Source organism: Hoplias malabaricus, chromosome 8, assembly GCF_029633855.1.
Source record: "Hoplias malabaricus isolate fHopMal1 chromosome 8, fHopMal1.hap1, whole genome shotgun sequence".
NCBI classification, from domain to species: domain Eukaryota; kingdom Metazoa; phylum Chordata; class Actinopteri; order Characiformes; family Erythrinidae; genus Hoplias; species Hoplias malabaricus.
Window position 1 is genome coordinate 15,815,634 of NC_089807.1, and position 144,179 is coordinate 15,959,812.

A 144,179-nucleotide genomic window follows, 5' to 3' on the forward strand; every position below is an offset into this window, starting at 1 on the left:
TAAGCACAGCGGACACTAGTGATGGGAATTTCGGCTCTTTTTGGGGAGCCGGCTCTTTTGGCTCGGCTCGGCTCCTAAATGGCTCTTTGTTTTACCACTTATTTCCACTGGTATAGAACAATATTACCTACATTTTACATGACTATATGGACAAAATATTATTGTTCAATATTAAAAATAATAAATAGTGTTGAAATGGCCAATTGTTTTTATGTCTGTCTTGTAATAACTCACTGATTGCACTCACACATTCAATTGTATAAATAACTGGATTTTTATTTAAACACCTTAATAAAAAATCGCTTGTAAACTCTGAATATAGCCAATGGAACCCAAAAGGTAGGTATTACAAAATAGCTTATTAAATTAAATAATCATACATTTCTAGGTAATAAAATAAACAAATACTCTGCAAAGTGCAAAACAGCAGCATTCAACAGTAGTGATTAAAACAACTACAACTGTCAACAAACATTTAACTGATTTAACATTTTCTTCAACTATTTTTTGGAAGGCAGATTGGCATTCAGGAAAACCAAGTGTCTCAGCTCGGAGGGTTGGAGGGTTGAAGCTTGCTTGTTCTCTGATTGGTTGAATGACAAGCCTTAGAAAAACAATGGCTCGGTCTTAGACGGGAACCGGCTCTCATAGTTCACTTACAAGAGCCGGCTCTTTGAGCCGGTTCGTTCGCGACCGACACATCACTACGGCACACTGCTGTCAGTCAGTCAGTCAGTCTGTAGACAGACCCAATGGCTATTTCAGCTCCACAAACAGCCAGTACGTGGTTTGTGATGTTTGTGGAGAAACGGTAAGGAGTTGTGGCAACACAACAAACCTTGTGAAACACCTCAGGTTAAACCACAACAGAGAATATGAGGCGGACAGAAGAGGAGAGCACAGTGTCAGGTACAGCAGCTAGGGCAAGACAGACGTCTCTGGCGGAGTCCTCCGGTGCTGCAGGCAGACACTGTCCAGGTACAGAGGGAGAGAAAATGTGGAGCTTTAAGCGGCGCTAAACATGGCTGCTGTTGGAGTTGTTCAAATTAATTAGGGTGACCAGACGTCCTCTTTTACCCAGACATATCCTCTTTTTTAGACTTAAAAAATGTCCGGCCGGAATTTCACAAACGTCCGGGATTTTGTTTTTCTGCAGCTTACTTAGAATTTCGAGAAGCGTTTCGTTCACAAACTAGTCCCGCCCTCCCCTACTCCGTTTGGTTCGCTTGAGTGAGAAGGGGGCGTGGTGAAGTAGCCTAAAGTCTTCTGATTGGACGGTCTGACTGTAGAGCTACCGTTATTGGTCGATAACCTCTGTAAACATTTAATTGGTCAGTATGCACGTCAGTAGTCCTAGTTTATATCTGGCAAAGCTCATGCCGAAACGTAAGCGAGGGGCGAGCAGTTTGTTAAAGTCTATAAGCACTCCCGTTTAAATGCAGACTAATAGGCATTTTCAAACTTGTGTCTTAATTTATTTTTTAGATTTAATTTTCCATCAAAATTAAGTGGTTTCATATTGTTTATCTGGGGAAAAAATAATTAATTTAATAATTTGTATGGGCGCAGCAGGTAGTGTCGCAGTCACACAGCTCCAGGGACCTGGGGGTTGAGGGTTCGATTCCCGCTCCGGGTGACTGTCTGGGAGAAGTTGGTGTGTTCTCCCTGTGTCCGCGTGGGTTTCCCCCCACAGTCCAAAAACACACGTTGGTAGGTGGATTGGTGACTCCAAAGTGTCCGTAGGTGTGAGTGAATGTGTCTGTGTTGCCCTGTGAAGGACTGGCGCCCCCTCCAGGGTGTATTCCCCGCCTTGCGCTCAATGATTCCAGGTAGGCTCTGGACCCACCGCGACCCTGAATTGGATAAGCAGTTACAGATAATGAATGAATGAATAATTTGTATGTGGTAGGGTCCACAGAGCCATTTGTTTATTTGCAACAAAGTATAAAGCTGTGTGAACTTCCTCATAGAGTGGTGATTCCATCAGCAGGGGTAGTAAGCATTGATTTATGTAATATTACACTTAAACACAAGAGGGCAGCAGATTGTGTACTACTATCTGACTAAACTTTGTGGTGCTACCATGTCTGTTGTTTTTTATGCCTTCGTTCTATAACTTGCAGCTTGCTTTAACACTTTGACAGACATGGAAGTTTACCATAGATATTTCTTTTATTATTTCTATTTCTATAAAGGTTTCTATTAGAATTTCCTCTTGCATTTTGAGGTATGTGCTTTGTGAAAAGTTTGAGACTACCACAGGGCTTTAAACACAGAATTCTGCCATTTTTTGGCATTTAGTTTGATGTGTCTACAGTACTGGCATAGTGCACTCGACTAGAAGCCAAAAGTAGTGAAACAAAGGTGCCTCTGAAATTCTTCACGCTTGATAAGACAGATCAATTTACAAAACAGCTTTTTGTGAAGGTAAAGGACTCCCTCTTGCTCACTGCCTGGAGCAGTCTTATCTACCACCTGGGAGAGTGTGTGAGGTGCGTCACGTTTTCTTTTCAGAAAGTCCACAATCTTTCTCTCAGCATAATGATGGGGTTTCTGCAGTTTCTTAGCTCAAGGCATTAACTGAAAAGAAGAAAGATAGTAACAAATTACGAATTAGACACTTAATTATGGACTGCCGGTAAGCTGGAGCTTATGTGAACGCAAGCTTATGCTGCTTTTCTGTTTATTTTTTAAATTTTTGTTTTAGACAATTACACTTACACTACGTCTGATAAAGAGCAGATTTTAATATTAATTTCAGTGTCTTGTCTTGAGTTTTGTATTCCCTACACTTCAAAAAGTGCAAATAGAAAGTGAATGTAAAGATTTAACAGATTGTCCATCTTTTGATTAAAACTTGATTAAATGTGTGTTGAAGAAGATGAAAATGAGACAGGAGATCAAGGCGTTTTCTTGATTTAGTGTCACATTGCATGTGCAACAGTAATAGCATCATCCTCTTGTTCTTGAGTTTGTGTGCCTGTTTATATAGGTTATCTTGGAGGTTATCAAGAAAAGCTGTCTGGCTGTAAACATTTGGAAACGACCCATTAACCCATTTCCTGTAAATTGTTGAATCTGTGTTTTTGGATCAAGTTACTTGCGTGTTTTTCGTGACGTGTATTTGTTCATTTCATTACATTGCAGCTGGAAGGCCATACTTCTTGTCTGGATCATACCAAATCTGGCACACACTATTTTATGGACTCATTGTAATAAAGGGATAAACAAAACACAAAGAACCTTCGAGTGGATTTTAAGAACACGTTGAAGCAATAAGGAATCATGAATAAATTTTCTTAACAAACTAAAACTTAATTAAATCACACATGCAAGCTATGAAATATTGGGAAAAATATTATGGTGTATTTGAGGGATACCTTTCAATTTGTGAATATTTTTTCTGAGGTCATTCACCCAGATGTGTTCATTTTTTTCTCTATAACATGTTCTAGAGCATAAATAAATAAGGATGAAATAAGTCAAATAAGAAATGCCATTGATTCACAGCCTTGAATTGTGCTCATTGTGTAGCATTATTTTAAATTTGTGGTTAAAATCTAGTTCTGTGAGGTGTTTCTCATATTAAAGCCTGTAGGATCACCATGTTCTTTGTTCCACTTTTGTTGCAATAAAATCCATTGTGCTTTGTCCGCATTGATATTTATGCAGTGACCACATTCTAGGAGCAACATGAAGGGTCTTGCCTGAGTCTTTGTTGCAAATGCGTCAAGGTCTTAGAATCCATGTTAAGTCTAAAGGCCATTTTTGCAGTCCTCGCAAGATAAATATAGCTTTACCCATGTCAGGGCTCATGTTACAAGCTCACGTTACTAAGCAGGGATTTGATTAGAGGCATAGAACAAAAGAGGGTTTATATATACAGCTGATGTAAACTAAATCTCTTATACTACTTTGAGGTTTTATATTAAATATTATTTTTGGATTAAGTACTAATTTAGCATTTTGTACAAATTACAGAGGTAGTGTGTATGTCAGTGTGTCACCCTGCGAAGGACAGACACTCACTCCAGGGTGTTTTCCTGCCATGCGCCCAGTGATTCTGGGTAGGCTCCGGACTCACCGTGACACTGAACTGGATAAGTGGTTACAGACAATGAATGAATGAATGCATATATCTAATGGCAACTGAAAACATGAAAAACTTTAGCAGTAATGGGCTTTTATGTAATAATATTTGATGTGTTTTTATTGATCCATTAGTCATTAAATCCGCACATGCAAATTCACTTGTCACTACATGTGGATTAACAGACATTACATTGTGAAATTCATGAATACCCTTTGTGTGTTAAGAGGGATTGTGTAAGTGAATATGGTGTCAGTTGAATATTTTAATTTGCTGGGGTTTTTGATGCTTTTTTTTAAGCCTTACGGATTCAAGGTTGCATAAACAGTCAAAGATCAGAAGCACCCAAGGTATATCTAAGTCTAACAGAGTCAGAAATGCATGCTGTCAAGTGTATTAAACCAGCTAGACAAATGTTGTGATAACACAAGGCAAAATCTAATAACTGAGGTCATGTATTATCAACACTGTGCATGATATGGAGTTCAAACCCTCCCACCCCATCAGCGTTTGACCCAGTTCCTGTAAAATTCATGCAAACAGGCCCAGAGAAAGTCAACACCTCTGAAAGCCAGCTGCAATCAAGTGAGATTTGGAAAGAGATACCAATAGCTCACATTTTCTTGCGGGCAGGAACATCAAAACAGGCACCACTCTGATCACCCACAGTGGAAGCACTCTGGAAGTAAATTATCCTTAATTTAGCAAGTCCTAATTTAGTCACCATTCTCTTCCCTTTAATGTCTTCTCAGAATTTGAGTGGAACGGTCTCAAAGGAAATTAGGCTAATTTTATCACTAGATACACACTGGTTTGTGGTCATGCAAACACATAAACAAAAAAAATTGTCCTTCCCATTTATACCTTCTAAACACAGAGAAAAACCCAAGAGCTGGTGTAAACAAAACTCCCAAAGTAAAACACTAGTAGCATGTGCCGAGGAACATATCATTGCTATGAGTCAAGTCTCATCTGATGCTGTTCTATTTGATCTCTTTGTTACATTTTCCTCTGCATGAGGAAATGAGATTTGGATGAGGTTTTTATGGGAATAGCTTTTGGAGTATGGCAGGAAGTCCAGGCCTCTCTGCAGCTGGGATAGCTGCAAACATGTGGTCTAACATATGCTTCCGTGATCGTTAGGCCTCTGAGCTCATCATGAAAATAAGCTTTAGTAGTACATGGGAAGAGTCTAAGTGACACACTGAGAATAAAATGCCTGTGTTAGCTTTGTTTGATCAGTATCTGTTTTTGTCAGCTGTTAATCTGAGATGGATATTTACATTTAATTAACCTTCCTCTTGTGTTAAGGTCTTGACCGGCCCGTTTTTAAATGCATACAAGTACTCCATAACTTTGTTTATTGCATCAAGATTTTTTGAATTTGTCAGGAATATCAACAAAATAATAACTTTTTTTTACTAAATGATAAAATGCTGTTGTTAAAAGGATGGCTTTTCTGTTTGTTAGGGTCAGTTTTGACCCAAGTATAATTTTAAATCAGAAAACAATAAGTGCCAAATCTGGAACTGTAAACACACTATACACCAACAGCTAGCTCTTCCTACAACCACTTGAGCTTCGGTTAGGAGCTTCTATTTTTGTCTGTTTCACAAAACAAGGAAAGACAGTCATGTCCAGACATGTAAGGCCCAGTCAGTTTAGAGTTTGTGTTTTGTAGAGTGTACATCTCCAGTTTACAGTATGCAACAGTGAAAAATTAAAACCAATCCTTTCATGGATAAGGAAGAATAACAATATAAACAAGACGTAAGAAACAAATTAGTAGATAATTATTTGTTTTTAGGGGGTCTTATGGCTGATTTAAGACACGGGTCAAAACCGACCCATTAACAAAAGAGATGGTAAAAGAAAGCTAACACAGGAGGAAGGTTAAGAGCTGGCCAGCAGAAGATATAAGAACTGGATTGGATTATTGGTTATATTTGAATCATCATGCCCCAGTAAATGATACACAACTTGGCCATATGGCCTTCAACCTAGTTCATTCATGCTTCTTCACTTGTGTGTTCCATTTACTGCGTTCCCGTTGATACATGCATCCTTTTTAAAACACTCACGCTCGCTTATAAAGCCCATCCTAAATGGACCAGCCCCATGCTAATGGTCATAACTTTCAAGCTTCAATTATGGTTTGGCTTGAATCACCATTCTTCAATTTGCATGCACGAGAAGCATCAAAATACTCTTCTGTCCTGGCTTCCAGATGGAGAATACTCCCACTTTCTGTCCTAACAGCACGTCCTTCGTTGTTTTCAAGCAGTGATTGAATAATCACCTTTTTGAAGTTTATATTTTCACTAATCCTGCATTTATTGAATTGCAATGCTGTTTCTCGTAGATTATAGGCAATTATTGTTGTTTGTCATTGCACTTATGATATGTTGATTTGTTTTTCTCTATTTTTAGGTATCTGCAATATGGGAACACCTACAGTTGTGGACAAACACAGTTCTATGCTCTGCATTTTTTTAAGGTTGAACGATGTGTTTGAGGGGAAGAAAAAGAGCTGTTTGTACGTGGAATAAGTTTAACATAAGTTTTTATGGGGGTGGCATGGTGGAGCAGCAGATAATGTCACAGCCACATTGGAGATTGTGCGTTCGAGTCCTGTTTTGGGTGACTGTCTGTGAAGAGGTGTGTTCTCCCTGTGTCCGCGTGGGTTTCCTCAGCGTGCTTTTGTTTCTTCCCACGGCCCAAAAACACACGTAGATAGGAGGATTGGCGATTCACAAGTGTCCATAGGTGTGAGTGAATGTGTGTGTCGATCTGTGAAGGGCTGGCGCCCCTTGCATGGTGTGTTCCTTCCTTGTGCCCAGAAGTTACAGACAATAAATAAATGAATAAATGATGGAATGAAAGTTTTATTCAGTGTTAGGGATAGACTTATTTATTACAACAAATACAAATGTGAAACATTTAATATTTGTTCAAATTAAACTAAAACTTGTGGTTAAGGTAAAGTAAAGGGGGATATTCAACTTTTATCTCTAAAAGGTCTTCTCTTTAATCTTTTATGTTTTGCTAGAAAACGTGCCAACTTGCATTTTTTCGCTTTAACAACATGTAATCACAGACTACTCACTTGTACGTGTTGAAGCAGGTTTAATTGGTGGCACAGCATCCTCCTCTGTAATCAGGCTCACCCCCCGCCCCCCCACCCCTTCCAGTTCGCTGACCTGTTTTCACTGTTTCAAATAAACAGTGGATGTGTCCCAGATTTTGATTTCTGATATGCAGCTTTGTATGTCTGCCATATATGAGTCTTGATTGTAAGGTTAATTCAGCTGATGTAATGCAGGGTTATTTTATTCTTTGGGGGTATGTTTTTGGACAAAGTATTCTGTCTGTTACTGGTTGGAGTTTTTCTTTGAATCGTTACACCACTGTACAAGATACTACTACAAACCTTGCTTTTCCACATATTTTCCACCTTGCTTTACAGTACTGCGAGTGTAGTTTGTTGAGGAAAAATGATATTCTCTCTTTCTGTCCATATATATATATATATATATGAAACTTTTAAGATATGATATATAATATTCATTCATTATTTGTAAGCGCTTATCCAGTTCAGGGTCATTGGGCGCAAGGCGGGAATACACCCTGGAGGGTGTCACAGGGCAACACACTCACACATTCAGACAATTTTGAGTCGCCAATCCACCTACCAATGTGTATTTTTGGACTGTGGGAGGAAATTGGAGCACCAGGAGGAATCCCACGCGGACACAGGGAGAACACACCAAACTCCTCACAGACAGTCACCCGGAGTGGGAATTGAACCCACAACCTCTAGGTCCTTGGATCTGTGTGACTGCGACACCACCGTGCCACCCTGATCTATGATATGATATTATATAAATGGTCCAAAATAATTAGGATACTGTAATTGATGAATGAGCTAGAATTAAAATGTCAGCTTTTGCCATCTGACAATCATTTTTCTAATGATTGATTTCTGTATAAAAACTATTGCTTTTTCAGCCTTAATCTGACACACTAGTGAGACGACTTATTAATGAATCAGCCATCTCATGAACAACACTTAATATGTAACAAACCATGCTCTATGAGAGACATATTTTTGTAGGATACTATTAGCCAACGTGAACAGGAAGGCTGCTATGAATCATAACTGAAAGGAAAATGGTTTCATCACTAGTGAATCTGAAAGTGATTGAGCCTCTGAAAAATCTACTTTTACTTTTCTCTCTAATGCGTATTACAAATTCACTTCTCTTTGAAAAAAATACTTTTCTCTCTAATGCTTATTTAAGTTTGTCCCTCTACTTCTGGGAAAGCTGGAGTTTCATTTTTACAGTAAGAACAAAAATGTGTTTGTGAAAATATTTCAGACGAAACTGTTAAAAATACAATAGATGTTTATGGACACCTGCTAATGAAAACGGCTTCAGAACGGTAGAGGATTAGAAGCTAATGATAACTAAATAATAACTAAATTACTGGGAAGTCTTTGCTCTATTTTTTAGCTTTGTCAGATTTGAAGTCATTCTGCCACATATACATTAATGATGTCAGATACTGATGTTGGATGATTAGTTATGGTTCATAAAAGACACACAGACTCATCATAGCAGTATAGAAAGTATCTTTACCACCCTTGAAAATGCACTGCACCAAGCCCAAAGCAGGTGGGTTTTATAAACATCTATCCCAGTGGTTGTCAAACTGTGGTATGTGTACCACAAGTGGTACGTGAAGCAGTAAGAAGTGGTACACCAAATAACCTAAAAAAATATACTACTTATTTAAGTAATTTATCCGTAACTGAAAATCTAAAGTTTTAATGTGTAAATTACATAATGTTTCACAGTTCTCATAATTATGCCGCAATGAAATTAATTTGTTGTAGAAAAATACAACATGCTATGCCTACATCATAGTTGATTACGTCTATAAGGCAATGGGGGATGGTGTTTCCTCTCTTTTTTCCAGGGAGGGAACAAAATCCCCCAGTTTTTTGACAAATCTGTGTAAAGAAAGCCCAGTTTCAGTTGCTTACTGGACATAAGGAAAGGCTAGAGCAATTTGGATTTTATTCTAAAATAGGCAGAGCAAAAGTGAGAAAAACAGACCGAGACCAAGCCCGAAAATTACTCCTAAGCCCAGAAGGACTAAATCCAGAGGCAAAAATAGAGAAAACCTAAGTAAGAATTCTGTGCACGTGAAGACAAAATAGAAGAAAACACTTGGATTAACACAGTGCCGCCCCTCCTTCACCTTCTGCTACAAGCTTCTGAGCACCTGCCCCAAGCCTCCGCTGCACTGTTTTCACCTGTAGCCTATTAAAGCTCATAACTGATATTAAATGTAATTTAAAAATTCTCATTTTTAATTTCTTTCAAAAAATTTTATTGCCCATTTTATATATTCTCATAAATGTATAATTGTGTTGAAAACATTCAGTTTAGGCCTAATTATTTGTATATTGTCTATAATTGTTGGTAATTATTTTAGATAATTTTGTGTTAAGCATGCAGATTTCAACTAAATAAATAGCAAAAAAAAAATCATGCAACAATACAAGCAAGATTTTGCCTTACCACATGTTTCTGTGGTGAAAATCATAGGTGGTACTTGGAGGTTTTGGCTTGAAAATGGGTGATACTTGGTCTAAAAAGTTTGAGAACCACTGCTCTAGTTCGAATGTGTCCTTGGGCATGGTAAACTATATATGGTAAACTATATATGGTAAACTATATATTCAAGATTTTCATGTGTGCACAATTGTGCAGCTGATTTCACTGAATATAAGTTATGTCTACAGACATTTGTGCATATAGTTTATGTCATTATAGCATACTAATCTGTTTCAGATCTGTTTCCAGAGGGGCAATTCACATATTTGACCTGGAAGGAAAAACATAAAGTCATTGAACCCCAAAGAGAGATTCTCTTGAATTTCAAATTTTGCTTGTTATTAAACTTGTGCAGACTCTTCTGCCTTTGTTATCTTAGTCGTGGTGTTCTTGTGCAATTTTTTTGTTGAGCAAAAGAAAGACCCCCTCCTCACACCCCTTACAATGATTTAAACACTGACTCACACAAGATGGTCCAAAGCAGCAGGGACGGTCCCTCTGCATGCTCTTCAAAGTCGGAGTTACATAACTGGCTCAAATATTCAGTGTCAGACCTGGGGAGAATGGGCCAATTTTAGTCCAAGAACAACAAGACCCTTTTGCAAAAACAATTCTGGACATTTCCAAGTAAGCACAGATCTGGCCAACATTTCCTCATTGTGCACACAGTGCATCTCAATGGAATCCAAAATACAAGCAGGCCGATTTGAGACCAATCTGCAGGTGACTGATCTTGCCAAGTTTGCAAAAATATTTTTTCCTCATGCGTCTGTACCTGGATGTATACGCCCTCTAGTTCCCTACTTCAGGATCAATAAGAAAATGAAAATCAGAACACATTAATGTGAAAGCCATGTGTCTCTGGTAAAGTACCTTTAAATGAGAAATAAAGCATTAGATTTTATTCAGCATAATTCTGAATAGTTCTGTTAATCCATTCATCAGATTTTGACATAGAATAAACAGCAAATTTTCTAAATGTAGATACATTCTTGTTTTATTTAATAAAAAGTGATCACAGATTTTGGTGCACAACAGTTAGTGTTGCTGTCACACAGATCCAGGGTCCTAGGGTTGTGGGTTTGAGCCCATTTCCAGGTGACTGAGTTTGGTGTTTTCCCTGTGTCTGCACGGTTTTCTTCCAGGTGCTCGCGTGTCCTCCCACAATCCAAAAACGCGTTGATAGGTGGATTGGCTACTCCAAATTGTCCATAGCTGTGAGTGTGTGAGTGAACGTGTGAGTATGTCTGGACTGGCGCCCCCTCCAGGGTGTGTTCCCATGTTTCTCCCAGTGATTCTAGGTAGGCTCTGGCCCCACCGTGACCCTAAACATGATAAGCGGTTGCACACAATGAATGAATGAATGAATGAATTATGGTGTGGGTTTTAAAAGTAGTAGGAGCTGCAATACTAGATTATTATTATAATATTTAAGATCAGTCATATGGTGGCCTAGGTCACCAAGAGTGTTATGAATTCAAAATGAGAGAGTTTCCATAAACAGGCTTTGTTTGTGTATTAAATCTCTTTCATCTGGTTTTAAAAATGTAGGGTTGTAGACCTCAGCTTTGTTGAGACCTGTTAACGATAAGCAGTGCCTTCCCATTCACAGTCTAACTTTTTGAGCCTGAGGCTATTCCTGAGACGCTCCTTTGTGACTGTCTGTCGCCCCCACTAATATCCTCACCTGTTACTTACCCAAACAACAGTGTGACTCAACAAGGCATCAGGTGTCCAAAACAATGTAAAAAAACCTACAGAGGAGTCATCTGTTATTGGAGAAATTGGATATATATAGTTTGTCCCTTTATACTTGGACAGTATTATCATCAGGACAAGTATATTCAAGCTCGTTTTGTATAACACATTAACATGTGTTTTGTTTTCTATAGAACAAGGAGTTTCTTCATTGCTAATTTCCCAACAGATAACATGCTATTCCTCCCACTTCAGTGAGGGTGGGATTCAGAATGTTCACTGTAGCTCAGCTGACACTGAGTAGGTGTGGTTGAATCCTGTTTCTTTATTTTGGCTTTCTAACAAGGAAAGTATTTGCAGAGTTTAAATCATGACCAGAGTGTTAAATTAGTTGATAATCATCAAGGGATTTTTCAGCATTTCAGGATTCCATCAATGATCTAGTTTGGGTGAGTCTAGCATTTGACAGACATGAGCAAATTCCATTTCGCTTGATCCAGTCTTCATCAAGATCTGAAATGTTGTGATGGACAGGTGGTGTTTACAAACACTAACACAATATAAACAAATAAAGTAAAACATAGATACAGGTACAAGATTTGTTCCAACAAAAACTCTGTAAAATATTGTATATTTAATGTAGAACATTATGTATATTATTAGCTCTTACTGAGCTAGGATTTATGATAAACATATTATAGTTCTACAGTTTCAGGAAAATGTAAAATTTAATGTAATATATGACACTATAACATGATTAAACACAAGTCATTTTATGCCATTTTTCTTGGACCACTGATAGCGAAATGGGAATGTGCAAGTGTTTCATGTGGAATCTGCCATTTATACAGGATATGGAGGAATAGAAATAAGTTTTTAAAAGTTTGAGTTTGTCTTTATTTTTAAAAATGAATATAACTCCCTTAAGAGTTTCAGGTTATGAAAATAGCAGGATTCAGGTCACATGGGAAGACTGACAATTATAAATTGGTGCTGCTTTCTACTTCTAAGGGATTGAGCATGTAACTGATTAAATTGAAAAAAAAAGAGCATAAAGGAAAAAACATTTCAGGCTGGACTTCCAGATGAAGTGTGTAGAGTGGGATTTGTTGTTTTGTTGTGTTTTGTTTTCCACACAAAGTTAGACCCATTATTTGTAACTCAAAACATGATGGTTTGGTTCCACTATTGATGCTGATTATTTTTGTAGCTAATCTACAACATGAGGTCTTCAGCTCCTAAAGTCCTAGAAGATGGAAGAGTTTGCCTAGCTCTTTAAATCTGTTTTCATTTGTGTTCCACGAATTGAAACAGTTGTTTGCAAACAAAACTTCATGAAGCAACTGCATTACTATCTATCTATCTATCTATCTATCTATCTATCTATCTATCTATCTATCTGTCTATCCATCTATCCGTCTGTCTGTCTATCTTGAACCTCCATAGTGATAACATAATAATGCTCACTCCTAGTACTCTGTTCTTCATTTTTTGCATTGCGGTTTCTTTCTTTGTGTAATAGAATCCTGTGTATTATGGTCTGAGCACGTGTGTATCCTGCCTGACAAGCTGATGGCAAACACCTTCTTCTTCAAGTTTTCACTGAAAAGAAACTGGAGAAATAGTTCAAAACACCCCCTCCCTTGTCTTTTCTCCCTTCTCCTGGCACATTTCTCCTCCCTCATTTCGTGTTCAGTCACCCCTCCTCCCTGCTGCAGAGTGCTGGTGCTGGAGGCTGGCTGTTTCATTCTCCTCACTGAGCGCACCAGAGACAAACACAGTCGCACACTGGCAGGGACTTAGAGGCTTGCTCACACACACACACCAACATGTCCCAATGGAGAAGTGGATCTTTTTGGGTCCTTGGCAATTTAAGACACTGAGCTCATACATCAAGAAAAAGAACATCAGCTTTGGCATTAGACAAGACATGAGGGGCATCTAAACCTTTTAGAAAGGAGTTTTCCTTCTTTCCATCAGTAAAACCTGTTGGTGCACCTGGACATCCAAAATGAGCCTAAAAAGACGGAAACCGACAGTGACCTTCAGCTGGCATAAGTCATTTGCCATCCTCGCCCCATGGAGGAAAGGTAAGCCTCTTAATATATGCTTTTCCATGCTGTTTACATGGGTTCATATTACCTCTCACTGTGAGCTGTGTGCAACACCTGGGTTTGTGGTGTAGGTGGTAATTTTTCTGGGTGAGGTATTTTGAGTGTTGTTTAGAAACAAACAGTACTTGCACCTAATTATGACTTTGTGTGGATCCATGAATTTGTAGCACTTAACACCCGAGGACCACGTCCAGAATTGTACAGTTAATGTCATCATCAGACTATTTGAGTATTTTCAATAAACTGCATGCACTTACTTCTGACAGATGGTTTGTATATTTCACATTGTGGGCTTGTCACCAAAATTATATGCTAGACTTCATAGAATGCAGTGCTGTTTTTCTGTCACTTTAAAATATACTTTAATATATTGCTTTACTTAGATACTACAGACAAAGCAAGTGCTTTGCTTTTTAATTACTGAGAAATCTCATTTTCTTGGCTGACTCTTTCATTTGCCATCTGCTAATAACGTGAACCCAGAGAGCATGTTTAGACTTTGTGGTAAATCAGCATCCATTTATTACTCTGCTAAAGAGTAATAAATTAAGAAGACATGGTGTATACAACTTTTAATTGGAATTCATGTAATTCATGTCGTGTCTACCATTTAATTGGTCTTAAACTTTATTTGGTTATTTTTAGTATTCAGTACAAACAAGACATTTTGAAATTTGAACATTCATGTTGTTATTATTGTTGTTGTTTTTTACCATTTAACAGCATCCCTTTTTAAAAATGACAAATCTCTGTCCATGAAGAAAATTTGGAATACTTTCTTGTAGTCACATTGAAGACAAGACCAGTTATTAAATCTCATTAGTTCATACGAAATTTCTGCTGAGCTACTTTTTGTTATTAGAGAATATTTGTATATTTTTCTCCATCTGGAGACTTCTTGCAAGACAAGTGTCAAGTCTTACAAGCTGTTGAACTTAAACCTCCCTAAAGTCTTGAGTTTGTCTACTTTTGTTAAAAGATGCCATTCATTGTTTGAGTTGTGAAAGGACATAATTCCATGTTGGCAAAGGAATGGAATTGTTGGTCATGACTCCTTGGGTGAGGCCAGGATTGTGAAAGACAGGCAATAAGCAAACTGTTGCATGGAGAGTGAACATTGTGCTGTGTGATACCTTCACTGCAAAAACTCGGATCAATTGGAAACCCCATTTTGTATTCCTTATTATGTAAAAAAAAAACCTGTAAGATTATTCAACCAATTTCAAGATATATATACAATGGTAAGTTATAAGATCCAGTGAAAGCTTTTTATTTAATTGGCAGATTTATATTTTCATAAACAGTGCCAATTGTACTTTATTTGAAAATATATAATAATAATGCTGGACGAAAGCAAAGAGATCTGCCGGTTAAATTCCTTTAAACAAATAAAATCATTTAGAAATGAGCTGAATTAATATAAATGTATTTTAATCTCATCAGGAGACATTAGATATATCGAATAGACTTAATATGTTCTTTGTAAATTAATACTTTTTGCATTGATTTTACTAGATGGATTTACTATGAGTAAGTGATTGAATACATAATGCTATCTCTGTTACTGATGTAATTATGGATTTTGGAGCAGATCATTGCTGTGGTTGCTCCAGGGTAAAAATGCATTAGAAAAGTAAGTGACATCAGATGTGGATGTTTGTGAGATGACAGCTCCAGCACTGTGACCTCTTTTCTGTTCCAGTAAATATCTGACTCATAACTAGAACCAGGCTCAGCATAACAGAGGAATTCTTCTTAATGTGAGGGTGTGGATTGTGCATACTTGGTTCAGGTGTTCTGGAATTTCAGCAAATCCCACTCCCTGAGGGTCTGGGACAGTGCCCTTAATTTCTGTGGTGAAATCAGCACTCCATTCATTATTTTCACTGGATTATTGGAAGTTTTATAGTGTTCTCTAATGTCTTTTGATCAGTCGTTGCAATTGGGAAATCCTGTCAAGGTTCACTGCTGAAATATATTCAAACTCAGTTTTAACTTCACTGCACTTCAATTCCTTACTCTATTAACTACATGACCTGAATGTTAGCTTTATAGTAATTACCTATATATGGTTCGCACTTCAGTTCCTTACTCAAGTAAAAACATAACCTACATATTATTTTCATTGAAATTACAGAATAATGTAATTACTGAACAGTAAGATTTAAATGGCAAAGGTAGTCTATTTTTATTGTACTGTAGACAGCGTTTCTCAAAGTAGGTATTGCAGGTGGAGTGCAAGGAATCTAAAGAAATTAGCATTTCTTTATTAATGAGCCTGTCTTTATTAATTCTTTTCTGTTTTCCCTATAAAGCTTATTCAATAAAGAGCACTCATTCACAATGGATTCCTTACTAGACCTTAAACATAAGGTCCTTAAACAGCATTAGATATGACCCCAGAAAAACATAGCTTGGGACACAGCTTCACTCTAATGTTAATGTTATTCAAATGCTGTTCCACATCATTATAAATGCAGTATTTTACTGCATTATCTACGTAGGAATCATCTTATAGCTATCTCATATTTTGGGTATGGGGTGGGCTTTCACTTAGGAAATACATTCCCCACCAATATTACACTCACTCCTATGCCCTTGCACCTGCATTTGCTCATTTTTGCACAGATTGAAAAGTGAGAAACGGAAGCACAGTTTAATAAGGCCAATTTTCTGTATTTTTGAACATTGATGTTAATGTATATGGTGTTATGGTAAGCTATTGATTTAGAGATAGAAGATGATGTTACTTAAATAAATTAGAAAATAAACTTGCATGTATATTTTATTACCATTTTTTGGGGTCGATATGGGATTTTGTCTGAGGTGGGGAATGATAGAAAAAGTTTGAGGACCACTGACCTATGGTCAACTTGACAGTGATATAGCACAAACAGACACCATTCATTTGTACATGAACATTTTCCAACCTCTCTTCATTCATTCATTCATCTCCTGAATTTGAGAATCTGTTTTGGTTTCTGTACATCGTTGAGTATATGTGCAAGTGATCTCTGTATTATTTGCTTGTTCTGTATTAGGTCACATTTAAAAACATCTGAAACATGCCTTATAACTAAAGGAAAAATTAGCTCAATATGTCAATGATGGCTGTAATGGCATTACAAAAAAGGTCCACATATGGATTGTATTGACAGAACAGTTTTTTATTCAACAATGATTTCATGCTGCATCAAACTTTCAAAGAATAAAGCCAATTCAGCTTTGGATTATTTGAGTTCTTTAAAGTTGATAGATGAATAATAGGCCTGAGGATTTTATGGCTTTACTTGTGAGCAACGGGAGTGGGTAGTGCTAATCAAGACAGAGCTCTCTGAAGAAATCTGAAGAAATCTTACTGCTCCTGCACATTCTTCTCTTATCATAATGGTGTCAGATAATAAAAGTCCAGGCCATTCCACCTCACAGTGATAATGTGTCTCTGGAAAGACTCCTTAGGATTCCCATCTGAGCCTCAGAGGAGGCAGTGAGAGTGAGAGAGAGGAGGGGAAATGCTCCATTATCGTGCTGATAGACAGACAGGCGAGACAGCAGAGTTTGGAAGAGTGTATGTGTGTTTGGGGGGGTAGGAAGGTGTGCAGCTGCATTTCACACCTCATCACATGTGACATCTGCTCTTTGTCACTTCAGCTGAGGAGCTACAGGGCCACGGAATCTCTGCCTTTCTGTCAAACTGTTTATCAGCCACCAACATAGTCAAAGCTGAGGCTGGATTTCCCTCTGATGTGATAACTTCCATTGCCATTTTTAATTCAGAGAAATCTATGCAGAGTTTTGGGATTTAGTGTTGATGTCTTAAGTAGCATTGTGGGAAACACCTTTGCTTTCTACACAGAAAACTAGAGTTAGATTCACAGCACAATATATCAGTAAGAGTTCTTGGGCTACAATCCTTTTCCTGAAATGTGATTAGAACTCGGCAAAAGTCACGAATGTACAGTTTTAAGAACAAAAACATTTAATTTGAATCATTATATGATTCAAATTTTGAATCATATCTCTTTACAATTTAAAAATGTTCTTTAAAAAAGCTCTTTACAATTTAAAAATGTTCTTAAAATATTGTTTTATGGAACCAAACTTGTTCTTTCTGTGGCATCTCGCTAAATAAACTTTTTTTGGTTGTTGTTACAATAGATTTTTAATGAATGGGCCTTCAGGAAACAGTATACGTATTTAAAACACACCAACTATATGCCTCAACAATCAGTGCTAGACACCATGCAGTTCCATGTTTTAAAGACGTATTCAAAAATAACTGAAAGCAGCCCTAAACAAACAAGTGGTATACAAGCTAGGACCTGTTGGTAATAGTGATTGTACATGTGGTCATTCAGTCTGACCACCCATAGTGCCAGCAGACTTCTGTCTTTCTTTTTCTTTGACCACATAAATAGCAGACTTGTCCCAGCCTGCTCCTGACCCCTCTTCACTCAGGATCTCAGTGGGACAGGCCTTGAAATGCACAAATGTCTTCTCTTATGTGAAAATCTGATCCCTGCTCAATAAAGTAATTAAAACATACAGTAGCTTAATCATGTAATTGTTTTATTTGTGAAGATATTCCCAAAAATAGGCGCAGGACTAAGAGGTTGTTTAAAAAAGAGTTTTTTGTGCTTTAATTAACTGAATCTGACAGTTTTGTAGATTATTAATAACACTGCTGTCCTTCGCATATTAAACTAGCTCATGGTGCAGGCAGTAATTTACTGGTCAGCTTGCAAGACCTTTTTTTAGACTGAGACAGTGTCAGCAGTTTAAAAATGGTATAGTGTATTTCTGACACTGGGAAAAAATATATAAGGGGTACTAAAAATAATTTTCCAGACATTTACTAAAACTTCATACTTTCATATTTGGTCACTGTCTAAAGAAGAAGATTTTTCTCAAAAATAGTCATTTCATTGAAGTATAAAAAAGCTTCTTATCTTTCAGTGGAAGTCTATGTAAAAATATTTAATTCCAAGTTATTTTGGAGTGCTTCTATTTCTCCATTCATCATTAAATTTCCAGATATTGTGAAGAAGATCTTCTGCGTTCAATTGATGCAGTAACCAAATAGCAACAAAAATTGAAATGTATGTTTTTTTTTGGACAGCAACAATTTTCTTCATTATGTAGTGTCAAGGTTTTGGGGTCTTAATTACCCCCTCCACCCACCAAAGCTCTGCTGTAACACCCTTCCTGCCTTTAGGCAAGCTATCCATCAGGATTCACCTTGGAGTCAGACTGGGTTAAATCCCAAAAGGTCAGACTACTTTACTGAAGGCTTCATATAATCTCTCTTTATCACTCTCGTCACTGGACCACTCAAGACTAATTCTGTAGACCATGAGCTTTTTAATGCCCGAGGGGATAAACCTTGTTCCCACAGAGTTTTCAAAGCAGTTAGGTTAAAAATTTACTTTATATTTCTAGGGGAAAGGCAGAAATGACTTACATTTATGTCATATCTGTTTACAGGTGATGTCAGTATCTGAAACATTCATTCATTCATTCATTATCTGTAACCACTTATCCAGTTCAGGGTCGTGGTGGGTCCAGAGCCTACCTGGAATCATTGGGCGCAAGGCGGGAATACACCCTGGAGGGGCTATCTGAAACATGACATTACTAAATTCAATTAGAGAGCATCTGTAAATAGTGTGTGAAATATATTATCTTTTCTAAGAATGACTTGATGCAGGTACGTCATCAGATAATAAACAGCTTTATGTTGAGGTAACACCTGTTTCAGTCTCACCACAGAACAGATGGCTGCACTGCAGACTCAGACAGTGCTGGCTGGCTTGATTACATGGCTGTCTGAAGACCAATCAGTGTATAATTAATTCTTGCTAGACTAAGACTATTACTCTCTAATTTAGCCAGTACAACCAAGCACCAGCAATTAAGTCAGTGCTCATAAGAAGCAACGATAAGTAAGTGAAAAAAAGATGTGCATAAATATGTCAACTATCTCATCTCAGCCAGAAGATTCCTCAAGTTTGAAATGTTTTGATTAATGTCCATCCAATCATTTCTGCACACAAAAGAATGAGCCCAAGAATGCAAGTAATTGAGAATGTATGTTTGGATCCCAATATCTCACAGAATGTTCTCCAGTTATACAATGCAAAATTCTTAGTGTCTGTTTTCAAACACAAGCCATGGTGTCCTTCTGGAGCATATCAGTGTCCCTGCATTCCTAATCATCGCTGAGGTTGAAAAACCAAAAGCAGAAGTCTCCAGAAGAATTGAGTGAGGACTGAGTGTTTTATCAGCTTAAAAATGTGAGGCATTTGCCAGTAGGACATGGAGAAAGATCTTTCCCCCTGAAGCCAAACAACTGCTCCAGGTGGGACATGTATCGCTTAAAAAATGGAAACAAAAAAACAAGGTCAGGAAAACATGTTTGAAGCTATACACAAAATTTGTGTGTTTTTAAGGTGTTGTTGAAGGCCAGTGGAGATGGTGGATGTAAACAGGGCTGTTTTAAAATTTTTACCTGGATTTTATGAATTGGGATGCTTTCAAAATAATTGGCTTGCAGACATGAAACCTCCAGGGTGATAAGAAGTGGAAATATGTAGGTCTCCAATCCAGCCAACAATGGTATTAAACTTTGTTTTTTCCCTTGTTTGTATTTTTAATGCATTCATACTCTGGCACACATAGGACCTCAGCATTACTGACATTCCTGCCTGCTAGGGGCTGGGCAAGGGACTGTTTGATCTCTCTGTACTGGCCGCCAGGTCTCAGAGATGTTAATTGAAAACCTGGGGGGATTGAGATGCAGATTGCTTTCTCCTAGAGAGTGGCACCAAAAATGCTCCGCCATCAGCAGTTTTAGTATTTTGTACTATGTGGATCTGGCTTAACAGACCTTTGTAACTGACCCTTTAAAGTGAATTAACTTTTTTTTTTTGAGGAGGCCCCAGCTCCAGGAATCCAATTACAGTGTGTTTGAGTATGTTATCTGTTCCTCTTGTATATAGTGTGGTTATCAATGTTTTAAGTGGCCTTGGGACCCTCATTTCTTTAGATCATCCTCTCTGGGCTTTGACTCTCTCAATTAGTTTATCTTGGTCCACAGTGAGAAATTTGACAGTACAAATTACACTACTAGTGATAACACCAGATTTAGACGAGCATAACACGATAAGGCCAATTACTGGATTATCACAGCTGTTCAGACTCAAAATACACAGTATCATTCACCATGAATTCTACACTAGGAAAATGTGATCTTTTTAATGTAGTGGCCAGTCTCAATTTTGTGCACCTACAGGTCTGAGTTCTTTAGGGTCCTCTCTTGACACGATAGTGTTATTCTTGTAAGTTTAACTCCAGCTCATCAACTAAGAATGAAAAGGTTTTTAAATTATAAAATCAACAAAAGGAAATCACATACAATACATGTAAAACAAATACACAGTGTCTGTGATGCGAAACATTGAATAGCACCCATTTATTTTCATTGTGTGTGTGTGTGTGTGTGTGAATGAGTTGGCTAAGCCAGTTCTATGAGGTGCTTCTCATACAAAGCATTACAGAGTAAATACATACTCACCCTATAGTGGTTAGAGTTCTATATACAAAGTTCATGACACAGCTTTTCCATTATGCATGAGAGATATAACTAAACACTGAAGCTGGAAAAGTTTTGGTGTTATGCACATCAACACCAAAAAATTGTGTAAATTATTTCATTGTGTTTTGAATCATTCACCAAACAGGAAATGTGGAGGTCTTTAGCTATAAAACACTTTGAACAGTTAAGTCTTCAGGGCAAGAAAGAGAAATACTTTCCACATGTGACAGCTGAAGCATAGGACAAAGAAGTCCCATTAATCTAATTACATAGGCACACAACAAAGAGAAACACACAGTGTACCCAACATTTCTAGGAACTGGCCTCAGCCTTTGACAAAAATCCTATTAAAAAAGATGAATAATTGTTCAATCATTAAATTTGTGCTCATCAAGATGGCACAAACAATAGCTGCAATAACAATTTAATTTTTTAATTAACTGTAAGGTACATTACAGTCTAATAATCATCTTGCCAGTATTTGGCTTGTCAAACTTGTCCATCACACCTCACTTGATAGAAATGCACACTTATCTGCATAGAAAGTCATTGTCAACACAATGAGATGCTTTGGAAAAAGCATATTAATCCCCATTGGTCACCATGCCCAATACAGATTGTGCAATACAAGTGGGTTATAAATGCCAGCTTTACCAGGCTGTGTAGAAGTGGCACTGTTTTTTTTTAGAAAAACACTTCAGAATCAAACAGAATTTTCTACGCTTATTCATCATTTATTCTGCAATGCAGTCCAAGACTTAATCAATGTTCTGGACATGAATCAATTCAGTTTTGTTTACATTACTGAATTGATTCATGGATCCAGATTACTGAAACATAACCAACATCCTCATGTTCATTTTTCTAATGAAACTGATTATATTTGCACTCAGTATCAAATCCAGGTTTATATTATAGGGCTTATATTGACAGCCTGAGGGTTTCTTTTGGGAGAGTCCATGAGAAAAAACCTGGGAAAACACAACCATTGTTTTCAGTGGGATCCTGGGCCAGAAGCAAAGTTTTTATGACCTCACATGATTGAAACACTATCGCTGTTTTCACAGAGCCCACTATCCAATCTGAAAACAACTTTATCACAACAGATTCTTTTCTCAGGGAAAATATGGGTGGACTTCAGCCGCCTGTGTTTTATTCGCTGAGAAATTGAAAACAATGGAATCGGGATTTCATTGACAGTGTGAGAAGCAAACAAACTGGCTGTGGTTATTTTCAAAGATAGGTCAAACACTGACAAATCATGAAAATTTCATCTTCACATTCAAAGTGAATTAATTAAACACTAAGTTATGGTTATGCACTCTCAGTCAGATTCTAGTACTCACAATGCTGGCTTTTCTGTGAATCAGCTTTAATTATGATCCTTCTTACAATCCTACTGCCTTTTCCTGTCAGTGACGTTGCCTGGGTGTGAATTAAGAGTTTACATCATTATATCCACAGCTAAAGAGTTCATTTAAAATAAATGTCCACATCATGTGGTTTCTAATTTCCTGTTTCTGATATATTAGTACAGTCTGCTGTACCCTGTAAGGTCAAAAGTTTATAGACACTTTGCTCCTTCAACATTTCTGAAATAGGTCATTTGTAAACGTTTACTGTTGAAACAACATTTCATCTTCTAGGAAGGCTGTAGACTAGATATGTTTATATTTCTGTGAGTATTTGATGGTATTCAGAGGCATTTGTCAGGTCAGGTACTGTTGTTGAGTGTATTTTTTGGAACACAGACACCACTCTAACTCATCCAAGGTGTCTAGAGTGGCTATTAAATCATTTAGTGAACACTTGGATTGAATATAGTAAACTTAATCTTACATAAAGCTTCTTTGGTGCGTCCCAAGCAGTTTATTGTGTGTGTGTGTGTGTGTGTGTGTGTGTGTGTGTGTGTGTGTGTGTGTGTGCAGACTGTATAATTGGTGTATGCTCCATTGTGGAAATCCATTTCCACAAAGAGTACATAAATAAATACACTAACTATAAAGAGCCTCTATAAGGTTTGAACATATTGTGTATATGGACATCCAATGAACATATACAGACTATATATGAACATGTAGTGTATATGGACATGTTGTTTATAGTGTTCTCTCAAGCCCACAGGGAATCTTCAAATGATAGTTTTAATTACAGTTTCAAATACATGCTTAGTCTGCCGCTAAATCTCTTAAACGTTTAATGTATGGAGCTTGTCATTTAGCATGATAGAGGCCCTCTTTAATGGGCTTTGAAAATGGTAAGAATAAAGGAATATTTCACAGACACCTGAAAGGTATCACATTGCTGATGGATAGAATGAGGGATGCCACATTTGATTGAACCCTATAATAGCATTAAACGGCCCAAAAGATCAAAGCTTGACAGTTCTGTGCAGCACAGAGATGTAGCCTTGGCCTCACTGCTTTCTGGGCCCTTCTTGGAACAGCAATGCTAAAGAATGCTTTATAGTAAGATATAAGCTTTCAGCACCATGCCAGAATTTCTGAATACCTGTCTCCTTATATAATTTGAAAGCTGATAGCTGGGCAGTGTAAGGAGAGATTTAGGCTAAAGTTGGGAAGCTTCCAAAAGTAGGAAAAATGTAGCAATTCTTTGGATGAGAGCATTTTTCAAATACCAATGTTCTAAGTTCTCTGTCATTAAGAACCCTCTTGCCACATAAGATAAGAACCATCTTTTGCCATATTATAATGTTTAGATGCACAGCAAAAATTTGAGGAGTCTGGATGTGTTATTATTGTATTTGGAAGATTCTCCCATTTGTTTAATAATTGACTCAAGTGTTGGGCGGTCAAAAATTCCTCTCCTTCCTTCCTTCCTAAACTATGCAACACTGGAACACAGCCCCATCTTCTAACATTTTTAAGCTGTTTTGTTATATTAGCACACTATGTGATGTACTATTATATGGCTGACCATTTGTGAAATCCTGTATGTCTTCTGAAACTTAGATTTAGATTTTTTACTACAAAAAAAGTCTTCCAGGACGAGGGTTGGATAAATATTGGAAAAAAATATTTTAGGCTCATGAGAAAATAAGAGAGTTCAGGTATGTTCTGATAGTAGTAGTTCTGATAGAGTTCTGATATGTATTGAATGGTGATCCATCATTATTGCCCCTCTAGCTGATGCTTGGTATTTAAGCATAGCAGCCATAAGCTCATCTTCTGCTGACAACTGTAGCAAATCATAAGTTCTATGGAGATTTTACAATCTCGGTATTCATAGTGGGGCACCTTAAAGTAGCTGAACATAGAGTATATAATGAGTCTAATAGTGTTATATGTTTTAGTTTGGAACCAAACCATATTTCCTGTTTTTTTTTCACAGGCAAAGGAGACATCGCTTTAGAAAATGATGTTGTATTAACCAAGATGAAGCTCTTCAGCAACCTCCAGGAGAAACTTCTCAATGCTGAGGACTCTGTGTCCACTGTCTCCATGTCAATGTCCGAGCAGGACATGTCTGCCCCACTTCAGGCTGAGGAGGCCATCTCTGTTCACAGTGCTCCAGCTGAGTCCAGCTTGGAAAAGTCAAAGAAGGAATATCTGTCTGCAATTTTTGCAGATTCCAAGCTGCCAATTTTGTACAAATTTGAGTCAGAGGACTCTGGGGTGGAGATGCCCAGTGGAGCCAACTCTCCATCCACTCCGACCGGCTCGGAGCAGAGCTTTGTTGTTCACAGCAGAGAGTCTTCATGTGACTCTGGAACTCTAAACCCTCCCATACCCTCCAGCAGTCCTATTCTTTTACTAGAACAGAGCACAGGGTCCTTAGAAGCTGAGCAAACGTCTTGCATTTATGATCAAGAAGATAATCTGACAGTATTAGAGAACAGACCAGAGAATCAAACTGATAATATCCTACCAGAGATTACTGGAGATTCTGAAAGGTGTGAAGATGGACCCTTAAGGAACAGCTTTGAGATCCATGAGAATGATTTGGAGGAGATAGTGGAGAGTGAAACTGCTGAAGACACAGGGTCAAGGAACCACTGCATCAAAGCTTATGATGACGACACAGGGTCAGAATCACAACAGCAGTCTCTGAGGAAAAGCACAACGAGCGACAGTCTGGATGAGTACATGGAAGAGTGCTGCAGGCTTAGTGAGGTAACTATAACAGTTTACACAGCGTTATTTTCATGTGCTTGAAGGCTTAGGATGATGTCCAAATTTATACAAGTAGATTTGTAACACATGTAGGACGTCACTGGGACAGTTGAGATCAGTGTAAACAAGGACATTGCATTCAAGGTAAAAAATAACATTGGTGCTGTGAAAAAAAGTGTAGTATTTTGGAACAATTTTACAAATGATCAATAAGGGGGGCGCAAAAATTTCCAAAGCTTTATATACATATATGTTATTTTTTATGTTGTCTGTTTATTAAAATCTGTGTGTAGTGTCTGTATCTAAAAATGGGCAGCATGGTGGCACAGCAGGTAGTGTCACAGTCCTGGAGGTTGTGGGTTCCAATTCCGCTCCAGGTGACTGTCTGAGTGTGTTCTTCCTGTGTTTGCGTGGGTTTCCTTCGGGAGCACCAGTTTCGTACCACCGTCCCATAACACACATTGGTAGGTGGATTGGTGACAAAAAAAATGTTCCTAGGTGTGAGTGTGTGTCGCCTTGTGAAGGACTGGCCCCCCCTCCAGGGTGTGTTCCTGTCTTGCGCCCAGTGATTCTGGGTAGGCTCTGGACCCACCGCAACCTGAATTGGATAAGCACTTGCAGACAATAAATGAATGAATGTATCAAAAAAGGCTGTATTTTTTACATGGGATAGTTGTCTTAAATATTGTTAAATTGTAATATTTTAGATTTTCACTTGGCGAGTGTGCAATGTCCTGCAATAGACTGGCACATTACTTTAGTGTTTGTCCCATATTGTGCCAAGTAATCCAGCCCCACTGATACCTTGAACATAATAAAGTGGTTAGAGAAGATGAAGGAATTAATTATTTTTTTTTATTTTTTGGCAGTGGTGCTTAGTATTTGGGTAGGGAATTTCAGACCAAAAATGCTTGAGAACTGATGCATTAGGTGACCAAGTATCACTCCATAAAATTCCTTCTTGGACCGCTATCCTCAAGTGACATTAAAGCTAATGATATTTCAGGGCTCTCCATAAATAAGCACCAGCCCAAGACCTCACCTCACATGTTGATTAAAGAGTTAGCTTGCTGTTTCAGGGTGAGATAGTTAGTAATGTGTATAAAGTAAACAGGAAATTCAAACCTGCATCCAGACACTATTGGATGTCAGAAGTCATTAACTGTCATTGGGGTGGAAACAAGTTATGAATAAACCTTCTGAAGTTCAGCAGTTCAGAGACAGCTATGAAAACAAAAACAAAGACAGGGAATATATGTGAAGACCTGTGAAGACATGACCAGTGTGACTGAAAAAAAAAAACATTATCCATTCATAAACACACATACACATTCATCGAAGCGCTGGAACAGTATTCTCATTCACGTAGTGGAAAAAAAGAAACTCCTTCTTTTTCCTGGTAATGAACTCCACCTCTGCTGCACCTGACAGCTGTGCTCAGTGCCAAGAAGCTACTAACTTTCTGAAGAGCTGAGCACCTCCTCTTTTCATATTAAACTGGCACAAGAGGCTTTATTTATGCCTTCTGGCACGTGGAATAATAACACATTAGATTTACATTTTTAAGCTAAAATTCATTTATTATTTTTTGTTCAAATTTTTTGATTTCAGGGATTAAATCTCACTGTTGTTGAACTTGGCCAGTCTTTCTCTCATGTCAATTTGTCCAAGCATTCAAAGCAGGTGCATTCTAAAGTATCTCGTATTTGCATAACTTTTAAAAGTGATTTTTATTTCCAATCAATACAATGTTGGTTTTATCACCAGGAGATTGCAAGTTCATTCCCCAGTGATTCCTCAGCCATCCAAAGCCATGAGTCCTAGAGCACTATTGACCTTGCTTTCTGGGTGGGTAAGATTGCCCCCCCTGTCCTACCTCTCTCCCCCATCTCTCTAGCTAGCATGAGCTTCTGTTAGCTGATGTGTCCAATCTGGACAGTTTGTGTTCTCCTTGTTGCATCAACAGCAGTTCCAAAGAAGGTGGTGTGATGGCTCGTCCATGGTTGAGGAACCATGCGTTCACACTCAGAATTTTGGAGACACTGTGTCATTGGGGTTGACTGACTGATGGAGTGGAACTGGTCACAGTTTAAAATTAGGAATAAAGTTCTACAAACCTGGACGATATAAAAAATGGTTTATCTTTATGCATGCATTGGCACTTAAATAACCTGAGAAGAGCTTAGTGCTATAACAAGTTGAGGTCATTTTGTAGGACATGTATGCAGTGTTCTCTGGGATGTGTCTCAGTACAGTAAGGTGTGTATAGATGGATGGATGTGCAGTGCAGTGTTCCTTCCTTTTCATGGAGCCGCCGATCACCCAGCACCTGTTCATCTGTGCTGAGTGACTGTGCAGATGGCTGTGACGATTACAGGCAGCACAGCCAAACTTTTCTCTCTCATCTGAGCCATGTCCTCCTCTTCAGCAGCCTCCAGCCCAGCCTACCTGCATCAAACAGGTGTTAAAAGGCTCAAATTACTCACATATTTACCGAGATAAAGCTCCTTTTATAGCTTATGGATCTTTTTCAGCACAGGTGAGTGGCAGATCTTACTGGTTTGAAGCAGTAGTAGTGGTTGGCCTGGTTCAGGGGCACAGTGACGACAAGCAGACTGGGCGGTAAACTCCATTCTCATCATCACCTGTCAGCACACCTAATAAACTAATTCCTCTGCCCACTAAACGGAGCGCTGTGGACTGAGGAAAGGGATATTGGAAAGGGGCCATGAGTTTTTTTCCCCATCCGCTTCAGAAACAGCAACTTCAAAGGGCTACTCTCTCTAATGCTAATCTGATTTGTTTCCTACTTATGAGAGCAGGACACAGGGCAGCAGTGAAGATTCATTTGACTGAATAAAGGCAGTTTTTAATATGTGAGTATTTGATGCTGTTCAGCCACATAAACTTTAGTGAGGTCAAATTAACCTATTGGATAATTAGTTCTTCATCTCAACTGCCACCACAATTCATCTCAAATATACTGGAGGGTGATTCATCAGTCCAGACACCTTTTCAGTGTTCCACAACCCCGCTGGCTGACACAAGATGTTGGGCATCATGGCCCTGAAGCTCATGTACTCGTGTTTGTAGGTGCCTACAAACCTTTTGACATATAGTGTACATAAGAGAGGACTTTGCACATAGATTTCCAAGCAAATTTCATTGAATTATTTTTTACTTACCTAGTACGGATTAGCTATACACACATTCCACAGAAACACCCAGTAATAACACGATAGCACACCATTTGTCAACTAGAGGCTCAAAATTTACAGTTTGGTCAAATTGTTTTTTTAATCAGTGTTATGTGAATCACATCCAACCTGGAAGCATTTAGCAAAGAACATATCTGTGGGTGAAGCATGGTTCATACAGCCGGGTCAGGGTTCAGTATTTACAATATTTCTAAGAAGCCCTAATGTATTTTTTTTTCCTAAATGCAATTAGGCGCCATAAAAAGAAAGCAAAGATTTAGTGTGGTTGAGCCTAAAAGCCAAAGGCAAAGCAGTATGTTCTTCTGGGTTTCATACATGTGGTTTTGTCTGTTTGAGGATCCACATAACTTTTTTTTTTTTTTTTGCTCTGGATATGACGGATGTGTAGGGTGAAATATGATGGTGTAAAGGAATGAAGACAGCATTATTACCACGCTGCCTGCCCCCTCCTGCTCTTGAGCCCATGGTACGGCAGAATTCCTCAGCTGGAGCATATAAACATCCAGACAGTACCCTCCATTCCAAAGGCACAGGGGAGAGGCTTTCATCTAGTGATGAATTAGGTACAGAGAGCTAAGCAGTGTATGTCACGTCCAATTGCTAACCTCTGACTGACACCTCAAATCTGACAGAGCATGTCAACTTACCATCAAGATTTCAATAGAATGTGCACAGCTTAGTAAATTACAGACATATTTGTAGATTATATATCTCAGTAGTCTTATATAATAAAAAAGTATAAAGTAGTTTGCAAAAGAAGAAATGTTTCCTTGTCGATGTTCCTGCCATTGTGAGAACAGAAACAGCGACCTTTCAGTCCCAACTATGCTTTTCAAACCATTTAGCCATGGCAATAATGTCCAAAGGTGTAAAATAACAAAATGGCTTTTATCTTCAGTTGTGCCTAATTTCTGTGACCATTTTTTCTGTATCATAAATTATCTACAATGATAAACTGGCATAAATAAACCTTTATGTATGAATTCTGCCTTTCAAATAAGTAATGTGGAATACTCAAAAGCAGTGTTTACTCCATTCTGATGTCTGCACAAGCTTTTTTTTGGTTTGTTTTTGAGGCTAGAATTTTTCCACTTGACGAGCACTGAGTCTCAGTCTAAATGTTTATATCATGTTGTAAATACATCAGCATAAGGTAGTCAGCAAGCATCATATAATTACTTACAGTAGACAAACACAGCTCATTGATGTAGCTCAACAGTAGCTCCACTAACTGTTCAAGCTCGATAAAGTATCCAGTCAGTTTTTTTTATTCTCTGCTGTGTAGAAAATACTATTAAATAATACTTTTTTCCAGATCTCTGCCCACTCCCCACATCTGGCTCCTCATTCCACAACAATAGTGTCATGTTTGGGAAAGGGATGGGCTATAAATTCACTTTCCTCTCTGTAGTATTGAATAGATTTATTTTCTTCTCTGGTTTGATAAGAACAAGATAATATAGTCACAGAAATGCTAATCCACCCGAAAAAGAATCCCCATAGAAACAGATGTTGCTATTTATTCTGAACCCCAGCTGGAAAAACGTTGCTCATGAAAAAAATTTTTTACTTTCAGATCATAAAGCAACAAAAGAGGCTCCAGTCTTGTTTGGTTTTGTTGTGTGTTCTGTGTGAAATTTTGGCTCTTCTTGTCTGAGGGGTAAAGAAGGGAGGAAGTGAATAGGAAGGGAGGGGGCTTTCCCGACCCCCTCGGTCTTCCCTTCTCCTCACATGGGTCACTGGGGATGCTGAACACAGAAAGAGTGATAACATCTTTTACATTTCTGCATTCATCAGGGCCAGGAAACAGTAGCCCAAGACTACTAATGACAGACTTGCTCATATCCTCTTCACTCTGTGTGTGTGTGTGTGTGTATTTATATTTGTGCTTGTGTGTCTGTATGTACAAACCCCATTTCCATAACATTTTATACATAGTTTAAAAGGCTACATATTAAGAATCTGTGATATTTCATTTTCTTGATCAAATTTTCTTTATTTAACTGACAAAAGTACTAAGAAAACATTTGCAGTGTTTTCACGAACCTACTTTTGTAAATATAAATAAAAGGGCCAAAATTACAGTAAAATTAATTCATTCGTTGTCTGTAACCGCTTATCAAGTTCAGGGGTGCTGTGTGTCCAGAGCCTACGTGGAATCACTGAGCTCAAGGTTCATTCTGTGCAAGTAAAAATAGGTGCTTCATATAGTAGAGAATAGTCAAATAATTAAAAAAGAGCATTTTCATTGCGAAATGCCAAATAATTTTGGTCTTTTATCATCTCCAGTACTTATTTAGAAATCATTCAGGAAAACTGAAACACCAATGTAGGGTAAGGCTGGACAACATTGTTGAATGAGCAAGACCTTCAAGTCCTCACATGGCACTGCATCGGAAACAGTCATGCTACAGTGATTAAAACTGTTATAACTGCATCCTGATGTGTATATATAATATATATACAGTAATCTGTATAATCTGTACTAAACTATGTATAAAAGAGAATGAGGAGAGCCCCTTATGATTTAAAGGTCTGAAAAGTACATTTAAAAAGGGAATATTAAATAAGTTACATGTTTACAAAAGGGTATCTATATGTATATTCTATACAGAATTGCTGGTAGTCTGAAAGTTTCGCGGGCGATGTATCATAACATAATTGAGTAAAGATCATGATCTTCAACATAAGGGTGACCTCCTAAGGATCTCAAACTCCGTCAAAGGAAATCAGTGATGTCAGCTCCCAGCATTTTAGCTCCCTGTTATGACTTTGCCTTCTATTGTTTAGCCTTTTTGTTTCCACTAATGCAGAGGACCCGGACTCAACTGGACGTGAGTGCCGCGGAAAAGCTTTCTGCAGGGAAAAAAGGTCCCTCGACCTGAGCTCACATCCTGCTTTTGTTGGGACACTTTTTGGAATGTTGATCATTGTATAAATATTTGCTTGAAATTTCCTTTTCAAATTTCGTGCACATCTGCAGCTTTCAAGCTAGTGGTGGCAAGATGAATCAACAAACAAACAATAGCGGTCATTGCTTTGTACTTCAACCAGTGTGGTCAGGATCACGTTTAACTCACTTTAACGTCTTTCCCACTCTCATATGATATAGCATTGGATTTAAAATAAATCTACCGGTCTGAGTGTGGGGAGTGGCAGTTCTCTCTGGTTTATTTATATTCAGAAACTCTGTGTCTTTTAAGTTGGAACAGTATGTTTGAGGAGAAAAATGACTGTTGTTAGTAAGTAGCTGAAGTTTAATTTATTTTTAAGTATTTATTCACTGTTTCAATTACCACAGAACTAAATTTTAACTCGAGTTGTTTAGTTTCTGCCTCTACTTTCATGCAATTAGCAGTCTTCCAAAATAATATATATCCTCTCTTTTCATGCTTTTTAAATGTCATTGGCCAAGCTTGAAATAGGTTTAGAAAAGGTTAATTTCGACACCAGTAGGTGCCAGTATAACAACTGTTTGAAAATGTGATAATAATTACTACAGAAAATGACTGATTGCTTGTTTAGTGTATCATACCTGGAATTTTCTATTGGTGTTGGAGTATGTATGTTTTGATGCAATGGAAATGTCAACAACATAAGCAGCAACAAAAATGGGGTTTTTAAATGAAATGTGGTGGGAAACCTCAAGATTTAAATGTGCTAATCTTTACAAGATCGATAAATCAATCATGAACCTTACAGTCTAGTAAACTGTTGTCTCACGCTTAATGTGGCCAAGAACCACCTACAATTGCAGGAAAAGTAATATGACTGATATGCAAGAGGACCAAGCACAAGTCTGTTATTTTGGCATGACGTGTAGAAGTAGGTGGTCTTTGATTCACGCCGGACCAGTATCAGAGCCAGTAGAAAATTATACATTGAAGTGCATATACACAGAAAGCTGGTAGAATCCTGACAATGAGGCCAGGTTAATGCACCGAAGGTATCAGATTCTACGTCTACTTGTGGGAGGAGCATCTGTGGCTGAGACTAAGAAAACTGTAATTTAAGATATGTGACTCTGTAACCCCACAGTTTCAGCTGGATAGGAATGATGTAATTCTGTCTGTCTTAATGAAAATCTCATTCAGTCAGGTTGTTGGATTCCTGGTTTGAATCCATCTATTTAAAAGGGCAGTGAAAAGGAGAAGGGTTTTTAAATTATTTTAATAAAGCAAAAACACCTGCTTTAACTGTGATTCCAAAGCTCTAAAAGCCTGTATTATAAATTCCTTTGTTAACGTATAAATACCATGGCAGTGTCATGGGTTCTCTATTCCTGCTGGCAGCTTTGGGGGTGCAAAATCATTAAAAAGAGCCTTTAGTGTGTTTTTTCTTCATTTTTTATTGCTATTGTTGTATATTTTAGTTGTGTTGTGTTTAGTTGTTTTTTTTTTTCAATCATTTATTGATTAATTTATTTGATGTAAGGGCAATGGTTTTAGTAAGCCACCATCCTCCCCATGTCTGTGATGGTAGGGAAACTCTGTTCTCCCTGGTTTGTTTACGTTCAGAAGGTGTTAAGGTGGAACAGTAAGTTTGTATGTGGCTGAAGTTTTTATTTACAGTTTGAACTGCCACAGAATCTCATTTGTAATTCAAGATTACAAGTTTAGTTTTGTAGCACTTTATGTCCATGTTTTTTACCTATCTCCCAAATTTGGAGACATTTTCCACTTAAGTAATCCAAATAATGTTGTGTTTCCTTTACCTACTTTGAAACAAGTGACACTGAAACAAATGTTGCTGAATGAGTTTAAACATCATATCTACAGGATAATATTGCATGTCCCATGTTATGAAAATGCTCATTTATATATATTTTTTTTACCTCCAGGTGAACCAGGCTCAGAGTAACCCTCTGGGCTCTGGCCTGGGCTACCTAGAGCACATCTGCCAGCTTATCGAGAAGATTGGCCAGCTCCAGGAACACAACCTAAAACTACAGAAACAGATATGCAGCCTGCAAAAGGACAGCAAAATGACAAAGACTAAAGAGGTATGTTTAACAGTTTGATGAGTGCTTTTATTTAGTCTTAAGGCTGGTTTAGAATGTATCATAGTAAGAATAATGCTTCAGCTATACACCTTTTCAGTCAGTTTAGTCAGTAATTGTTTTGGTTTGATTGCAATGTTTATACATTTAATACTTAAATTCATTTTATGTAGTTTTATATGTGATTTTATTTTGAAAAATCAAAACTAACTAAGTAACTAACTGTCACAGACAGTATATTATATTATATTAGTAATAATGATAATAATTAAGGGCAGCACAGTAACGCAACAGGTAGTGTCGCAGTCACACAGCTCCAGGAACCTGGAGGTTGTGGGTTCGATTCCATCTCTGGGTGACTGTCTGTGAGGAGTTGGTGTGTTCTCCCTGTGTCCGCGTGCGTTTCCTCCGGGTGCTCCGGTTTCCTCCCACAATCCAAAAAAAGGTAGGTTGATTGGCGACCAAATGTGTAGTGTGACATGCTCCCTGTGTCTGCGTGGGTTTCCTCCAGGTGCTCTGGTTTCCTCCCACAATCCAAAAAAGAAAACGCACTTTGGTAGGTTGATTGGCGACTCAGAAGTGTCCGTAGGTCCGAATGTGTGAGTGTGAGTGTGTATGTGTTTGTTGCCTTGTGAAGGACTAGCATGTGTATTCCCGCCTTGCGCCCAATGATTCCAGGTAGGAATCGCGACCCTGAACTGGATAAGCGGTTATAGATAATGAATGAATGAATAATATATATTAGTGATTCATAGTTAAGGCCCATTCAATTATATATAAGAGGTGCCCATGTTTAGCAAGAAGCAAAGAAACACCCATACCCCATACACAGCCTGTATGAACAATTCTTAATTGCTTATCTAAATACTGAACATAATTAAAGATGGCTATAAATATGTGCACCATTTTTTAATGAACTTGGTTCCATTTGTGGAGCACTGTTCTGTTTTGGGATATTGTTGTAGTTCTTCTTTTGGTTTGTTGTGGTTCTTCATGTGGTTTATGGCTGTATCTGTATATTTAATGGAGGGATTATTTGCACATGCTGCCCCAGTGTAATTCCAGCTGTTCTGAATGGGCTTCAGGAGCAAGTACCCATACCAGTTGAAAGTGTATATAATAAATAGAACAGCTGGGTTCAGCCCTCCCCAACACATATACACATGGGCCACATATTTCAGAACATACCCAATGACAGAGCTCAGCTCTTTGACTTTGTTTAATGTGGTTGATGGTCTCTGAAAACAAGGTCAGACAGTTGAGCATTTCCCTTCATATGTGGCTTTGTATGAAGATGTGATGGTTATTCTAATACACTACATGTCCATATTTTTAAAGACACTTTCCAGCTTATTTAAGGTGCACCCTTTGCTGAGACTCACATTGTGCAATCTCCATAGAAAAGCTTTGACAATCTAATGGAACGCATCAGAGCAGATCTGCTTGAGCTTAAGGTCACCATGCTCAATGCTAAATGTCTGTTGGAGACTTATGAAGCCCCTCAGCACTGGGTTCAATTTAGCTGTGTTCTCTGGAGTGATTGAACACAATTAATACCTTTGGGGGAGGGTTTGTGATTTTGAACTGATTGTCCAACATCAGTACCTAAACTAAGAAATGTACATTAATTCAGTATAATCTTCACATTAATATCGGATTCTTGTTTGTCATAGAAATGAGTAAAGGGGCATATGGGGTAAAATAAAAAGGAAGCATAGCCTTGTCTATTTTCATATTTGCTTAAATAGCTGTATTTTACTGTTTACAATATCAGCTATTATTCTTTGTTCAATATACTTCATGGGTGCTACAGACTGTGTTTTAAAACGGACACATTTTTATGAGCAGAATTTCATCTGTGGAATGCAGGCTTCTTCTATGCTCATCTTTCACCCACATTTGTCCCACGTTCGTCCTTTGGCCTATAACTAAAGGCCCATGCCAGCGCATTGTGTGGACGTCTCTCTGCCCTTTACAGGCCGTGGCCACTTGTGAGAGTAGTTTTGTTCATGCTTTTTCAGAAAGCCTGCTCTAAACTGGCCCTGTCAGCTCGGGCCTCGCTCCGGAAAAGCTTTCCACGACACAGTGAGTAAGCTCAGTGGGGACCCTCACTTCAAAGTGAAGAAAAAAAGAGAGAGAGGCAGAGGGAGAGGCTTAGTCTAGAACTCTGAATAAAAATGCTCTCATTTCAAAGTTCCTCATCTAGTTTTGTTTTTTTTTCTTAAGGCCATCTTTAAATATTTCTACAGTCCCAAAGCATCCAAGTGGATGTCTAGTGGGATTATACTGCATCAGGGTTCTGTCCTTTCAGTTCAGGCCAAGACAACTGACAGAATTGGTAGCAGTATATATGTGTGTGTATTTGTAAATTATGTGTACGTTTGATTAATATAGCTTTAATGTAATGTTAATAATTAAGGATAACATGTAACATATGAATGTAAGTAGCATATGCATGGTGTCATATTCTCAAGAAGAGCAATGTTTTCTAAGGTGGGCACTAGTCTGTGGACCACACCGCTTCCTCTGAGAGGGACAGGTCCTCTGATTTCTGTGTGTGTGTGTGTGTTTTCTGCATGAAAAGGCAGTGGGCTGCAACACACCATCACACACTTAAAACACCTGTGCTGAGTTTAAAAAAACTGTGCTGAAACGTGTCCCAGGCTGAGTAATAATAGAGCAGCTGACACTTCTCCCCACAGCCTTCACCCTCTCTCCCCCTCCTCCACCCGCACCACAGGCCTTTGTTTGTCCTCATCAAAGTCCTTCACAGATCACACAATAAGCACTTGCCACCTTGGTGTTCTCTCTCTCTCTCTCTCTCTCTCTCTCTCTCTCTCTCTCTCTCTCTCTCTCTCTCATTTTTAGCTTTATTTTTGCTTATGCTAGTGTCTATATTTTGAAAATGTAGTGTACCTTGCCCCTACAGTATATAAGGTTGAACCACAAAGCACTGTTCATTACTGTTTATACACTGTTTATTCATATTGACGCCTGTACGCAAATATAATTGAATGGACTGTATTTCTTGTTTTAGGCCATGGCTTATCTTTGCCTGTGGATAATTCAGCAGTGCATAGTAAAAGAAAAAGCCAGCTATTTGTTTATGTTATTAATGATATGGGTGAAAGGCCACATCACAGCAGCACCAGGATCAGGATAATAACAGGAAAAAGATGTGGCTGATCACACTTTTGATGTATTGGCTTGATGTGCTGGTCTATGGGAGTGCTGCTTTGATATATTAATGTGTTGAAAAGCCTGGAACAGATAGTAAATTAAACTCTGTAATTCCCATATCAATTGAAAGTGAACCTAATCTTCACTTTTCCTTAAACCTCCATCAACATAATTTCTAATGTTCAAAAGGTGGAGACAGAGAGGAGAGAGATAAGAAGAAGGAAGAGAGACCGAAATAGAGAAATGAAATATGGGAAAGGAAAGAGAGGAAAGAAAAAACAGAAAAAATAGAGAGAAATGAGAGAATGGATAGAGACCAGAATAGTGAGGGTGAGAAAAATTTGAGAGAGGAAGATGAGTAGGAGGAAGAGACAAACAAGATGAAGAAGGGTGAGAGAAAAGGAAATGATAAAAAAATAATAATAATAATTTTGGCCAATATTCATTCAAAATCCCATAATAGTAAAGAGAAAAGAAAATATCTGGCCTCCTTTGTTGCCAGATGATGCAAGTGCACCAAGGCTTGGACCGTTTTAAATTCTCTTTTTAATTCATTCATTATTTGTTACCGCTTATCCAGTTCAGGGTCACGGTGGGTCCAGAGCCTGCCCGGAATCATTGGGTGCAAGGTGGTTGGACCATTTTTATGTCAAAGAAATAGAGTACCAGTCAAAAGTGTGGAGACATCTTCTCATTAGTCATGAATGGGGCTAGTCACTGTATAGAACTGTGTACCAGCCCTAGCTCTGCACAACCCAGGTTATGGTCTCAAACACATTATGAAGGTGAGCAGTTCTAAAATATTAACTCTTGACGAGGCCACAGCTGTTTACTGAAAACAATTCCAGGTGATGACCTCATGAAGCTGATTGAGAGAAGCTAAGAGTGTGCAAAGCTGCCATCAAAGCAAAAAAGTTGCCACTTTGAAGATCAAAGTATAAAACATATTCTGGTTTGTTTAACAGTTTATTACATAATTCCATGCGTTCCTTCATAGTTTTAATGTCTTCCATATTTATTTACAATGTAGAAAATAATAAAAAAACAAAGAAAAACCATTAAATGGAAATATTCATTTTTGACGGGTCCTGTATATTCACTATATGTGGAAAATGGCCCAAAATAAAGCAAACCTTCCCTGAGTGAGCATGTCCAAACACTTGACTGGTACTGTATGTAACAGATGTCTCTTCTTGGAACCAAGTATGTACTATTGGAGGACATATTTTGACTTCTGGGTGTGAATCACAACAACTATATTTTGATGTGATAAGCTGAATTATTCCTACACTTTTCTCTTAGGGTTCAGCAGCATTAGTTGAGTGTCACAACCTAACTACCTAACTGAAGGAACTGAAAATGGTGACAGCTTAACCTAGTTCTCTTACATTAAATTGGGCCTCTTACATTAAATTAGATTTTAAATTGTAGAAATGTGGCCTTGAACTCCCAAACATCACTTTATTTCTCTGTGTTTCAGGACTTCTTTTTACAGCACTGTCACTGTGGAGCGGCTGGACTGGCCTTTCAGGAGCAGAAGAGACATTCTCGCAGTGATTATCACTGCCTTGCTGTGTCCAGCTGCACACTGTCTGACCTTAGCACCATCCCAGAGGGCACACGCATCCCCCACCGGTCAGCCTTCAGAGGTCAGTGCAAAACCACAGCAATCCCAGCTCACCACAGATCTTACAAATTATTTCAGACCTGCAAATAATGGTTGAAAACCATCTCTTCATTTTTTTCATTTTCTGGGAATCTTGTGAGTCAAACGTCATGTTTTCTGAGGGAAAACAGGTTACTTATGTCTGTTAGGAAACTGTTTGGCAACTCCAACCAGAAATCCTAAGAATGCCAGGACTGCATATAGTCTTTGTTTTTATTCTGAAGAACATCAACATTTGTTTAAATGTTCCTGAACGCAGGTTGATTAGTACACCCAAGGCCATCTGGGCCTCATTAAGAAAGCACTAACCACATAAAGCCTGCTTAAGTGAATGTTTATGTACTTTTACTTTCGAGCTATGTGTGAGTGATGGAGTCATATAATTCTCATATTACACATCTTAACCAGTGTGGACTCCAGGTGCCTATTCCCCAAAAGTTCACCCTCAGTGGGTCTCATGTTGAAATGAATACTGTCCAAACAGCGCAAAAGTTTTTGTTGTGCTTGCTTTCCAAGTGTCTCACATTATTCTCATGTGGGTGGGTGACAGAACTGTGTTCCTGGGGGAGAATCACAAATTATTAGTTTTTTTGTAATCATGAATTTCTGGCATTTGGCATACAGAGGGAAAACACAGTGTACACTGTATTACACCCCATGGCCTCTGGAATATTTGGCTTCTTCCTTGGGAAGAAGAGAAAGCTAAAGTTAGAGTGTCCACGTGTGAGAGTGCAGCACAGCACACCCCAGGCTAAGACCCAAGGGACTTCTGATTCACTTCAACATCTGTCATAACAGCTCTTTCCCCTCAGAGATAATTCTTGACTGTGTAACTGCAACATGATAAGATGTGTATCCTGTTTCATTCCCGGACAGAAGGCGAGGGCGGATGCCAGTCTGTTGTGCCTGTATGGAGAAGGGGCATGAACAGAAGAAGCTACACCGAGGGGGAGGCTAGATATCTGAGTGACAGCGCAGAGGTCTTGTCTTCCCCCCATAGACGAGTGAGTTCACTGATAAACCCCTGACTCGAGGCTACTCCTCTCTTACTCATACTACCAACTCATACACAATGATGCATTTCCTCATATAAACTAAAAAATAAGCTGCTGATTATTGCCCCTTGGCATTTGGGTGGGCCCATCAAGAAAAACTTCTTCATTAAAAGACACTTAACACCAAGATAACAACAGCATTATATCCCACCAATGTGTTTTTTTTTCTCTCTAAAACTGGCAGAAAAAATTGTTCAATAGCCTGTCCCCTGATCACTGAGCGGTTTTTGGGTTACTGCTGCATTAAGACAATTCATTTTCTGGTCCTTATAAAGATATAAAATGGTGAATGTTGAAAAAAGTGCTGAATGTATATAATAACTAACTCCTTATTTCTTTTAAAGAAAGCAGTAACTGGATCAAAAAATGTCATGTCACATGTTGTAATTGTTGACTTTTCCGTAACTTTCGACACTGCTGTGTATATTTATAGGCAGAGAGCTATACGTGGGGAAGAGTGAAAGACCTCGTGAAGAAAACCAGGCTGAGAAACCAGAGCAGGTTGGGCCTATCTTCCGGCTCCCTCAAGAGATCATGTCCACAGCTGTACAGGTACACGAGTCCAAACATATATTCTTCTCTGATCTATGTCTGTTGAACTCACTTCTCAGGATTATGCTGTAAACAGTTATTCAGATTTTTATCAGTGTTTTTTATTGGATAGAAAATGCAGTAGAAATATGAATAGGACAGCCCTGAAAACTCATGATTAAGTTTTTTTTACAGATGGCTGTAAAAAAAGCTTTCATTACAATGTACAAGTTTCAGCCCATCAGCCCCAATAATAACAGGATGATTCCATCTCTCCATAAGGCCTCATTAAGTGAATGAAAATACAGTAAATCATCTTTTAAAAAGTGTAAAGCATTTGATACCAGTGATTAGCTCTGAACTGTTAAAGCCAAAGACAACACAAGATATTAACTGGGACTCAGTCCAGGTGTAAATGGATGTTAAAGCAAACATATTAAATGAGAACTGTGGCCACTTCTAGAATGGAAAACATGTTGACTGCCAATTATAGCATTATAATTGCAACTATCTGTTTTTTATCCTCTGGTTTTTGGAGCCAGATATTTATGCTTGCTTAGCTATCTTCGCTAAAGGCATGAGACATGTAATTATAAACATACACAAGATAAGATGTAAAATATCTTATGCCAATCCATTAGAGCTTCACATAGGGCCCACCACACACCCTTCCTACCTGCAGCCACCAAAATTCCTATTGAATTATACACCTCAACACTAAGGTGGAAGTTTATGATCCAATCAGCAGCCGGCTAATATCTAACAAGTCTTGAGTAGCCTAAATCCATACCAGAAGTGTGGTTACCTGGGTAAATGTAACTATATTGTACTTAAATGGTCAAAAGCAGGGTGGCACATTGGTGCAGCAGGTAGTGTCGCTGTCACACAGCTCCAAGGTCCTGGGGTTGTGGGTACAAATCTGTCTGTGAGGATTTTGATGTGTTCTCCCCATGGGTTTCCTTAGGGTGCCCTGATTTCCTCCCATGGTCCAAAAAACACACGTTGGTAGGTGAAATGGCTACTCCAAAAGTGACCATAAGGTGTGAGCATGTGAGTGAGTGTGTGTCACCCTCCAAAGGATTGGCACACTCTCCAGAGTGTGTTCCTGCCTTGTGCCCAGTGATTCCGGGTGGGCTTCAAACCCACCATGACCCTAAACTGTATAAGCGGTTTCAGACCAGAATTAACTTATAATAATAATATAGAAATAAATGTATATTGATTTGAAATACCTCAATAAATAATGATTAATCAAAAATTATATATATACACTTGATTAAATGGAGCTAAATATAATTCTGCTTGAGATACACATACAAATATTTCAAAGAGTAAACAAAGTGACTCAATACATACTGTCCTAAAGTCAATGTCCTTCTATGCTGTTTACACACGTAGCCTCCCTCAGCTGGCAAAACAATTAGTGGCTTTTAAAAATCAACAAGTATAGGGTTGTTTAGTGTGTAAGCTCTTTGATGCTGTGTGGAAGTTGATGTGAGTGTTTTGCTTGATAAGAGTTTAATCTCATCTGCAGACTGTAAACTCAGGCTTCCTGAGTTTCCTAATCTCCACTATACCCTGATTCCTTTCAAATACTTTGGCACTGTGCTTATGTGGTAGCTGATGACTAGTAATGAGTTCTGTGAATGGATAGTAGGCATTCTATGAATTAGGTCCTTTACTTCCCTTACACTTATGGTGTGGGTATTACTCATTCTGATGTATTTTAACCAACATTGTCCCAGAGCCTTCATCTTCGGTCTGAAAATACTAGCCCCTAGCCATAATAAGAAGACACAGTGTCTTTGATGTGAAGCACTGAAAAGCACACCATTTTGGTGCAGTGTATGCGAGTGAGCGAAGTAGTTATAAGCCAGTGCCATGAGGTAGTTCTCATCTAAATAATAACTTAGTTTAAGGACACTGGTCTAGGATCAGGTTTGTGTCTTTTTGTACAATGTTATATGAAGTGGCATAGTTTTTCTTCCATAGTATTGTTAGCATGTTGTGGCTATGGCAGCACTGGACACTAATAATGAGCTCTTGTTTAAGGGACTGTAGAGGAATCTAGGGGGAGTAAAACAGCTTGTGAAAAGAGCAACTATTTCTCTGCCCCCTCAACCCAGTTCTCAAGTGAGCAGTGGTCCTCCTCACACATGCTTTGGCTCAGACTCAGATGAATAGTTGGGGGGTTGCAGTGTCAGGTTGAAGGTATGCTTGGAGGAGTAGGAGAAATCTGTGTGTATTTCACTCATTAGATGAGATATGTGTGCGCCAGATAGTTTCCTCCCAAGAAGGGATTTTCTTCTCCTGTGGGTTATATCCAAAAGGACAGCTGAACTATTTGCATACATTTGCATACATCCTCTTCCTAAACAGTAGAAAATATGGTTTTTTATTTACTTTAGTTACAAAGAAAGCTTAAAAGATTTACAATTTCAAAGTGCCATCAGAACCAAGTTTATTATTAAATGTGTGTCATATTAAAAGGCTACTCTGAAACAGAAAAAAAAACAAACCCCTTAAACACCACATATTCCCAGTAGAAGATTGTCATTTATAGTGAGTGTTGTTAAAATACCCTTTATATAAATGCTCTACCCATAATAGTGTGTGTGTGACCACAGTGGGACCACTGTTCTGCCCTATATATATATTGATATAGGATGTGTATATTAGATGGTGTATAAGATTTAGTCTCTTTTCCCTCTAGGCCTGAACTCGGCCCAGTGGAATTGTCCAGAAGAGACAGGAGCTCTATGATCGTCTTGGGTCATCAAAAAGTGGACTTTTACTGGCCTCACTAGTAATAATCAGGTCAGTCCATCTCATCAGTCAATTCTGAAATGAATTCCTATTACCACTTAGATTTGAAAAGCAGTATTTAAAAGTAAAGTGTACTGTGGCAGAAGGAGTGGTCATTATCAGTGGTGATACTCACTCTGTCTGCTATTGTTTTCCTGCTGGACACTGAACAGATGGTGTATGATGGGGCAACATTTCCCTGAAGAGGAGGACATGCTGAAATTGTACAGAACCAGGCTCAGAGAGACAGAGAAGAGAGGGAGGATAAGAAGATGTGGACGAGGAAATGATCTGTGATTAATGTGAAAAGGGCAGGATGAAAAAATGGACATGACCTTCATATTTGATGCCCACAATGTTCAACAGAACATTCATATGTTTATGTAAGTGGACCCAGTAATGTAGTGCCATTACATGTGTCCATATATGAATGGTAGAAATCTACTCTGAAAAAGTTTTGGGTGTCTGTAAAGTGCATACTGTGCCATGCACTAGATGAGTTATCAGAGTGATGTGTAAACAAGACAAGGTTACCAATACTATATGATTACCATCTTTGACTTTTAAAAATGAACAAAAACATATCAGAAAATGTTACATTTGACTATATTAAAATACAGTCAGTTTACTCTACAATATAATGAATATAACTACATGCATTGTACCACCTGCTTCTAACTGAAATATTTTATTGGAGCATTTCAATTGTCCTGTGAAAAAGCTTTAAGAAACACCAATAATAACAAATAGAAAACATACTATATATTCTATAAGATGTTATCCTTTGAAAACAATCAGCTTGAAGTGATAGTAGGGCATTTCATCTACGAGAGCATGTAGAGGGATGCATGATGTGTATAACGTACGACTGTAGGTGTAAGGCAGAGAGAAGAGCGCCTTTTCTTTAAATAAGTAATAATAATGGATTTTATGAAAACACAAGAACACTTGTGTGGTCCAGTTCATGGTCAATAGTTACATAATGTTTGTATATTTCCTTTCCCCTTAAAATGTGTAGGAATGTTCTGTGCGTAGATGATAATCCTTTACCATCACTCTAAACATGCTTCCCCAGTGCCTGCCAAGAATCTGTCCAAAGCTATAACTGCCTTTTGGCATAAATATATTAAAATTACTCTTAATACAATACAGGACATTTTTGCTTGTCTGGTAACAGCATACTTGTAATTTGCTCACAAGGTGATATAATTTACAATTTTATTTACAGTTAAAGAAATCATATCCAAGCCAAAGAAAACATGACTACTACTGCACTACTGTCACTGATAACAGCACATTTCTCTGCTGAAACAAACAGCTTAAACCAGTATTTTGTATGTGGCAGATTAAGCTGCTTTATGCTGGTACTTGCTGATGCTGGCTGGCCATGTGCTAGTGCCCAAAACAAAACTATATGTAGTTTGTCAGTGTAGTTGGTATAGTGCGATAGGGAACACTGCTGTCTTGCCCAAACCTTTACAGACTAGGGTTCAATTCCCAACCTAGGCAGAAACAGCGTGATCTACCTTGGGCAGGACCCCTAAAGCTGCTTAAACTTGCATCGGTAACATGAGTAAATTATAATTCACCTTGGATAAGACTGTATAGTAAATGCTGTAAATGTGAAAGTAAATGTGATCAGTGTCCATAGCTGCTGACCTGCATCCACAATTCATTCAAAACCTATCAATGCTATCTGAACAAAACAAAAATGGTAACCTTACAAAATGACCATTTGTAACTTTTTGTATGGCCTACAAATTTAAATGCAGGGTAAAGTGACCAAGATGGATTACCATTTAGTGTTCCTTGAGAAACTGTGTGGTTGGCACTTGGCACACAAAACTGGAGCTGTATAAAAACGAGTGAGTGTGAAACATGGTACCACCAACTGTGATGGTGCACTTTTTGTCGTCTTCCTTCTTCTAGTTTACATTCATTTAGATGTTTTCTTTCTATGACCTTCAGTGGCTGCTTTTATAAGATGAATGAAACAGTTATCGTTTCAGATATAGTCAACAACATTGCAGGCCTCTAGAAAGCCTTCATAGTTGCCTTGGCCATAGCCCAGCAAATAAAAACTATTAAAGGCATAATGTGATTGGCTGATCAGCAGATTTATTACTAATTAATTATTAACACCACAACTCACTCTTTTATTAAAGTTGCCTTTGCCTTGTGATTGATTAGGGCTGATGTGACTGGCTGCCCAGAAGAAGGCCTAGATGGTTTACTGAGTGTTGTGTAATATACACATTATGAACTCATACTGTACTTACATGTTTATATGCTAAAGTGTAAGACAGATTATATACAGAAAATATGTTTTGTTGAGTATGAATATATATATATATATTTTGTCAGGCTATGGACAAAAGACAAGAGAGCTGTCTTATACTGTGCATTGTACTATACTATGGACAGAATATTTCATTATGCATATTGCATTGTATTCAGAATTATTTTTAATAAATAAATTTGTGATAAATATAGACGAGTTATTCTCAGTTTTTTTGTTTGTTTCTTTTTTTTTGCAAGTATTCATAAAAAATATGAAATTATACACAGAAAATGTGATTATATGTCCAGATTTTCTAAGACATTCAAATCACTTGGAATATCCTAAATTGATTATGAATATATAAGCCAAAGTCCTACAATAGTGAAAAAAATGTGTGGAAGGGAATAAAAGCCCAGGCAAGTGCTCAGTCTGTAAGAATGCAGAAACGACTCTCGTTGATGTTTGAAAACAATAGAAATAAATTACACATAGGTTCACAGGACTCCATTTGAATTTCCTCAGACTGCATAAAGCATTTTAGCCCATATTAAGTTTTACTTATTTGATTAAGTGAATATGAACAATTTTTGTTCCAAAAATCTATTAAAACAACAACCCCATATCAACCCAATTTAAATATATTCTAAATACAATTTTAAGTCACAAAACCTCAATTTTACCTTCAAATAGTAGCAAGGAATATTTATAAAAATGATTCTTTGTTATTATTTCTATAAAGCAAATCTCACATAAGATGAAGGTTGCTTTGTAGTCCCTGAATGAACCAGTTTATTCTCCAAAGTCTGCCCCCTGGGGGTGGCCATGTTTAAAATCTCAGCTACTTCAAACCACTAGGTGTCATTATCATGGCTATTACACAACGCTAAGGATCATGGGTGGAAGTGACAGATTGCTTCTCTATTGACCTCCTATAACCTCCTTTACTCAATAAAGAAAGCTTTACACTAGATATTGGAACAGTTCTGTGCTGATGGCATTCAGCGAGGGCAACATTAGTGGGGTCAGGTTTTGATGCTGGATGACCAGTTTTGAGTCACAAAACAAGCTGACATTTTGAACATGCCAAATGTAAGCCCATGTGCAGCAGCTCCATTTTATTTCATGCTTTTCTGGTGTCCCCAATGATGCACAGTTAAACAGCTTAATTCACTACTTAAAAGAAAACTGTTTTGACAAATTATGAGCATAAACTATAACTATAGTTCTGATTGCTTTTGTATTTCTGTTTTAATATCGAAGGTCCCAGTTTAAACCAATTCAAAACAAGATATTATTTTCACATTATTTTCAATTTGGTCCTCATGCTAAAAAAAGGCCCTTGACATTACTGCCATCACTTGGCAAGCACTGGTAATACACCACATGTAAAATATTAGAATTTCTCGTACCACCACAACTGTGGAAGCAAATCTGTCTCATCACACTTTGATATATTATACCACCTTTGAATTTGTAGCACTGAATTTTGTTCTTCAGATTTCCACCTCTGAATAATTTGCTTCGCAGTTATGCATCTGAATATAATTGCTCTTGAATTAAACTTGTGAATTTTCAAGAACACGTTTTCACTGCTATTATTCAAGGATAATCAATTCAGATAAAAAAATTCAAGCTCAAAAAAATTCAAACAATATATTTCGAAGTTGCTCAAATTTGGTAGAGGAAATTCAGAGTACACATCCGGGATACAAAGGATAAGCAATCGACTTATTTGGATTTTCTGTTTCACCTTAAAGTGAAACAGAAAACAACTGTAGTAGTTGCATTCGAAAACAACTTCCATACCATGGAAAAACACGTTTTGCTTCCTTCCACAGATATAATCTCTTTATTTTCAGTGTCTCAAAAATCTGAAAGGCTCATTGAAGGCACAATATAACAGACTATATATAAGTCTGATGAGACAGATTTGCTTCCATACACAACACACAGTGTATACATTAAACCATTCATTAGTTTTAAGCTGAATTTTGAAGAAATTTTAAAAGACATATAGAATAGGAACAGTCTGAAGAGCAAAACCAAAGCTGGTCAGGATTATTTTAATAAATACTAACATGAAAAGGCCAGAATACATGTTTTTGAATCTCTTAGATGTAAATCATTAACAAAGGAAATGTAATACATTGTTTAAATTATCTGATAATCAGTACTTCACTGGTCACAATACAAACACTGGCCCTGATAAGTGTTTGAACATGAGAAAGATAGTATTCTCATGGTTTTCTTCATGCCTTTTGTAATCCAGGGAGGGCACAGAGTTAACTTCAGGTTAGCCGGAATTTGCTCCCCACATTCCAGCAGCTTCAACACAATGGACTCATAAAATATGTCATAAAAGCATGCATGTGCATTCAGAGATGCCAAAGGCACAGAGAATAGTGGAACATAGTGGAATGTACTAGCAAGTAATGATTTACACCACAGCATAAATGTATGTCAGGGTTGTATAAGGGTGTGTTCATGAATCTCATAAGAACTTACATTAATTTGCAGGAAATTTGCAATAAATTAAGTAAATGATAAAAGTGGTTTAATATGACAGCTTTTCCCTTTATTTTGCTTAAATGGTACATTCTTAGCTTTTCAAAGAACAGAGGATCAGTATTTTTCCACTCAAAGCTTCAAACAGCCAAGGTGTCATTAAAAATATTTTCAAGACCTAATGTTCCCACAGGATTTGAATCAGTTTACAACATGATTCTAATTGATATATTCTCAAGCCACTCCATGGTGGTCTTTGTAGATCAGTCTTGTTAAAAAATAGCATTTGGTCATTCTTCATTTGTTGTTAAAAATATTAAAATCTTATTTTTATTATTATTATTTTTAAAGTAACAATAGCTTAGGTTAGATTGTCTTTAGATGGTGCCACTACAGGATCTTTCAGACTTAGATAACGCATTCTTTCTCTGCATAAACTGAAAAAACAGCAGCTAATTTTTCTGAAAGTGTGAGTCTGAAAATCATATCCTCAGGTTGGGCATTCATGACCATATCACTGAATGGAACTAGGCCAGATTCTCATTATTTAAAGCAAGCAGTTTGCCCCCTGCCTCTTTGTTTACCTACTTGGTACTTCAGACTTGGTAATCAGACCAAGACTCAAACGTAATTTGAAATAGACACACATACAGACACTGGTGCAGAGGTAGGGCTGGTACACAGCTGGTGGCTTCAACTCCAGTAACACTATTCATACAGATACTAGCAGACATATTTTGGCTAAATCTGTGCCACTTCTGCCACTTACAGTTTAGTTTCTGCCACTTACAGTTTAGACACTGCTAGACCAATGTTGATTTATTACAGATTTGGTCTAGAAACACACATCTGACACATTTAAGGTGGACCTGTGGCTGAGTTGAGGCATCCAGACTCACCCGGAATCAACACTGTCAGTCAAGGCCAAATGTATAGGCCATATGAGATAATTGCAGATGTGGGCCACATACTACAGGTGTACAAATAAGATAATAATGCAACAACAATAAAATACTCAAAAAAGGAGCCATCATACTTGAAACATGATGATGAAGTAGTGACTCCTGTTGTTGGTCAACAGAGGTCACTGTTGTTTCATTACAGCAGAAAATAACTTGCATGGTCTGACTGACACCCAACCTCATAATATGGATGATCAATTCTGAACAGTACAACAGCAGTAGTAAACAGGTGTAAACATATATACAGTGTGATACAAATAAGGCATTTCAGTATTTATCAGCTTTTAAAAATTAAGGATATGTCTATGCATTTTACCCAGCACAAACCTGTAACGATGTAAAGAGTGATATACAGTATCATGAAACATTTCAGATTCAGTGTAAAACACTATAAATCATAAAAGAGGCATGATATTTAGAAAAGGACAATATCAAAGTTCTAAATAATTACAACAATGTAATTCTATATTTTTCTAGCAAAATGTTTAAATGTTTGGCAAATGAGGCTGATCATATAGTCGCTGTGCAAATAAAAATGAATCTCCCAGAATAGTATGTTTACAGGAGAAGGACAAACCCTTAACTTTCAGTGGAAGTTAATTTAGGTTTTTTTTTTTATTTATTTTCACATGACATGAATAGGACAGCTGCTGTATTCAAATGATGTAGTAATGTAAAAATCCACACCCTACAAGGGATACCAGTCCATTGCAATGCACAGGTTGAGGGTCGAAGCAACAACATCGAGACCCTGGAGCTGTGTGACAGTAAATCTTCCTGTTGCACCACCATGCCACCCTAAAAGTGGTTGCTAGCATTAACATACAGTATTAAAGGAGCAATCTGTAATATGTTTACTGAACACAATAATAAATGTACAGAGTGTGTGACCATAGATTAAGGAAACAAACTAAGTTGAACCACTGGCATCCCTGAGAGTAGTGCTGGAGCCAGTACATGTGCCAATTCCGAATCTGAGCTGTTTGCCTTTGAAATCCTGTCCTCTGTTAAATCACATTACAGTCCAAATCCACTAGGTTGCAAGTACACATAATAGCGGACACATGGAGTGACCAAGTGAACAAAGATAATGTTAGATTTCACTAGACCTAAAAAAAGCATCAGTGCCCTTCTAAAAATCATAAAAATGAGAGGAAGATGGAGGCAGCTTAGAAGCAGCAAAACTACAAGATAGATCCAGAGTTGGCCAATTTTCTGCTGGACAGGTAAGCAAATCATTAAAAAAAATAAATAAATAAAAATAAATTATAAATAAATAATGTTGCAGTATTACAGATGGCTCCTTTTAGAATTATTATGCTGTAATGTTACTTTTGGAAAACATTTTATTCTGACTGAACAGATATGAGAATGTATTAAGACACTGGTGAACTATACACCAATCAGACATAAAATGATCACTGCCCATACAAGAGCCCTTTGTAGTTCTACAATTACAGACTGTAGTACAACTGTTGTGTTTCCCCCCTTTCACCCCGGTCTTCAATGGTCAGGACCACCACAGAGCAGGTAATATTTGTATGATGGAACATTCTCAGCTTTGCAGTGGCCCTGACGTGTTGATAGTGTGTTAGAGTGGGTTGTGCTGGTAGGAGTGGATGAAACACTCCTGCCACTGGAGTTTTTAAACCCTGTCACTGATAGACTAATAATAGTCCTCCAACCAAAAATATCCAGCCATCAGTGTCATGTGGACAGCATCCTGTGACCACTGATAAAGGAAGAGGATGACCAACACAAACGTGCAGCATAAGCATTGTAGCGCCATTTTATTTTATTTCTTTTCTTGTATCATTTTAAATAGTTTTAATAATTTTTTCCTTTCTGTAAAGCTTTGAATTGCTTCTGTATGAAAGGTGCTCTATAAAAAACTTGCCTTGCCTTAAGATCAGCTACAGTCTCTGAACCAACAAGGTAGGTGTTTACAATAGAGCAGCTAGTGAGAGGACAGTGCACTGTTGTGTCCGATTGACTCATACCAGCACAACACACACTAACACACCACCACTTAAGTGTCACTACAGCTCTGAGAATTCAACCCAACCCAAATCATACCTGCTCTGTGGTGATCCTTTTGGATACCTGACCATAGAAAGAAATGGGGGGAGCCATGGCCTAAAGGTTAGAAAACCAAGCTTGAGACAAAAAGGTTACCTGTTCAATCCCCATGGTTGGCAAGTATATTGGAGGCAGGGGGAGTGAAGAAACAACACTGTTTCCTTCCTTAATATACATATGGATTGCCTTTGAGAGGCGTCAGGGTTGGTTACCTGCTGCTCTGGACGTGTATGCTCACTGCCACTAGCGTGTGTGTGTGTGTTCACTGACAAAGAGGGATTAAATGCAGAGGGGGAAAGCACTTTTCTAAACACATATTCACAGGGAGGCAAACAATATACAAAGTAATTGTAGACAAATTGCTTCTTTATAATCTGAGGAGCTGAAGGAATGGACACGTATGGAGTGTAGAAATAAAGAGGTGGTCATAATGTCATGGCTGATTTTTGTATCTATATCAAAAAACAATTTTAGTCTTAGCAGAAAAGAAAAAACATTGATTATCTGTTCCAAACTGGTTAGAAAATAAATACATTTGGAAAACAAACATTAAAGTCACTGTTCACTTGTTTTTAAGTACAGGAGGTACTCAGGTTACGTCAGTCCCGAGTTACGATGTTTCGTGGTTACGACACATCTCCCATTTACTGTATGAAGCCTTGTTTCGACTTAAGTGGTTTTGCGTCGTAAACGTCGTAACGCGATCTTCGTGTTTGGTGTGCGCGGCGGAAGAATACACGGTTACGCAGCTCGGGATAGGTGTTAGGATAGGATAAGTGCTTACAGTATGTCATTTACGTAGAGTATGTACGTATGTTCCGACTTACACCGAAAATCGGTTTACAACGTGACGAAGGAACGGATCAACGTCGTAAGTCGAGGACCCCCTGTATATATAAATGTATGTTCATCTAACATTTGAACTACTGTTCAAATAAACAGTAATAATCTGTTTTTGTCTGATAAATATATTACAAAACATTTGTAAAATTCCCTTTGGTGTAATTTAATATAAGATGACAACAGAATAAAACTGTCTAAACAAGTTATGTCAGACTTAAGTATACATTAGCAACACTCAGTAAACATGAGTTCATCAAGTTCATTAATACAGGCTAAAATATCTCACCTGTTACACACTAATGTATGGAAAAACATTGTAATTTTGAAATCATCAGCATTAAATTAAAAGACACAGATTTGGAAGTTACTGTATATCAAATAGTACAAAAAAATAAAAGATGAGAGCAATCCTGATTATTGGCAAGAAGCACTTAGGAAGATCTGGTTTTCAAGTTAAAAAAATTATTAAATACGCTACAGGAAAATTAATTAAATAAAAAAATATATCACTTAAGGGGTTTTAAAGATATCATTTTTTTTTATAAATTTCACTTAAATCCAATGAAGCAAAGGCTGTTTTAAACACATTAATCCTTTTTCCCCCTCTCACCTTTCATAATTAGACTTCATCTTCTGGCCCATACAAAAGTCTGTTTTGTGTTTCATATTAAATTAGAGGTGCATTTTTTTACTTTTACTTTTTAATGTCCAGGTTTGGTTCAGGTGGATTTTTTTTTCACTTGTTTGCTTTTATACTTTGACCCTTTCAGCATCCATCCTCAGCTCAAATACATGCCACTTTGTGTTTTATCATCCATGCACTGACAGTATGATAGTTCCTTAAGGTAGCGTGGTTTCATCCTTATGTCTTTTGTGGAAAAGCATGTAATTAATGTGGTCCTTCATTTATTTACTGTAGTAACATGATGACGGTAACGGTCCTACAGCAGAGTTTCAGAAATCTTTATCCCAACCAGACATTTCATCTGGGGGTTCCTCCATCTCAGGGGGAAACATGTCAAAATGGCTGTGGTCCAGAGGCCCTTTCAGCTAGGTAAATTGGCAAAAGAGACATTTTTACAGAAAAGAAACTCTCATGAACACTTTTCCATTTTTTGTAAACATTAAAATTAGCAAAATATATTCTTATAGCATTAATTTAACATTAATTAAATGACCATAATGCTTTACCTCTCTCTTGAGTGGAGATGTCAGTTTTCTCCTTCTCAGTCCCTCCCAGTTAAAACCCTGAAACCACCTGTAAAAGAAGCAAAACACCTACATGCAAGTGCCACTAAGATATACAGTTTAACCAAAGCAATTTCTGAAATGATGAATAACGTTCAAGAACAGAAAATGTGCGCATACAATATAATCAATACATATAGTACGCCTCTCAGAGAATGTACAATAACATTTCACGTCATCCAACTAAATGTATATTTTCTACTGATCATACATCATATTTGTGACACTTTTTAAACAAAAATATTAAAACATATGTACATACAACTATATGTCTCTATTTTTAAACCCTTGTCTTTTGATTTACCCACAGGACATGAAAAATGCATCTGTATTTCAGGCACTTCTGCTCTGATGGCTGCTACCAGACCACTCAAGTGCATCAGTGGCACTCTGCTGTCTGCAGCTCAGCTGCTCTGTTAAAAATGGCAACAGCTGTATCTCTCATTCTACCCAATAATTGTTCCCCCTGTGAATGTGCTATTGGTCTGTTTTTAACAATACTGCCAATAAGGGGCCTATCCGAAGAAGGATTTTGTCTGCCAATTGTGCTAGGACAAACACAGAGAAGGAGAGGGCTGATTCAAAACAGACTGAACAACGAATGCATGTGTTAATAGGTTTCTTTTTAGTAGGGCACGTTGACACCAGTCTGAAAGAATACATGTCAAATATAATCATCAAGTTGAAGAATTAAAAAAACAGTGGTAGCAGAATGAAATGTATATAAGGGCTTTAATTAAGACTTCTGCCCCAGCAGCAAATATATTGTATCTTAGCTACATTTCTACCTGTGGCAACAGTGATTTGCCACTTTATGTCCAAACATTTCTGCTTATCCAGTGTAAAACATGGTTATATTTTATAGCATTAGTTTGTCCACTTTTTCTCCAGCACAATATTTAAACTGTCCATTGCCCAACAAGGCCTGGCATTGAATATTTTGATTTATGTGACCCATTCTATTGGCCATACTAAGTTCATAATTACATATAATTACAATATTCATTCCTTCATTCATTCATTGTCTTCAATCGCTTATCCAGTTTGTGGTCAAGATGGGTCTGCGCTGTTTAATAATAAACATGCTGCTGTGAATTGCTCAATTTTGGTGGCTGTTTGCTAATTTGGAGGTAACAAAATGCAACATTATAGGTTGTCATATTTAACAGAATTCCCATTCTACAGAATGCTCACTGTTACATTTTACATCATGATTTCTCAATGCATTTTAACACCTAAAACAAAAATAAAACTATGACTTCAATTTGCTCAATATGTAGTTCTTATGTTATACTAAGAACTCAACACATCTGAGTTACATTATTTAACTAGGCTCACTGCCAATTCATTGTGAGGGAGGGGGGGGGGGGGGAGGGGGGGGGGGGGGGAGAGAAAAAGATGAACCCTGTAAATTTTACTATAAAATCTGCACTCTCATTTTACAGTAGGAGTCCTTCAAATGGTTCTGAGGTGTTGCAGTATACACATCAAAGATTGTGATAACATCTCTAATACTCTGAAGTCAGTGAACCAGACTATGACAGACAGGACATGACTTACTTGTGTTTCTTGATGTCAATGATGCCATTTTTCTTATTGCCAAGCCTTTCGGCAGGATTAAGCCTGGAGACAAAGAGGGACAAAGAGCAAGCATTAATGCTGTGAATTTTACTCTGGTGGCATTATGTTATATTTCAGTCAAATTATCGGCCTATAGAAATGCCACCATCTTGCCAATAATTATGTGATTAATTTGAAGTAATTTTTATGCCAATAATTACACTACTTTAGCACAGAACCTACCTTTTATTAAATAAATATATGTAACTACATTTATCACATTAACAGTGTGTTTTGTAATTGTATGTGCCATTACATGCATTTGTAGCAGGTGTTAAATTAGCATCAAGTCTCACATTTCCTAAAATGTAACAAATGTAAAACATTGGGGAAATATGATCAATTACATAGTGGATTAATCCAAACAATCATCTGAAGCACATATTATGAGATAAAACTGGGGTATGCATGGTGTCACAAAGCAATTTCTGGAAACCTGAAGTGCACTAAAGATAGCTTCTTTATTGCTGATATTAGAATGTGATGCTCAGTTCAATGTTCTGGGTTTCTAATAAAATCACTACTACTGGACAAATAATTCATTCTTGATTATGGGTAAAGATTATTAGACAGGGATTAGGGACTGACTTGCAAAGTCTCCTGATGAGATCCTCTGGACGCTTGCTGATTCTTTTGGGAAAGTCCACCTTCTCTATGCCATGGAGCACCATAGTGTAGATCTTTATAGGATCAGACCCTGTGAAAGGAGGGCTAGGTGGAAAGATGGAAGAGAACACACATTTAAGTCAGAATGCTCAATCTGCATTTCCCAAAAGAGTTTGGGGGCAATTTGGCTTTTGATCACATACCTAGAGGAGATTTTCTCTAAGTAAGAATTTGACATATTTATCTGCAAATAAAACTTAATACATTGAGTTTTATTTTATTACTGCAAATAAAACAATAAATAAAGTCAATGCAAACTAGTGTAGAAACAAAGCATTTTGAAAAAGAAAGTAGGCCCAACATTTTTGTGAAATTACAAGGGCATCAAAAATGTATGTGAGAGAACTGTTAATGGTACAACACCGCAACGTATGTGTTTCAGCTGCACTGCATGTTCGCTACATTACAGACTTTACCCTATGTATTCTATGTAACTACAGACATAATGAGGAACTATATCACAATATGTTTTGTGAAGCTGATCACCTACACTTCTATAGCTCCTATCATTATATAACACAGTCAGACTGTTTCCATGGAAATGATGCATAATGGCTGTCAGCTGTGCTCTGAGAAGCAGTCTAATGCTGGACAAGGCACTGAAGTACGTAAACCTTTAGTTAAACATGCTTGTCAAATACAGCACAGGGCAGACCAGGAAGTGTGTGTGACAGAACAACCTTAAATGGATTGTTCTGCAAAACAATTAAAACCTATAAAATTGTCCCCAAAAGAATTTCCTTTCTCTTCCTAAACCACAGACATTACAAAGAAGCGGATTGGGCACACAAAAAAGAGTTTGTAATTCTCAACAGGGATTTGGTTTATATTTCAGTCATAGTCTTCAGCATGAAAAGATTACAGCTTGTAGTTGTAGCCACAAGCAGGAAATTATCAGCTCTTGAGTTTCTCATTTAATCCATTAGCTTAAGGCTATTTATTTAACTATTTTTTAAGCATATTGGCCTTTTAAATCCAGTAGATTTAAAAAGCCAAAAGAGCAAACTCTGGACATCAAGCATACAGTATCTTGGCTAACTGACATGATTTGAGTTTAAAATTTTAAAATGTCCTTTAATTTAGGTTTTGCTGAACTTTACATGTTTAAAGCAACAGCGTGTAATATTTTTACCTTAAAATTACAGCTTCAAAATCATGGTGATTATTAACTGAACTGTAATAGGGAGAGCCTCTGTCTTTGCTACTCTGCAGAAACTACATTATATAACATTTGAGGGCAGGTAGGAGGCCACTCTCCTCCCTCCCCATCTCCACTGAATTCTGTACAACGCTGTAAAATGAATTAAACTAGGGGAAGCCCCAGGAGCAAACATCTAAACTGGTGTTCCTCTAAAACAGGTTGCCACTGTGGGTTCCACAGATCAGAGGTGGTTAGCTTTTACCTTAATCTTACTTTCCAGATTCACCTAATTAAAAACCTGGCTATTAAGTGGATTGCATGAATCATGTTTTGAATGAGACAGAATGTTGAGCTCTACCTCAGTTGTGGCCCAAAAGGAATGAAATTTAACACTGCTTTAATGAACATTTAAGGAAAGAATAAAATTTTACTCAGACCCTGGACAATGCCTACCTTCCTGTGAGGAGCTCAAAAATGAGGATCCCTAGAGACCAGCAATCAGCTCCAAAGTCATGACCTTTATTCAAGATGACTTCAGGGGCCACATACTCTGGAGTTCCACAGAATGTCCAAGTTTTTTTCCCCAAGCCAATTCTCTTAGCAAACCCAAAATCAGTCTGTAAGTGTACAAACATACAAGTAGAAGCACTTGAAATGTGTGTTGTACTTTAGTATTTCCGTGTCAAATCACCATGATTCAAATTTGAACAAAATATTAAAAAAAATAAATAAAATGAACTACCATTCTGACATAGCCTTCTGCATCTAGGAGTAGATTCTCTGGCTTTAGGTCACGGTAAACGATACCCATTCCATGTAAGTAATCAAAGGCCTCCAGTACACACCCAATGCAGAACCGAGCAGTCGCTTCCTCAAAAAAACTCCTAAACAATGTTAAACATGAATTAAATCTTACATTTTACTTCTGGAGTTACAACATTCCATATTTATCAGTAGAAGAAAAATTTAATTAATAACAATTACTGTCAGCAACCATAAATATAATCAAGTTACTGTATTTCTGATTGGGCATATTAGCTTCAATTGTTCTTGGTAATGAGATTAGTGTAGTGTAAAAAATAACCTACACTCACATGTCCCTTAGTACGCTCCATAACTCTCCACCAAGACAGACCTCAAGCAGCATGTACACATATTTATTGTCCCGAAATGTCCGGAACATTCTGACATATGAAACAACAAACAAGCTCCAGTGAGAAAAATGCAGTCTATTTTTGCATCTGTTCATTATGAGACAGAAATACAGGAACAAACATCTGATGCACTGATGAATCCGTGCCTTTTTCTTGAAATGTCTGCAAGCTGTTACCAAATATCAAGCCAGAGTACACTCCTGTTAATGGGGCCTGAAATTTTTCAAGTTGCTCCTTAGCAACCTCCAAGAGGCTTCGGCCAACCACGTCCTCTATCCTTAACGCATATGTACTTTTGGGTGATTTTGCGCTAAAACTAAATGCCTAACAAGGTCAAAATAGTTTTTATAAAAATATGTACATTTCTGGCAAATCCCCACATCCTAGTAGGTAAATTGGTCTCATTCATTGATAGTGAGAAATCATTGAGTATTCAGAATATTAATGCTGTTATCTAACACCTTGACTTAATTAGTCAAGCCTAGAGAGCCATTAAAGAGGCATAAATATTAGCACCTTTAATGTCTGAGTTTGCATTTTAACTGAAATTATTATTCTCAGAACATTATTAATAAAAACATCAATGCAACTGCACCTTCTATCACATCTTGCTTGATAAGCATTATTGCTATATTCTCTTGGCACCAGCAGATCTGAATAACAACTCTAGTAACTCATTTATGATTTTAAACTGACCTGACAATAAAGTTGCAGTTGGTCTGTTGCAGGATGTTCTTCTCTGAGTAGATATGCTCTTGTTGCCTAGTGTCCACAATGTGCTTCTTCTTAATGCACTTCAAAGCAAAAGCGGTATCTTCATTTTTAAGCTTCACCTGACGTACATAATCCAATACAAACATGAATTTAACAACGGTTTTATGTGTCAGTCCATCCAAGTATCTTAATATCACCACTTTCTCACCAAGTCCTCACTATTTTTTTTATTACATACTAGTTTTCATTGTAGTTACAGAATACATTTATTTTATTTTATTTAAGATGAACTTCAGATGTACTAAGATGAAGTTCAACCTATAAAAGGCAAACCCTTAAACAGATAATTAACAATACAAGACTTAATTTTACTTTGTTTATGTCATCTACAGCACAGGAATATTAGATACTACACTTTACTTGTTAAATCAATCTGCACTTCTGTTTCAAAACAGAATAAAGAGTCTCGCCACCGGAGAGCCTGGACATAAACAACATTAAATATTTTTGAGAGTGCATGGATTGTGAGGAAAAGAAATTATGTTCTAGCACTGAACTTTCCCTGCAGATAGCTTTGACAAAGGGCAAGCATGTTTTTAGAAAATAATGAAGCTATAATCAAATTCCAGGAGCTGTGTGGGATAATTATTTGAGGGCTCACCAGTTCCACTCGGCCAAATCCCCCAACACCCAAAGTGGCAACTATATGTAGCTCCTGAAGAAATGAGCAGCTGGACAGGTGTGCAGCTTTTTCCCTCAAATTGCGTAGCTCAGGTGCCTCTGGGACCCTTTCATGCAAAGGAGACTGCATACTACAGCACGAAAAGAGACACACAAAGACAAGCAAGCATGCCCACAGAACACAGAATTCTGAATGACAGTTTTGAAAAGCGTCTGTTTGAATTAGGTGTTGAACGCATGCACAATGTGTTGGTTTCAAGAACAGAATCTATGTAATCCCAGTATATATTTAAATGCATATGCTTATTTGCTTACACTGCATTCCTTCTCTCATCGCTTAAAGAGAGTTGCTCCACATATTCTCTCAGATATGCCTGAAGCTCTTCATACGTCCCCACCATCTGATTGAAGTTACTGTAGGGGGAAGCAGGTGGACACTAATGTCATTATGTTGAATTAGAATTGTATTGACTTATATTCAATTATTTGGCTAGAGAATGATCACTTACTCTCTATCCACCACCAAACACTGAGTGTCATTCTCCTTTGCAATGATGTTAGCTGAACGAACATCCTCACTGTTAAAAGAATCAAAATGACATGAACTGATATGAAACTTCATATTAGATGTTGAAGCACACTCCTAAACTAACAAATAAAAGTAGGCTACTTTTTTTTTTAACCGTCCTATTTGCTGCAGGCAAGACAAGCTTCTAAACAATGGCACAGTGTGATAACACAATGTCTAGAATTCCTCCACCCACATCCTTTCATAGAACAGCACTCAAAAAGAGCCCTGTCAGCATCACACCACTCAAACCCGGATTGTAGGGAACTGTTTAAAAACTGCTCAATACAGGGGAAGCAGTTGTGGACTACAGTTCAATTAAGAGGTGATACAGGCAAAAAACATGTACTATGATTTTATTACTAGATATTGAGATTGGAAATTGTTGTACAGTGCATCAGTGAATCTGTATAACATGGCATAAGATCGTCCTGCATTATTTTTCTTCAAAATTATTTTAGATTTTTAAAAAAATGTAGCTTTCAGTTTAACCAGGAAAGTCATTAAGAACAATTTTTTATTTACAATTGAAGCCTAACAAGCAGCAGATGCCACCTGAGGGAAAAATATTATATAAGGGGAAGGAAAACAAACAAACATACAAAATTCATCCATTAGTGAAATGATATGAAGACATCTACTTGAGAGAAGTGCAGTCTTCTGAAACAAAATTTGCCAACACACTTGCACAGGAAATTAGGGAATGTCCAAACCTTATGAGAGCTTTTTCTCCAAAATAATCTCCCACTCCCAGTGTTTTAATCTCCTGGGGCTCTGGACAGCCCTCTGTGCTTTGGGTAACTGAAACCTGATCACCAAAAACAAGGGCTTATACACATCAGATCTGCTCAGTGTACATGAACTACGTATTCAATATTTTGAATCAATACATGCCAGAAATATTACAGAATCAATAACCAGAAATCATTAAAAGCTGAAGAAATAAGATGAATAATGCTCCTTCTTACCTCCCCTTTTGCTATAATGAAGAAAGTGTTTCCTTCCTCACCCTCACGTATAATGTAGTCCCCTTTATCAAAAGAGTCCTATAATCAATATTTAAAAAAAAGTGTACACCCAGATGTGAACACTTTACTTATTAGAGAATACATAACACCATCAGCACACAGATACGATACAAATTACTGCTTTTGACTACTTACAACATCCAGACAATCAACTATTTTGGCGAGCTTCTCCTCTGGAAGATCTTTCAGCAAAGACACACTACAGAATAAAAGCATGTTAAAATGTCAGAAAAGATTAAATTCTGTACACTGAACATTTTATATCAGTACAAGTTTATCAGGTGTTTTATACAAAATTCAAGCTTAGTTTGTTTAATGAAAAACAGTAAAGATTTTTTTTGTTGTTGGTACTGCTGTTGACTGCTGCTGGTAGCACCTTCGCAGGAAACTGAAGTATTCCTCGTGTCTGGCCTGAGTGGATCTCATCATGATGCTCTGGAACATCTGTCGGTCCAGAGCCCAGATGTGGGACTGTGTCACAGCTAAAACAAGAGAACAAAATACATAAGACACAGCATTCTCTAAAACACAAATGTCTGGCAAATAAAATCACCATCACATGCTACCACACTGCACTAATCTGTTTTGATGATTTAATTCCCTCTTGATACTGCGGACCCCAGCAAACAGCAAATATGTATATATCAGCATATATCACACATATCAATATCATGAGGGTTTACAACACATTTATTAATTTTAAGATTTACCATTTAGTAATTACTATAAAGTAAAATGCCATCTTTGAGAGATATAAATAAAGTCTGGGAACACATTTCAGAGCTTATAATTTAGCCATTCTTAACAGGCCATAATTTCAGTCTGAGCAAGCTGAACAATTCTATCATGTGTTTGATCCAGATTGCCCTCTATCACATTCACCTTTCACAGTAGCTGTTCTCTTGCAGTTATATAGTATGGCCAACTCCCCAAAAGCTGTTCCAGGCTGCATCTGACCCAGGAGCTTCCCATTCTGAATAACCTCAAGCAAGCCCTCTGCACAAAATGAAGGATGGTATAAGAACAGTGAAGAGCATTCTGAATGAAATTGCTGTAAAACAAAAGACTGCTGTGTGAGAACTACCTGCCAACACATAGAGGTAGTTCCCAGGCTCTCCCTCCTTAATGACCATCTGTTTAGCTTTGAAAATCTTCTCAAACATGCAGTCCACCATCTCGCGAATGTGCTGAGGCTCCAGCTTCTTCAGAAAGTCATTGTTCATGATAGCTTCATTGATCAGTTTCTTGGTGCTAAAGCAGACATTTGCACATAAATACACATGGATAGTATAACATAAAAATCCTGCATTTACAGCATATGTAAAAATGTGTGTGTTCATGTATCAAAATCAACTATAGTAAATGTATACACTGCTGATTTTTAAAGCAATTATTAACTAATAAATATAATTTTTGCCCTGTGAAGGACTGGCGCCCCCTCCAGGGTGTATTTCTGCCTTGCGCCCAGTGATTCCAGGTAGGCTCCGGACCCACCACGACCCTGAACTGGATAAGCAGTCACAGACAATGAATGAATGAATGAATGAATGAATGAATAAAAATTTAAAACATTTATTTACATATCCAGAGTGTGTTTGAGGTGAGGCTACAAAATATCTGTATTCTGTGTACTTATGCTGGACTGTTTTTTTCCCTTCAACCTCCCTAAGGGCTAGTGCAGTCTCTGATTACCACATCTGAAAGAACAAGATCTCTCCATTAGCCTAAAATGGAACTTATGAATGAATTACAGAGCAGATTTGTACGCCCTGTTTAATTAAAACAGTAATTATCCAGCCCATGCATACAGATGGCCTAGCCTTTGTGTTCTCTTGAGCCTCTCCATCCCCTTCACAGTGTGTTATGGTAATACATGCTTTTCAAGCCTTCTCTGGGAGGAAGACACAACAAAGCTTTGACAAAAGCTTTCTACTGTTTCCCCTCTTGTACAGAGTCAGTGTATTATACAGTGACTTGATTCAGAAACAAAACCGATCGGTCTCAACCTAATTAACAACCCAGTTAAGCTTCTGTACTACAGATGAAATTGTATGAAATTTCCAATTACGAAATTGTGCAGTTTTAGCAACTAAACCATTGCCAGTGGAAAGGTTTGTGGAAATCATAAGGCTTTAAATTAATATTATAATAAACTGGCCTTTTACTGGCTCCAGTAATCGTGAACATTTCAGTACAATTACACATCTAAAGTAGAGAGATTAACTATAAGCTAGGTATCTGTCTTACTTTTTTACTACAAAAAAAATACTTACTAGTTAGTCTAAAGTTAGAACATTTGTTGATTTCAATAATCTCAATAAAGGAATTTCCTTTCTGTAAATACAATATTTCACCCCAAAAATGGTAACAAATCAAGAAGAGGGCAATGATAATATTTGAGATTTCTGGGATAAATTACAATCCCAATTTCAAATCTCATAAAAGTTTTGATAGGGCAAGAAAAAGCTGGAAAAATAAGCGGTACTAATAAAAAAGAGCTAGAGGAGAAATTTGCAAATAAGTCTGAGTAAAAGATCATTTAGAGAGGCAAAATGTTCTGCAGTGTAAAACTATGAAGATTTCCTCTGCACATAGGACAAAGCCTATAAAGACATTTTATATTGGATGCTCATTATCTTTGTGCCCTCAGGCAGCACTGCATTTAAAACAGACATGATTATGTACTGGAAATCACTGCATGGGCTCAGGAACACTTCCAGACATCATTTTCTGCGAACACATTTCACTGTGAAATCCAAGAATGCAAGTTAAAGCTGTATCATGAAAAGAAGCCTCATGTCAACACAATCCAAACAGACTGCCATCTTTTCTGGACCAAAGGTCATGTAAAATGAAAACTGTCCTGTGGTTTTCAAATTAAAGCTTGAAATTCTTTATGTAAACCACAAACGCCATGCCCCGTGGAATCAGGAGGAGAGGGACCATCCAGCTTGTTATCATTGCACAGTTCAAAAGCCTTCATCTCTGATAGCAAAAATGCATTTGTGCCTATTGTGTGGGCAGCTTACATATCTGGAAAATGACTATCAATGCTGAACAGAATGCAGAACAACATATGCTCCAATCCAGACAATATATCTATCAGGGAAGGCTCTGTAAATTTCAGCAAGACAATGCAAAACCATATAACAGCACCCATCACAACAGCATGGCTTTGAAGAAGAAAAGTCAGGGTGCTGAATTCTTCCTCCTGAAGTTTGGACTTTTCATCAACAGAAAACATTTGTCGCATCATTAAATATGCAAAATCCAGAAAAGAAAACCCAGGATTTTTGAGCAGCTAGAATCAACATCATGTTATAGAATGGGGCAATTGGGGTTATACATCACAATGAATCATAATATGCATTTGTAGTCTTGTTTAAATGAAGTGCAGTACAAATTACATGAACTATTCATGTTAATGCTATGTTCAGCATATAAAAAACTACAAATTAAAATGTGTACATTTTGAAGAACTGCTTTATTTATAACTGAAGAAAAGTTTATTTTCTGTTTGCTCCCTTGAAAATAAACAAGAAGTGTAATTTGACCAGTTTTGTTCAAACTTCTGCATACCACTGTGTAATTAAACCATGTAAACATCCCATCCTAAACTGTGCTTTCTGTGCTTTGGGCCCACTCACCTAGAATCTTTGCGTATGTGTTCTCTCTCTTTGGATGTGTGCTGGGCCCTGTAACCGGCACAGAAGTGTCCTGACGTGGGCTCAGCGGACACACCCTCTTTGGCCTTGAGGCGGCGGTGCACCTCCACAGCCACTCTGTGAAAGCGCGTGGGACCCTGGTTGATGACACTGAGCAGTTTGTGGCTGTGCCTGGCCAGGGCTGGTGGTGAGCGGCCCAAGCCGTTGTAGCCGATGGCATCCTGAAGTTTTTCAATCTGAGACATTTTAGCCTCTAATTCTCTCTGTAGAGTTTGTAACTGAAGCTCTTGAGCTTGAAGCTCCAGGTCCCTTTGTGCCAGATCCTCCTCCAGCCGGGTGATCCTCTGCTTCAGGTGCTCCACTGACTCCCACACCGGTGCCTCTTTAACACTGGAGGCCAAGCATGTATCCTCCAGCCGAGGGGCTTTGATTGAACCATTCCCCATGGTCAGAGACTGTCCAGGCACCATATAGAGGCTTTTGGTCCGTCAGATTACCCTATTGTACAGGCACAGACCTTAGCCCATCGGATTCCAGAGGCATTCTCTTCCAATGGAACAGTTGCAAATAGATAAAGGCCTATATAAAAACAAACAAACACAATAAAGTTTGTAAAGTTTTATTTACTAAACACTCTAGAACATTCTCAAATTTTACAACACACATCCCACCTGAATAACTAGAAAGAAAATAAGACTTAGCATTTTATGTAAAATGTAAATGTAAAAAATTCAGTTGAATCACTGGAATTAAAATGTGTAAAGATGAGTTAAGTATAATAAGTAGAAGTAAGATTAAACCGATGATGTTTAACACTAGAAGTGCCAGGAATCATTAATTTGATTGCTGTACCGTACACCTTCTATCCTGTTTCTTCCCATAAGAGCCAAGCTTAGGTATTTTATGGCTGTGATTCTCTTTTCTACCAGTATGTGTAAAAAATGTTTTAAAGCCTTGAAAATAGGCCAGTGGCTCACTAGTGGTGTGTGGCCCACAGGTTGAGAAATGCTTCTCTACCATAAAATGAACTGTAGGTTTGGTTAATTTGTCTTAATTTTTTTTCATGACATGACATCCTGGGCACAGCTTGCTTAAGATGTCAAAGAGGTGGAAGTAGTTAAGAGAAAACTATTTCGCAAGTGCATATTACATTCATTTGTCCATAAAATTCAACAGTCAATTAAATCATGCCATATATTTGGAGTTTTGTTCATTATTAGTGTGGCATGTTTACCCAGGCAGGGAACTGAACCCCAGTCTGCAAGGTGGAAGAAAGTGTGTAGTGGTACCACTACATTAGGCCTATGTCAACACAATCAGACTCACAAACACACAGACACACACACACACACACACACACACATACATGTAAAAAAAAACAGAATGCTTTTCATTTTACATTAAACATTTTGCAAACAGGAAATTTAATTTACTTTTTCTAGGAGTATTTATTGCATTTATAGGCACTTTAAAACAAAAGTAACCGCAACAGAATGATAAAAAAATAATAATAAAATAAAACTGACTTCACATTATTACAGCACCTACCAGCGTAAATCTTAACATCCAGTTACTAATTCTCGGTGTTTACATGTGTGATATTGCATCTTAAAACCGACTATGGTGTCTCACATAATGAAAGATTTTAACAGTATGAAAGCTTTATCAACGTGTTGTGAAGAGTGAAGAGGGGTTGAAAACTATGGAAGAAAAATCAAGAACGTTGTAAGATTTGATTTAAAATTACATTCCCCTCAGTTGACTAAAGATCACCAGCTCCTTACCGTGTAGTTGTGTTACTCCTGTTCTGTGGAGATGATTTGGTGGTTCGATGCATTTTCCCGTTAAACAGCAGCAGGTGGTGAAGAGAAAGGGACTGGAGGAGAGCTGGAGAACACTGACCTGCTGTTCTCTCTTCACCAGAGACTAATTGTACCATTGTGAAAGAGAGTTGCAGCAGGACTGCGACCTCTGGCGGCCACTCTGCGCTGCGACGCACCATGTTAAAGCTGGATGTAATTTGTCTTAGGTTTTTGTTTTATTTCTTGATATATTGTTTATATCTCAGTATCAATCAGTAAATCAGATGCACCCCAGACAGCGAGCATATATCGGTCCACTGGTATAAAAAGGCTGGCACACCACTGACTGTAGACCACTGCTGGTCCTCCATTGGACCACTCAGATTACTGTCCTGTACAGGATATAACTCATTTATAATCTCCTCAAACAGAGTCTTTTATTCTGGAAAACAAACTAATACAAATATTACCAACAACTATGAGAGATATAATAATGAGTATAAGCCTGTTATAAAATGATTATGCTAAAATTTTTGACTCTGTGCTGGATTAAAATTATTTCCTAATCTCATCTATAAACAATAACAAAAGAACCTAATGAAGGAAAGAAATGTAAATTGGACTGTGAATGGAAAAGTACTAAAATGTGGAATTTTGTCTAAAATTCTGTTTAATCACCAGCGGTCTGCCCCGAAAACGCTGTGCAAAACATTAGTGGACCTCTAACTTTGTCCTCAGTGGAACAACAGTGGTCCGCCGTCTCCTTGCTCTCAGGGACTGATGACATAAATAAAAATATTTAGGCCAACTATTAAAACTCTTTCAGACTGAACAAAAAAGGTTGAATGACTTGTATACTGTATGGCTTTAGGCAAAGAATGCAGTACTAGGGCAGCATGGTGGCTCGGCAGGTAGTGTCACCGTCACACAGCTCCAGGGACCTGGAGGTTGTGGGTTCAAGTACCACTCCGGGTGACTCTCTGTGAGGAGTTTGGTGTTTTCTCCCTGTGTCTGCGTGGGTTTCCTCCCACAGTCCAAAACACAGTGACTCAAAACATGTCTGTGAGTATGAGTGAATGTGTGTTGCCCTGTGAAGGTCCTTGCCTGAGATGGATGGATAAAGTCAGAGGGCAAATCTGAGTGAACATCAGTGTAGCTTGTATGTTTTCTAACATATGAATAAGACATGGGGTAGGTGGATTTTTTCTGAAGGTGAGGCATTCACACTATCTGTGTAATTTAGCTATACGTTCCTGTGTTTCAGGGTTATCGGGTTGTGTCTAGTTGTGCTAACTTGTCAAAATGTGTTACTTTAGTGTACTTCTATAGATACAGCATCCTAAATAAAACTGTAGGTTGGATATTTTGACATTCTAAAAGTAGATTATCAGAAAATACTCCCAACATTAGCAGGCAACATGCATAGCCTAAATCCCTGCATGATAAGGTAAAAGTGATTTTTTAATAACTAAAACAAAATTATATGTTTTATATTTATACGCACACAATTATTGGCACCCCTGGTTAAGTGTTATTTGGCTTCTAAAATTATTAATATATATATACATGTATGACAACAACAAAAACGCAAAAATCGCAAAAAAAAGGAGAAACATCTAAGCTTTAATTCAAGTGACTTTATTTGGTGGAAAAGAATCAAACATTAAGAAATAAATCTTTTGAATGAAATCATGTGTGCCACAATTATTGGTGTTAGTACTTTGTACAACCTCCTTTTGCCAACAAGACAGCACTTAATCTTCTCCTATAACTCTTCACAAGATGGGAGAATACAGAAAGAGGGATCTTCGACCATTTCTCTTTGCACAACCTCTCTAAATCATCCAGAATCCAGGGTCTTCTCCTATGCACTATCCTCTTTAACTCACCCCACAGGTTTTCTATTGGGTTGAGGTCTGGGGACTGAGATGGCCAATGAGAGGAGCTTGATTTTGTGCCTTTTGAACCATTTTTGAGTAGATATGGCCACATGTTTAGGGTCATTATCTTGCTGAAAGACCCAGTGACGACCCATCTTCAGCTTTAGGGCAGAGGCCCCCAGATTCTAATTCAAAATGTCCTGATATTTTAAAGAGTTCATGATCCCATGTGTCCTTACAAGGTTCCCAGGCCCTTTGGAGGAGAACCAGGCCCACAGCATCACCGATCCTCCCCCAAACTTAACAGTGGGCATGAGGTGTTTTTCTGCATACTCATCCTTGGTGTTACGCCAGACCCACTTAGAGTGTTTGTTGCCAAAAAGCTCTATCTTTGTCTCATCTGACCAAAGCACATCGTCCCAGTTAAAATCCCAGTACCGCTGGCAAACTCTACCCGTTTACGCTTAAGAGTATAACACAGAAAAGGCTTTCTCAGAGCTTTTTTTCTACATTTTTTGAGAGTGAGATTATGCTTCTGCAATAAAAAATATATTTATTTTATTATTATTAAACCATTGAGCTCTCTCAAGACCTTCTCAACCTTATTGTTGCAAAACATACTGAGGCATTGGTTACAGAACTGGTCAGATGAGACCAAAACTTAAAGGAACACTATGTAATATTTTCACCTTAAAATAATAGCTTCAAAATCATTGTGATGGTTTACTGACCTGTAATGGGGAGAATAGAGACTCTGTCATTGCTGCTCTGGGCTCAGCACTGCAGAAACTACAATATGTAAACCACCCCTTTACTTCCCCTCCCTGCCATTTACAGTACAGTGCTGTAAAAGGTAACTGAACTAGGGGGAGCCCCAGGAGCAGGAAAAAACCCCAAATCTTGCCCAGTGTTCCTGAAAAAAATATACTAAACTAAACTAAAGTGTCCTAAGCCATTGTGAAATTTTATACTTGTGCGTTCACATCTGCGGTGCTCTACAATTACACTGCCAAACCACTAGGGCTGAATTTCAAACATCTTCAACCATATGTAATACAGAATGTAGTGGTATTAGATTTACAAATATTTAAAGTGCACTATTTAGGGCGTGTAATGTAGAGGAGTTCATATTTTGGACTTCTTTACTTGAGCACCTTAATCCATGTTCATCTGACTGCAGACCAATCACAGTTGTCTTGGTCTGCACAGACACGATGAGTGACATTTCTGGAGAGGTGCATGTCAGGCCATGTTGCCTACAGCACAGGTTCAACACAGAAGCTTAAATTGGGCTTAATACTTAGGAGAGAGCGACCTCTGTCTGAAGGGCAGCACCTTGCGGGTATGTAATAGTTGATGCAACACAATAAATTGTATTTAATCTTTGGCCATTTCTGCTGTGTTCATCTGTGTCAGACTAATTAATGACAATTGATTTAAAGACTGGGGAACCAAGAGTGACACCTACAATGTGTTAAGCACGAGTCTTGTTACAAAAGTTATAATAGGACTTTAGAGCCATACTTTTAATTTCAGTACTTAAGTACATTTGAAGATAAATACTTTTGTACTTTTACTTAAGTGAAGATCTACAATGAGGATTTCTACTTTTACTGGAGTAATATTTTACCTTGAGTATCTGTACTTTTACTCAAGTCCATTTTCTGTGCTTTGTCCACTGCTGCCTTATAGAAATATATTTACTTAGAAAATATGTAAGAAGTTCAATACTTATTTCACATGCTAAATACCTCCATAACAACACAATAGCTAACACAATACACAGCACTAGCTCATACAGTTATAATTTGCCTGGGTTGTGTGGCATGAAGGGGAATCATGGACCCCAGATACAGTCAATTGAGGACTAAGGAGCTTGTGGCACAGCCATAATGAAACTGCTCACCTTTTGTTAATGTGAAAGACACTTTTCTGAAATAGGTGTGTTTTATTTTCAGCTAGCTTACCTAGTTTTAGTCTACTCAGACAAAGCATTAATAAAGTACATGATAAGTGTAGCAAAAGGTGTTTTAAATGTACTCCTACCACAGTCCAATTACACAATGTGACTGGCTGAGAGATCATGGTACTCTGAATTAATCTTTGTATGGTATCACTCTGCCTGCAATGTCACAAAGAGCAACATTCAAAACTAGGGTTGTGCTGTATAATACATTCATTTATTCATTATCTGTAACCACTTATCCAGTTCAGGGTCGCAGGGGGTCCAGAGCCTACCTGGAATCATTGGGCGCAAGGCAGGAATACACCCTGGAGGGGGCGCCAGTCCTTCACAGGGCAACATAGACACACACACATTCACCCCTAAAGACACTTTTTTGAGTCACCAATCCACCTACCAACATGTGTTTTAGGACTGTTGGAGGAAACATGTGTTTTAGGACTGTTGTAGCAGCTCACTGAGTGGTGATATCACACTCTGAAAACAGGTGGGGAAAAAACAAAAGCCCAGTAGCCCACAGCAATTGTAAGTTTAGCTTTGAGGTCAGAAGAGAGAGAAATGAAGCTGAAAACAAGCAAAATACTCAGAAGACCCTTCACTCAACACTTTGCTCACAGGTATGAAGCTTGAAAATCTACTGGGGTGTGCTAAACCACAAGTCCCTGTTAGCTGGAAAGCTATGCTTCAAAACTCTGCACAGTTTGTCTTATTTTGCTTATTTTCAAACTTTTCTTTTCCTCCAGCACTAGTTGCTGAAATGTGCTCTCTCAGAAATGGGTTTTTATTGTCATTATCTGTGTCAGTGTGCATTGCCGGGCTGTGCTGGGTCTGAACTTCACAGCAAAAAAACCCTTTGCTCGACTGCGCTTCCAAATAAGAGGCTCACACAGCCCAACAGTTTATTTAAGGCATCACATCTGTACTGGAGAGGTTTTCATTTAAACAGTTAATAAAAATGCTTGTCTGTAATGTTTCTGGTAGTCTGAATTCACTGTGCAGCTGCCAATAGAGTCCAATAACCAACACCAATGACCTTATTAACCCATTAAAGCCTGAAATAATAATACAGTAAAACTATTTTTTTTTGAAAATCACACTTTATGTGGCCCTTTAACCAAAAAACTAAATGTTGTTAATTTATACATTTCTAAATTCATCATATTTAGGCATTTACCAATTTACCAACTTTCATTTAGTTCACTGCATCAGTTAAAAAAGTTCTTCACATTGTTATAGACAATTTTTTCTCAATTTGGATTAATTTCAAGTAAACAATTGATTGTCTCTGTTCTTCAGAACTTATCAGGAAAAACAAAACATTGAGCTGATGAGAAACTTCTCCAGAGGTCCTTGACCCATAAGTATTCTGACCTTTTTACATTTCATATACTGGTGGTAATAAAAACATCAAAACCACAAAGGGTCTTTTTTTGTTGATCTGCACAACCGTGTTTCCATATTTAAATGAAATAAATTGTTGTAATAGTTGTTTCGGTTACTGTCTGAATCTTGGCTTGAGGTATGAGGTCATTCAATGAATGTCCCACACTCACCTGTATCATCCTTTTCCTCTGAATCTGTCTCACAAAATCTATATCAACAACTGAGCCAACACATTTTGCACAAAAAGGCTTTTGGAAAACTAAAAATACATTTTTGTTTCATAAAATACTTTGTAAAATTGTATAAATGTGTTTTGCTGCTGTAAAGAACAGATTCAATTTTCCTAATATTTATTATAATTAATGAGCATTTGACAGGTAGAATACACTACATCTATGAAATGGAACAGAAATGCTTAGTTTTACTACAAGTAACATCATACAAATCATACCTGGAATTGGTTGTTTGGCAAAGAAAAAGTCTTAAGTAAGATTTTCACCTGTGTTTTCATGATGATAGCAACCATTTTGTATAGGTTTGGTAAATACATGGAAATGCTTCCACTTCACTCACAGTTCAGTAGAGAACCCAGAACACTTGTCCCAAAAAGATGGAAGTTTGTTTCAGTATTTCTCTTCATTAGATGATGAAAGAGCCACCTTTAAACATCATGTATCATATTTGATATATTTGGCTTTATAAGGTTAAGTAGTTATTTTTGATCATTTGACATCCGCTCTCAGGTTTAACCAAGAATACCTTAAATGTTTTCATTGATAACACCTTGACATTTGTTGCAACGTAAGAGCTTGGTGGTCCTAAGAGTGCTTTTTAACATTGATTTTTAAGGGCTTATCTTCAGAAAGGTGGGAAAAAAGGCTTTTCTTTTTCTCCATAATTTATTGACTGACATTGTTCACGATAACATGGTAAATGCATGAATATTTCAAAAACAAGTAATCTATGATTTTTAAAAATCTGAAGAAAAAAAGAAAAACATTTATGAGAGTAAAATTTCACTTATAAATAAATCTTTGGTTTGTAGTGGGTCTCAGTATCCCAAAATGCATACACTGAATCTGCATTAATAAATCTTTACATCTTAATTCAGTATCTGAGCTCAAACCATACATTCAAAAGGGAAAAACAAAATCATATCCAAGTCAAAAAGACTGTTGAAACGTGTGAGTGATGCGGTTAGGAGAGAACAATGTAGTTTGTGCAAAAAAAAAAAAAGAGAGATAACATAACATCATGCAAGTGAATGTTCCAGACGTCATGAAATATTAAAATGCATTAATATGAAGAAATGCCCTTGTATCCATTTTCAGTTTAGCTAACTGTGCTAACGGTGTAAATCTAAGACAAACTTGAGTTTAATATCTCCATGTTTCATGCGGCATGCTTTGGTAAAGCTGATAAAAATGATGAAAATTGTGTTATGATAAACTCACTGTACTCACATCACCTCAAAAATTACTGTAGTACTAAACTAGCAAGACTAAAACTGGGATTTATAAATAAAAATCAGCATGAATCGAACATAGACTGGCATCCAAGTCTACAACTGTCAAATCTGGTCTCTGTATCTAAAAAGACTTGACAGCTGTTACAATAAAATAAGAGTAGAGTTCAGCCATGCCGGGTGAATTCAGATAAAGGGGAATATTTATTTATATATGTGAAATATAATAATATATAATAATAGCTAGTTTGTTATAAATCTAAATAATGAGCACAGCTTGTTTTGTAAAAATAATATAGTATGCATGGAACATTTTTGGGCAGTATTTTGGTTACTGTTAAAAAAATGTTGGTAATAAAGATAAGGAAATAAATTCCACAGAATTTCTGAATGGTCTAAAGGATGGTTTAACACCAGATAAACACCTAACAAAGTTTTTAGGATTATATATTCTTTTAAATCAGTTTATTCATGACCCACATCAATAAAAGACTTAGTTTAATTATCATAAATTATGAGATGATCATTTTTGGGCCATTATCAGTCTTGATCAGTTAGAGACAATTCTTCAAATTTGCTCTCACCCAACCTCAGAGACCCTATGAACCATGAGAAAACAAATATTTGGATACAGTAATTAATACTGAGTTATTGTTGTAACAGTAAAAATGTAATTTAGTAAATAGCAGACCATAGTTAAAGTTTAAATTTGAATATCTTTCTTTGTTATTTGGAAACTCATGGTCATATACACTGTTCCATGCAGACTTTAAAATATGTCCACTGTTGCACTTCACCTGGATTCACCCTGCTGTATGTTCAACACAGTAATGGCTGCATGCATTTAGAAAAATATTGGTGACATATTTAAAAAAAATGTCATACCTCTACTATTCAGTAGCTTAATGTACACATTATATGAACGATACATTGTACAAAGAAAAATAAATGATAAAGAAAATGTACATGTGTCATAAAATTAGGGAAATGTTCTGTTTACAAAATAATTGACATACAGTACAAACGATGCATTAATTTCTTAGACAAAATATGACACACCACTTACAATGTGCAAAATCAACACTCAAAAGGCATAAAAATATGCTGTGTGAAAAACAAGTAAAATATTGTTTAAAATATGTGCTTAGGTGGATTCAAAATGATAATTTTATTAATAAAGGTTGTGTTGGATAGCTAAAATTTGTAATAATTTGAAATGTTGCAGTGTTGCTCAAATTGCATCCAAAGAGTAGGACATTAAACATTTGTACGCAACATTAAATACTGATTTTTATAAAGTCTTGAAGGAAAATTGTCATTTGGATAGGAATATATCTGAAGCACATTTAAGCCACAATCAGACATTTACTAAGCTGTTTTCATAATATAGTTTTATATTCATCATATTTTACAATATTATGAATGATTTAATACTATAGTTGATAAATAAATATAGACAATTTAGATAGTGAGATACTGTTACTGCTGAAAAATAATTTACTTTTCATGGAAATATCTGATTGTGAGCTTAAGTTACAATAATATAATTTTTATTCTATTGCATTTTGCTGTTTTAGGAATTTAATATATATGAGAATAAATTAATTAGTTCTTTGAAGTTACAAAAACACAAATGGGATCAGCAAAGCATATACAAGATGCAAGTCTTAAATGGTGACATCTTTTATAGCAAACACTATTTGTGTATTCTGATTGGAGTCTTGAGCTGAGAACAGCTGTGTAAATACACTATGACATCAGGAATGCTTCTGTGCATTAATCTATCAACATAATAAAACACTTCCAGTTTTTATACACTAAACCAAGTCACAGTGTGGTTTTGAAGAGTGAAGAATTTTCCAGTTTCAAGCTGTGATAGGGTGGATGCAATTATGTCATGTACTGAGCTTTACTGTGACTATGCCAGACATGTAAGTATGACATTAATAATAATAACTTTGTACCGGACAACTAAATATAGGCTGTTACTGTTACTGCATCAGCAGCTGTTCAGTCTCTAAACAGAACCGGCGGCTCCACTTTGGCCTTCCATAAAAAGTAAACTTCAAAAATACCTTTAGAGAATACCTTAGAGAATCAGTTAAAAAAAAAACTCTCGAAAGTCCCATCTGGCCAGGAGGCTGACATAATAGTTAAATTAATGTCTCATCAACAATTTCAATACTGTTCAAAACAATCTACACAGTTTAGCTGCCCACCAAAATTAATCCTATGTTTAGAACAGCATTTCCTAATGCCGTGATGTGTTTTAATACAAATGTAATTCATTGCTCTTTTAAAGCACATATGAATCCAAACCACTGAAACCTCTAAATGCATCAGTACACTTGCTAAGTACTGCAGACTTTCTAAACCAGTATAGAACTTCTGGAGAATATCTGCAGTAGTATAGAAGTGCTGAAGAAATTCTGCAGCAATGCGGAAAAATTTAGAAGTTATTTTTATATTAACGAGAATAAAGTATGGGGCTGTTTTAGCAGTTCCATACTAAGGAAAATTTCTAGACAAACTGGATTACATATTCCACACAAGTATAGAGCTACTGTAGACTTTTAACCAAAGTATAGACATGCTGTAGAATTTCAACAGTAACTGCATTAGACATTTATCAGTAAATAACTGTGTCCTATAAATGCAAATGCCAGTATTGATTTATGAATATAGATAAGATACTGTTTAAAATGTGTTAAAGCTGCACAACATTCTACTATTTAATGCCTTTGTGTCAGTAGCTGTCTTAATAATTTACATAAATATTGAATTTGTATTTGCTGTATATACATTTTAACACACTTGGAGGTGAAATGAGTAGAGATGGAGATGTCAGTATGTGAGTGAAGTTACAGACACTTGCTGTTACTCACACTGACAAAAGGCAGTGAAAAACTGAAATCAGGAATCATCAAAAATTGGTGTTCTTGTTTTGTCAGTCTGGAAACAATGAGATGACATGTTTAGTGAGCTGCACTGAATTCTAGGATCACAGTTACTGGTGTCAAATAAAAAAATACAATACTACAAAATGTTCTTTTTCACATAGTGAACAACATAAAATGAAAGAAAAGTGTGTACAATGTGGAGAAAGTGATAAACTATTTGTGTTGCAGCTGTTTCTTCTGTGATGGTCTCAGCAGAAAAATGGTGAATAAAAAGCTCCTTATGTAGGTCTTATCAAGGTCAAGTGTGCTCACCTACGCCCCTCTGTGGAGCCTTGCAGTTATCCTAGGCTTGCTGCAACTTGCTTAAAAATCCACCAAACAGCCGCCACAGAGCACAACTCAAAGATCTTCCACAATCTCTTCAAGTTTCTTTGTAGATTAGAACAAAGACACACCAGAAGCAGGTGGGTCTCTTGGTTGCCTTACTTCTTAGCCAGCTGGAAAGGATTCTGACCCTTTCAGTGAAACAAAGATAAGTTATTCATATATTTTCATACATTTTACAATACTGACTAGACATTAAAGAGGTCATATTATATATTTAATTCTTAAGTCCACTTATAATGTTCCTATGATTTTATTTTCCAGAAGCAGTTATAATTAATTTTTAAATATCAGTTATAAACCTCTCATTATCCCTTAGTTTTAAACAGATTTTTATTTTTTCTACAGGGCCTGTAAGACTTATCAGTGTAAATAAAATCTGGCCTGATTGGGTGCACTGTACACTGTCTAATCACAAAACCATTATGGGATGAAATGAATGGAACAAAGTGTTATGATATAACTGAGACTCCTCAGCCACTACATATGCAATGATATAGCTACTTCCTGAAAACATAGGTGTCAGTGTTTAAATATATATTCAGCAGCATATTCCATTCCAATTGCTTTTCACCTCATTTCTTTTTTTTTATACAGTATATAAAATCAATCTTAATATGACCCCTTTAATATCTCAAACCACATATGTCAGATATTGTGAAGACACCAGGTGCAAGTTAGGTTAACACAAACACGAGAACAAAGTGAGTTATGTAGAAAATAAATGCACTGGGTGGTACAAATGTGCCTGTCACAAGGCAATCTAAGATGAAATGGGAATTCAGTCATTTTTGACTGTTAGTTGAAAGAAATAAGACTGGATGTAAACAGAAAGGGTTTAACTAAAATTTATTTTCCTTTTGATGTTCATGTAGATAGCTTTTCTGACATTCTAATATCTCTCATGACTACTATGGCAGGGTAGAAGCATTACAGCACGTTAGTATGAGGTATTACAGCTTGGTGATGAGTTTTTTGACGTGGATTATTGTTGCAGATTGTAGTTCATCTCATTAACAGGCAAAATGGAATTCAGACAGAGCTTTTCATGGTAAGCAGCAGCAATTGAACACAATGCACACAGTTAATCAAATTAATTATGTCTTCAACACTTGTTAAACAATAAAACAAAATAACAAAACACAGCAAAATGGTACATACAAACAAAAAATAGCTAGGGGCCCTCCTCATGTGACCCTGACATACTGCAAGATGTGAACAGAAAGCATTAGAAATGGTTTAATTAAGTAAAGTTTGTATATTGCTCAACTTCCTTCTTCATTTCTGCTGGTGAATGAGGTACAAAAAGTAATAGAAGCGTAATAGCAAATGCAGCAGCTTGCTTGTCAATAGAGCAGCAATATACTTATGATATAAATTAATGGAAGACTTCATGAGTATTGGTCAGATGTGTAACATTAATTTGGCACTATTCTAACCATGGTAAGGGCATACAAACAAAACATGTTGCTTGAAGCAAGATTCAGTTATGTATTTACAAATGGCCTATCAAGGCAAAAACAATGCACAAGGCTTTTGCATAGACAAAGATTTAAATCCTCTTAAAGCTGCCCAACAACTGCTCTGTTAATTTTCTTAACTTCCTTGAACTTTGCACTTCAAATATTCTTTCAGAAAACCCTTTCAAGAGATTAAAATATTTGCGAAACTTGCATGTACAAACACCAATAATTTATCCATTGTCATACAAGTAAACTGTTACAGAAAAGCTCAAGAGTCTTATGAGGCATGTCGGAAGCACATTTTTATAGAAATGAGCCCTTGTAGGTTCCAGTATACATTAGATATCACAGTGTTGCTTCTGATGGTATATTAAGTTTAATCTCAGAAATGAGGGTTTTCCTCATGGAAGGCCACTTCATAAATCCAGCTCCACTGATTAGTGCAGCGTGGTCTGTTACAGCTCATCAAAACACCATTATAAAATAAGTTAATAGGCACTTATCAGTTAACATAATGCACAAATATCATGCATATGCTGCCACAGTATATTTCCTCCCTAATCAACACATATCAACATAATGCATAGGCACAGTATAAAATCCATTACATGAACATTACCAGTATTAAAAATAAACAATCTGTACAAAAGTCCTGCCAGTATTTTTTATGATTTTATGTATTTTCCCATCATATAACAGAGCAAAACAGTACAAAAATAAATATTCTATATACAATCAAAAAAAGGCATTCCGGTATTAACGTCACTGCAAAACAAGAAAAACAAAAACACAGCATGTAATTTCATGCAGGACAAACATGGAATACTGGCATATTAATATTTTCCCCTATTCTGAGATACAATTGAGATATATTTTGTAGAATATAAAATTCTAAAATTACACAATTAATACAAATGCTTATATATGTTATACATTTTCATAAAATACACGAACAGAAACTGTATAATTAAATATATCCTGGTGAAATCAAAAAGCTAAAATAGTATATAGCATATGTAAAGATATCACTTATTCTGAACATTTCAGTTCAAAATACATCAATTTCTAGTGTGTTATGAGACTCATGGATTAGTAGATGATGCATTCAAATAGTGCATCACTCAAAACCATTCCAAACAACTACACTGACTACATTGTAGGTTGCTGAAGCTTACTTACTTTATTCCAACACCCTGGTACCGGTAGACCATCATCACCCTGAGAAAGAGAAGTTGTCATGAGAAACAATTCAGGCACACACTGGCACACACAGAGAAAGAAATATCAAATACTTCAATAAAGCAAAGGTATTTAAGCTGCAACATTTATCATGACATTTCATTCCATTTAGATTTACATATTTTCAAACAAGATTTTCAAAAAGTATATATATATATATATATATACACAGGGTGGGCCATTTATATGGATACACCTTAATAAAATGGGTAACAGTAAGATGGGTGGTGACCATGGTGGCCATTTTGAAGTCGCCCATTTTGGATCTAACTTTTGTTTTTTTTAAAGGGAAGAGGGTCATGTGACAGATCAAACTTATTGGGAATTTCACAAGAAAAACTAAGCCTGTGCTACCATTTCTCCTGCAGTGTTGCTATCAGTGTGAAGCGTGGGAGAAGAGGGTTGCATTGACATTCCAACACAATGGGCAGCACTTTGAACACATTTTATAAGTGGTCAGAAACTTGTAAATAACTCATGAAAACTCATGTTAAAATCAAGCACACCATTGTTTTTCTTGTGAAATTCCCAATAAATTTGATGTGTCACATAACCCTTTTCCCATTGATAAAAGAAAAGTTGGATCCAAAATGGCCACCATGGTGATCACCCATCTTGAAAAGTTTCCACCCTCCCATATACTAATGTGCCACAAACAGGAAGTTAATATCATCAACAATTCCCATTTTATTATGGTGTATCCATATAAATGGCACACCCTGTATACACATGTTTCATGTTTATAAAATAATGTTAAGCTTTCCTTTCTTATATATATTTGGAAGCTTGATTTAATGATGCCAGGCTGAACAAATTTTCTTTGATGACCCTTGTGGTTGTGCAGTGAGTATTTAGTGTTACTGTGAGAATATGAGAATCATAACATTAAAATATTATGTTGTTCTTAGCTTCACAATAACGAATGCATGCATTCCCTTAAGATATTAAAGTGGCTGAAGAAGGAATTAGTACTTTGTTTATATTTCATTTACAGTATGCCTACAAAGATGTGTTAGAATTCTTTATATATAAAAGCACATAGGTTAGAGAGGTTAGAGAACTATTCCAACAAGAGCAGCAAAAATAAAACTAAATTTCATGTTAAGAAATTATTTAGTGATAGCACAAGCTGTAAGCTTTACAATCATAAGTGAATGCACTTATAGTAGTGTTTTTGATGCAAAAATAACTGCTGAATAACTGAATGTTGTATGAACAAACAGAACATGCAGACTTATTTTTAAATACAATAATATTTAACATTTTGGAACTTCTCAGATCAGCCTATGTCACTACAGCACATTCTGTTAAGAGTTTAGGAAGTGGCTATGAAAGTGAGGGAGCATGCTAGAAAACACAAGGACAGTGAGGGAGAGCACCATACCACAGGACACGGGGCATCCAGCCCATCCAGGCCTGGCAAACCTGGTTCACCTTTCTCCCCTTTAAAGCCTCGGAAACCCTGTTCATAAAATCAATCACATCAACATCTTCCTGTAGCGCAGTGCCCCTCATAGGAACCTGCTGAAGGTACAGCCGCTCTGCACAGAGCAGCCAGGAGCCTGCAGGCCAGTCCTAACCACAGCATGCTGACTGGGCCTGGCAGTGACAAGAAGAGGCTAACAGAGTCCACAGGATTAGAGGCCAATTACAGCTCTACACTCATAAGTGACAGCATATCATGTTGGTGAATCTTATATTCACAGCCTTCAAACCTGACAAAACCCACAGGGCCAGATTCACAAAGAATTTCTTAATGTGATACTCAACTGGCATGGTAGTTCAGTCCAAGTTTTGGCTTAATCCAGTATAATTGTTATCACAATTCCTTTCTTATTGCATTTTGACTCAATCAGAAGTGCCTTTTGTTAATTTTTTATATCAACTGACAATCACACACTAAAATGTCTCTTACCCAGTGTATTCCACCAACATATTCCATCTAGTGGAAATCAATATGGGTATACTCCAACATTCTACAAAGCTTTTGTCACCTTTATTTAAGGTAATGAACCTGTCAAATAACCATTTTATATGAAAACATGTTAAAATAAAAAAATATTTAAAACGCTTTTTACCCCCAAATTTAAAATTTTGGGGTAAAAACTAACTGGATAAAAGTGTCTGGTAAATGAATAAATATGAAAATAAAGATAATGGCATCTGCTCAGTGGACTGAGCAAGATCCCCTTCTTGTCAGTGCAAATCCTGAAAATAGGAAAGGCCCAAAGTAAGTTCTGGTCTTTCTCAAGGTTGTTCAAAATTTGGGAATGGTTCCTTATATATGTAAATGCACTGATGTGCAATAAGCCAATCACAAGGGTTTCTCCATGAAAAGCACTTCCTAGGGTAAAACTCCAAAAGTTTGGCCAGAACCCCTTTGGGTGTCATTGTTTATTCTCACACCAAGACATAAGGTGGTCTCTGTGGCTGCAGGGATGTCGTTTCAAATCCCAAGTGCCATTGCCACCTTTAGCCTTGATGGTACCACATTGAACGAAAGACATACCAATGGACAGGGGGCATCTAATCCAGGGGCTCCTTGGTCTCCCTTATCCCCTTTGGCCCCCCTGTTGCCTCTCTTGCCCCTTTCCCCCTGCAAACAACAGTGCATCCAAAAAGACAGACTTTAGTCCTTGCATTGAACTAAAGTAAATATATATATGTAAATAAATATAAGAATTTAGCAAAAAGCACTATCATGAAAAGTAGTTTAAGAGATGTTTTTGTGCTTTAAGAGCTTAAGAGTAGATGTGCTTTTGTACTGATCTATGATAAAGCAGAATAATAAAGGGATTTAGATGTCAGTGGAGGGGTTAGGGAAGAGGGGTAGGAAGAGAGCTATTGGTGTGCAAACTCTAAAATGTAATGTTGGAATTTAAAAAGAAAATATTGGTCTTTTATTATAGTTCTTTAACTGGATTAATCAGAATTTAGTCTGGCTAAAAACATTACAGCTAATTTGGAAACATTTCTATTTGTCTGCTGCTCAGAAAATATTCCCATGAAAATAAACAAACCAAAGTTGTAAAATCTACTTAATCTACAGAGTCTGATAAAGATATCGTAATTCTTACAGTGGACTATGTACGGTAGTCTCGGATTTTGCTTCATTTCTAAAGAATTACTCAGATCAGTTTAAAGGATAAATGTCCAAATGTCAGCAAATCAAATTTCATATCCACAAACTCCCTTGCAATATGCTACTTATCTTCGTCTTAAGTGCGTAACATTTACTACTAAATCCCTCTAATACAAACTAGCTTAGGTCCAGTGGGACAAAATGTAATTAGAGTTATGCCCACTAGATGGAAATGGTATGTTGTAGACAGCATGTTCAACATTTCATATATTAAAAACAATAAGTACACAGTGTGTAACACCTAGTATTACAGCATATAACCTTAATTTTAGCTTCGGCGTTGAGATAATAATAAGTAATATATAAATGGAGAGAATATCTTTCTACAGTATGGAATGGAACACTAACACACCATGAAACTGCATAAACTGCAATGGCAATGTGGTAGGAAAAAAACGATTTGGAATTGATATATTTTTTTATAGATTATACTTATATATTATTTTATAAGTACTTTAAAACAGGTGAGGAGTTTCTTTGTTTTAAACAGTGCTCTTCAAACATGATCAAATTATAATGCTGCAGCATCCCCCTAATAATAGAATAAAACAAATAACATTATTACAGTAAATATTGATATTCTGTGACATTGGTTTAACCCATTCCAGATCTCTTGAGTTGCAGTCCTTTATAATGTTAGGTTATCACCCAATACCTAGTTTTATCTAGAACTGATAAATACTGAATTATATTAAATGAACCATACAATTGACTTTTTGTACGATCCATGCAATCATAGAAAATATCTGGAAACAAATGTTGTTCTTCACACTAGTTCACAACACATCTACTGCTTTTTAGAAAAAATATAATTTGACATTTACTGTTTTTATGTTTTTGTATTTAATGTAATTATATATGATTTTATACAAGCAACAGGCTTACTGAAATGAGACCTGAGCACACACTATATTTTAATTTAATTTCCATGTCTGCACACCAATAGTCAAAGGCTTTGAGAATTTGGGATTTTATGACTTAGGAATTGTAGGATTCTGACTCTGACTAGAGTGCACAGTCCTCAGGCTAAACAGCAATTTCACAAACATGAAAAAGACAGAAAATTGTCTTAGATGTGTAAAAGAAAACAAATCACTGTATTTGAAAATAAATGGTGTTAATTCCTTAATGCTTTGAAAGATGATTTCTTTTCTCTTGAGGATCAAAGCTATAAATATCAAACCAATTTAAATAAATATTGTATGCTCAGCGATTTAGTCCTTTGTGCAATCAATAGTAAGTCATTAAAACTTGTATTTTATCACATTCTAAATTATGTTTCAATACTTTAGAAAGGAATGCCTACTTTTGATGCTGTATAATCCCTTGTGAATGCCTTCTCATTACTGACACATTATTTTAGTCTTTACACTATAGAACAGGACTTTTATACATATACCCTGATGTTGGTAGAAGATTGAGAGCTGTGTACACTGGCTGAGGCAGAGCACATGAAAAGCTAGTTGACAGGGAGGTAAGTGGAGGAGGAGATGAGGAAGAGGAGGAAAGAGGAGGAGTATTAACCCAGACTACAACATTAGAGGAGCAGGAGGAAGCCAGGGAGGGAGAGAGGGACAGAGAGGACAACCCTGGCCCGACTCAGCAAAAAAGAGCCAGGGGTCACAGGCCAAGGTGCAGGGGAGAAAAAGGGGAGAGGAAGACCTGCGGAAAAAAAGAGAGGAAGACAAGAGGAAAACAGTAAAAACAGCACTGTTCACTGTAAGCCCTCCTCAGCAGCTTCAATTGAGCAATATACAGAATATACAGAACAAACGCTGTAATTGTATCATAAATCTGTATAAACCAGGGATTTAAAAATGTGGATTATCTGAGCTACAAACCCCACAATTTTTGCAGTACTATTATTATCTAATGTAGCCAGTAGAAGGTGCTGAGAGGAACATTGGCATGTCCTGACTTTCGAGGTGGAAGTTATTCAAGCAATAACTCAGGAAATTAAGTGTTAATAGGAAGGAAACACACAGCTATTCGGGAGGATGGAGGGATGTAAGAGATACATAGCTAAAAATATACATATATATAATTTAAGTTGCACAGAAATTCTTTTTTTGCAGGTCTATATAACATAAGCAACACCATTTAAACCACTGACAAGTGAATAAAAGATTATATTACAGTGGCACCTGTCAAGCCTTGGGATATATTAAGCTGCAAATTAACACAGAGTTATGGGAGTTGAAGTACTGAAAGCAGGAAAAATGGGCAGGAGTAAAGTTCTGAGTTGGCTCTGGCTTTGACAAGGGCCAAACAATGATGGCCATATTGATCTGAAACATCATAGATTTTGTGTAGAGATCCTGGTAGTCAGTGATAAATACCTACCAAAATTTCAAATTTCAAAATAACTTCTTTGGGTCAACTTCAAAAACTGAACGCTCATTTGCTGTCTAATATATCCCACTACAGGTGGGATGCCTAATGAGAGTATATGTGTCATCTAATTCACATATACGTAGTTTTATTGCTGTGAATTATCAGTGAACATACTATTCTATCAAGGTTAAGCAGTAGTTTTAAGCAATTTAATTACAAAGTAATCTACAAAATAACTATTCATTGGAATTAACATTTCTTGCTAAACCCCGATCATACATGTATGTCTGACAGACAATTAACTAAAAATCATCAACATTTATAATAATTACTGTCACAAGCACAGAGTCACTAAACCAAGCATGCTCCTGCTCAGCCTAGCTGTCACTAGATTTTTTGGCAAAAGAAACACAATGTATTTGACTACCTGCAAGAAAAAAGTCCTTATAGTAAATTCTAGACCAAATTTGGGATTTTACTGATGGGAGCAGAACCATGCTTGGTTTGAGCCCCACCCAAACCTCCCTCTTAAGAAAATGATGCGTTATTGTTTTCTTATGAAGGCAATAACATTCTACTTCAGACAGTGGCATCAGATCTTACCCGATTTCCCTTTAGTCCTGGTGGTCCTACTAAACCCTATTAAAGCATAGGAGAAAATGATAATGAATGAAACGTGTACTCATCCATACATGTATTTTGCTCTATTTACATCACAACTGACCTCATGAGATATATATATTATTACTATTATTATTACTTACAGGGATGCCTTGAGGCCCTATTGGTCCTGCTACTCCCATGTCACCTTTCTCCCCCTGTGTCAATAAGTAAAACAAAGATAAAAAACTTAGAAATGTTTAAATGTGTTACAATATTATGACTTTTAAAATATTACTGTTAAAGTATACAGAATGGTCCATAAATGAATTTGTAAAAATATGATTTGCATCAAATGAGATACTACTCACCCTTTCTCCTTTTGGTCCTGCAGGTCCAGGTATACCAGCCGGTCCTATTAAACCCTTTGAATGTAAATACAAATCATTAAATAGTCAGACAGAAGACAGATCTGTAGGTATCACGTTCATCACAGGAAAGAAACTGTTAAGGCCCAGAAGATCAACAAGCTTTTTAGAGCTCACCGTGTGTTTTCTGCTAATGTTCTTTTCATTAGTGTAAATAGTAAATCTTCATTTTGGTGAAGAATATATTTAATTCGTAAGGAAATAAGATTTATTGATTCTAGAAGGAGACTAACTATGTACTGTAAAAGATTATTGATCTACTGGGTAATAAACAAGACACATAAGAAGATAATGATGAATCCATCTTCTGTTGTGACTGCTTGACTTTGGACAGGGGTAGTTAGATTTTTTTTTCTTTGCTTTTCTTGCAGTCTTCTCATCCAGTATATGCCATTCTGTAACAATAACACATGCAGCATGCTCTCCTGGTATGACATCACAAGGTCAAAACTTCTTTACTTGAAAGTGTACAGTTCTGGTTGCAGATCTGGATGCAGATCAAGAGACCAAGCTCAGGCATGTTTAAAGACTGAATATGATGGGCTGGAAGGACATGGAAAGACTATTTATATTTGTGTTGGATCTGTCCATATATTTGGTTTATGAGCCTTTACCATGCTTCCAATCAGTCCCCTCCATGCTAACAAATTAAGAAACAATCTGAGTGGATACAGCAAGAGATCATAATCACGCTGGCTTAGGAACAATATACAGCCCTCATAAAGAGTCTAAATACAAAGACCTTGACCAGCAGACAACATGAGAAGGACACAGACAGGCAGAGAGATGGCTAGGCAAGCACGTGGACGGATACGAATGCAGAGAAGCAGGCAGCAGCAGGCAGGCTTTGGAGGCAGAAGGAGGAGACTGGGAGAGGAGAGAGAGAGAGGGTGAGGGGAACGGGTCTTGCGCCACTCACCACTGGACCAGGCTTGCCGTCTAAACCATGAGCCCCCTGGACAGTGTGTAAACAGTTAGAGAGCAGAGAGGAGAGATGGAGATGGTGGGGGAGTGGGAGAGGAGTGTGGGGAGGAGATGAAGTGGTGAGTAAAGCAGTGAATTGTGTGACATAAAAAACAAAACTAGTTTTGATGGAGGAGTGACAGTGTGAATAATGATGTGAGAAATAGACAATAACTCCTTTCAACTAGAAGAAAAAATATCACGTTTTCTTTTCGAATGCCAGTATCAGTAGTCTACAGTATATTCTGATACTGACATTTAACAGTTTTAAAGAAATTTTTTAAATTAATATTTAAGTTTAAAATAACAAATCTATACACCAATCAGCCCTAACATTATTACCACATACTTGTGTTTACACACACACTCCATTCTCCCAGTTCCACTGACCATACAGGAGCACTATGAAGTTTAAGATGTACAGATTTTATTTCATCTGTTACTCTGCATACACTGTTCACTCCCTTTCACCCTGCTCTTCAATGCTCAGGACCACCACAGAGCAGGTATGATGTGGGCGGGAGATGGTGTTTTAGTGTGTGCTGCACTGGTATTAGTGGAACAGACACCACAGTCCATACAAGATATGCAGAGCAACAGTGACTAGAGTCTTTTGCTGCTGTAGGGTCAGTGGAGCTGAGTAAATTGACAGTGAGTGTAGAAACAAGGAGGTGGTCATAATGTTATGGCTGATTGGTGTATATTAAAGAATTATAAGGAATAAAGAAATATTGCTTCCAGAATACGCAAGAATAAAAGCTACATTTGATGCTTATGTATAATGTCAAAATGTCTTTGTTCTTGTGTTAATTTTAGGCTCCATATTTTTCCTGGTAATATCCTGTGATGTACTTCACTTTACATTATTATGTGCTGTGCTATATTTTAGGCTTTTCTTATATATTCCTTATCCAATCCAGCATATTCTGCTGGTGTCTGTACTAATACTTGGTATTAGTTTTTAGCCTTCCGCTTGGCCACATCACTACCCTTCTATGAGTAAGTAACACTTCTGACCAAGTGTTCTGCTGTTGTAGTTTATATAATTGGTCACAATAAAGTAGGACAAGCCATTTGATAATTGACACTAAAAAATATGCAAAGCAATATTAAGTGACCTCCCAGAATATAGAGTCTATAAACTGACTTTCAGGAATAAACACATCTGCGAAAAAAACTACATTTGCCAGGAGTCAGCAGAAGAGCGTTAAATAAAAGTGAATATTTCCAAACTCTGTTTTGAATTTGTGGCCAATTTTGTAGTATGCATATTAGTTAAAAAGCAAAAGGAGTTACTGTACCATTGATGGTGGGACTAGAACAAGTCTTTCCAAGACATTACACAAAAAGTGTACACCAAAAGTTAGGAAAACGACCCCTGAAACTGACAATGAATGTAATCTACTGCATGCCATTTCATGATACTAAACAGAGAACAGTGATATAATAATACCCAGTAGTGGGTCACTGATGAAAAAGAGGTGGATGTCTGCCTCTCACATTAATATTTCTTAATGCAAAATTGCATAGGACATCTGAGCACATAGGACAGCAAGTATGTAATTCACCCGCAAATGTCCCTCTCATAAACCACACAATTAAAATGTATAAATATAATTAATAATAATTCCACTCCAAAAAATCTCAGGACAAAATCTCTTCCATCTCAGGACAAGTGCGACAACCACACATTCATCATTTCTTCTTTTTCAACAAATAGATGTAAATACCATTCAAATCAACAAATTAATAAATAACCAAGGATTTAAGTGTCAATTTCTGTGTATTTGTCATGATTTCAGATGGGTTATCATACCAAATAGCAATTAGAGCTCAAATTCTACAGTTGCACTTAGGTGTCTGCCATCTTGAAGACAAACATTTGCAGCAATGACTTACTAACTATACATTATTGAGCTTTTTGCATTGGTATGCTGAACAAGAAATCAGTAAGTTTGTGACGATTATTCCAGTAAAAAACAGCCTAACATTTAAACAGGTTAAGTATTAATTTAACATCTGGCTCATGTAATTTTATATCTGATTTGTGTGATTCACCCTAAATAATAAAATTATTTTATAACACGAATGGAAGCTACAAATGTATTAAAGTCTAGTGCGTCTGATGGCTATTATTGTTCAGTAAACACAAATGCACTCACTGATCCATGCAACCTGACACCACTGCAACCAATAAGCCATTAGCAAATGAAGCCTACTGTCAACGCCACAAAAAGCGCTAGCACATTAGTCACAACAATGTGTCATTAGTCAGATCAAGTGTAACACAAATGATTTCCTTTGTAAGTCTGAGGAAGAGTTAAAATATACTGATAATTGATATTTGCATAATATTATTCAATTTGCAATGACAATGTATTTATCTCACTCATACAGCCATATGACCTGGACAGGGTTCATTTTCCTTTTATAGTTTAATTTATTTTAATAATTATTGAATTATCATAATAAGTACTACCATATTGTTATTAGATTGTACGTACAGGGAGTCCAAGATGGCCTCTGTCTCCTTTCTCTCCTTTCTGTCCAGATGCTCCTTTCTCTCCTCTCAGACCCACTCCTGGCTCTCCCTGGCAAAGACAAGCAGATGGTTATTTTGGCCTATGAGGATTATTATCTGCATTTGTGATCATATGTTGAACTAGAGGGAGCTTTTCACCTTTGGCCCAGACAGTCCTGGAGGTCCCTGAAAATGAATTGGAAATGCATATTTGAATCATGCCTTTCATTACAGCTGAAGTATCTGCACAGGCTCATTAGAAATGACTAAAAGCTAAATGTGAACATTATTCCTAAGGAATGCTATAAATTTAAAATATTGCTGTTTTATCTGTTTGTTTTAATGTCTCCAAGTCGTAAATACTTCATATGTTCCATGAAGGAGACAGGCCAAAGCTATCAAATACCCAAAGTTTAGAAAAAAGTTTTCCATATACAAACCGGATTCCAAAAAAGTTGGGACACTAAACAAACTGTGAATAAAAACTGAATGCAATGATGTGGAGGTGCCAACATCTAATATTTTATTCAGAATAGAACACAAATCACAGATCAAAAGTTTAAACTAAGAGAATGTATCATTTTAAGGGAAAATTATGTTGTTTCAAAATTTCATGGCGTCAACAAATCCTAAAAAAGTTGAGACAAGGCCCATTTTTACCACTGTGTGGCATCCCCCCTTCTTCTTACAACACTCAGACGTCTGGGGACAGAGGAGACCAGTTCCTCAAGTTTAGAAATAGGAATGCTCTCGCATTCATGTCTAATGCAGGTCTCTAAATATTCAATTGTCTTGGGCCTTCTTTGTCGCACCTTCCTCTTTATGATGTGCCAAATGTTCTCTATAGGTGAAAGATCTGGACTGCAGGCTGGGCATTTCAGTACCCGGATCCTTCTCCTACGTAGCCATGATGTTGTGATTGCTGCAGAATGTGGTCTGGCATTATCTTGTTGAAAAATGCAGGGTCTTCCCTGAAAGAGATGACGTCTAGATGGGAGCATATGTTGTTCTAGAACCTGAACATAGTTCTCTGCATTAATGGTGCCTTTCCAGACATGCAAGCTGCCCATGCCACAAGCACTCATGCAACCCCATACCATCAGTGATGCAGGCTTCTGAACGGAGAGTTGATAACAACTTGGGTTATCCTTGTCCTCTCTGGTCCGGATGACATGGCGTCCCAGTGTTCCATAAAGAACTTCAAATCGTGACTCATCTGACCACAGAACAGTCTTCCATTTTTCCACACTCCATTTTAAAAGACCCCTGGCCCAGTGCAAACATCTGAGCTTGTGGAGCTTGCTTAGAAATGGCTTCCTCTTTGAACTGTAGAGTTTCAGCTGGCAACCGCGGATGGCTTGGTGGATTGTGTTCACTGACAATGCTTTCTGGAAGTATTCCTGAGCCAATTCTGTTATTTCCTTGACAGTGGCATTCCTGTTTGAGGTGCAGTAATGTTTAAGGGCCCAGAGATCACGAGCATCCAGTAGAGTTTTACAGCCTTGACCCTTATGCACAGCAATTGTTCCAGATTCTCTGAATCTTTTGATGATGTTTTGCATGGTTGATGATGATAACTTAAAAGTCTTTGCTATTTTACGCTGGGTAACACCATTCTGGTATTGCTGCGCAACAATGGTGGAATTGGTGATCCTCTTACCATCTTGGCTTCAGAGAGACACTAACACTCTGAGAAGCTCTTTTTATACCCAATCATGTTGTCAATTGACCTAATTAGTGTTAATTGGTTTTCCAGCTGTTCGTTACATGCTCAATTTCCTTTTCCCGCCACTTATTGCTACTTGTCCCAACTTTTTTGGGATTTGTTGACACTGTGAAAATATTTCTCCTTTAAAATGTTACATTTACTCAGATTAAACTTTTGATCTGTCGTCTATGTTCTATTACGAATAAAATATTGACATTTGCCATCTCCACATCATTGCATTCAGTTTTTATTCACAATTTGTTTAGTGTCCCAACTTTTTTGGAATCCGGTTTATATATTGCTCTTTCTTTTTTTGCGTAATTGTATATTGACTTAATTGTTGTTACAGTGGTCAGTCAATGAAATTCCTGATGTATAAATCACAGAAAAACCGAAATATTTTCCTGTGATATTGAGTAGAATATATAGTGTATAACTTTCAAACTTATCTGATTTGACACTCTGTGATATTATCTTAAAAAATTCCACACTGTGCTCACCATTGGCCCAACTGGCCCTGCAGGTCCTGGAGGTCCTGGAGGTCCATAGACCTGGGAGGAATTTAATAAGGCAAAAGTTGCATTAAAGAGTTGTACCCCAAACTGTAATTCACAATACATTTGAACAGCAGGTTATTTTGCTGGTGAATTTTTTGTTTAGGTGGTTGTTCAAAGCTCTGGCCCACAGCTGCTAGCTCTGATAGAATAAAACACATTTGCATGAAGTAATTCTTGAAACATGAAAGGGAATATTTACCAACTCTGCTTTTTCTCCCTTTTCTCCAGGTTCTCCTTTCTGACCCTAAAAAATCAGGTAAAAATACTTACTGCAGTTTTATTATCAATCCTTATGACAATGCTATAGCACACAGTTTGCACACTGAAATCAGTAACATTCTTCTTCTTGGGGGGCACCATTGCATACCATTGAGCCTGGTAATCCAATGGGACCAGAAGGCCCTGCAACCCCTTTTTCGCCAGTAGGGCCATCTAAACCCTACAGAATGGGGAAGGAATGATAAGATACAGATTAGGTGTTGCCAAATGAACAGTTCTGAGGGAATCAACTGACATTGTTATATAAAAATGTGAGATTATGGCACCTTAAATAAATGAAATTTAAAGGGCCATATCTTTACATTCTGCAAACTTTTTATTGATGGACGCAATGCTGCCCACCCACTACTATTGGTTTATGTAATGTAAAAAAAAAGCCATTTTAAAAATACAGAAGGCACTGGATAAATAATTTGTGTCATTGATTCTTTCAGGACTCACAGGAGATCCAGAAGGACCCATGTCTCCTTTATCTCCTTTTGGACCAGGAAAGCCCATGACTCCACCTTCTCCTCGAGGACCCTCAGGCCCTGGGGGACCAATGGGTCCCGTCTCTCCTGGTTTTCCCCGAGGTCCCTAAGGCATTTCATTCAACAATATTAGTCATCTACTTTGATTAAGCATTATCACCAACAGATCAAGATTCCAAATTACAAAAAAAGTAGAGGTTTAAGGCAATAAATACATTGCAACTCAAAGTTTACCTTTTCTCCATCAAGACCAGGAGGGCCAGGAAGTCCGACTTCACCCTGAGCATAAAAAGAGTTTAATGTTTATGCTTAAGAGTTTGATGGTAATGTTAAGAAAAGAAGCATCATGAAGCATAAATCAGAATTTCAAATGGTCCTTACCTTGGGGCCAGGCATCCCAGGAGGACCAGGCAGACCAGGTGGACCCTGCAGTCACACATGCATAATTATTCAAATAAATGTGAATTTAACTGGGTTATTACTACATATGTGCTTTGCTTCCTTTTAGTGAAGGGAACACTTACCATTAGATGCACGTTACGAATGTCCTAAAAAAAAAAAGTTGCATATGTCATAAACTCAAAGCAGATGTTTTAACTTAATATTAAAAATAAATATTGATATAGATGCAGATTATTACAAGCATAACCTACATTTTCATTGTTGTTGACCACTGTTTTTCCTGGTTCTCCTGCTGGGCCTGGAGGTCCCTATTGAGCAAAGAGAGAACAATATTTCAGTGCAATACAGTCAAATTATTTCAAATGATCTAAATCAAATTATCTAAATAGCTGGAGTTTTAACTAACTCTTGGTCCAGATGGGCCTTCAGGGCCTGCTTCTCCCTGTGTGCAGACATAGAAGAATTTGTTAAAGCTAACTATTAAGCAAACAGCACAATGGAAATGTGTCATATTTCCCCTTGAAGTGCTATCATTAAGAAAATCTGACCTTAATTCCTTGATCACCCTTTTCACCCTGCAAGATCAATCAAACAAACAAACAAAAAAGGTCATCATTGGTCATAGTTGAGGATAATTCTGGTGTTCAGCTTTCACACATATTGCTACTATACCATGGGTCCGGGTAATCCTGGTGCTCCTGGTTCTCCCTTCATGGCAATTCCTGAAGAGCTATGCTCACCTTTTTCACCCTGCCGAGAGATAAGACAGAGAGTTATGTTTCAAAGGAATTTTTCAATAATAATTTTAGCAGATTTTATTGAATATATTTAGAGCCATTTTTCTGTATAGTGCGTTGCATTATGTCCCTTTATTCAATGACTAAACAATAATTGTTATTTTTATAAGGGTTTGCATAATTAATTTTAATATTCCTTAGATGCATGCAATTATATACTTAATAATTATAATTTTTATCTTGTTTTATTTGACATCATACATCATAAATTCATGCTAGGCAACACCATGCCTTGGGGTGCAACAAAGTGAACACTGTTTTAGATGGCTACTACATCCAAAAAGCAGCAATTGCATCAGAAATAGTTTTTGTGAGCGCTTTAATTTATTGGCCTACAAAGAAAATGCTTCACTCAAGATTGGATAAAAGAGGTGGATATACTATAGGGCAGAGTTATCTCAAATATGAAAATATATCAATCATTCACAGCTCTTACAAAATTTTTTTATTGCTATCTGCTAAACAGACTTTATAAGGAACAGCTGTGAAACGCTAGCTAATTAAAAACTTTATACAATTATAAAATACATGCTACTTTAAAGAAGAGTTCTTCTTTTAAAGAACTTCAAAGAATTAAAAACCAAGAACTGCTTTGTTACAGCAATGATCACAAAACAAAATACTTATGCTGTTTCACACACAGTGCTCCATCATGCACACACACGTGGGAAAAATACACATTTGAGAAACACTTGGAATATGTTTCTTTAATGTCAAGGGAATTCACACTCATCTGGTTGTAAAATATAAAACACCCCACAAAGTAACAGAGATGCACACAGCATGAGAATGCACTTTAGTTGAACCTCATGCTAATTTCATGCCCATTCCAGGCCTACCTTATATCCTCGCTTCCCAGGAATACCGGGAAAACCTGACTGACCCTTGACAATGACAGAAAAATGCCATTATTTGCTTTGGTTTTTTCATTTCGTAGAGACAATGTTTTACTTTCACCACCCAAATTTCGCCAATTACTTTACCTTTTGCCCAGGAACCCCTGGAAAACCTGCCTCTCCCTGAGGAGGGTCACAAACAGAAACCATGGAGAAAGTAGTACAAAGGAATAAGAAGCAAAAACAAGCACAACTTATTCCACTGAAACTTGACAAACACATACTGCAAACTTTGCTACTTTTCATCAACAGATCGGAAGATCATTTTTTGTAATCATGGCTACATTTTTATACATGCAGCACCAACACAAATGGCACAGTCTGAAACAAACATCACTGACATTAATTGTAAACCTTCTGCCTCAGACGCCCTTGTATCTCTCACAATAATTAGGCAACATGATTTGATGTCAATATTTGGATTGACTTGTCAAGCTTTGCATGTTCCAAGCATGTGAATATCTGATCACTGGCAGCAACACAATCATCAACACAACGTCTTATTCATAGAAAACACATATCATGGTTATATATTTCAAGTCTGGGTTAGCTTAGACTTATCAGCAAACACCATGCTAGTGATATACAGACACAGCTGGGGTTATGTTACACACACACTTAGTTAGGCTCTTCCACATGTCCTGTCACTCCTCAAAACTACCACACGCAATAATATAGTGGGACAACTACAACATATACACTGTGTCCAGTATTAGAAACAATTATGATCACACATACAGTTGTGCACACACAGTTTGCATCTCCAAAGAAAAGGAACTGGAGCCTCTGTAAATGAGCTTGATGTCACCATGCACATTGATGGCATATAAAGTCCCACCACCCCCCTTAACAAAGGGACCACATTTTCTGAGTGATGGACCTCAGTCGGATACCTCTGGAAGGAGTTGCATTACCATTTTTAGTCCAAAATCAATCATGCATCATATATTTTTGACTTCCCTAGTGCTCTTAATGTACTTACATTTTTACAGAAATATTCCTACATTTACTCTAAAGCCTTCCTAGAAGAGTGGTGCCTTTTGCTACATCAAAGGTGAAAACTAATACCTATTAAAAGCCTAGATTATGAATAAATAATGCAGGAACAGATTCTACACAATATACTTTAATAAGTCTTGTCCCATATATATATAAATATATAAATTATGTTGTTAGAAATACCGCAATTACGGCTGTAATAGAAGGTCACATAAGAAACTTACATTTATATATAGGTATATATGATATTTTTTACATCAAAAACCTGCTGTTTTTTACATTAAGAAAAGAAGTAGTCATAATGGTTCAATTAATTGATTTAATATAAGTACAAATTAAAAATTAATTTATTGCTCTTATAAAGCTTCCATTTTGGAGATACATGTTTCTTCTTTTTTGGACATTGCCAACATTATTGGACATTAATCTTTATGGCAAACAGTCACTTGGGTTAGACCACATCCAATTAGTTTTGTGGCTAGTAGCATAGTGGATGGTTAAAGAAAAATTCCAGGCAAACTACCTTCAGTCCTTGTTTCCCAGGAATTCCGGGCATCCCTCGCTCACCCTGGAAACCAGTATCAATTATTGCATCTTTGTCAGTGCTTGACACAGAGCATCAGTCAAATTCAAAAGCTCATCCCAAACACAACTGGAATACATAACAAATTTTCAGCTCTAGTCATAATAAAACACTGTTAAAAAGACAAGCCAGAACGCCAGCTCAGCTGTTACTGAGTCATGCTCTGCCACAAAACTAGCAATCCAACAATCATGCTAGGAATTCTAAAAGGCTCCAAAGAAAGCACAGGTGCCAGTCAGACACAGGCAGACAGCAGACTTATGTTTGTAGTTTAAGAGGATGATGATGGCACGAAGACTCCAGTAGGTCTGAGTGAGGGGCAGGTGCCACGCTCCTTTCTGACCACATGCACCCTGTTACTCTGCACACACGCTGCTTATGTGAGACTCTAACAGGTGCTGTGGTCAGAATCCTTGGAAGGGTCACGCATTGGCAAGAGATATAGGGAGGGAGTATGTGTATGTGGCATGCATGTGTGCTAATTATCCCAGGCAGTTCGGAAGGTCTCTCGATTGGAGACATGGCAGTAACATTCTCAGCTAATACTATGATGGACAGTTGAAAATAAAATGTAAATTTCACTTTGTCCATAAACAGAAGTTGTCTTTCCATAAAAACACACTTCTCAAAATACACGGGTATCCTTGCAATTTCTGTCTGCCACCAAATTTTCCTATGTCAGTGTACCCATCACACAGTGATCTGTGGCTGGGAGTTCAAAGAGAGACTTCGTGTAATACCATCTAAAGCAGGCATCTGTACTGTACTGGCATAGAATAGTTAGCACTATAAAGGCTATTTTAAACATAGAATAACAAACTTGCATTGATGACTCAACAAGTGAAAAAACAACTTCCAAAAAGTTTTCTTATTTCAACTAACTATCAAATGACTATAAATGACTATCAAATATTAATTCAGTGATAACAGTAGAAATGCTTACTAACTGTTCTACTTATGATCACTTCGCAGTGCTTATGGTGCTGTGAGAGATGACAGCATTTTGAGCTACTTTTTTAAAAAAGATGCCAAAATACAATCCAAAACTGTCAGACACATCAGTAAAACTAGTTTAAAGTTGATAATCCTGGGTGGGGCTGCAAATGAGCAAAGCAGAGATGTGGGTGAGATTTGGGGAAGGGTCTCTGTGTCTACAGTCCCTGAAGGATGAAAGAGTATAGCTGTGTGTTGACAACTGCATCTGACTCTAATCGTATGAGAGAGAGAGAGGGAGAGAGAGAGAGCTGTCCCAAGAGTGTTCGGCAGGAAGTGCAAATCTCTTTGATCCTGTCTTTTTCCAGTCAAGTCATACTATCCTTGTCGTCTTCTATATTCATTGTCAGCATCTCTTCTGCTCCTATTTTAGAGCAGGATCACCGCCGGACCCTCTTGCTGAGCTTGCTGTGTGTGCATTGACAGAAGCTGCAGATAATTTATCAGACTGTCAGTGCCTGAACTAAAATGTGTGTGAAGAACTGCCAAGAAACTAAATATGGGTGTGGAGATCAGCTCTAATCATGTAAAGTATAATAAGCATTTAATTGATTCAAATACTTGACTTCTAAATAAATAAAATAAAATTGCATCAAATTATTTCAAGGGCGGCACGGTGGTACAGCAGTTAGGGTCGCAGTCACACAGCTCCAGGGACCTAGAGGTTGTGGGTTCAATTCCCGCTTCGGGTGACTGTCTGTGAGGAGTTGGTGTTCTCCCTGTGTCTGCGTGGGTTTCCGGGTGCTCCGGTTTAGTTCCACAGTCCAAAAACACACGTTGATAGGTGGATTGGTAACTCAAAAGTGTGGGAATGTGTGTGTGTTGCCCTGTGAAGGACTAGCGCCCCCTACAGGGTGTATTCCCACCTTGCGCCCAATGATTCCAGGTGGGTTCTGGACCCACCACAACACTGAACTGGCTAAGCATTTTCATTTTTCAGTTTTTCATTCTTGAATGTTGGTTCTTTAACGGTGCAGTATTTGCCAAAACTGTTACTGATTCACACATTTTGCTCAACCTCTACAGAAAATCATACTTACAGAATGGGAATCTCTGAAGCAGCCACACATAGGTCAAAATGCAAATACCAGGCTTTGGCTAATGGGGGTGTAATGCCACTCCCTCCCCTTATACCGAACTAGGGAGATGTGGACTTGTGTTCTCTCACGTCTTAGAACAATATTCCGTACCATAGGGTAGAGGCTGTTTCTGCAGCTAGAAACTCTTTATGATTTCAGAAGAAAAACTGGATGAGCAGACGTCTACAAACACTTGGACCTGTGCTATTTTTACTTCTGGTTAAAATTTTGCTGATGTTTTATATTCATTCATATTATTCATGTGAAAATGATGCACTTAACTAAATGTACTGCTTAACTTCATTCAGTGTGCTCTTGGCCCACATTCTGAACATGATCCCCATCTGCCAATGAACAGATTATGATGAGTAGATATTTCAGGAGAAAACTGTGATGAGGTTTCCAGCATAAAATTGATATATGGGGAATATATCAGTATGTTCTTCAATCCATATTCACCAAGAAAAACAAAATGTCTCAAGGATAAATAAATCTCCTCAAAATATCATCTTATCTGATGGAGTAGGACTGCGGGAAGTGCTGGCATGGTCTAAAAATGACAGAGAGACAAGAGGCCAAAGAAACACATTTGCTCTCATAGGGGCTGTTCACAACAAATCATTCACATGCTCTTTTCATTCACTCTTAGCATACAAGCATCCTGGTGGTATCTGAAACGAACCTATTCTTCTAATAAAATTCTTAAGTGGCATTGAATTTTAATATCATATGGAGATACATCACACACACACACACACACACACACACACACACACACACACAGAGAGATCTCATTTGCAAAAAGATTTCTGTCAAGGTCCAAGGTTCTTCTGTGGCACTGGCCCAAAGAAGTCTCCATAAATCTCAGCTGAAGGGTCAGTGCTAGAAGAAGTGTCCAAACAGCTGTAATGTATGTATATATGATTGTGGGATTGTGTATGAAATTGAGAGATCCTGTGGGAGGATGCTGTCTCTCCTCTGGGGGAATAGACAGCCACTAACAGTCCTATTAAATAAAGGTTTGAGAGTGAGTGAGTAGCCACTGTGGTCACAGCCATCTCCTCTCTATCTTCTGAACTTCCTCTGAGTCTCGCCAGTCTAACGAACATAGTGCTGACAGCGTGTCTATATTTTGCGGCTTTAGCCGGAGCTCTTTTCCTTCTCAGCAGAGGGACCACTGAGTTTAATGGGGAAAACAGACGCACAAACACACACGCTACTGCCACGTGCTGAGCAACCTGCATGAGTCATTGTCATGGTAACGTGTCTTGAAAGCTACCGAAGGCCGATGTACTTGGCAGAGGGGATAACAGGTGAGAAAATATAGGGGCATGGGTCATCAAGATGCAAAAAAAAAAAAAAGCAGACTGGAGATCACAAGACATAGTCCTAGCTTTGGCAATGAACATAGCAGATTCCTCTTTCACGACTGTTAAAGCTTTTTTGTGACTGGATATTTGCGTGCAGCTTCTTAAACTATGTCTAAAGTTGCAGCATTTGTAGGCTACAGCAACAACAGTATATTTACAAATTTTTGACCAATTCACTTAAAACCATTATTTAAAGCAATAATTAAGCAAAAATATATATATAAAATGTAGCCTTTTTTATATTATAATGTGCAGTATAATGTATTTTCTCTCAAACACAGTCAAGCAGGCAAAGCAAGTTTATGTTCAAGGTTTGCTTTATGTAGTTTTGCAGTGGAGTTCTGAGGTTAATTCTGTAAACAATAAATGTAAACTTAGAGCTTCAAGGGTAATTCTGCAAAACCTGCTTGTGTAAGTAAATCATACTCTTGTATAAACCACTTTGAAAATCATATAAAATTTTAAATTAAACATTTTAAAAATCAAAGACTTAAAAGATGATTTTTGGCACTGTATAGTGTTTCTTAGCAACTTCACAACAGTTTGCTACAATAGCTAAACTAGCCAGTTAGCAAGAAACTAAAGATAATAAAGCCAAACGTCTTAATGGAGATATGTTTTTCTTCATATGGCCTTAGTCATGCTATTGTCCTTTTGCTTTTACAGAATAACCCATGCTCACACCATGCTACACTGAACACAAAAGATTCTCAGGCTGTATAGCTTCTCTCCTGGATGTCCCATCTTCCCCTCCTCTCCCTAAACAACATGCAGATGGAGATGTCTTCAGCACAGTAGTGGACACACACACACATACACAACAGCAAAAGGAGTGCAGGACTAAAAGAAATATGTGAACTGTGAGGCAGGAATGAGTAGGATTTCCTGGCACGTTCTGAAAGAAAAGCCATGTGCTGAACTTCACAGAGAGAAAATGCATCTTAGAGAAGACCACTCTCTTGATCTAGGCATCAGGTGCTTACAGGGTGGTCCTGAATGTTTGCAACAGAGTAGCAAAGGGCATGTGTGTATGTCGAAGTGGTGGTGTGATAGGCTGCTAAAAGGAAATGGAAATCAAGTTTAACATTGTAAACAGGATGGAATAAAGTGATGCATTGTGTTTATTCCAGTGAATAAAATATGTGTCTTCATAATTTTGTACTTGGCAGATGACCGTCAGATGAATCTTAGTGTTTTACATGGTGATATAATTCTGACAATATGACATATATTCTCGGCCATTTATGTAGATATATCTCCATGTTCGTATTATTAATATCACTACATTGTTAATACATCTGTCAATTTACATTATCTGAATTTTATCCCTATGAGGGAGTTGGTGTGTTCTCCCTGTGTCTGCGTGGGTTTCCTCTGGGTGCCCCGGTTTCCTCCCACAATCCAAAAACACACATTGGTAGGTGGACTGGCGACTCAAAAGTGTCCATAGGTGTGAGTGTGTGAGTGAATGTGTATCTGTGTGTCTGTGTTGCCCTGTGAAGGACTAGCACCCCCTCCAGGGTGTATTCCCGCCTTGCGCCCAATGATTCCAGCTAGGCTCTGGACCCACCGTGGCCCTGAACTGGATAAGCGGTTACAGATAATGAATGAATGAATGAATTTTATCCCTATTTTATGGTTTCTTTTGGTGGTAATATATCCCTATAATATACAAAGCAAAGTCAGATTTTATAACTTGTTATATCACTCCACTCCCTCTCTCTCTCTCTCTCTCTCTCTCTCTCTTTCTCACACACACACACACACACACACACACACACACACACACACACACACACACACAATAACATTAAAACCAAGAGTCAGAAAAATAATGTTATGGGAATGTGACACCAAAAATGTTGACGAAAACAGTAATTATATATGTCTGCGTATATGTGTGTGATATATTCCTTAAGACACTGCCTTCCAGTAAGAGTGAATATTACCAAAAGTAATTTTCTTTTTTTCAACACAATTATATCAACATTTTTTTGCATACCATTAATGTACATATTTGAATAAAATAAATCTACTGTATACAATGCATTTTTTTTTTAACTCCATAAGCCATACAATTGATCTTGACAGACCTCAAATTCTATATCACAGTACTTCAGTCTGTTCTGATATTAGCTATTTGGTCCCAGGTCCTTGCACACCCACTTAACAACAATAACAACACACACACACACACACACACACAGATAAGTGACCAGGGTTTGTTTAAGATATCCCACCCTGTTTCTGTTACTACTGCCTGGCAGCCCACTCACACACACAGCTTCTCTAGCACTGTTGGCGATAAAAGACAACACACGGCATTCATGAGATATGCAAGCAGAAAAGTTTCTGATGTCTGGGGGATATTTTTGCACCAGCAGAGGTAAATTTAATGTGCCACCCACACGTTTACAGGCCGAACATATTCCAACTGAGAAAAAGTCAAATGACATTGTTTAATCGCCTTTATACAGAAGAATAAAGCCTACCTGCTGGAATCATTTTAAAAGAGGGGGGTGAGCACCTCCATAAAGCTGAATGGAATACCAAGGGTCCAACCAGGCCATAATGCCTGTGCCCACTCACACTCCCTTCAACTGCTTCCAAAGCAAAGCATGAATGTACATTCAATGGTGCATAACCATGATAATCTGCAGTACTCACAAACAGAAACACACACTTTGGCTTACCTTCATCCCTTGATCCCCCTTGAATCCCTAAGGAAACAGTGATGGAAAAGCAGAAATCAGTCATCACGACATCAATTGCATGTCAAGAAAGTCATTAACAAGCCAAAAAAAAAGCACGAAAATCCTCCATTCCCAAAATATTTAACCCTTTTCTAACTGGTTTACATCAACGACAGTGTCTAGACACTATGACAAATCAACAGGGCATTGCAGTTTCTATATCTAAAACGTCACTCATCTAAATGACCCCTGACTTTTAATTTTTGGTAGAGGGATACATTTCAGAACAAATATATTTCCTTACTTAACAGCGCATGACCTGGCAGGTTAATATGTCATAGGATTCAGTGTCTCAAGAGAAGAATGATATATCTCATCCTGATTAACAGTGATGGTAATGTGCTGGAACACATGCTTTCTCTCTTTTTGAACATAACATTTGAAAGTCAGTGTCTTCTTCCACTGACAAGCTCCTGGGGCCTGGTAAGAGATCATCTTAGGTCTCCAAGGAACACCTATCACATTCATTCTGCTGTTACAAAGATGGATCTCTCATTTAGAGGTTCATGTGAAAGTGCTAGTAGCAAAATTTTACAGCAGCCACCAGGTGGCGTAGGTTAAGTGCAATAAAAACTGCTACCTTCTGCTATGAATGTACATGGAATGCACTTTACATTATATTCCACCTCAGCTGACTTCAAACATTTGTTAAGCAAAAACATCTGAATAAAAAACTAATTAAGTATTCAGTGTTTTTAGAAGGATAACAATACGTTTTCCTGCTGTGCCCCATATGAGGTGGTTACTCATAACCTGGCGCAAGATGTTATCTGGATGCGTGCATGGGAAAGTATCCACGCTGTCTGTGAGGGAAGGCTGAAGTTTACAGGGCCAGATAAAGAGGGAATACAGCAGCAGGTTGTTCCAGAGTTCAAATGTGTAAAGACTTAATCCAAAATCAAGGTCACACAGTACAAAGCGTGTGGGCTAGTTCATGAAGTCTGAAATTCAAACACAAAAACATATGCAGCTTGAGCCACAGTGGGTTGTCCTCACAAAAGCGTCAGTCATACACAATGCTGTTCTGGCAAATTATGTTTTAGGGAGAATTATTGAGGTGGGGACTGCGAGTGTAGACATATTTTTGAACGAATGACCCTGATAAAAGAATATGAGGCCTGAGAGCAACGGGAACATAGTTGTTGTGGAAAAGTGGTATAATCATACCGGTCAAGTGACATTCACTGCGAGAGGGAGAGAGAGAGAGAGAGAGAGAGAGAGAGAGAGAGAGAGAGAGAGAGAGAGTGTATGTGGGAGTGTGTGAGAATGGCTTAAGGTTTTTGGAAAAGAGTAGAATGATTGTAAGTTATCAAGAGACCCTATGCATTGTTTATTTTTTACTGTGAATATATGTGTACGTGTGTGCGTGGAGGGTGAATTTATATCTTCTTGTCACATGTATGTTCTATTTTACACTCATAAATAAAAATAAAAATAGGGTGATGTTATATCTTTTATTCATGTGGAACTGATATATGCATAGGAACTAATTTATTGTATTATATTTTTAAGTATAGAGAAGGGCATAACATAACACCAGTGTCTTTATTTAGATATACCAGAAGTGGGCTTGGCTTAGATCTAATGTATACATGCTGTTAAATGTATTTATTTATAGTCTTAGAAGTTCTTAAATCTCAAAATGAACAAGGTCTTACCTTAGGGCCTTCAGGTCCACTTGGACCTGTCTCACCGCGATCCCCCTGAAGAACAAGAGAAAACACAATAAGTGCATCCCATGTACGAATGAGGAGTGCTGCAGAAAGATCCTGAGTCGGATGTAGAAATTTTAACTAATGATTTGATTAATCTCTTGTAATTGTCTGATAGATCTTCCCTACATATTAATGGCTGTAATGTGCACAGGCCACATCCCCATTTTGTAACTTCTCAATTGAGATGGACAACTTGCAAATGTCACAGTGATGTATATCTTCCTCATGGGTCCTCAAGATCTCCTTCTTTACTTTTATTTTTTATAGTTTTCCATAATATAAAACTTTAATGATTATCAGAGCAAATCTGTCCAACATCTTGTAGTGACAAACTCACCTTTTGTCCTGGTACACCTGGTTCACCCTGTAAGAAGTTGGCAAAGAACAAATAAAACTAACTAAATACAGCTGCTCTTAACATCCCCTTAATATTCCATGACAGTTGCAACAACATAAATGGTCCAATTTAATTTTTGAAAAAAAAAAAACTTTGTATATTAATGTCCATTTATGTTTAAAAAGGAATTTCCTTCTTTTTAAAGCTCTAAGTTTTTTCCAACAGCAAATATACTTATGTTTTATCCCTGCTCACACTCTTATATTTGGTGTTATTTCCAAATGATATATACAGTTGTTATACAATGTTGCCTGCCATCTGGGAGGTGTTCCTTTATACTGGACTGAATATGTACTGAAATGAGAAACAGGTCTCCATCTCCTGCTGAGATATGAATTGGTGTGTTGCTTTTATAGAGAGCCAGGGTGTGCTGCTTTACAGGTCTAAATGCACCACAATTAAAATTCCTCAGCCTTAATAATCCATGGCAATTAATGCATCAGGGGAAATGTAGAGTTATCCAATGGTAACATGGAGAAGGGAAATGCAGCGTATCCACCCCTTCTGTGCTGGCAGCAGAAGACAAACCCACCCTTCTGAACCTTGCCTGATCTTTATGACTGTTTACAACCCATCTGTGGAAAATGCTGTTAACACAGCTGGAGGGAATCTCAAAAGAGGTTTCACTATTCTCTCTGTGATAGTGAAATATTAGGAGATTAGCAGACAATAAACAATTAAGCAAATCAGGTGTTTAGTGTTAGCAACCTAGTATACTCCCAAAGAGGACACTGTAAGCATTCTTACATATCAAGAAATTGATCACAATTATCTAGCTCGACTCTTAATCTCATCAATATTTCACCAATTTATATTACCATATGAAATGTAATAGGTACAGAATAGAATTAGACTTCAGTTCAATCTCCTGATGCCTCTATTCAGTTTTACCTTGAGACCTGGCAGCATCTGCAAAAGCAAAAACAAAAGGAAACCATCTCAAGATCATCTTGAACATTGAAATATTAATGCCATGTGTATGGATAAACAAACACTGCAGGCAACAATTCTGAGGTATATCAAACGTTGCTGTAAAATAATCTGTCGGAAATAAAGAGTGCATTTCACTCAGGTTTTCTGGCTGACAGGTCTCAATTACATGCATGTACAAACTCACCCTTGGGTCTTTTCCAGGTTTGCCAGGTTCTCCAGGTTTTCCCTTGATCACAGGCAAAAGGTGAATAAATATCAGCATTTCATAACAAAACTTCAAACACTCAAGAAACATGCACACATATGTTCCGTTTCTTCTACTGACATAAATATATAAATGCAGAATTGTAACAGGATTTTAATTTTGACTTACTGGTGGTCCACTAGAGCCAGTGAGGCCAGGGGGCCCTGGAGGGCCAGGAAGGCCAGGCGGTCCCTGGGCTCCAGGCTCACCCTGCTGAGGAACAGTACATTACCATCTGAGAAACAGACGCCATGACATGTACATTACAATAAATTCAACCTCAGCATTAGGGTCCCCTCAATTTTAGTTCCAATCCATCAGCCATTTTAATAAAGCTGAAAACCACAAACTACTTTTAGCTGATAAAGTACAAATACTAAAAGGTAAAGGAAGAGTGCCCTTTAAGCTGAGTTGAAGAGAAAATTAAAACATATTCGTTAGTTTTTAACTGGGGAAATGGCAGCAGGAATGTAAATGGTTATTCCAACAGCGGTAATCATACTTCATTGAGAACCATGTTTGGAAAACAAGCTCAGTCACTAAATTTTGGCTCTGAATGTAGCATAATGATGGCAGTAGGGGTTGGGTCCACCTAAAAACCTTTCCCACTACTGACCATTTACTGAACAAAGCCTACACTATTCAATTTCTCAGGACTTTTTCAACAAGTTCATCCAGATGGAAGTTTCCCTTTGGTGCCTTTACTGTTGGGCACAAAAAAAAAAATGTGGCTAAAGGAAATAAGATTGGAACCGATCAAATTCTTAAATTTTTGGGAAGCATCTCAGAGAAAAGTTTATTACAGTTCAAATTCTGATGCTCAAATTATTATGTTTGGTTTCTGCACTCAGCAAAAAGCCTCAATTACAGATTAGAAACTCCTTCTACATTCCAATACTCAAAATTTGACCTAAGAAATGTTAAATATTTTGGATAGGAGTCTAATTTCTAATGAATGATACATATTAAGATACAAAAATACAGACCCTACTACCTATCACCTCTGTGTAGCCAACATTGAAATCCAGATAAATCCAAAACACATAATTTTTATCCATTCATTTTTGATAGATCATCCCAGATGCAGATTCATCAGACAAACACATTCCAATACCCTTAGTCAGAAAGCCCAGCCAGTCAAAGGTGGAGTGACTCCCACTCTTCATTTAGTCAGTGGTTAGCCACATTTGGACCGTTGTCTCCAAACATAGTGCCCTAATCTGGCACACACACAGCACACCTGTAGAAACAAGATGGAGGTAGGATGCCAGCCGGGGTCAGCCTGCACTAGACCTATCTGGAGGAGGCCAGAGAAGTCTGAATGCACAGAGAGGCTTTGAGAGAAGGGTAGAGGGGCTGGCATGCCCTTTCGGAGAGTCCTCCTGCTGCTGCCAAATAAGCTCTCTGTCTCAAGATTTTGTTATCTTTAGACTGACATTATGCAGATTACAGATTAAGATTTTTCCTAACATTTGCTTTGCGAGAGGCGCTAATTATGAAAATGATGCTCTGTGTGCTTGTCATGTTTATATAAATGTCAATGAGACAAATCTTTTCTAGGAGTATGGGTTAAAATGTGTCTTGAGATAATATCATTTGCCTCATTCAACAACTCTGAACCCTCTGTGGCAGTTGTGTTTTCAAACCTTTCATCACTGAAAACATAGAGGGGAAAAAAGCAGAATTTCATATTTGAGTTTCTCCAGATAGCTTCCTGTCAGAGTACTAATAATTGCACATTTCCGTGTCTTACATTTCCATGGGGATAGCTGTGACAGGACTGAAGATTTGCAATTTCTAGGAACATTTTCTTTGGCATAGTGTCAATTTAACACACACAGGCAGTGGTTTGAACTGGAGAGAAAGGCAGACAAAAGGTTGGCCCTCTGGGCTAGACATCAAGCTGTAAATGCTTGTGGCCTTGAAAAATAGCCTTTCCTTCTTTCAGTATTCCAGTAAGCATGGGATCCTAACTGCAGTCATCAAATTTGCTAAACTTTTGTGAAAATATCTGTTAAATTAGATTTATTTGACTGCAGCCGGAACAGCTCAATAAAAGTGCTTAACAGTTCTTGTTCTCATATTCCAACGCTGAGTGAGAAGGTTAGCAAACACACTTGTGCCAGGGAGGGTTACTAATGGGCAAGGTCTTTGGCTGGCAGTCAGTCAACAGCGGTTGGCATCCTTGGTAATAGGGGAATAAGGAAGAGGATGGCAGAGAGAGATGTACCTTCAGGCGCTTTAGAATTAGAGGGCTTATTGAGGGCATGTTGCGCACGGTGATGGGCAACATCTGCTCAGGTCACAAAGCACAGGTGGGCCGTGGTGCAAAACGATAGGGAAAAAGGAAAAGGAAAAAGAAAGAGAAACAAGTGAAAAAGATAGTGAATTGCAGGGAAACCGCAAGGCATGGAAAAGAGAGAGTGAGAGAGAGAGAGAGAGAGAGAGAGAGAGAGAGAGAGTGGGAGATTGGAAGAGACATAGCAAAACAAGACCCAGGAATTTGAGCATAGAGTGGAGACTAATATTTAAAATAAAAACCAAATTGAATGTAGCATCCATGGTCCCTAGTGGGTATGTCAAACTAACTTGGTTATCTGTTATACGGGGATGGTAACTTTAAATATCCATATTTTATTCCAAACAAGTTTGAATCATTTATAAAATTATAATGAAATTAATCCAAACTGTACATACAATCATGAGGGTTTCATACAGCAGGAAGGGCATGCTACAAGGATTAGGGCCCTTATAGTCTTCTTTAATTGGTTTTGTATAATACCATCCATTATCTCCACTGTGACTCAGCTGCTGGGCCCTGTAGCAGTGTAGTATAGACCAGGCTGGCTTCAGTCTTGCCACAAAGAGAGTTAAGCAACAGACTTACTGTGGCCTGTCCTCCAGCACAGGGGTGGACAATGCGCCGTTTCTGTTGAAATCACCAGCATTATGAAGTACAGCTTGAAGCGTTATTGGCCCATTTCCCAATGATGTATAGTAGTTTACCTAAGACTGAATAACTCCTGCCTGCTTTCTCGAGGTTGTGTTTGCATTTCATGTTTTAACAGGCCGTTAAATCATAATAATTGAACGTTTTAAAAATAAATCCTGTTATTCAAAGCATGCCTAATTTCAGTTAATTTGGGGGAAAGTAAGAAATGCAAACAAAGAAATCAAGCAAGTGTTCTCAGGTTGACCCACTCCATAAGAAGTGATTTTCACTATAATGACCAAAAATGCTTCAAGGTGTGCTATTCAGAAAGTGCCCAAATGTAAATCTTAGTTTAACAGAAATTTAAATACAGAATACAAATGACATAATTATTATATTTCACCGTTAATTAACTTCACTAAAGGAGATTTCAAATGAACATAGCAAACCTTTAAACATAACATTATATCAAAGAAAGTCCCACAGCACTGAGAAGGCCCAAAAGACAGGAAGAGGAATCCTGCTTATACAGAACACTGTTTCACTATTTTATGGGATTAACTGGCAGGTCCTGTGTGACCCCCTCCCCAGTGGCTCAGTCAGAGGACAGACCTGGACTGGCTCTCTCTTTGCAGCAGGGCTGGAACACACACTGGTTGGGGCATGAGGGACAGGGAGGACCCCACAAACCTTTAAAATTAGAGCCTGACTGGAGCGTAATGCTGCCAGAGTTTTCACTGGAAGACCCTGCTTAAAATGGCCCCACACACACACACACACACACACACACACACACACACACACACACACACACACACACACAGTGATTTCCATCTCTTTCAAGCTGTAGTCCTTCGAGTCTTGACCTCTCGGCTCCTCCCAATATGACTGTAAGGTCCCCTATATAACCACCCACAAGCACAAACCTCCCATATAGAGCCCCTCATACTGCTGTCCAGCAATCAACTAACCTCAGTTTTCCCTTGAGTTATTTCCTCTTTGTAATTCACCTTAACACTTAGAAGGCCAGTTAATATTTATCATACTATTTAGATGCAATTCCTTAATTAATTACACACCTGTATAATGAATAATTTTAAAATTTGATTTATGGCTAGAATCAACCTTGTTTGATGTTTCTTTCCTCAATTTAAGACATTATGCATAATACAACATTTTCTGCCAGGTTCAAATCATTATAAAATCTCTCTAAATACAAGAACATGTGATTTTGACTGAAAGTGTCACTTCTAAAAGAATTCATATGCCTTTTTAATAACCATAAGGGAAATGAGTGAAAAATAATAAATATGGGTTACTCCTGTTAATATGGTGTTTGTTATGTGTGTTGGTAACCAATATATATATTTTGCCAAATAGCAAATACTGCTGCGTTGTTCTAGTAGAAGCTGTATAGCGGATGCTTGATCAGGACTGACTTCACTCTCAATTAAATCTAAGATTTATCTGTTACTTGTGTGCCATCCCTACAAAAACCTAAAGTTCAGAAATTAAGATATGTCTTTTAGAAAAAAAAAGCTGAATGATTTATAAATGATTCAAAACCACTGGATAAATCTGACCTCACATAAGTAAATCTTTTCTTGGTGAATACAAACAGAAATAGCCTTATCAAATCTGTTACAGTAGGCTGCTGGTATAATTGTCTTGTTTGCTAAGGAATGGTTTCCCTAGAGAAATGGCTGATTTGCACTGAGAGCCTCCTGCAACATGTGCTACCCATCATGGATTACAGCAATTTGTCAATCTACAGTTCTTTCATCCTTTTTTGTTTCACTTTGCTGACAGGCAATTATTGTGTTTATATCTTTTTTGGGGCATACAGGACAAATCACAGAGGTAAATAAAGGATCAACGTACTGTACAAGCTGTAACACAAACAGATGCTGGTGAATTCACCCAAGCTTCAGAGTAAAGCAGTGATTTCAAATTGAAAAAATCAATAACGACAAAGAAATATTTGCTTACCCGATGAGTATAATCACCACAGACACCCTGAAAACACAAAAATGAACATAAATTTGTACGATTTCCCTAGTAAGCATTAAATAACATATTTTGATAAAAATAACAACATAGCAAATAGCTATAGCTAAAACATTAAACATTTTACCTTCTCTCCTTTTGGACCTGGTTCACCCTAGAAGGAAAATGTGTGTCATTATATTTAGCTATTTATTTTAAAAGGCTGTGTATACACAGGGAAAAAAGAATGGGCATAAAATGATGTGCACATATCAGATACCTCTCTTCATACTAATTATCAGTCAAAATGGCCATATAGGCATATAAGCATATTGTCACTGTCCAATTAAAAACATGTATCTCCATTGTAAGTTAATAAGGTTTTTCATTCTCCTGTAAAGTTACAACAAATGGTTAACATAAAGCCCAAAGAAAAAACTCCTATTAATGTATGACCTGAACCTAATGACTGGAAAAACATGAATGAAGAACAGCCTATAGTTTTTGTACAGTAATATATAAAAGTCAAATACTTACCGCAACTCCTTTGGGACCACGAGGACCCTGGAAAAATAAACAAATATGATTATTGATTTTAAAAGAATACTAAAAATCAGGCTAATATCATCAGCACAACACACTGTTTTCTGTAAGTTATTCTTCCAGTAGAGCAGTTAAATAAGCAGTCTGAGCAAGATGACAATCTTGAATGAAATGCATTAAAAATATGTTAAAAGGACAAAAAAAGGTATCACAATTTATTACATCAGTTTCCACTGATCATCCTGAACTAAGAAGAGTACAGCATCCAAACGGAATAAATTAATACAGTGTCTATTTCAGCATGATCTTGTAAATGCATTTCATATGAAATCCCTAAGCACTTTTTAACACATTCCTTGGGAGGGAAAAGTGGAAAGGGGTTCTCAGTACAGACACAAATTCATTTTTCAGCTATTCAGTATCAGCAGTAGACAAACTAGTCCAAGCCTGAAGTGGACAGCCATGTAATTTGCTTTGGCTGGTGGGAGTCAGCTTCTGTTGACCAGCAGCAATCCAGAACCCAAGAGCAAATGAGTACTCTCACAGAGGTACCTGCCAATGCCCTCCAATAAAAATAATCCTCATGATAACTTACACACACTAAAAAAAACAACAAGTGACTTTAAATGAAGTGCCTTGAGCACGGAAGCTGGAATGAAGAAATGGTCGGAATGCCTCACAGCTTCCAAGGTGCCATGATATTCATCCAAAAAAACTGTAAAATCTTATGAATATGCTCCTAGTCTGCACTCTGAACAGAAAGAGAGAAAAACAGGAGGTTGAAACTGAGAAGGAATCTGTCAATAAAAGAGTAAATCAAAATCCCAGATGAAAGCCGGTGCATAGTGTCTGGCTCTATGCATTTAATTCAAAAGCACTTTGGGGGCAATTCAGCAGTGATGCTGACCCCATAAAGGTCTCACAGTGATCTAGGGGGGGTTAACATTTTTAACTGAAGACTGCTTCACTTTTTCACAGCCACAGTTCATTACCTCCTGGTACAGACTTCAAAAGAAACAGTATATATATATATACACATACATACATATATATATATATACATATATACATACATTATTTTAACAAAACACAACTAAAGTATTTTGCAGAGTTGCAGAGAACAAAATAAGCTTCAGAAAATATTATTTACTTTAAGTAAGTATATATTCTATATATTTAACACTAACCATACATAACAACACAGACCATTTAGCAAGACACTTCTGTGGACATAGTTGATCCTTTCCAATGCTGACTTCAATCTAAACAACAAATCTTGTATAAATGACTCCTGCTTTTGCCCATATTAAACCAACTGGTTTAATGCTGGGCTAGTTCTGCAATTTGGTGGACTGTACTTGATGTATTCAAACATTTTTCTGCATTTGACTACAGCACTGTCAAGAAAAATGATAGCTGGATAATGTTGGTCTGTGGACTATTCTCAGTTCAGCGATGACATTGTGGATTTGATCATAAGCAGCATAAACTTAAGCAGCATTCCTGACCATTGAATCTATGTAGAGCCACCAATAGGCAATAGTCTGTAATTATAGAAATCTAAAGTCCACCTTTAAGTGAAGTTGATGAAATGGACAATGAGAGGAAGTGGCTTTAATAATAAAGCTGAATTTTGGTGATAAGGCAATAATATTAACAGCAGATTTTCACTTAAAAATTATTCACTGCACCTAGCTGCGAAATATTTCTTCTGACTAACAATGTTCAAATAAAGATCAAGAAATGTTTCTCCTTGTTCAAATCACTGTCATCATACAGCTATTGAGTTACTTAGTAAATCAGACATGTCATGGTTCTCCCAGAAGGATCATGTCACCACATTCATGGCACTAAATAAACACCAGTGATACAAACCCTCCTGAAAATACAGCTTTGCCTCAAAAGAGCTCCACTGCTGAGTTTTATGGGCTCTGGCACATTTCTGTTTATGATAATCTCTTTTGCGCGTGAATGAAAGCCTGTCTTGCTGGGTCTGAAAGTGCAGTATTTCACAATGCATGAAGAACATACTGGGTTTTTTAATATGTGGTCTCATGAGCACTAGAATTTACAGTGGTTTGGATTTTTGACATATGAATTGCAGAAAATATCTGCATTGAAGTACAGGTCTTCTTATTAATCTCCTTTAAAACACACACACGAACACACGCACACATACGCAGCAATGCTTACCAAATCCCCTTTCAGACCATTCTGCCCCTATAGAAATAAAACAAAAACATTTGTCATAGTAATTATTTCTAGCATCATTCCTTCTGTGCTGATGTTGAGTCATTTAGTACACACATCACTAGCAATTTCATTTGCTGTCATTATTATGGTAATAATGGTCAATTGTATGACAAAAATTGCCATAATCATTATTAACACAATTATCTCCATCATTAAAGTAATAACCAGTGTTATCAATTAGCCTCTAACCACTTATGAATGGATGAGTTTAAACAGGCAAATGGGAATAAATCATGTTTTACTCACAGGTTTTCCATCCAGGCCAATGGGACCCTGAGAAAGCGAGAGAGAGAGAGAGAGAGAGAGAGAGAGAGAGATGAAGAAGAAGCAAAATAAGACTGGCTTTAATGAGTGGCCATGCAGCACTCACATGGCTGTCTAGACAGTTACTCTGATATAAGAATGTTTATAAGAAAGAAAAAAAGGTATTTCCTCAAGGGCCAGGCCATGGCACAAGTCAAGTGAAAAGAGTTGCACAGTGGAGGAACAGTGAGGCTACTGTATTCTAGGGGGGCCCAGTCTGTACATCCAGCAGATCACTCGTTATGGATAATAATAAGTACCTGAAAAGAGCCTTTAAACCTAGGTCAGTTTATCAGCAAGGAAAGACCATGGACTTTTGTCATATGGACTTCTAAAGCCACTGTCTTATACTGTCTAACATTACAATGTTTTAGTAAATACATGCAAGAACTGTTTGCTCCACTAATAGGATTTCATTATAAAGGCTGGCAATTTCAAAGGTCACATTCATGCTAAAACAAAAATATACCCACAGGAAACAAGGCAGCAAATCTATCTTATTTATGTTAATGTTTTTTACTTGGTGTTGATGTGGGCAGTTGAAGTCAAAACTATACTAAAACAAACACACACCTGTGTGAAATAAAAATGGTAAGACATTGTTCAATTTATTAAAAATTTTATTTTATTTTATGTGTTGGCTGTATTTACAATATGTCAATTTTAAAAATACAAGTTTGCTCATAAAGGGTTATAAAGACATACTGGAAAGCCAGGAAATCCTCTAGTCCCAGGCTGTCCCTGAATAGAAACACAAAGAGAAAGGGAGGAGTTAGATTACTTTTTACACAACACACACACACAGAAAATAAAGAGTGATGTGAACTCTCTCAGCTGAGGTCAGTGTTAGAAGGCACAGTCTTGTGCTATTGTGTGGTATTATAATTGAGTTTGAAAGATAGAAGGACTCCCCACTGCCCAATGGGAGCACTCTGTGTGGAATGGGGAGAGAAAATGAACACCTGAAATCCTACACTAGAGTGAACATATAGAAACCAAACAAAACAAGAGTACCTTGATCCAATAAAGTGGAAGTCAAGCAATTAAACAAGTAAATGTCAATAATGATTAGTGCTACATTCCCCTAAACACAATACACATTTAGCCTTGCAGGAAAATCTTTTACTGCCCTTGAGACAGGAAGAAGCCATTCAATATCCCAGAAAGAAAGGGGCAGTGGGCAGTGAAGGAACACTGGGAGAAATTACAAGGAAGAGGCGAGTGCAGCTAATGAAAGAGATTATATGTCTGGCTCTCAGGTCGTTATTGAGAATGCAGAAGATTTTCTCTCCCAAGGGAAACCAAATCGGAGGTCTGGAATAGTGAGAAAAGCAGTCTGGGAGTTCAGAAAATGACTATTAAATGACTGACAACATGTTGCATTTCTGTGCCTCAAACTTGTGCTTCGTATGGTTATATATAACTGATAAAAACAAAAACAAAAAAAAGAAAAAATGTGGAATACCACATGGAACTAAAATATAAAGCCAGATGTTCTTTACACTGTAAGAAGACTTCATGATGATTGGACCAAATTTACTTCCATGTGAAGAACATTTGCCTTCTATAATTACACTTTATACATGAGGCTTAAAAAGACAGAGATGATCTATATTCTTTGCAGAGACATTCTATTACAACACACAGTTCTGTCATGACAGGCGTGTAATGACAGATTTAGATCTTGTCTTTGTGGCAATCAGTGAGGGCAATGGGGGCTCTGCCTCTTCTGTAATCTCTTCATTTATGTGTGGAAAAAGGTGCTGGGGCCGCCCAGTCAGGTCCACCTGGCTGATTTAAGCTATCATTTCCGTTGGCCTCTCCACACCTCTCCTTCAAATCAACCCCTGTGACCTTTTCTGAGGTCACTAAAAAGCCCATGCTGTCAACCTGCTCTGAGAGCCCCCCACCCCAGAGCAATCCTCCTCTGATGCCTCCCTCTGAAACGACCCTTCCCAACGTAGTCTCCTGTCTTCTCTTTATGCCTTATTATTAGTGGTGGGCTGAAGGTACAGAGAGAAGTATGCAATCAGCAAGCCAAAAACCAGATGTGTGCGCCTGCCTGAGCAGTCTGTCGGCCCTACCATAAGGTATCCCCAGCCCGCCAGCCAGGAGTGCTGGACGATGGATTGGGAAACCGCAGGACCAAGAGTGGCCAGAGCCCTTCACAGCATAATCAGAAAGGAAATTGCACTTCTGAGGGAGAAACATTACCCTTTTGTCTTATTCCTGCTTGGAATGTGGGGAGTAGAAGGTGAGTGGGAGCTGGGGGGTTTTGAGACAAGCCCCATTTCATCTGGAGTCAGACTATTCACATATAGACACAGTACAATAAGAGGCAATCTAGGAGCCTAGTGTCTGGATCATTATCTCACAGGTTGGGATGTTTTCAGTTCTCTCCCTAATGAAGATGGGATTCCAAATGACCATCATTACAGGCAAATCAAAGCCCCTCAGTGCTCCAAAGAAGTTTAAGTATTTCCATGCAACCAACTGTGGGATTTCTGTCTAATTCATCTCCATTTAAAAGCGCTGCATACTACAAGTAAAATACGCATTTGCACTTTTAACTAGGCAGGAAACTTGGCAGGTTTCTGGATACTGCCAGCACTTTAGAGGGTGTGACATGAACATGCTGATTTATGCATGGTAATCCAACCATGCAAACAGAAAAAGAGTTATAAATCTGAAGTGGAGCAAGAAAAATGAGACAAATAACAGTTTCTCAAAAAGTGAGTATTTGAGTTTGGGAAAATAGGCCAAACACAGTAAAATCAACGAAAACATTACTTTACAGGTAATCTGATTCAAATTTATGCTTTTCTTTCTGACAAGCTCTAAGGTTCTGAAAGTGATGTGAGATTTTATTAGTGGTTGTGAAAACACTTACAGGGGGTCCTCGTGGGCCAATGATAGAGAGACCTGGCTCCCCTGGTGCTCCCTAAGGACAGATAGAGAAAGAGAGAGAGAACGAGGTGATGAGGAGAAGAACAGAGGTGACAGAGGAGAGAAAGGAATTGGTAGCCTCTCTAATCTACTTTCTTTATACAATATCAAATACAGCACTCAGTGAATAGATTTTCAGTACGTACGCCAGGAGAACCCTCTCCAAACTCCCTGTGACATCTGGTGAACATAACTCTTGCCACTAAGCCTCAACACACAGACAGCGGTCTTAAGACAGTTGCTAAGGAAACATGTATGTGCTTGTGCGGTGAATGTGCTTTTTGGTTTAAAAGTGTTTCAGCAGAGTCTGTTCTTGGTTCTTGTTACAAGGTCATACTTTAAGTCTTGACAGCACTGCTGGGAAGGTTGGGGAGCACTGTAGAGTAAACAGCGCAAGGCCCAGCGGACTGGTTCTCTGGCACAAACGGGATGATTTGCACAGTGTTAGCCAGTCCACAGTGCTGTACCCAGTCTCCGAGCACAATCCCACAAAAATCTGAGGCCAGACTGGAGCACTATCAAGTTTCCAGTACTTTTCTTAATTAGCACTCTCTTGTGCGGGAAACTTAATCAGGGAAACATCTTTGATGACCCAGACATCCATCAAATTGTAGGTGAATTTAATGTTTCTGTGCAAATACTTGTTTAATCCAGGAAGGCGTATTTGTTTTCACACTCAGGTTTTGTGCATCCATGGCCCTTCCTGGCTATCGCAGAGAGAGACTGATGCTGCCCAAGCCGGGCAGTGGCCAATTCAGGCCAGAGTGAAAAGAAAGCTTTGCCCTTAGGGTTTATGGTTACCCACAGAATCTTACAGAGATCTGTGCAATTGGACAACTGAAGATCTAGAGATATCCTTCTTAGAAGCTTGAGTTACAGGTTCTTGGCAGCTGGGAATGGCAAGTAACAAAGAGTCCAAATATAATCAGCCAAAGAAGAACTAATTCTTCCCAGGAAACCGGCAAAGTAAATGGCTCTGAAGATCTCATCTAATCTACTACACATCCATTCTCATGAAGGACAACCTGACCAATTCATAATTGAATAACATGCACACAAAAATTCAATATTGGTCTTGTTAAGTGAAACGCTTTAAGCTTGCCAGTTGCAGGTCTTGTACAGTCCCTGTGCCAGCTTGTACAGTGTGAGGAGTTGTTTTTCTATCTGATGAAGATCATTAACAAGATATGCTGTTCAATCACAACTTTCACCAGCAGAAAGCTTGGGCTTAACCACACTCAAAGAGCACAGTTAAAAACAACTCCTGCAGAGAAACATGAGGAACGCTTACAGAGAGTTTTTGGATAAGGATCTGTAGAAAACCTCCAAAAGCATACCTTGTCTGCTTCTCCATTTTCAGACTTGGTGGTTACATTATTTCTTTTTCTTTGTACATCCAGAGACAGTCCAGCTCAACCATGCTTTTTTGGATTGCTAGCTAAATCAGCGTGTACATTGCCTCTCTGGGATATGTTACATGTTTCTGCTCTAGAGGTATGTTTTGCCTCAGACACCACAAATCACAGGAAGTGCCGGCCTAGACTGACGCATTTGATTTAGCACTTTCCAAAATTCCAATGGGAACATCATGTCTAAAATCTAATATGGAAATTGCATAAACAGAAACATGTTATTCAAATAATCCAGAAATTAACCATTTTTTTAATGTTAAGTCAGTTTTTGAATTTGAAACATGAATATATTGCTAATACATGATCAAGAACATCTTTGAATTTGAGTCTCTTATACATATCATTAAAACACAGTTTGGCTGAAAATGCATGTGAATGGGTGTGTCTATAAGGCTCACATAAATGATTCATGTTTATTATAATTCCTATCAATTAATAACATCAAAACCCCACTAAGCATTTACGGAATGTGCACAGTTAGGTTTCAGTCTACCAAATGGGACTTTGAGATGTGTAGATAGGCTTTAAAGATCTCCTCCATTCCAAACATCTCTCTTTTTATAACAGGGGATTTTTAAATAAAGGGATCCAAAAACTCCAGCCCAGAATTTACAGAGCGGCTTCAGAGAAAATAAATGCAGGTAATTCAACCATTGTGGGAAACGTGTTTAGAAAAAGTACCCCCATCCTCTCCCCCCCTGCAAGACCACTCATAATAAAGCCCAAAAACTCCCCAATATAAATCATGATACCTGCCTGCGCTGTACTTTGAGCTAAGCCTCCCCCTTCCCACATTAACACAGCCACCCACAGTGAGAGAAGTCTCAGATGTGCTCAGGCAGGCTGCCGTCCTGCACTTACCTTTTCCCCCGTGTTTCCCTTTAAGCCCTGGTCAGTCACAGCAGACACAGTCACATGCACAGTGTGAAGGAGAGAGACAGAGAGAGGAACCGGGGTTAGAGAGGCACGGAGAGGACACGGACATGCAGCAGCCTGAGTGGGGGTGTATGGGAAGTTGGGAAATGAGAGCACTGGGATGTGGAGGAATCGGAGTATCTGGGGTCAATAGAGCAGGGATGTTGGGATGGGAATATTTAATGTGGTTGTAGCCATGGAAGCCCTAGAGCATTGCACACTACTGGTCTAATGACTAGTAGGGGAATGCTAACTTTTGTTTTTAGGTAGTCCAGCCAATTAAAGAGGTCTGGAGGAGGGAAAAAGCCATGAAGATTAACTAAAAAAACCTTCCTTTGAGAATTTGCAGACCACATAGTAGCTAAACACTGGGTGAAATATGGGGTGCTTGCTTCAGGGCTCACAGTAGGAGAGCAATGCTGCTAAAACCTACTATTAGAGAGGGATTGTTTTCAAGAGAAAATGACCATATAAAGGGACAGAATGCTGGAATGTCCCAAAGGAACACTAGATATCTGCTATGAATCAGTCAGACTGGACTTCTGTAGATTTATATTTATTGTGGTTATAATAGTTGTAATTTTATGTTACAATTAAAAATATGCCAAAATAATTACTTGATCAAGCAGAGTCTTAGGCTTTAAGTTCACTGATAACACAGTGTGTTGAGATGGGCTGAAAATACGGCCAAATTTAGAACACACAAATCTTAGAAAACAAGGCGGCAAAACCAAGGGATCATAAGAAGACTTCTGGTGAAATCTGTTTTTCTCATTTTGAAAATGAAATATGTGCTCATGTATTGTCTCTTCATGGCTGTTTGGTAAATGTCCAAAGACTCCCATCCAAAATCTCCTCTTGGGATGGCCACTGACTCTCAGATGATAACATGCAAAGTGGACCACTGCCTGCGCTTCCAATTCAAAATGGACAGATAACCCTCTATCAAAAGAAAATGAACAAATGAAGTAAAACAGTATTGTCTTAGAAATAATAAAGTAGAATTTGTCATAGTACAAAATGAAAGGGAGTTCTGTTTTTCAGACCATATTTAAATGCTACAAATCTCATATGTGGAGAGTGTGGTCTGTTTGCCACAGCACAGCAGGATATTTCCAGATCATAACGGGAGAAGATAAATCACTATAGTCATAAGAGTTTGCACAGATGGTGATAGTATAATTTCAACAAGGAAAGGGCTGAATGAAGTATAATTATGCTGAAATCTCTAACAAATATGTGTTTAGAGAAGGCAATTCCAACAAGCAGAAATAATGCATGTAATGCCACAAATACTGACAAAATTTTAAACCAATATAAAAAAAACTTTGTGATATAATCTCAACAACGCTTAAGGCCAAAAAAAGTGTTTTATTTATTTATTTTGGGATTATGGCCATATGAGAGCTTTGCTTTAAATCAATGTAAATGGCATGCCACTGAACATTGGTATCTAAAATTAGTTCTTAAATAAACCATAGCCAGTTCTGTAAAAACTATGTGGGCTTAGTGCACATTCTCAAATCACTCACCATTCTTCCTGGAATGCCCATTGATCCTTTGTCTCCCTAATAGTCAATGCAAAGTCAAGAGGAAAGTGATGAACAATGGTTCTAACAATGAATCTCTAAAACTACTATCACTACCACCAGCTTCACATTAAAAACAAATTAGTTGAAAATTTCAAAGCTTTTTTCCATTATACTCATTATTTAGTACCACACACTTTATATCAATTACATTGTACTGCATTAAGTACTTTGAATACAAGTTGTTCGTAAAGTCAAGATAAACGCTATGACACTGATGCAGTGCTCTAGATTTCCAAGCATTATCTTAAAAGCTAGCTGAATATTGATGATGCATACATGCCATAGACAATCTCTACCATAAGATAGATTGATAAATAAATAAATAAATAAATAAATAAATAACAAGACAATGTTAAGTGCATACAGAGAATGCTGGTCAGAAAACAGGCTTCATGAGCGAAGCAGGAGGATGTTAATTCATAGTTTCCCCTCTGAATGATGTGTAAAAGATGACCCCTCATCTAATTTAATTTCAAGTCACAAAGGTTACACATTTAACTTTTTATTCCTTAACAGATAAACAGCTCTTTGAGAGATAAGAGAAATCAAACTCTACTATTCTATCATATCCAAAAGGAAAAAAAAAACATCCAGGTGTTTTCGCCCATCTTCCTGTGTGAGATGAACACTCAACACATAAGTAGTTGTAGAGATGTTACTGAGAAGATGAAGTGGACAAAGAAAATTAAAAAATTTGCAAATCAAACAAAGAAGCTGCTTGTGTTATCAGAACAATGAATCTACCCAGGAACCCAAACCTCAACATCATTAAATATGTTAGAGATTCCTGTAGCATAGTAACCAGAAAATGCACCATAATTCTAAGAGCAGAGTTCTTTGATAACTAAAAGCAACCCTCCTGAATAGAATCAAAGCTATAGTATAGGAAAAGGATGGCATGCTAAATAAAAAAAAATATGATAACTTAAAACCCGTCATTGAGGTTTCAGTTAAATATGTTTTCAGGTTCTTTCCTGATCTTATTATTGAGTAATAAGGACTTGTGCTGTTTTGACTGGAAATTAAACAAATGGAATGAGGCCCATGGCTTATGTACAGTGCACAATGCATATTTGGTCTGTCCACAATTACTAGGTGCTAGGTGCAAGGTGACCACACAGTAGGATCGGCTTTGATGAATTAACTAAGAAAGAGATGAATGCAAAGCACTAATTTTCCTTGAACATAAGGCTGACAGTGTTTAACTCTGTGAACAGCAGATAGAAAGAGCTGCACAGCAAGCAGAAGTATGTCATACACATCTGCATGAGGCAGGAATTCGGGATAATCATTATAGCCAAGGTTTGATTTTAATTTTAATTTTGAGCTGAATACTATTAGCTAAAACAAATAAAACAGTGAATACTACTACTAGGAAAAAAATATTATGCCTATACAGAAGAAAAAAGTTTTTATGAGCTTAAATTCACATTTCTAAAACTTAAGTATTATATTTTGTAACCTTAAGATTTCACAAGTGCACATTAGGAGCTGAATGAACATTTTTTAAAATATTTCAATGAAGGACTTATTTATTAATGATAATTACCTCAAATTGATTTGGCATTATTTCTTTAATAAATTGAAGCCTACTGTCAAATACAACAAAGAACACCTCATAAACTCATGCCACGCTGAGATGGCATGCTCTATGAACGTATTCCTTTCCCAAGATGTTTTATGTCTGTTGTTAATAAGCTGGGCTAGGAGGGTAATAGGTTTCAGTCAGTGGTGACAGCATTCTGATGTCTCACTCTACTGATTGTACTGAGTTACAGTGGGGACCCCTTGTAACTCAGCACAAGCCATCAAAACACTGAATCTACTCTACTCTATGCCTCTACTCTACTCTTAATCCTAGGGTTTGGTTAGTTGGCTATCTCACATGTTCCCTGTGTTAGAATGTGGAATTCAAAGTTCTAAAAAGTCATAAATGCATTAATGAGTGAATTATTCTGGTTTAAGCACTCCTCTGACCTTTAGAGTTCAGCTGCTGAAAACTAGTGAATGTCCCCAGAGGAATGTTGACAGCATCCAGCTGGATCTGTCCAGGGTGCTGATTTCAACAATTACTATTTCAGTTTTATTATACTCTATTTGAAGTGTTAATGGCATATTGTGGTTCAACATGAACCAGAGTTCTGCAGGTTTTACAAACGAAACCCACACCACAAGTCTGTGGCAACTGAATATAATTAGTTTTCTGGTGAGCTGTCTCAAGTTTTTGCTGCATATAAAAGTTCAGTAATTAAATGTAAATATATATATATATGGATAAACAAAAAAAAAACCCAAATCATTTGAATCTTTTCCCTGAGGTTTGATCAACAACATTACGTTAATAATAAGAAGATGGTATTGTAAAGTTTAAGTAAGGGTCAAAAAGACCATCACAATAAATAAATTATAATGTGAATAGTAAGTAACAGCAATCAACAATAATATCTAAATGAAGCCATATAAGAAAATATATTTTTGTGTCATGCTTTTATTATATATTATATATGTATTTTTTAATCAGTTAGCTAAAGTTAACTGAAATCAATCTAAATCTTTTACTTTATAGCAAACCCGTTCCTCTAAATGATTTTATTTAGAGCTTTATTTAGACCTCAAAGTGCACTTCTAACTATAAAAACGACAACTGTCCTCTACATCTGATCTTTATTGCCAGAAAGGAGTAAACGAAACATCTCAAAAGGTAACTAATTCTTTTTATTGCTTTCCTCACTATTTGGTAAAAGCAAGAACATTCAGTGCATATCATATTTTATGTTCAGTATTTGTGGTTTTTATTCCCTCATGTCTAGTCTAATAGTTTAAAGCTAAACTTTGTTTCCTAAACTGCAGTGGGACAGGGTCCAGTAGACTACATTTTGACAAAAATGGACCAAAGGTCAGAGAAAATGCTTTATATATGCATCTGAAGTGATAGAATGAAGACACTGGTTACGTGTATTTACAGGGAAGAAGAGATTCAGTTTGACACTGTTCACTCCCTTAACCAGACCACATCCAACACAGCCAAAAGCATCTGCCCTATCCTTCCATCTTTTTGAGACACCAAGGAGGCCGGGTTACAAATATACTGCAGCAATGCAGCTCACACAGCTGACAGCAGTCTCTTCAGTGTAGCCACTTAAAGGCAGATTACACTATTGAATAAATCAAGCACCCCTATCTGCATCAATCTGTTAAAAATAGATTATATCAGTCTATCATTAATAAAGTATTATACTTTATTATATATATATATATATAAGTATATATATTTGGCAAAAATCAGTCAATTGCATGTTGCATTAAATATTTTACAACTTAGCTAGTTTTATAGCTATTTCATTAAAAAATTCTGATTTCTAATAATAATGTTTATATTTATTGTAAGGAATGAAAATAAAGCTATCTCGATTTTGAAGAAAAATAATTAATACAATTTACTTTCACTTGGGAATACAAAATTGACAACCTCCATAAGCAGGTCAGGGCATATCCTATACTGCCATATATTGTCAGCTCTTGCTCAGTTTGGTATTACCTTCAATAGTCAAGACAAAAAATCAAATATTACGGTATCTGTTTTCACAATTACAACTATATTAGTATAATTACAATAATATACATATATTTTACTCATGACGTGATATTGTGTCTGCCGTAACAGGGCATGGTTGTATCAGTAAAGTATTTACAAACAATGTTTGCTAAAAACAGTAGAACAAAACACAGTGTAACAATCTAAGACACAATGAAGGACAATCTGAATAAAACTGCACTGCAAAAGAATAATGGCTTTAGATGATTGAACCCCACAGCTCTTCATGGTCAAAAATGAATTACAACTTTTGTGCCAATGTTGTCATACTTTGATGGATATATACATTGTACGTCTCCATAGAGTTTTGTTAATAGTGCAATCAATCATAAATCTTGGCAGGAGTCATATCCAAACTTTGACCAAACTTTTCAACATAGCACACAATATGTCTGAATAGGTGAACACTTTCTTCCATTCCACCCTCATTTTAGGGGTGGGGGGAAGGGGGGGATTAATGACTGGGTTTCACAAGCAGAGCTGTCATGAGTGAGGGGGGGGGTTGCCAGTTGTAATTGGCAGTTAAGAGCAGAGTTCAGCTATATGGTTGCCTCCTTATAGCATGCTATGATGGGGACCAGATGTGTTTGGGTCTTTTTTGTTAGTAATATTTGCATTTCATCACAAAGTCTAAAAAGACAGTTAAGGTAAACAGGAGAGGGGCTGTGAGGATACCAACCAATGTATAAGACATAGGTTAAAAATGACCAAGTTGAACTGGCTATGAACACCTAAAATGAGGTTACATAAACATTTAGACTAATCAATATAGCTCATCTGACAGCTCCTCTTGAACACAATAGCAGTATTGTCATTACATTTGCTGTATGCACTCAGCCTCTCAGTTGAAAAAAAAGAGATCTCAAAGTGTCTTGCTGAAACTGAACAAAGATGCATTCTTGCATCATAAAATTTTGACATGACAAATTAATCTTTGTTAAATACAGTAATGTTGTATAAATGGTCCCATTTTGGTCAAATGTCAGTAAAAAGACACTAGAGAAGGGGAAAGGGGTAGATGTGAAAAATAGCATGACAAGCAACAGGACAGAGTTGAGACAGTTACCGGAAAGCCAGCTCGTCCAGGAGGACCCTGAAAAAAGGGTGAGAGAGATAGATACAAAATAGAGAAAGAACCTGTCAACATGACAATTCAATTATCCAAATACTCAGCCAAGCCATAATAAAATTCAATATCAGTGTTATCATTTTATAGGGATTTTAGTGATTATGAGTTCAAAGCAATTAATCAAATTGTAGGGATTTCATTGTGGCAAGGCCAGAAAGGGCTAACAGGCAAACACACACTGAGTGCATTCCACACAAAAAAGAAAACATTCCAAAAAACACAATAAACCAGAAAAGCATATATTAAAAGTGGCATCCGAAACATTTTTCAGTAAACATGTATCTTTAAGTTGATAGTCAACACTTTAGAAACAACACCAGGCATAAATTTAAGCTAAAATGGTGCAAAGACTTACCATGTTTTAAGTATTTTTATCAACAAGAAAGTATACATGTCTTAATGAAAAAAGAAACAATATTTTCAGATGCACACACATGCAAAGAACTTATCATGGATTTTGTGCTAATGCAGGCAGATTTAACGTGACAAAACGTGACAGCTGTTCATTCAAATACTGATCATTTAAACAGAAACTTTCTTTCCATCACCTCTAGCCATTTTGGCACTCTTCATCATAAGAAAATGCAGCAGTAGCTTATTCAACCTACTTGTGTGTGTGTGTGTGTGTGTCTGTGTGCGTCTTATTCTTGGCTTGCACTAGAAAAAGGGAAGTCATTTATCAAGACTCAGCCTGAGAGGAAACTGTTAAACAAAGACAAAAACATCCTTGCCGCTATCTTCTGGCTATGGCCTTTCATCTGTCCATACTCCATTTAATTGCAATAGGTTGTGTTCAGCCATGAACAAGCATAGAAATGCTTCAGCAATAATTGAATAACAGCCTTTAGCAATGACCTGCTGCAGGGAAATCAAAGTCTAGTCTTTTATAACATATTGCAAAAGTAAAAGTAATGGCAGTAGAGCTTTTCTCCACTTATAAAAAATATGGTATGGTTTGGAGTTAACACTCTACAAAGACTACAAAAAACATTTAATGTACAGTTCTGACAAGAACATAAATAAATTATATGTGGTCCATAACTTTTTCCTAGTACGGTGACCAAATGTAGGTAGATAAATTTAAATGATATTAATATGTGATATTGTGTGTGAATGTGTTGGTTTAACTTTTTCCAAATCTATCCCTGTGGCATTTCTTCTTTGTTTTATATTATTATTCTTTTTGTATTTACTGTGATTATATATAATTTTATACAAGCACCACGCTTATTGAGAAGGCCTTAGTTGAAATATATATAATTATCTTAAGTGCCTAAGACTCGTGCACAGTACTGTATGCTGTTGAATATTACTGGCTATCACGACTTTAATCCTCTTAAGGTCAGCATCATTCTGTCACGTCTTCTACCTAGAAGACTCAGGTCAAGTTTCTCAATCTCAGACTCACTCAGCAGTATATCAGTATATTCCCAATACTATGGATTTCATCATATCATGAAGTCCTATGGTCTAGAGTGGTCTATTATACAGGACTCTTAATATAGCGACAGTGCCAGAAATGAAGTGTGTGTGAGAGGAATGTTCATGAAGAGCTTTAAAACCAATGTGACACAATGTGCATGTGAGAGTGTAAAAGCTGCAGTGTGAGGTGGGTGAGACATGGAAACAGCTGTATGGGGTGTTTATGTGTAGCATATAGAACTCTGGAGAGAACAACCTCTGCTGGGTGCCATGTTATACAAGTAAGTGTTTGTCCTGGAACGTGAATGTGAGAGTCAGCAGTACATGCATGGCTAGGAATAAACATGAGTAAACCATAAAATCAATGCATTTAATGAACTACTCTCTTTAAATTAAAAAAAAAAAATTCAATGCTTTATTAATATATGTACTTATCTGTCTATCTATCTTTATCTGGTTTGAGGTGTGAGGAGAGTGGGAGCACTCCGTTGGTGGCTTTTGACTGCTGCCCAGACCGGCTAAGAGAAGTGTCTGGAAAAGTCAAAGGTCACCCACCGGAAATGAACCCCTCATTTGAGCTGCACAGTAGCAGGGCACATGTGGCTCTCATTAGATCCGCAGTGCTGCTGGAGCAATGATGAGAAGGACACAGACGTGTACCCCAGAGCACCTCAGGACCACAAGGGCAAGAGGCTTCTTTGGCCCAAAACGTGCACACAGTCTCTTCTAACGAATTATGCCAGATTGGAATAAATGCACATGAAGTTTTTGGAAGTTGGGAGCATTTGTCCTCTACAGATTTACACCATGCTAACATTTTGCACAGTTGTGAATAGTCAGATTTTGACTGATGCAATGAAAGGGATTTTTAAGTCATATTTTAAATGAGGAAAAACCCCTGATAAGCTCTCTGTAACAGTAATATATAAAAATATCAGGTTTTAAAGTACATCTATGATATTAATGTTACTGCATATATTAGGATACCACATACATCTTCCATTGTTTCCATGCCCTTATTAAAACACTGACAGAGGGTGAATTACATGAAATCATCTAGAATTGTAACTGTTTTCTAGTAGCATTGGGAATAGCATATGAAAATAACCCTTAATTTTTTTTTTTTTTGCATATACACTTTAACAGAATGTTAAACAGATGCCCAGTTCAGTCTAAAATATACATAAAAAACTCTTGACTAGTAATTAAATAAATTAAGTCTTGGAATATATCCTCCTTTCAATGGAAAATCACAATTCAAAATGCTGTGTAGTCTAAGACTAGGCTTAATCTCTGTCTGGGAAACCACTCCTAAGGGTTCTCAGCTTTACGTCAGTCCTAATTGTTAAAAGCCATGCTGAACTAGTCCTGCACCAGGCACGGCTATAGGCTATGCCCCTGTGAACTGACCTGTGAAGAATGAACGCCAATTATGTATTTAGACTTCTCAAAGTGTTCACTTTCCGAGAACAGGAAAGGGCCAATTTCTTGAACTTGTACATTTGCAGTCACACCTGTAAGTATGTTATCTTAACGTAGGCCTGCTTGTATAAATCTTGGCCTAGTCTACACACCTCAGTTGGTTGCTACTTTCTCACAACTGTCATTGGCAATTGCAATAGATCAGCACAAATTAGACAAGCTGAAAGCTAAGACCATCCATCAGTCCACAGGTGTATCAGACCACTAGTGAAAAGAAGCACAGCACTTAAGTCATATTACCACTGATTGCCAATTTATCACTCAATGTGGTCGTTAGTGCCCTTTGCCAGGGATTCTAACAAATGGATATTTCTTACTCTAATTTCTCTCTTTTAGAGTACTGGCCAATACAAAGTGCCAATCAGATACCAGCGCTCTATTATGAAACTCATACTTAGTAGCTATGCACCTAAATATAAATACACACATAATATACAGGTTATTATTCCTTTTTATAACTTAGTTTTTTTATATTATGCTGTTCCATATTTATTCAAAATTCACTTTTACCATTTACAAATGATTATGAATAATAAACAGTAAAGACATTCAATCTAGAATGACCTAGGCATTTTCCATTGAATGATTTCAGCTAATAGTGATCCAGTACCCTGCATCACTAAAATATCACCTGCCTGTAAATTTAACAATGTGTGCACATGTCCAGGCATGTTTGCCTTTAATATTCCACAGACATCCTACTGTTATACACTGAGTTAAGAGTTGGAGGGACACTCCTGCTGTTCCAGACTTTAATGAGACTCGAATGATTGATGAGACTCTGTGGAAAAATATAAACATTATTTCTTGCACCAGTGATGATTCAAATGCTCCCTTGTTTCCAAAGCTAATTTACAATGTTGTGAATATTCAGTGGATTTTTTTCCTAATCCTTTTGAAATGGGTTTAGGCTTTCTGCGCAGGTAGTGGAACGTGCGTTTGCATGTGTGTGCTCTTCCAGTGCTCTGTGGCTGCTGTTGTTTCATTAATCACTGCCAAGGCTCAGAGCAGGAGCCCGACCTTCACTCTCTGGCTGCAGGGACACAGCTGTCCAAAACCGCACCTAATTTTAGTCCTCTCCTACCCTTCTCTACTGCTGTCCTCTCATAAAGATGTCCCACACACAGACAGGCCCTTAGTATTCCACTGTTAAATTAAAATCTGAGATTATTAATAATAACAATTATTATCCAGTAAATGTCATGACTAATTTGACAACCACTATGAGTAATGTCATTATATTCATTCATTGAATGTAAACACTTCTCCAGTTCAGGGTTACCCGGAATCACTGGGCGACTGGACCTGGAGGAAACCCATGCAGACACGGGGAGAACACACCATAATCCTCACAGACAGTCACCTGGAGGTGGGGCTCAAACCCACAACCCCAGGACCCTGGAGCTGTGTTACAGTGACACTACATTTTGCCCCGCCATGCTGCCCCTTAACATTACATTTAAGTATAAAACCACAGAAAAGCATTTACATTTGAATTGAGTTAAACTGCTGAACATGAGGATCCCTCACATTCTATTTTCCCTTCTTCTGTTCAGCTTTCTCTAGCTCTTGGTATTCATTTCAGTGTTTGTATTGTAGGAAGAAAGTGTACATTGGTTAAAGATTTTTAATAATGTATATTAATATAGGAAGAGAACATCTCTGAGCTGAACTTTTGAATTTTTAAGCATTTCTATTTTTGAGAGCTGATACACAGGAGTATAAAATCTGAAAGTTAATTTATGAACAACAGTGTGATCACACACATTGCTATGCAGCTCCTACTTCTACACTTCTACAACTACACAAGCACACAAATGCCACAAAACTCTGGTCACTTTACCGCAATCAGGTGAACAAAGGCAACAGGTCTGCTGTACTTACAGGAGGTCCTGCAACAGAGAAAAAAACTTTAATTAGTCATAAAACAACATTAGGTTTATTCACATTAAAGATCAGCAGAACAGTGACTAATCATTAACCAGATTTAACAAGTACGTTTAAATGAGACATGAGCCTGAATTTCCACAAGCAGCACTGCCAAACACTTTCTGCTAGCAGCCTATATTTTCAGTCAGATAGAGCTTAGCTAAGATCAATGCATCTTTCTTCTCCCATTCAGTAGACAATATAAGGCTCTCTAAGGAAACCTGGAGAGGCATAGAGGCAGGTAAAGGTCTTCCACAGTGAGTCATTCTGGCAGCTCTGTACATAAATATAGTTGTTTAATTTCAGCACTGTGTTTATAGTGTAGTAGGTCACAGGCCTGATCACACTGCTCCTCCAGAGAGCCGGCTGCTCTCTCTGGAAGTGTGCTGGTGTTTATTCAGCCCACCAGCTTAGAAAAGTCTCATACAGAGGAATATGATAGCCATCATAGAAATCACAGGAACTACATATTATTTTATGAGGGAAATAAGTTTTCAAAAATTAGGGTTTGGTTCTGAGAAGGCTTATCCAATGACAGAAAACAAGCAAAAAAATTTTATGTTATGCAAACATATATATCCACCATATTTATTTGCCAATGTGAGATTTAGCCATATTCTTGATTTCAGAGAGTGTTCCCAAAAAGTTCGCTGAACTACAGAAGAAATCTAGAAATCTTGAACAAGAACAGACAAATAATGGCCAGTACTTACACTACCTCTGTTTCTCAAAGTACAGTGAATAGGTATAAAAAGCGTAAACAGTTTAGATGGAGTAAAGAATGTGAGAGGTTTTAAGTAATACATTTTCCAAGTAAATATGTGCACAACACAGGCAGGAACCTGCATGTAAACTGCATGTGTGCAGAACTATGTGCTCTTCACTCTGAAAAAAAGATAAAATAAACATAAATAAAGTAAGAGAAAAATAAGATGGTTCTTTACAGGACCATCTTTGTAACCGAACTCTAGCAATGCGAGCCTTTATCCAAGAACAAGGAACGTTCTTGAATGTTCTAGTTCAACAGCATGGAAACCTTACATTATGTGGAGGTTCTTTAAACTTTAGAAGTGAGACCAAAATATGATTAATCTATTGTAAGGAAGCTTTTTTAAAGAATGTGGAACAAGCCATACACGCAGATCGAGCTATAGATTTAAGCAGCCCACTATAGCACTTCAATCACATTAAAGAAGTGGGCTTATCACAATTTAACTTTTCTCCACTTTTGTTTTGCTTAGTAAACACCATCAAATAGATTCATGTGACTGAATGTGGCAATGAATGTGAATGTGTAATGTGTTCTAAAAGGGACATCTATCACAATGTTTCATACTGATGCAGGCCAGCATCCATATCCTAGATGTTATTCTTATTCAAAAGCCTGTTATGTTTAAAATAAAATCTTTCCCATTTTCTCCAATTAATAAATATGATTTTGTGTACTCTTGTGAGGGTAAGGCTTACCATACACCATCATATAAAGACCCAGGTACATTTTCACATTTTTGGCTTGTAACTGACAAATGGGAAAATCAGTGATGACAAATCGTTTCCTCCCATGTCACATAAAATGATCCAGATCTATCCCTCCAAGGCTTATTTAGACTTTTCCCAATGGAGAACTGGACAAGTACAAATCGAACCATCAAAACAATTTGCGACACACAGCAAAACATTTCAGAAAGTGAAAAATCAAATCAAGCTGTTGAGCTGCCATGAGGAACACATAAGGGCTGAATAATAAAGTCTTTTCACGGCTCCTTAAATTCAAATAAGCATGAAAAGGGAAACTGGTGTATGACTGCTTTACTTTTAAATGGCCTGGAGATAGAGACACAGACAGCAACTTCAGGCTCTGGAATCCGTAAGAGAGATGAATGAGTAACACACACACAAAAAAAAAACAGGAATAGTTTTTAAATTTGACATAATACACAAATATGTCCCCAAACATAAAGTGTTTGAGGAAGAAGGGGAACATTGACCCTTCCTAGAGTCTGACCATAATTCAGGCATACGCAATAACTAAAACAGGCATAAGTAATGGTGTGGTCACGCCGGTGACAAACCTTTCCTATGGGCCCTGCATTATTCTTTCTTTTCCTGTTTTGAGAGGCCAGTATTTTTCTAGTAATCAGAGAAGACATTTATCAAAGCTGCTGCTTAGGCCGCAAAGCCCCATCATTGTAGTATTGAATGCAGCCATATGTCACAAAGGAGCAGACACAACATATTCAAGAACTGTGACCACACAAGACTGACAAAAAAAATCATAGCCACTGAATAAAAATTGCCATGACACCTCGGGTCACTCCATAGCAAAACCATACCAGAAATGACCAGAATTAAAAATAGCTAATATTATCCTCATAGAAATAGCAGGCATGAGAAAAAACAGTGAAAATGAGGAAAAAACTGGTTTGGGTTTAGAGGCTAAGAATTAAAAATATTTCAAAATGAACATTTCAAAATTCACTGGTACACAGACAAGCTGGGAATATAAGTCAGACCACTGAAATGCACTGAAGAAGTCCATGTCAATTTGAATCTGCATTATGCTCTTTATTGCAGTCTTATTTATATAAATCTGTCTTAAAGAGTTTGTAAAAGACTAATAATAATAATAAAAAAACCTAAAGGTCCTAAAAGTTAAAGAAAGGTTGTGTTCCCTAAATATACATTACTTCTCAGATGGTGAGAAGGGAATATTTGTAAGATTTCATAATACTGTGTAAAATAAAGAACAGTATATAAGTCCTGGAGATTAAGTGGGGCATATGAATCAAACCTATTTTAAACAATTTAACAATTATAACAGAATAAGGTACAATTAGGTTCCCTAATTAAATGTATTGAATATGTGCCCTTGAGGGTACCACCACAATGACAGTTGTTTTCTGAAAGTGTAGGACAATTTCTGGTACATAAACTCACACAAAATATAATAACAGAAACCCTCTCTGCATTCAAGACATCATTGAAAACCCAGCTCTTCCGAGAGTATCTTTTGCACTGAATGTCTTTCTTTAATGCACTTATTACTTCCTGGCATACTGCACTTAACGTAAGGTATTTTGTATAATTTGTGCTGTAGTTCGAATGTTAGATCCTCTTTTGTAAGTCGCTTTGGATAAAAGCGTCTGCCAAATGCATAAATGTAAATGTAAATATTCAAACACAAGAAAATATGGGGTATGACCTCATTTGAAGCTATTACTCATATGAGCTATTTAGTCTTAATAGAAAGTCTTTGGTAATATGTAATAAGGCTATTTAGTTAAAGACATTTCATAGCCCTGCAGAGCCTGTCTGTCTGACTACAAATTCAAACTGTGCAACAAAAATGATTGTCGAGCTTTATAATGGCTAAAATATGACAAAACACAGACAGAAAACACACCACCGCAGAGTCATGAAAAACCGCCAGCAAAAACAGAAAACCTTTCAAAAAATCTTGGCCATGGTGGCAGCACAAGTGCTGGCACAAGAGGTCATTTTGGTGCAGAGTTGGGACACTGAGGTCTGAAGAGCACTGGAGTGAAAGGTGAAACCCTACACACAGGCATGTGGAAGCGTGTACTCAGATTCCTGATGAATTCTGGGCTCACCACCATTTCCTGTCTCACCACCCCGCTCAGGGACATCTATAGACAACATTCATGCAAAGGGACATCCAGCACAGGCTGGAAATACACTGCATTTGATAGTGCCCAGAGGACTGCTGCTCTCAAGTGGTCTACATGCAGGATGAGTACTGCACCGGCATCACACAACACGTACACACATTAAATTTATTCATTCATAATCTGTAACCACTTATCCAGTTCAGCGCCATGGTGGGTCTGGAGCTTACCTGGAATCAGTGGGCACAAGGCAGGAACACACCCTGGAGGGGGCGCCAGTCCTTTGTAAGGGGACACACACTTGCACTTTCACTCACACACTCACACCTATGGACACTTTTGAGCATCCAACCTACCAACCAACGTGTGATTTTGAATTGTGGGTGGAAACCGGAGCAGAGATAATCTCCTGGAATAGGCCTCGAACCCACAAACCCAAGTTCCTGGAGCTGTGTGACAGTGACACTATCTGTTGCAACATCGTGCCACCGAGCATATTTTGTGTGCTACTTAATTACTTATACATGAATCACATTAATCAGTGCTTTAATTCAGAGAAGTGCAAGGATTGTGTTCTGTCCAGTTGTATGTACATTTTGAATCACAACCACCAGTTGTTCAAAGGGAGTAAGCCAGAACGGGAGACATATGCTAAATAAGAGCTAAATAAATAGTATCCTGACCAGCCTTATATAAGCTGCATGTTCTTCTCCACAAATGAATTTGCTAAATAAAATAATCATGAGTATATCATGAGAGTGCTTTTAAGCAATTTTACTGTAGATGAAGTATGACTTAAACTGGTGACAAAATGCCATATGCAGTGATGAAATATGACAATGTTATGATTAAGTTAACAGTGATAAAAGTAACTAATATTCCTCCAAGCACATTATAAGATTATGGCATTGCATATTATTTTCATTACTGTACTTTAAGATAGGTAGCCTAGGCCAGGTGGGACGCATCTCCAGAATGTCCCACTCTAGAAGTCCAGGAATAACCTCTGAAATTCCATGCCCCAAAATACACAAGGCCCATTTCCCACCACCACTCCCCTTATCCTTGGCCAGTCTCTCAGATTCTCATCTCCTCCAATAGCCCCTGTAAACACACAGCCAAGCCAAGAACAAATGTGTCGTCTTTCAGCCTTCTGCACTGTAAGCATAGTACAGGAATGTCACGGCAGAGAAGGAGACAGGCACCTGAATAAAAAAGCAAAACCTTTGGCTTGGCCACTAAGAGCTGTATTTAAGGCCTGGAGAAAGTCTGTCATGGAACTATAACTTCAAATTAGAAGATCCACAAAATACTGATTTTGTTCCTCAGCTGCACCGAAGCATAAGGTGTGTGTCTTCTCACAGGCTTTCTGTCTCTACGGAGATTCGCATTAAACATTTTCTGCAAGAGTTACGTAAGCAGCTAACTGGTCCTTCTTCAAGGATGTGTGCATAAACTGAATGAAAAAGTAATGAACTTCTGCACTTCTTCTCCCATACCTTATTGCATCTGGAAAAATCATTGAATGGGTTTCATGCCTTTTCACAAGTCTTATATATAACCTTGTCAAATATAAATTTACCCAGACTCCAAATAAAAATATGGTTAGGTGACCATTCCAGACAGCAGAAGAGATTAGTTGACTTGCCTGAAACAAAGGATATCCTTCTCCATGCACCTCTGCTGTCCTCAGGGAACCAATAAACTTTAAACAAAGGCCCTATCAAGTTTAGATAGCTCCACAAAAACCTCAAGCCTAGAAAAGCCAACAGTCCATCATGCGCACTCCTCCCTTAGTGAGGCCCAGCTCACTCGCCTCACCTCAAGAAATGACCACATTTCCAAACCCAGTAAAAAAGTGGACACAGGGTCAGACAGCAGCACCTCCGTTACTTGGCCTGAGCCCACTAACAACAGTTGATTTGCTCATGAGCATCTCATGCTGTTTTGTCGCTTTGTTAAACAACAGCCAGTTCAAGAATGGATCAATACACAAAGCCATTTTTCACCTTCACTCTTGGCTCTTGCCACACTGACATCATGCAGGGAAAATCTGAGTGTGAAAAATGAAGATGCAAAACTACACAAACCAGCTGTGACAAAAGAAAACTTTGAAAATGCAGGACCATTTTTTTACTCTGCCCACTCAAGCATTTACACCTTCAGAAACTGTAACATAATACAATAACTGTAGTGTATTAGTAGCTACAAAACATGTTTCTCTTTCCTTTCCAAGTCAGTGTGTTCATTTTTCACTCCTGAGGTCAATTGTAGCCATTCCCAAAAGGCCTGAGAAGGCTGAAGTGGCCTACACCTATTATGCTCTTTCAGGCTAAGTTGTGGTGAGGTTGAGACTGAAATATTTTCCCAAACAGTGCTCAGAGCTGAAAAAGCAAGCCACTAAGCTTGAGATTAAATAATTACAGCAAGCTTCTTACAGGAGATCACCACAAAGACAGCATTGTGCTGGTGCCAGAGCAGCCACTATTAACCTGACTTTACCATTATTCTCCCAAATTGCTCTCAGGAGGGAAAAGTATATATTGAAAATGTGAACAGCTTCTCCAGTCTGGGTAGAAGAAAGGCTTCCTACTCCAATCCACAGAGCTGATTTGTGAGCTGGAACAGCACATAAATCGTATTCTTTCTCCTCCACCACCGCCCCCCCCCCCTCCATCTAAATCAAAGGCTTGTAGCGCCAACAATTGAAATGTAGCCCTAGAGAAATCCATCCATAATTGTATATCTAAGATATGTCCAGAAACAGGCACTGAGAGGTATATGAACACCTATCGGTACTCTATAATCCAATTTTGAGAAGACTGCACATGGTAACACCACATCATAGTCCTCATACACTATGGATGGATGTACCAGAGATCCCCCATAACAATGAAATGGCCTAATCTGGTGCTGCTTCAAACACCAGGTTGAATTTCCCTGACTTATGATGTACTATAAAAGTGTGGTCAGGACTTCACTCTGGGGCACTCGATGGCACTGCTGAATCAAAACGCACCAACGTTTCACTCTGGCTGATGTGGTTTAGCTTTTGTTTGCTCTGAACTTTTGTTGGGTCCTGCTCAATGAATCAGAGGCACAAAAGGAAAAGCCAGGAAGCAAAGAAGCATTTGACTTCATTAGCAGAAAAGAAGCGCTTTGATGTGACAGGAATGTCAATGGGGCCAAAGAGAGAAGTAGCTTCCCATTTTTTATCCACACCCTTCAGAAAAATCCTTGGTTACTGGCCCTCGGGTCAGCTTATCTATCACAAGTAAAATGCAGATTGAAAAGAGCAGGATTGCATTAACACCTGCTAGATCCAACAGATGTATAATGCATTATACTTCAGCAGCAAACTGCCAGGGCATGGGGGAAAAAAGTCTGCACCTAGGCCTACAGAATACAAGAAGGAGGGATATTTGGATAAGAATGGATATTTGGATATACAGTGCTGTGAAAATGTCAGAGATCACATTTATTTATTTGAAGTGAATGTGGAAATAAATCCTTCTATTTATTTCTGCTGCTTTTGATGTTTATTTAGTATGTTTGGTGGTCTCTTTATTGTCTAAAATCCTCCAAAATGGCACCATTCTGTCATGAGCAGAGAGTGAAAGCCTAGCATACCAGACTGAGACACTTTGTTTTTTTAACCATTTATAGACAATGGGGCTTGGTAAACACATTAGATTGGTTTAATTCCATCAGGAAAAGAGTATATTGTACTGGACCCATCTGTTAAGAAAATTTGAGTTTTGTGTGATTTTCTTTGTGCTGTGCTGATACATGAAAAGCAAATATCAGTCTACATAATCATAAAAATCAACGTAACCAGTAAAGCCAATTTATGCAGTGCAAAAGGACTTTAAAAATGAAGTAAAACAACTTACTTAAAAGGTTCTTTAGAGAATCAAAATATAGATGTTATATGCCGTTGTTCCAACCATTTTTTGGACATTGTATTTTTAATAGTTTAATTTCCCATACAGTAATTTAATGGAATGACAGCTCAGTGAAAGTCCAAACTCTCTTGACCAAACTAACCAGGAGAACTTTATGTGATCTCACGCTGATGTTTGCACAGTGTGAAATGCTTGATGTAACTGTGAGAAAGCAACAAACAACATTTATGGTGTGAAACTATCTGGTGTTAAGTTGGATGTCAGCCCGAGGAGCAGGAAGACTAAGAGGTGTCAGAAAGGAATAGCAGATTAAGAAGGTTTAGACAGGATACAATATTATGTCACTTCTAATTTGCTCTAAAAATAAAAAAACACGTATGTTCTTACTCTCTGGCCAGTATTAGAAATGCTGACTAAACAGTCTGAGTCTTAAACATTGTACAGTGATAAAATGCTTCTTAAGGTATTAGTGCTCTAATATAATAAATATCTGGTGATGGAGAAATCCATGAAAAGAAGGAACTATACATTTCCTTTTTACTTACACCCACACCCACACTCAAAACACACACACACACACACACACGCAATCAAAAAGGGAAATCCCTCCACTTTGTGATTAACAGACACATTACTTATTGAAGACAAATTGGCTTGGTTAAGGTTAAAACAACATCTCAGCTACTTCTGAATAGAAATCCTTACACTTACAAGCGAGATTTGGAGTGTTTTATGCTTCTGCTATGACAATACTAATTGCAGTGTGCATATTTGTAAGGGCTCCTTAACCTCTGGGAACTTGAACTTCGACAGTTGTGTTAGGAGAGTGATAAAAGACAAGATTAGTGTTCTTGTTTTGAAACAGATCTCTCCTTGTTCTCCCTTGCAAAATGCCTCCTTAAAAGTAAAGAAAGCACACAATACAATCCATCAACATAAGAAAAAATCACATACTGCTGACAAATGTCGTAATTTCCAGGCAGAAAATAAAAACCTTGTTCCTGAAATACCAATTAGTCTCCTTTATGATCCAGCCTCCTGTTATTACCCAAATGTTCTCAGGGAGAAATTCAAACAAGCTCAGAGTAAGTCCAAAGTGGTTTTACCCAAAAATGACATCAGTCTTTGCACAGGCCCAAGTCAGACTAATTTGTTATTGAGTTTTGTCACATGGGTTAAATGAAAGACTGCAGACATAGGGCCTTCCCAGAGGACCACCATGCTGAGGGCTTAAGCACCAACCATTTACATTCAAACACTGAGCTGAAGCCCAGAGCTGAAAGAGGTGTGACCGAGTCTTAGTGAGCCTGCATCTACTGCTATTGAATTCTGAGGGAACAAGGCAGCATCTTGCCATGCACAGTGTTATTAAAACAGAAGCTTGATGAGTAGGCTTTGGTGGCATTGCTGAAATGAATGGGGAGCACCTTGATGCTTTTACCATGTGTATTCTAGCAATGGCATTTGGCCAAGTACGCGCTACACACACCATGCCTGGTGTTAAATGTGCCTATCAAATCAGTGTTGCCTGCCGGCTGATTACAAAAACAGAGCACTTGGAATAAACATCACACACCGGCACAAAGGTGTTAAAAGAGCCGCACAGTGGTCCTGCTGGGGGGCCAAATGGGGAGTTACTAGGCAGAATTGCCTGTGCAATGTATTTATAATATGATTGCAAGTGTTTTTATAGTAGCTCAAAAGGGGGCCCTGGCAATGACTACTGCACCAGCACAGTAAAAAAAAAAACTTGCGTTTTCTTGGGGTGGCTTACAGTGGTCTAACCAACACTGTAAAATAGTGAATTGTGATGAGCAGGGAGCTGTCAGGACCTTATAGGTTTTCAGAGAAAGCTTAACAGCTTTTGTTAAACAGAGAAAAATATACCTGCCTTTTATTTTATTTACAATTAAATAAATGCTTCAATTGGTTAGGAATTCAGGAGCTGGAATATGGAATAAGTAAGTGGCCAAGCATTGACATTTTCAGCCCAGTATCAAATAACACTGTTACACCAATTAAATGCAAAGCTTTCCTTCTGACATTTGCCTGAGTCAATTACAATATGTAATTGCAAAGTGAGATATTTAAATAGTTTCCTTCAAAAAAGAAGGACTATTAACTGTCTGTCCAGGACTTGGAGCTGAAAAACTAGAGTGTCATTCTTAAACGGGATGTCTGGCGACCTAACACAGCTTATTGGTAAAATTGATAGACGATTGTTTGCAAATAATTTTGCCAAGAAATACAGTTAATTTCTGTGGTTGAGAGAAGGATAGTTGTTAAAGTTTATTAGATGAATAGCTTAATGGCCTTTAATTGTACAACGTTTTGGATGTGGCTCAGCAATCAGTTTTTTAGCACCTTAGCTAACTGTTTTAAAGTAATGTAAATGTTTTAAAACAATGTAAAAGTGTACCTAGACAATATGGCTTACATTTTCTTAGCATGGCTTACAGTAATCTACCCAGTAGTGTGAAATACTGTATAGATGGCATAGAGAGCATGTTTACAGTAGTCTACCTTGAACTAAAAACAAGTGTATAGTAAGCATGGGATGCATTTTTTTTTTAGCCTGGCTTACAGTAGTCTAACCAGTAATTTAATATAGTGTGACTGGTACTGTAAAATACTATATAGTTAGCATGGTTTGCAGTTGCTTGGGATGGCTTACAGTTGTGTAACCTTCTCTCCTGTGGGAGAGGGTGCACTCCATGACTCTCTCTGTGACTCCTGGACAGAATCATGGGCTGAGGTGTACCTTCAGCTCTGAGAAAAGAAAGATGAGCCAGCGGCTGCGTCTCATGCTGCTCGGCCTGACAGCTGAAATGCTGCGGCACTGAGGTGTCAGAGGATCAGAGAAACAAAAATAATAGAAGCCTCTCCAAGAGGCATTTCTTTTCTTTAATCCTCCTTTTCTGTCTCTCATTTTCTATAAACACCTGAGTGGCCGTAACTATATTTCAAAGCAATAGTCTGATAGAGCAACGTCTTTGTCAGCTGAGAACTAGGCTAATCACTACAGGGTAATAGAGTGGAGTTTTGTTTTGTCCGGTGAGAACTGTAAAAATATGAGACTACTCACTGTGAGTGTGTGTTCCATTTAAATCTAAAGTGAACCCACTGTTTTGGATGAGAGAATGTGCTCTGATAGGTTTTAGTTTCACCGATTATGGCCTTTTTCCAAAGTCCAGTTTTGTGTGTTCTTCAAAGGAAATTGAGTGAACAAAACTGAAGTGTAAAGAAATCCAGCTCAAAATAAAATCTTCAGCAGATTTGAAACACTTATGAGGGTTTAAATCTCTTGGTTTGGGGCCATGGGGCACCATTTAGTCCATGACGAGGACAGGCCTGCTCTCAATCAGGTCTTTGCATGAACCCCACAAAAGGCATATCAAAATAAACACAGGCTAGATGAAGGATGACACGTCTACGCAGAAGGCCAACAGGAGTAAGAAAATTTGTGTGTGGGGGGGGTCACATGAAAGTAGCAGGTTTCCTCAAGATGAGAGAAACAGGCCTGGCCTCGAACACTGAGCGGCATCCAGAGAAATGAAGGTATGACTGACACATTAACATTCCTCTACTCCCTCAACACAAAGGCACTGAGTGTGCCTCTACGGCTGGACACTGGACACAGCTGCAGCTATGGGATCTGTCTGAGAAATCTCAAGCAACAACAAAAATAATCGAACGCGGACTGAGCATAAGCTGCTTGTAAATTGTTGCTCCTATGTGCGGCGAACCTTTACTGCTAAGGCTGAAGACTGTTGCTGGGCTAGAGCGAAAACATTTTCAACACCCTTCTCCATTGCAGCCCAAAATAATCCCCCAGTGACATGAACTCTAGCGTCCAGGCCTGGGAGTGTCAGACCAGGCTTGTGTTTCAAACACGGTGTAAAAATCAGTCATTTCCTCCTCACTGTACAGTAAACCGTCTCAGTCGGATCAGCTCATATTAGCCACTGAATATCTAAGTCAGCAGTCAGCTGATTTCCAAAGCAAGAAAGACTTCAACTCCAATTAAAATGTCACCATTTGTACTGCGCTTAACCTCACTGTGACAGCTCTGTTCATATTTTTGGACTCAGATCTGGTTTGAATAAAACATACCCTAAAAGATTGTGTGTGCTGTGTTTGATTTACATTGCCATGGGGATGTCAACTAGAGGAAGCTGTGAAATCTGCTGTGTTTTGGAGAGTCTCGGCTCAGTTCACTTCGTGTCCTGCCTGCAGGAAGCAAACACACTGACCACAGCGATGTCCAAGTAACCCAGAACACACTCCAATAACACAAACTTCAGAATGCTACTTTTCCTCTCTTTTTTCTTTTAGAATTCTTAGTGTAATCAATTTCTTAGCCCTCTCTATCTTCCCAAGTGCAAAAGATGGAACGATCCAGCCGCTCCTCGTCACCCTACACGACTGCGTGCCACTCCAGCCCTGGAATCCAAACACGCCGTCTCTGCTGAAGCATTAACCACTACACTCCTCCCTGTCGAGAACCACCCAGGCTCTCAAACCCAGAGCAGACATTCCCTTGCAATTGCAGTTTAATAATTCAATGTAGGCATAGGCTGAATGGCAAGAAATAGCATATCAAAATACTTTTTAGATTTTCACAATTACAAAAAGGCTGTAAAAACTTCTCGTACCTTGATTTATATGTTTCATACTGTTTTAGGCTAAATCCAATTATAAATGCCATGTTTTTTATAAAGTATGTTTGTATGTATGATATCCACAGCAGGCCCAGGAGTGCATTTATTGTTTCAAATGGCCCACACTAATTGAATTTTTCAATGTCTAGTTACAGATAAATGTTTAAAAATAACCAATATACTAGACCCATACTATTTGTGTTAAAAATTAGCTGGGGCTTGTGATGTTTTAACTTGTTAATTGATTTTATACATTTTTACCTTGTAGCACTTTGAGATTTAATTCAAATGTAAAGGTAGATATATATAAAGTTAATTATTATTAATATGGTCTGTAACCACATCAGAAATCAGAAACACACCCTGGAGGCAGCGCCAGTCCATTGCAGGATGACACTAACACATTCACTCACTCTCACACTTATGGACACTTTTGTGTAGCCATTTCACCTACTAGCATGTGTTTTTGGACTGTGGGAGGAAAACAGGGCACCTGTTTGCCACCATCACTTTACTATCACAGTGCTAAAGTTTGCTAAACATTACTAGGACAAGTGACTTCACAAATTTGAATTGTGGTGTAATTTTTGGACTATGACTGCACTGTTCCCACATTTATGCTGTAAATCTGGACTCACAAGAGAATGAAAACTGGCTTTAAAAAAAAACTTTGTGGCCATCTGATCAGAGGCATAATATTAAAGAAAGATAAATCTGGCACACTGATTATTGTACAACTGACTAGAGTAAATTCCTTTTGTGTGTAATAAAAGGGACAGAATTGAAGGTGTGTGTCACAGGAACAGCCCCGCATTACATAGTGTGTGTATACACACACTCAGAAACCATTACACAACATTAATAAACAAGAAACAGGCTTTGTTTGGCTTGTTTGTGTTTTTCAGACCAGAGCATATGGCCTTTCTCACATTCAGCAGCACAAATTGCCCGCGCTGTGCTAGAGAACTCCTAAACAACTGCCCTCGAGGCATTTCACCATTGGAGGAAGTCAGCAAGCCCTTTACAGAGAAACAAATGACCCGCTTCAGCCCTCGTCAAAATGCTAAACACTGTCTGTGTTCATAAGCCTCTAAGAGCCAGGGAGAGCAGACTTTAGGCCTCCACTGCCTCAGGCCTAGCTCAGTTCAAAGAGAATTTACTTATAAAACAGCAGATGAAGCAGAAGAACACACTCAATTTGGGTGTTAAATCTATGTTCAGGATTTCTAGATAGATATCAAACATCAGTTGATAAAACATCACTTACTGACACAGCAATTATTCAAAGAAAGACATTTTTTCCTTGACAAAATTATTTACATACATATTATCAGCCAAAATCCAATCAAAATGTATTTGTAGAGAGTAGGTTTGTGGCATGATGGTGCAACAGTTAGTGTTGCTGACACAAAGCTATAGGGTCCTGGGGATGTGGGTTCAAGCACAGCCTCAAGAAATTATCTGTGAGTAGTTTAGTGTGTTCTCCTTGTGGCTGCATGGGTTACCTCCAAATGCTCTGGATTTTTCCCACAGTCCAAATACACATATTTATTGTGCACATCCACACATGGGTGAATTGGTAATTCAAAACAGAATGAATGAATGAATGAATGAACAAACGAACAAACGAACGAATGAATGAATGAATGAATACATTATACAACATCACAAAAAGCTTTCCTAGCCCCAAACGAACAAATATGAAAATGTTTTTAAAATAATGAAAGCACATTTTTCAAATATACTTGAATGACCATTTTCAAAGAAAATGTGGCTTGTCTGAATTGTCCAGCAACAGACAAATAATGCAACAATTTTATCTAAGATCTAATCTAAGATGACAAATGTAAATGTAATGATTTTTAAGAGAATATTGAGAAGGTCTGGTTTTGTATATAGACCCGTTTTAAATAATTTATTATCCCTATATTTAGCGCATTTGTTTTATATCATGTGTATCTGAATGATAGAATCAGGCTGAAAAATTATATAATGAATACATTTTTCATTTATATTTTAACTAAATTATTCCTGCTTCCACAAAGTTTTTGATATAGTGATGAAAATGTGTGTCCACAGATCACATTGGCTCAGCAACCATCTGTTGCTAGAAGACTGTGTACAGAACAATGTGGGCCCCCGTGCAAATCATCATCCATTATTCTGCTCAAACCCTCTGATCAACCAAGCAGAACGTCCAGCTAAATCCCAGCGCTTTTGCCCTGCAGCCTTTACCTCACACACACAAAGCAGGTGGGATGCAGGACACCAGTCTGACCTGCTCATGCGTACAAGCCTCCAGCTTCACTCAGTGGTGTCCTCTCCAGTCCATTCTCCAGGCCTCAAGTGTTGAGAAATCCCTCCTAACACACGCCACTAATCACACCAAAAAAGAGGCGTCAACCATGAAGACAAAAACTCCCCAGTCCAACAAAGACAGCAATGTTTAGACTGCTAGACCAGGACTTTGGTGCCAGTGGTAGTCACTTTGCTTAATGCTTGACCTCAGCTATGTTAGGGAAAATACTTAATAGTGATTTTTAAATTAAAATGGCAAATCTGAATTGTGAAAACGATGATATGAATTAAGTTTTTTGAAGGGTGGGGACATTGCTGGTGTGATCTCACCTACATGAGCCTTTCATGACAACTGACATAGACATATATAATCATCTATAAAAGCATATTCCAAAAAGCACAATCTGTCAACACTGTTTAAAAATTGTGTTATGGCATTATGTTAGGTGTTATGTTGTTGTTTTATGACTGATTTTTTTTATTGTAATAAGTTTCTCTCTCTCTGTCTGTTTGTGCATGTGTGTGTGTGTGTGTGTGTGTGTGTGTGTGAGTGTGTGGTGAGAGTGCATTTGTGTGCATGCCTAGTCCATGCATGAGTTTGTGTGGCTGTGTTCTGCAGGTCTCTGGTTAAGCAGGAGGAAAGTACATGTGTTTGTTTATTTCGTCTCTCCTGAGTCTCCTCCACTCCGGTGGCACGTACACCCATGAACCGCAGCCAAGCACTTTCAACAGGCCACAAATTACCA

At 37.6% G+C, this 144,179-nt stretch overlaps 3 protein-coding genes across 6 annotated transcripts; 1 reads left to right on the plus strand and 2 right to left on the minus strand.

Annotated features, from left to right (window-relative positions):
- Positions 1 to 790: 790 nt before the first annotated feature.
- si:ch211-250c4.3 (uncharacterized protein LOC100535981 homolog) lies at positions 791 to 45,160 on the plus strand. Of its 2 annotated transcripts, none has more exons than XM_066679362.1 (8): positions 791 to 978; positions 24,472 to 25,253; positions 33,312 to 33,473; positions 38,131 to 38,299; positions 39,193 to 39,320; positions 39,805 to 39,923; positions 42,616 to 42,719; positions 42,881 to 45,160. In XM_066679362.1, the coding sequence occupies exons 1-7, from the start codon at positions 876 to 878 to the stop codon at positions 42,707 to 42,709; spliced, it is 1,557 nt and encodes a 518-aa protein (XP_066535459.1). In that variant the 5' UTR covers positions 791 to 875; the 3' UTR covers positions 42,710 to 42,719; positions 42,881 to 45,160. The 2 variants fall into 2 exon arrangements, with proteins under 2 accessions (XP_066535459.1, XP_066535461.1); XM_066679364.1 differs by lacking the exon at positions 791 to 978 and adding an exon at positions 13,184 to 13,502.
- A 6,924-nt stretch (positions 45,161 to 52,084) lies between these two features.
- On the minus strand, positions 52,085 to 65,758 carry LOC136705400 (cGMP-dependent protein kinase 2). 3 transcript variants are annotated; one of them, XM_066678940.1, is made up of 19 exons: positions 65,647 to 65,758; positions 63,845 to 64,441; positions 61,282 to 61,448; positions 61,080 to 61,193; positions 60,574 to 60,679; positions 60,333 to 60,396; positions 60,138 to 60,215; positions 59,883 to 59,977; positions 59,111 to 59,179; positions 58,917 to 59,015; positions 58,582 to 58,732; positions 57,903 to 58,000; positions 57,147 to 57,236; positions 56,795 to 56,936; positions 56,506 to 56,669; positions 54,834 to 54,956; positions 54,186 to 54,248; positions 52,569 to 52,635; positions 52,085 to 52,427 (listed from the first exon to the last, which is right to left on the minus strand). In XM_066678940.1, the coding sequence occupies exons 2-19, from the start codon at positions 64,330 to 64,332 to the stop codon at positions 52,332 to 52,334; spliced, it is 2,274 nt and encodes a 757-aa protein (XP_066535037.1). In that variant the 5' UTR covers positions 64,333 to 64,441; positions 65,647 to 65,758; the 3' UTR covers positions 52,085 to 52,331. The 3 variants fall into 3 exon arrangements, with proteins under 3 accessions (XP_066535037.1, XP_066535036.1, XP_066535038.1); XM_066678939.1 differs by having other exon boundaries at positions 57,903 to 58,039; XM_066678941.1 differs by lacking the exons at positions 56,506 to 56,669; positions 56,795 to 56,936; positions 57,147 to 57,236 and having other exon boundaries at positions 57,903 to 58,039.
- Positions 65,759 to 76,480: 10,722 nt separating this feature from the next.
- On the minus strand, positions 76,481 to 117,855 carry col13a1 (collagen, type XIII, alpha 1). The gene is made up of 35 exons (XM_066679035.1): positions 117,741 to 117,855; positions 115,412 to 115,462; positions 113,227 to 113,262; positions 112,465 to 112,491; positions 112,159 to 112,185; positions 109,960 to 109,986; positions 109,571 to 109,597; positions 109,426 to 109,452; positions 107,392 to 107,433; positions 104,634 to 104,717; positions 104,445 to 104,486; positions 104,219 to 104,236; positions 103,268 to 103,294; positions 102,874 to 102,918; positions 101,156 to 101,182; positions 92,418 to 92,495; positions 92,294 to 92,320; positions 92,152 to 92,187; positions 91,997 to 92,053; positions 91,868 to 91,891; positions 91,725 to 91,769; positions 91,578 to 91,622; positions 91,315 to 91,449; positions 90,962 to 91,033; positions 90,794 to 90,838; positions 90,538 to 90,588; positions 88,489 to 88,515; positions 88,313 to 88,399; positions 85,765 to 85,800; positions 84,789 to 84,842; positions 84,582 to 84,635; positions 84,421 to 84,456; positions 80,851 to 80,937; positions 78,282 to 78,320; positions 76,481 to 77,867 (listed from the first exon to the last, which is right to left on the minus strand). The coding sequence occupies exons 12-35, from the start codon at positions 104,234 to 104,236 to the stop codon at positions 77,865 to 77,867; spliced, it is 1,155 nt and encodes a 384-aa protein (XP_066535132.1). The 5' UTR covers positions 104,445 to 104,486; positions 104,634 to 104,717; positions 107,392 to 107,433; positions 109,426 to 109,452; positions 109,571 to 109,597; positions 109,960 to 109,986; positions 112,159 to 112,185; positions 112,465 to 112,491; positions 113,227 to 113,262; positions 115,412 to 115,462; positions 117,741 to 117,855; the 3' UTR covers positions 76,481 to 77,864.
- Positions 117,856 to 144,179: the final 26,324 nt, after the last annotated feature.

Bases quoted from the DNA above. Each gene is read 5' to 3' on its own strand.
- si:ch211-250c4.3 (XM_066679362.1), top strand. From the start codon at position 876: ATGAGGCGGACAGAAGAGGAGAGCACAGTGTCAGGTACAGCAGCTAGG. The intron at 33,474-38,130 runs GTATGTTTAACA...TCTGTGTTTCAG, and splicing joins AAATGACAAAGACTAAAGAG to GACTTCTTTTTACAGCACTG. The intron at 39,321-39,804 runs GTGAGTTCACTG...GTATATTTATAG, and splicing joins TGTCTTCCCCCCATAGACGA to GCAGAGAGCTATACGTGGGG.
- LOC136705400 (XM_066678939.1), bottom strand. From the start codon at position 64,332: ATGGTGCCTGGACAGTCTCTGACCATGGGGAATGGTTCAATCAAAGCC. The intron at 61,194-61,281 runs GTAGTTCTCACA...CATTTTGTGCAG, and splicing joins CTACCTCTATGTGTTGGCAG to AGGGCTTGCTTGAGGTTATT. The intron at 59,978-60,137 runs GTAAGAAGGAGC...TTTGGTGATCAG, and splicing joins TCATTATAGCAAAAGGGGAG to GTTTCAGTTACCCAAAGCAC.
- col13a1 (XM_066679035.1), bottom strand. The intron at 91,450-91,577 runs GTAAACTTTGAG...GAAATGCCTTAG, and splicing joins CTGGTCTTGATGGAGAAAAG to GGACCTCGGGGAAAACCAGG. The intron at 78,321-80,850 runs GTATGTCTTTCG...TCTCTTTCTCAG, and splicing joins TAGATGCCCCCTGTCCATTG to GGTGATGATGGTCTACCGGT.